Source organism: Lissotriton helveticus, assembly GCF_964261635.1.
Source record: "Lissotriton helveticus chromosome 1_1 unlocalized genomic scaffold, aLisHel1.1 SUPER_1_unloc_54, whole genome shotgun sequence".
Lineage (NCBI taxonomy): Eukaryota > Metazoa > Chordata > Amphibia > Caudata > Salamandridae > Lissotriton > Lissotriton helveticus.
The window spans coordinates 1,295,392-1,439,570 of record NW_027611697.1 but is presented as its reverse complement, the minus strand read 5'-3'; the positions used below and the strand labels follow the sequence as shown (position 1 = coordinate 1,439,570).

General features: G+C 46.0%; 1 protein-coding gene and 1 long non-coding RNA gene across 2 annotated transcripts; both read left to right on the top strand.

Annotated features, from left to right (window-relative positions):
• The first annotated feature begins 34,604 nt into the window (after positions 1-34,604).
• LOC144806229 (uncharacterized) lies at positions 34,605-35,272 on the top strand. The gene is made up of 2 exons (XR_013605732.1): positions 34,605-34,771; positions 35,006-35,272. It is a non-coding gene; the product is annotated as an uncharacterized LOC144806229 (long non-coding RNA).
• A 774-nt stretch (positions 35,273-36,046) lies between these two features.
• On the top strand, positions 36,047-116,699 carry LOC144806222 (uncharacterized). Its single transcript, XM_078672626.1, is given in 4 exon segments — positions 36,047-36,296; positions 37,143-37,531; positions 44,840-45,651; positions 114,298-116,699. Coding segments are annotated over 4 exon segments (2,544 nt in total). The 3' UTR covers positions 115,391-116,699.
• Positions 116,700-144,179: the final 27,480 nt, after the last annotated feature.

Genomic DNA, 144,179 nt, shown 5'->3' with positions numbered 1-144,179 from the left:
TGGGGAATAACATATGCATATTGGTCATGCACACATAACATATGATGGATGACACGTGGTGACACAGAACATGGCAAAATTTACTTTTCCACAATCTCGAGAGGGGGGTGGGGGGCTTGTGGGGTCTTTTGCTCCTTCCCTGGTCCACCACGGCTCGCCAATTGTATGGAGGGAAGTGAGTGTTTCACTCTTGCTGCTCTACTCCACTTCCTGTCCCAGATCGATGGGCGGCGCTCTAGTTGTTCTTGACTGGCCCAGCTATTTAATCTGAATGCCGGGCCGGACGCGCAGTGAACGCACGCAGCAGGCGCGCCAAAGGCACGCTTGTCTGTGTCCGTCTGTGCCAAGTTTACTCCTTGTACCAGGGACGATGGCCTTTTTATTGTAGACCCTGGTAAGCCCCTTGTTTATCCGAGAGGACAGCTCTTGGAGCTTCAAGGAGAGAAGGATAGAAGGATGTGCACTGCAGGTCGATGAACTGTGAGCATTGGGCTTAGAGCAGAATTTAATGATTTTGTCTCCTCCCGTATGCCTGATTGGGTATTTATTACTGAAGGAAAAAGAACAGTCTATATGTACTGATATCCATTCCCAGTCCCTACAGTTTATGAGGGGACAATTCACTGCACTACGCCCTGATTTATATTAAAACAAACCCATTTTTCCTTTGCAGAAACACAGAACAAAGACAAAAGGCTGTCTGCCCCGACGGGATCAATACCAGGAGTCCCCCTCAATAGTGTTGGACCCAAGTCTGTTTAGAAAAAATGTGCGAGGCACAAGTGACACCTCACGGAAACACCACCAACGGGGTAACTGGTATGAAATTTCCAGACAAGCCCCTGTCTCATCATCGGTAGTCACTTGTTTCTCAAAGAAAATAGAAAGGAAGTGTCCAAAACAAACAACCAAAACGTGTAACAAACAGTGGAAAGCAGAAGCATCTGCTAGTGACAAACACAAAACATAAATGAGTGCATAAAACACAGCAACCACTTCCCTTGTCCAACTTGATTCATAAGGAAATGAATGTGTGCGGTACATCTTAAAAGGCTGGTAGCTATTCATGCATACCATTACCTAATGCCAATGCCGACATGTTTCATTAGGTAATGGTATGCATGAATAGCTACCAGCCTGGTGGTGTTTCCGTGAGGTGTCACTTGTGCCTCGCACATTTTTTCTAAACAGACCTGTCCCCTGAAGATCCTGAAACTAGGAATGGAGGCTATTGTTCCTACTTTGACCGTAGTTCTTAATGTCGTTATTACTTCTGGCCAGTATCCCACTGCCTGGAAAACGGCCGTGGTTAAACCTCTCTTAAAGAAGCCCTCTCTGGATCCGGCAGAACTAAAGAACTACAGTTCAATTTCCTGTTGCCCATACCAGCTAAAATCTTGAAGAAACACCTGAACCTCCATCTTAGCACCTATCTGGAGGACCATCAGTTGCTCGATGGCTCACAACATGGGTTCAGAAGTGAGCACAGTACCGAGACTGCGTTAACTGTTGTTTTTAACAACATTCGACAACAGGTCGACGCAGGTCACACCACCTTACTGACCTTTCTGGACCTAACGGCAGCCTTCGATACCATCTCGCCCCTTAGATTGACTGGGAGGCTCCGGGAAATAGGGATTGAGTGCTCCGCCATTAATTTGCTTACATCTTTCCTTACGGAACAGGTTTACAGAGTTACCATGGGTCAATTCCTTCCTGCTCCTAAACGGCTGTTCTGCGGAGTTCCCCAGGGATCCTCATTGAGTCCCACCCCTTTTAACCTTTATGTAGCCCCGCTTGCCAGGGTTGTAAGATCTTTTGGCCTAGAAGTGTTATCCTTTGCTGATGACACTCAGATCATGATTACCATCCCTGAGAGTGTTGAAGCATCAGCAGCAAATTTTAAAAGCTGCATGCAGGCGGTAGCTGCATGGATGGCAGAGAACTATCTAACATGTTTGTCAGTAGTTGATTTAACACGCCCAGGCGTTTTATCTCTTCAGTTGACACAAGCTGCAATAAATGTTTCTTTGTCGTTGCAAAAAAATATGAATGGCCGACGAGCCTCTGTCTGTCAAAGAACGGAAGGGCTGGGGAACTGTCATTCATCTCACTGCTAAGCAGAGCAGTGTCATGCTTCACCCTCACTCAGGCCTCTGATTTTAACCAACATCGCTTAGAACACTGGGACTTTAGAACCCATCCTTTTAATGAGAAAAACAAAACTACAAGTCCCATAAGCAATAGTGGTGGAACGTGTCACACATGACCTGGGACAACATCCGATTCAGCTCATCCAGTTCCATTTTTTAAGTATTTGACACAATATTGAATTTATAACCTTTGTTTTTTATGGTCATGAGTCACCAGAATACTAAAAACGTGTCTTTTATTTTCAAGGTCAATTAAGTAATGGTCACCAGCTTGGAAGCTCTGTTAATTCTTCAGTATTTGTCATTGATCTCCATGGGTGGCTGGTTTGGGTCTGCCCCCTGCATCGTTCCCGATAACTCGCACAGGTAAGGAGCTTGTAGCAGCAACATGATAACCCTGTACTAGTCTGTAAGAAGTGAGCTCCAAGTCATGTATCGGATCATTTTTGTGAAACAAGCAAGCACCAATATCTGCTATGTACATTTGTTAAAATAAAACACAATCAAATTACAGTATACTGTTCCGGAGGTTCAGTCCCAGAGTCATTATCTATAACTGAACGCAGACACCCTAGGAAGCATGTGCTTTTAAGACAAGTTGCGTTCACTCACCTGATGGTGACATGCTTCATCATTGGGCTATACTCCTCACTAGGCCGGCGCTACAATGCCTGGCGGGCACCACCAGAGGGCACTTTGTCGCAGATCTTTTATTAAGTATGCCAGATGAGCATAGTAGGACAGAGGATGTTGTGTCATAAGATGTGAGATTGGTGAAAGCCTGAATATAAGATCAACTATCGACCAGTTGCTGCAATATAGTTAATGTGATCATCCTGGTCCATGTTGAAATTAAAAACAGTGGCAAAGAAACTGAGGAACTAATGGCCCCTATCACTGTGTGAAAGTGTCAATCACCTATGGACCTGCTGGTAAGCTGGAGTCTATACTTCAGGCCAACTTTTTTCATGCCTTGTGTAGTCATGGAGCAATCTGTTGGCATTTCATCAGGACCAAATATGGGAAAATGGGTAAATGTGACCTAATCTTCTCCACAGCGTGAGTAGCTCTGTAACTCAAAGCCCTGCACCGTGCATAGGTGATAAGGTGCCTATTAACATCTTACTGCCACAGGTGAGCGCTGTCTAACAGGGTGCACTAGATACGCTGACCCTCCTAAAATTCAGGACATACTGACTTATCCAATAGCGAGGACGCCGCATCAGAGGGCAACTGGTTTGAAAGGCACATGCTTCCTAGGGTGTTCAGTTAGAGATAATGTTTGTGGGACTGAACCTCCAGAACAGTATACTGTGAGTTCATTTATATGAAGAATGTGTATACTGGACTGTCATTTTCCTCAGCATCTCTTCTGCTATGTAAAATAAAACGCAACACACCGGGAGGCCAACAAATCTATCATACAATTAATGCAAAAATAGCAAAAGGCCAAGCAAACTAACAAGTCACAATTGTCTTTGCAATGGACGAGAACATCCACCCTAAAGCAAGTTGGAGTATATAATGCTAATGCTACACAATGTATTTTTTTACACTTTTCTCCTAATACAAGTCAATGAAACATGAACACGTTATAGAAACAGTTACTGAAACAACACTAATGAGTAGGAGGCAGGATCTTCTCTCGAGAGGAATGTGAGGAGTCTGTGAGGTGTAGTTAAAAGATAAAATGACAAGCTGCAGAATTCACTGTTTCTGGAAATAACACTTCTGTTTGTCAATATTCACCTTACTACAAGATGCAGGAAAGTGTGCAGATGGACATCACTAAATAAAATGGTTCTGAGCCCTAATAGAATCATGTAACTTTGCAGGCATATTAAGGCGAACAGTCACAACAATTTAATATAAGAATATTGTAATTTGGTAATGTAATATATCAATGCACGTTGTGACAGTGATGTGTATGATGTGTAAACAATTGTCGGTATTAAAGAAACCAGTATATCCAGTTACGCTTTCTCAATTCCTTCAATTACATCATACGGTAAGTACTGCACTATATCACTGTGGGAGGGATGGGCGGAAAAAGAGTCTAGGAGGTCTTATGCGGGGATCAATATTGATAAAGTTTTATTGAATCAACAAAAAAAATAGAATATGTCCACGGCCAGTCCAGGTCTTCTGTGATTGGCTGGGTCTCACCAAAGACCCAGCCAATGCCAAAAACAACCTCCAGGAAGGAATGAAAGATGTCGCAGAATAGATGAAGCTCAGCCGTCTGATGTTGAACTCAGACAAGATGGAGGTCCTCATCCTCGGACAATCCCCATCCGCCTGGGATGACTCCTGGTGGCCCATGGCGCTGGGCTCCACGCCGACACCCTTGGACCACGCTCGCAACCTGGGATTCATCCTGGACTCCTCCCTCTCAATGACCAATCAAGTCAACGCCGACTCGTCCTCTTTCTTTAACACCCTGCGCATGCTCCGAAAAATCTTCAAATGGATCCCCACTGAAACCAGAAAGTCCGTCACCCAGGCCCTCGTCACCAGCCGACTGGACTACGGAAACGCCCTATACGCAGGAACCACCGCCAAACTCCAGAAACGACTAGAACGCATACTGAACGCCTCCGCACGATTCATCCTCGGCATCCCTCGCCACAGCCACATATCCACCCACCTGAGAAACCTGCACTCGCTCCCCGTCAGCAAGAGGATCACGTTCAGGCTCCTCACCTACGCACACAAAGTGCTCCACGACATGGGCCCCGAATACCTCAACAACCGCCTCTCGTTCTACACTCCCACCCGCCAGCTCCGCCCGGCCAGCCTCGCCCTCGCCACCAGCCCACGGATTTGCAGAACCACCAACGGAGGAAGATCGTTCTCCTACCTGGCAGCCAAAACATGGAACTCCCTCCCTGCACACCTACGACTGACCCAGGACCAGCTCACCTTCAGGAAACACCTCAAGACCTGTCTATTCGAGCAGTAGCAGCCCCCCCCCTCGGCGCCTTGAGACCCTCACGGGTGAGTAGCGCGCTCTATAAATTGGATTGATTGATTGTACATTTAGCTAAGAGGAGAGATTTTACTTCTTTTTTGAAGGATGCCGTGTATGAGATAAGTCTGATTTCTGGAGGGAGGGCATTCCAGATCCTGGGCGCCATCCCTGAGAAGGAGAGTTTATATGTTTTTTTCTTGTGGAATCTCTGAGGTTTCAAAAGAAGATTGTCTGTGCTTCTTGTTGCTCTTGAGCCACCCGAGATTGTCAGTTTCTGAGCGAGGTAGCTGGGGGAGTTGTGGTGTATTGCCTTGTGGGTCATGCAAGCGATTTTCAGGTGTATTCTAGCTTCGTAAGGAAACCAGTTCAGGGCTTTTAGATCGGGAGAGATGTGTGAAAATTTTTTAGAGCCTGTGATTAGTCTGGCTGCAGCATTAATAGAGGCTTTTAATGGTGCGGTTGTCGATAAGGGGAGGCCACAAAGGGCAACACTTCCATAATCCACTCGAGGGATAACTAGGGCTTGGACTGCGGTTATGAAGTCATTAGGAGGAAGGAAATGTTTCAACTTCCGCAATGTGTTGATTTGGAAATTAGCTCCCTTCATTGCGTTGCTGATGTGATGATGCATATTGAGATTGCAATTGAGGGTTATGCCTAAAGATTTCGCTGAGTCCACAATAGTAGGTTGGATGTTGAGTGCAGTGAGATGATTAAGCCAGGCCTGAGTGGTGGGGACTTTGGTGGGAGGCGCTATTAGGAGAAATTCCGTTTTTAGAGCGTTAAGTTTGAGGTGATTCTCTGCCAGCCAAGTCTGTGTGTTCCTAAGCGTTGAGTTGAGTAGTTTGATTTCATCAAGGGCGTGTACTTTAACCCCTTCGATGCTGGTGACGGAACCGTTCCGTCATCAGTTACGGCTGAGCTGTGCTGATGACGGAACGGTTCCGTCACGACCCCGCCCTGTTCTGGAATGTCCAGCACAGGGCGCGGCTAACGCGCCGCACGGAAGCGGTTAAGGTAGAGCTGGGTATCATCTGCGTACATGTGAAACTGAACATTAGATGCTTGAAGTAGTGCGGTAAGTGGTTCCATGACTAGATTGAACAGAGTAGGGGATAGGGAGGATCCTTGAGGGACACCTAGTGTTACAGGAACTGGTGTGGACATAGTATTGTTAATCTTGAATTTCTGAGTGCGGTTATGCAGGAAGGAGGTGAACCACTCAAGTACTGTCCCTGAAATACCCATTCTGAGATTCAGCAAATCGAGTAAGTTCTCGTGTTTGACTGTATCAAAGGCTGATGAGAGGTCGAATAGTATGAGGAGGCAAGAACCAATCTGATCAAGAATTTGAAGCGCGTCATCAATTATGTGTGTCATGGCTGATTCTGTACTGTGGCCTGCACGGAAGCCTGATTGGTGTGAGTTGAGGAGGTGAAAGTGTTCGATGTGTTTTGTCAGTTGGAGGTGTACACATTTTTCTAGGAGTTTGGCCAAGGTAGGGATATTGGTGATAGGGCGATAGTTGTTCAGCTCGGGGGGTCCGCTGTGGGTTTCTTTAGTATGGGCGATACCTGTCCCACTTTGAGGGAGTCCGTGATGCATCCTTGTTGAAGTGAGCTATTAATGATTTTGGTCCAGAGCGGGAGAAGCAATGGGATAAAGTCCTTTACGGCGTTTGCGGGTAGAGGATCAATGAGGTGATTGGAAGGCTTCAGTGTACTTAGAATCTTGCCAATAGTTTCTTCCGAGTACGTTTCGAAGGATGACCACAAAGTATTGTTTTTTAAGTCAATGGGCGTTTTGTTGTGGGGGTTAGAGTAATGACTTAGATCAGTGACGAGATCTTTCCTGATGTTGTCAGTCTTCAAATTAAAGAAAGTAGAGAATTCTTCACAGGTCGGTAGTGCACTAGAAGTGTTTAAAAGACTTTGAGGTCCATCCCTGGATTGCGTTTTGATCCGCCAGTCTCATCGCTCGTCTATCTTCATTAAGAAGCCTGTCGAACCATGGATTAGAGATTTTAGAGGAAACTTCTTTACCTGAAGAGGGGCAGCTTCGTTGATAATTGAGGTCATCGAATTGAGGTAGTGGTTGGTAAGAACCTGTACGTCAGCAGCGCCAGAAGGGGTTAGTAGAAGATTGTAGCTGGGGAAGGGTAGTGAGTTGGGATTGAGTTTCTTCAAGTCTCTCTTCCAGAAATTTGATCTGGTGGATTGAACCGGGTTAGATTTCACTTTTTCAACGATGAAGAATGTGATAATGTAGTGGTCAGACCAGTCACAGGGTTGAATTGACTCGAGTTGGATGGAGTCGGCTTTGGAAATGATTAGATCCAGGATAGAGCCTTTATCGTGGGTGGAGCTGTTGCAAATTTGGGTGAGGTCTAGGGCGCTGAGAATGTTTTTGAGACTATTGACCACAGAGTCGCTGTGATCGTTCCAATGGAGGTTGAAATCACCAAGGAATATTTTTGTGTGTTGTCATCCAGAGTGCGTTGTGACCAGGTCCATGAGGTGTTCAGTAAAGGATGAGGTTGTCTCTTGGTGGGTGGTAGATAATATGTAGGGAGCATACAGGATTGCCTTCCCTGTTGATGTCAAGGCAGAGGTGTTCACAGGAGGTGAATATAGGGGAAATGGCTCTAATTACTGAGAGGTTGCTCCGTTGAATACATGCGATTCCACCCCCTATTTTGCCAACCCTATCCAATCTGATGATGTGGTAATTAGGGGGAACTAGAATGTCAATGAGTGGCGAGGAAGAGTCTGTTAACCAGGTTTCGGTGAGTATGGTCAGGTCTAGGTCATGTGAGATAATGAGGTCTGCAATGTCTGATGCATGTCTAGGGGCCGATCTACAGTTCAGAAGTGTGCATTTAAGCCGAGGAGTGATAAGGGAGGAAGAGGGGTCAGAAGTGAGTGTGTTTTATTTAAAGATAGATTATTGGCAACTATACCTCTATCATTCTGTTTGGAGGATCTGTGGTGATTGGGAGGGATAGTAGGGATGGGAAGGTGTGTGGGGGCTATGTAGGTCAAGGGTGCAAGATCATATGAGTGAAGGAGGGAGCGTATGTTGTACGCTGAAAGTGGGTTGAAGCTTCGTAGAGGACGGGTGGCAGAATTACGGGAGGGAATGGAGGCCTAGAAAGGAGGATTCTGTTTGTATGAAAGTGGAGGGTGGGTGGTGGGCTTGTTGGGTGAAAGGGTTCTGGGGGGTGTAGGGTGCATGGGTTGTTTCGAGAGCAACTCATTGAAAGAATGAAGTTCAGAGGTGGGAAAATGACTTGTGTTTGCGCTGTACCGCAGCAGCAACTGGCTGCACCACAAAACTCTGCATTTTAGATAATCACATTTTGGGGATTATTGTTTTTTTTGAAGTTCCATTATTTCTTCTCCTAAAGGTGTCATTTTGTGAATTGTGTACTCCTGTTTTAGCTCAGACAACTAGGTTCCTTGTGTTAAACTTTTCTCAAGAACGTCTGCCAAAATGGAGCCTGCTTTTGATTTCTGTGATCTGTTTAGATACAGTATGTTAGAGTTGGTAAGGTTCTGTGAAGAGAGAAACATAGAGGTGGGTGAGTCCGACACCCAGTCCGAACTTTAGAACAGCCTGATCCTATGGCAAAAGGATCAATGGGATCTTGAACGCAGTGAGGAGGGAGAGGATGACAGTGCATGGATGCCAGCAGATAGTGAAGACCCCATAGATAGGGAGTCCCTTGCTGGGTCCAGTGTAGGGGGCAGCCCCCATCCCTTTCCCGGTCCCTGTCCTCAGAAGAGTGGGTAGATAGGAGGGAAGAGAGGGAGCATCAGCTGGCTTTGGAACAGCTCAGGTTGAAGCATGCCAAGCAGATGGCGCAGCTGAGTGTGGAGAAGAGTAAGCTAGAGGCTGAGAGGGCCTTCACCAGAGAGAAATTAGCTCTGGAGGGTAGACCATCCCCTGCGAGCAGTTATAGTTTTCTGGACTCCCCAGGGAGGGTTGAGTCCAGTGGTGGCAGCGATATAGACTTCAGTGCAGGAAGTCCCATTCCCAGCTCCCAGAGTATGGGACCCCTTTCCCAAGAAGAGGAGTATAGGTTGAAATTCAGGGGCAGTAAGAAACTGTCTCACCAGTCTTGGGATAAGTTTACGGAGGACTATCAGGCGGCACTGGTTGAGTGGTTAGAAGTTCACACGGGACCTGATTTTGACAAACTGTTTGATCTGGTTTTCATAGAGCAGTGGCTAAGTTGTTGTTTGCCAGGGTTGCGCCAGCACCTGTTGAGGTATGAAACCTTTGATCCTTGGGAGCTTGCAGAGGAAGCAGAGCGCTGGGAAAGTGCCAGAGGTTCTGAAGAGTCATTGGTGAGTGATTCCAAAAGTAGTGGTTCAGGTATCTTACAGCCCAGCGTGGTGGAAGAGGTTCAGAGTAGCCCAGCTAGGTCCCAGAGTAGCGAGAGGGGTGTAGGAGCTTACTACCTGTCTCAGTGGAGTGAGAGTGAGTGTGTGACCGAGAGTCCCCAGATGCCCACGGCCTGTCTCAGAACCTGGGTGATTTCTTTAGGGAACACCAGGTTGGGGACCTAAGCTGTCCTGTTAGTCCATTTGAGGAGCATCCCCTAGTATATAGAGGACCTGGAGCATCTGTAAATAGAGCTCCAGTGGTTCTAGTGTTCGGCAGTGCTACTCCAGTTGGGAGGGCACAGGAGTCCGAAGTGAGCAGTGATTGGGGGATGAGTTCCCCAGTGGAAGAACCGGTGGACCAGGGGCTAGCCAGTTGGGCTAGATTCCCTTGGGGGGACCCGGGTGACACCACTTCTATTCTGGGGGGTCTTCACGCACTGTCAGATAGACAGGGGACGGGAGATCTGCGCCACACAGACAGTCACACAACATATGAGTAATTTGTTAGCCTCAGGGGAATGGTGTGTAAGTCCCTACAAGTCCTGGAGTGCCAGGCAAGTATTCCACCAAAGGTTTTAGACCAGAGGTTGGGTGTAGTGTAGCTCCTATTTTCCCAATAGGCTCTGCGCATTGGAATAATACCTACAGCAGTAAAGGCCTAGGCCAGACGTTAACTAGGTCTACTACTGTCGATACTAGACTTAAGTTTTGGGTTTGCCAGCGTAGCTCAGAGTTCGCTAGAAACTTTCTCGAATGTTCAGGAAAGAATTAACTCCCCTGATTAGACAAGAAGGGATTTAGTTTCTGACAACCATAGAACATGACAACTTTGCTCTCCCCTAATCAAGAGTCAATCTCAAGAGTCGTGTGAGCACAAGGCAATTATTTTACTCAGTCAGTACGTGCATTCTTAGTCTCATCAGATTGTAGAGAAAAGGAAGAGACGGGCGTGTTCAATAAAAAGGTGTTATTTATTGATCAGTCTCTTTTCTCGTACAAGAGAAATGGATCAATAGTATTGCAATACTTATAGTTAAGTAGAGTGCATACATTAAAAGCAATAGTATAAAATAATACTGTAAAAACATTGATATGGTTTCTGAGCCATATGATGTTTAAAATGATTAAAATATATTTACATACACATATACATTTGACTAAACGTACTCAACTGGTGTTTCTAAATACGCCTACCTCGTGTACCTGACCTAAGTCTAATGCGTGGGCGGGAATAGAAAGTTACAGTTTAAGTTAAGTTTGTTTTTGCCAAGTGAATAACTAAAGAATTCTCTGTGAGGGGTTATTCAGTTCTGTACCTGGAAGTTAGGATGAATGAGGAATGGTATCTCTTTCTCTGCTCTCGATATTCCAGGCTGCCTGCGAGGGCTACCCGGAAGCGCCGGTGCTGGGTCTCTCGGCTTGAGATAGCAGCGCGTCTCTCAGCGCGTCAGGAAGGCGGGGCTGCTGCCAGCGGGGTCTGCTCTGCTTCTGGGCTTCGGCAAGGATGGCTGCTCCGTCTCGTCACCACGCGTGTGTTTGCATAGGGCAAGATCGGCAATATTTATACCTTAAAGGTGCCGAGATTGACGTAAGGATGGACATAGATACGTCAATAAAGATGTCATACGACTTGCTCGTTAGCACATTCTTTACTAAAGTTCTCTGTGAAATCAAAACAATGGCCGCACGGATTTTCCAGGTTGTCATAGGTTTGATTTGTTATGAGAACGTCGTATGCCTTATCAGGGGCTGGAGGAATGTCGCTTTTCTAATTAGATCTCAAGCGTTATGACCTAATCAGATAACACGTTCCTGTGCCGTAGTGTGACTGCGTCAGATAACGGTATCTGCATCATGGGGGCTGTTCTTGCCTCATGGGCTGACTGTTAGTTAACTTGATAGTTAGTTTAACCAGAATAGGGTCAGGAATAGGGGGATCGATTCAGAACCTATAGGAATACATGACACCCACTCCACGCTAACTATGGTCATATTTACTAATCTATGCATAGTATAACATAGTACAACATACTATAGAGTATAGTGTATACCTTACCACCCCAAAATACATAAATGCATTTTGAAATTTTCAAATATACTGAAAAATTGCAGTTATATATATTGTATGCACTTAAGCTATGAATTAAACGCTAAAGTAAACACGCATTTGTAGACATTATTGCTTATTTGGTATATGAGAAATACACATGAAATGGCTCTTAATATGGCTATACAGAAAGGAAGTCCGAGACCATTTCATCACATAATAAAATATTTATGAACATCCCAGCGGGCAACTAAAGTTTATAAAGTATCTAAAAATAGAAATCTTAGTTCTCTAGGAATAGTTTCTTACTTTAAGCAGAAGATAAGTGTCCCGAAAATTTTGTAAAAAATAATTTGGGGCTGCTAAAAAATTGCTGTCCGTGAACTGGTGGGAAAAATTGTTCATGTGACTTTATTTTTAAAGTTGAAGGCCGAATTCAGGGAACGCCGTGTGCGAGCTTGCTCAAAAGTCTCTATTTCTGTTCCGGAGAGAACATCATATCATTAAGGCTTTCGAAAAAACTGTCAACAGCTTCATGGGAAAGTTCCACTAAGTCGGAAATAGGTGTAACCATGCATTCGTGCGCATAATTGTCTCCATTGACATTCTGATTCGCATTGCTGACAGAAGGTCGTACCTGATCGATGCTGCTTTCATCTTGAACTTCACTACTCTTCAATCGTAGTGGTGAAGATTCCACGAATGCCGTCATCAGGATTGGCAGCCTTTGAGGGCAGCACAAAGCGTGAACCTTGGTAGGAACCAACAATGTATCTGCATCCACTGGCGCATCCGATTGTAGCGTCAGACAGGTGTCTAACACGCATTCTTCTCCGCATAGCAGACACCTTAGTACAGGTAAAACACACCTTTGCCACATTGGTCGAAATGATAGAAACCAAGTCATGTTCAGGTCTCTAAGCCGGGAGAGTCCCAGGATTTTTGATATCCGGTCCCGGTATCCAATGGCTAGGATCGTATCTTCCATTGTCGCGAGAGTTTGATCTGTGACATGGGTTGCCATAACGAAAAATAAGGACTAAGAATAGGATTCCTGCAATTAGTCCCAGGATCAGGGGAAGTCCGCCAAAAATCGAATGGACGAAATCTGGAAAAATACCCAGTATGGCTTTGAATGGTGTTAATGCCATCGAAAATACTGTCTTAAATACCTTTGAGACCCCAGTGGTATCAGAAATATTTAAGATTTCGCTCAGGATTTCCGCGAAATGTACGGGGGAATTAGTTGATAATAATGTATGTATCTCTGCAGTCGTCCTTGCGACTTGTAGATCATACGTTTCTTTTGATGACGTGAGCCTTGTAGGCGTCTGAAGAAGCACTGTTTTCATTCTGCTTAAAGTATCTATTCGAATAGAAGTAATTTTCAAATTGGGCCATGCCCTTGCCTCCCTGTCTGGAAAGGAGCTGGGGAACAAAGAACGTCCACAGCACTTGACCTTCGCAGTCGTAGTGACTAGATAAGGAGTCCCGGGCATAAGACTACAACATCTGCGGTCTACAATAAGAATGTAACTCCCATTATGGAGTCTTTGAAAGAATGGTTCTATTTCAGTTGCAGGTGCGCCTTGCTGGTGACATGAAAGGTTGTATGAATTTCCTTCACAGGCTCCATGCAAACTAATTCCGTTACACAGAAGCGTGCCGCTTAGTGACATAGCACAATTGTTGCCACTAAGAAACACTTTCTGTCCTTTAATACTGACACATGCATGTGAATAGGGCAGGTTCCAAGTTGTTTTAAGGTACCCCTTTCCCAATTTCTCGTACATGCCAGCCTGTATATATTTTTGGCAGTATTGAAACCTGAAGGTTGAGATTGGAATATTTATGATTCCGTGTATTATCCATTCACTGACAGGTCGTTCTGACATTGTCATTGGTAATCTTTCTAGTTTTTCAATGCTCAAGATTGTATAATCAGCACCCTTTTGCGCCATACCGATTTGTCTATCAGTAAGGTTAAAGATTTGGAATAGTGACGTTGTGTTGATTAAACGCCAAGGCACATAGCCTGAACGCAGATTTTGTAACGTCCAGCCAAGCTGTACAATAGAACGCAATTGTGACTGACCATGTTGTAATAACAGTAAGTCTTGCGATAATATATCAATTGCTGAAGACACAATGCTGTCCAATGAAAAAATTCTGGAGGACAGAGTCATTAACCCATTGTCCACTACAGAAAGTGATTTTTCCAAATTGATACGGTCAATTTCCCGTATTCTTTCTGCTGTTTCAATTTGAGTAACCTTCCAGGCCTCATTGTATGCTGCATATACAGAGGCTGCTATGAAACGCTTTTGACGCTGTTTGCGTGGTCCCAGTATGAAATCACGCAAGTCAGCACCATCAGTAAGTAAAGTTAGGTGTTGCTTAATTTCAGGCAGTGTGGAAGTTTGTAGCCATTGAAGGCATAATTTGCCCACACTGTAGGTTGTTATTATCCCTGGGTGATGTCTTTGGGGATATCTAGGGTCTGGCCTGGTCATTTTGAACCCCTGTGTTTTATTCAGGAATCTGTCTTGACAGTTATTTGTATCTGTGGGCCAGATCAACCATTGTTTCCAATCAGGATGTGTTCTGTTTTGGTTTAATATATGGTTTACGTCTATCTCTTCATCTGTATCAGAGCTATTGCTAAACATCATTGGCTTTGGAATAGACGGTTTATTTAAATCTTTGATTTTGGCTAAGCCAAGACAGGTGGTTTGTTGAACCGTGTCATTTAAAAATATCATTTGTTCTGGGATCATGCAGGCTCTAAACAAAGCTTCTAAACCCTGTACTTGCCATTCTTTTGTACCCCAAACACTTTTCAAATCAACATTTTTGTCCCAATAATCAAATCCAAAAGTATTCATTTTTTCGAAGAATGAATCTGAATATATCAATTTTGTGTTGGTTATCATGGTTTTCATCCCTGTCTTGTTTGACAATTTAAAATAAAATGTTTCAGCATTACTTGTGTTAAAACCTGAAAAATATGAATATTTGTCATACACGGTTCTTGAGCTCCCTTTTGGAGGTGTAGCACAATGTTCCCATTGATTATAATTTAAAACATTTCTAGGTTGTGCAGATTTATGTAAAAAATGGTTACCATAGTGGTTATAGCAATACATACTATCATAATTTGTAGAACCTTGCAAATAATCATGTTTTGTAAATGTAGCAGACATTACTAAGTCAGACATCATGTTATTAATGCTTTCGAAGTCCCAATCATCAGCAAATGAGTTTGGTTTTGCAAAGTCACTCAAGGAGATCTTGATTTGGTGTGGATATTTCAGGATCTCGACCGGACCATAAATTTCATAGTCAGTGTTGTCCCAGGCTACCCCACCAGGTATAGGATTGGCTGTGAAGTTGGCTGAAGAAAGTTCTCTTTTCCCGACTTGTGAAGATGTGTGTGGTTTGAGGACCAAGTTGATGTTCTGACTTGCTGTGTCCATTTTAGCATATTTTCCCTCAATGAAGCGTCCCAAAGTAAATACCATGATGAGCCAAAGTATGAGGATAAATGCACCAAAACCCACCCAAAATTCAATCCATGGAGAAATCAGATATGTTTCTTTCAGTTGTTTCAAAAGTTCCTCAGCTTTGTCTTTAAAGGATTTTGATGATGGCTGTGTCTTTGATTCACTGAAGCCTTCAGAGGAATCATCGAAGTTGATGAAGTACCCGGATGCAGTTCTGTCAATTGTTCCAATTGCTTCAGGATTTTTCTTTCTTGCATTGTCACTCGGTACTTCATTGTAGATTGGTGTGTCTCTGCTAAATGTTTTTATTTGGGTTTTCAGAGGTCTTAGTTCTATTGCATTGTTGCATAGTCCTTGTTGTTCTTCTGTAGGCGTTTCGAATGTGATGAGCCTCTTTGTTAGGACCTCTGTACTGGTAGCAAACCTTGGTGTTCTGCTACTTATTGGGAGTCCACTTGGCCTACTGTTTGTTATCGGCCACATGTTGTGGTTTTACCAGGTCGATGGATACAACTCGGTTCTCCTTTTTTCCAGCAAGTGGCGGTAGTACAACTGATCTTGTCCCGTTGACAGACAAGACAGGAACTGCTTTTCTGGAAGAAGGCCCTAATTCCTTCTTTACCGCGATCTTCTCCCTGACTAGATCCCCGACTTTTGGAATCCAGACAGGTCTTGCTGGGACAGATGGTGATTCTTCAGTGGTTGTTGGCTGTTGTTTCAACTGTATGTTGCTCAGGTCTTTTCTTGTTTTGTTTAAGTCCTGCAAAATAGCCAAACGGTCTTTGACATCAAAGCTTTTTTCTTTAACCACTGAAGTCTGACTGTCGAGGTCAGAGATAATCATTCTAGTTCCAAATAATAATTCGTACGGACTGAATCCCTTCAGAGAATTTCTTGGCAAGTTATTTAGACTACGTTGGACACTTATTAGATGTTTGACCCACCCAGCTCCCGAACCTAATACCTTTGCCGTTATAGATTGCTTTATGTCACGGTTTTTTCTTTCAACAATTCCGTTCCCCTCAGGGTGAAATGGACAAGAGTACCGCAATTGCACGCCCATGCTGACCATGGCCTCCTTATAAGCCCGAGAGCTAAAAGCAGGACCATTGTCCGAATGCAGCATGCCAATTGCGTATGTGCCGATAAAGACTCGCAAATCTTTTATAACAGTTCTGGCGTCAGCCGTTCGCTGGGGCCACATCCATATGAATCTCGTGCATGAATCCACTGCAACCAAGATATATTTATAGTTACCATCCCTTTGTAAGGGACCGCAGTGGTCTAGATAAACACAGGCTAATGGTTTATCCGAGATTGGAAGGGGCGTCTGTGCTGGACGTCTCACCGTTGATACTTTCATTTTTTGACATATTTCACATGCTAGAACATAGTTCCTCGTTTGTCTTCTCATTTGTGGCCACCAGTATCTCTGTTTTAATAATGATACTGTGGCTGAGACGCCAGCATGGATAGAAGCAAGCCCTTCGTGTGCCGCTATTATTAGTCCTAACCTATGTTCCATGTTTGGAATTGCCCTATCCCCCACTCCAGGGATTCGAGCAAAAGGAACATTGTTTGCATCACTTATGTATGAGTATTTTACTGGAAAGCCTTTAGGGAGTGGTTCTATCGAATCCTTTTCTGAAGCGCTGACAGCTTGTAATATTTCGCTGTCTATTTTTGTTTTTGACCGGGTGACGGCAGCCACGGAAGCCGTTTGCACAGCTGCCTTCGCGGCCTCATCAGCCAATGAATTCCCTGCAACGTGAACGCCATCACGTTGATGACTCAGTGTATGTATCACGTGAGTCTTTGGTAGTTCTTTTTGTAAAAGAGCTACTTGTTCCCAGAGCATTTTATGCTTGATTGTGCCACCTTTCGCATCCTTGAAACCGTTCTGAAGCCAGATCTGCAAGTATTCATTATAAGATTGAACGCAATAATACGAATCGCACACTATGAGTGTGGGGAATTCTCGATCGGTATTTTCAAGCGCCATCTTGAATGCTAGTAGTTCAGCTCGCTGAGCTGTACAATCTCCTAGGGATTGTGTTTTAGTGAGGGTTGGTTTAAATTTCCCTTCGTGCCAACGACCTTTAACAATCGCGCACGCAGCACTGTAAGCTTGTTTACCCCCTACTGCGGGTTGTGCTGATCCGTCTGTATATATTATACAGCCATAGTGATCTAGAGGCAGAATTTCGGTTGGCGGAGGACATTCAAATTCATATTGGAGAAATTCTTGTGTTTTTAAGTAAGGATCAAATTCGTACACCACGTCTGTTGCAGCAAGAGAGTTAGCCCATTGTATCCATCTCGGATGGAGTGCTTTAGCATTTGGAATGCTTGTCTTTGTTACCGCCTCTAAGGCTGGTATTGGTGTCACGATTACTATTCGTTTACCTTGTGCCAGGGCTCGTTCTTTTGCTATAGCTGTCTGTGTTGCTGTAAGAATTTTTTCCGTTGGGCCAAATTTCATTTCAGCCTTAGTGTACAAGTGTGATTTGAATGCAATTGGTACCTTTTCTCCCTCATTAGAGGTTAGGTATGTGAATCCGCATCTCCCTGGGATGACTCGAATCACAAGATTGCGTGTGTTATCACGTGTTTCTAATTTTGTTTTAATTAGCATGTCTGTTTGTAAGGATCTCAAAATTTCTGTGTGTGTTTGAGTCCAATTGGATCTTTTAAAGTCTGGTTTAATTAGATCATAAAGGGGTTTGACCCTTTCTGCGTAATTTGCAATGTATGTTCTTCCGAAATTTAGGAAGCCTAGAATTGACTGTAGGTTTTTTAGTGTTTTAGGAGCTTGGATTACGGCACATTTCTCTAGGAAATTGTCTGCCAGGCTTTTACCTTCACTTGATAACTCATATCCTAAGAATAGGACTGTCAGATGGGCAATTCTGGATTTTTTAAAGTTGAATTTGTAACCCTCTGCTGCGAACCCAAGAATTATGGTGTTCACTCTTTTCAAGTGAGTCTCCAAGTCATCATCTGTTAAGTAAATGTCATCGACATAAGATAATGCTTCATCATCATATAGTTGTAGTAATTCTGTTACTCTTGCTGAGAATACCCCCGGGCTGTTCTTGTACCCCTGGGCTAACCGACAGAATTGCTTTTGAGTGCCATTTACTGAGAATGCAGTTAAATATCTGCTCTCTGGTGCTATGTTTTGACAAAAGAATCCATTGGAGATGTCCAAGGTAGTTTTGTATTTTTTGCGCACTATGTTATTCATTAGTGCAGCACTGTGTGAGTTTTGCACTGCAAAGGTTTTGCAACATGTGTTAAGGTGTCGGTAATCCAAAACTAGACTATATGAATTGTCTGGTTTGGAGACCGGAAACAAAGGATTGTTCATTTGTGAGGTGCAAGTTTCAATCACCCCCTGGTATTCTAGCTGATCTAGTATTTCATTTACCTGTTTTTTAGCTTCTTGCTTAATTGGGTACTGCCTTTGTGCAGTAGGTTGTGATTTTAACTGGATTTTGTGAGGAGGAGAATCCTCATCCCATCCTACATGATTTTTATATAAAGCAGGTGCTAAGGCCACTGCCCACTTTCTAGCAAGTGTGTATTTTTTATGAATCTGGATTTGATTCGAGAAGGCAGGCATAATTATTTCTTCGCCATGAGGGCACTCCCTGACAAACTCTGGTGGCCAGTCTTTTTCAGCTAGGAGGATGTCATAGCCCTTGGAGAGGTTATCCCAAAATAGTCCCCTTATTTTCCTAGTCTTATCTCCCTCTATACGTAATGTTATCTCGTATATCTTGTGGGGTTTGCTAACTCTGGTGTCTGCAGTTTCCACTTGAAGGTATTCATTCGTGTCCACTGTCTCCAGATGATTCATAAGGACTTTGCGAGCTATGCTCACCTCTGCTGCACTGTCTAGCATTGTCTGAGCCCACTCTCCGTTTTTCAGTTGTGTCCTCAGTATTCTCGGCATTGTTAACTACCTTGATACTGGCTACCTTCTTTTTTGGAAATTGTAATTTCTTTTTTAGTTGAGCAGGTTCCTTGTCTTTGGACTTGGCGTGCTCTTCTCTTTGTTCTGATCGTCCTCTTCTTTCCGATTTCTGCGAGGAATTCTGAAAAGATTGAGAGGGACGCGTATCAATGTCTTGATATCTATCAGGTTTTTTAATATTATACCTATTTCTAAGGTTATATCTATTCCCAGAGGGGTCACTCTGCGGTGACCTCTGTCTTTGGTTTGGAGATTTTTCTCTTCGCCTAGGAGACCTTCCTCTGGACTGGAATTTCTTTTCTTTAGGATTGGATTTTTTGTTTCCATCCCAGTTCTTTTTTGGTGAATTATTATTAAAAAATATTTTTTCTGGACTTTCAGTCAGTTGCTGTTTTACTGGTATTCCACCTAAACTATCTCTACCTAGTTCCTCATAGGATTTTTCTATGATTCTGGCAATTTCAGCTGGTTGGTCTGCTATATCTGTCTCTTTTAACCTCTGGCGGATCGCCACGTTTGCTGCTTCACCTTTTATGTTGGCTAATAATATAGCCGAGACCTGCTTGAAGTCTTTCAGTAATTTCATACCAAGAGTTAAAGCAGGTTCTGGACCGTATTCATCTTGAATTTGTTTTAGCACATCTGGTATTACCGAAATGGATGGAACACCGTGCGTTTTTGTGTAGATGGAAGCAAAGACTGTACCCCAAGTGTCACAGTCCTCTATATGTGGTGCGATTCCCATTGGGAGACATATAGTCAGAATCCTGTGTTTTTCTAGCGGGGTGGTGTCAGGAAACACCGCCTCTATTTGGGTTATTTTCTGTGCCAACCAGAATGGTATCTGTTCCCGTTTAGCCGGAACTTTACCTAGGCAGGATTGGATGTTCTGTGGTGTGATTTTATTTGTGTTCCCCTGGTGAGGGGTCAGCTGTGGAAGTTTAATCGCTGGCTGAATTGTTGAAGTCCGCATTACATACTGGACTAATTGTCTATGAATTTTTAGTAATTGTTTTAGCTGTATTAACAGCTCTCCTGTAGACATCCCTTCGATGTCTGGGTGTGGTGTGTATCCGGCTAAGACCGGCCACGTTGCTCCTGGTCTACCTAAAGGACCGAGCCTTGTAATGTGATTGTTATGTTTTAGGGCGCCATCAAATAAGAGCAAATGCTCTTGGAATTTGAGTGGTACTTCCACCTCCTCGAAAGGAGTGTACTCATTAGGAGGTTCCTCTATTTTGTAATAGTGGAAGTACTTTGTTACAGCATTTGCTGCTGGAAAATGTATCCATGAATAGTATACCTCTGTCTGCCGATATTCGTGTGCCTCAATTACGAATATGACTGTGCCACCTCTAGGTGTCAGTCCATTTTCTATAAGTTTTAGGGTTATAGATCTCCTTTTGATGACCGGGATGAGTATTATATCCCCGTCTGCAGCCTGCATGGTAGCATCAGCTGCTGCGAGTTCAGTTGCTAATCTAACTGCCTCTCTTTCCTCATCACTTTCTGACATTTTACTGTCAGGATGGTTATTTTGTTTGTTTGCAGATCAGGTTTCTTATGGAAACAGAGATTAGATGCACAATATTTTGGAACTGTTTTATCCTTCAACGTTGACTATACCAAGAACCATACATAGGAGTTCCCTCCTGCGAGGTTTTGGAGGATATAACCTTTCACCCACTCCAGACGTCTTTGGAGTATTTGGGAAAAGGGGTCTGAGTGAGATAGCACGACTGAGTTACTCTAAATGTCTTACGTTAGTTTTATCGCCCTTTCCAAACGCGTTGGGCGCCATGTAGTGTAGCTCCTATTTTCCCAATAGGCTCTGTGCATTGGAATAATACCTACAGCAGTAAAGGCCTAGGCCAGACGTTAACTAGGTCTACTACTGTCGATACTAGACTTAAGTTTTGGGTTTGCCAGCGTAGCTCAGAGTTCGCTAGAAACTTTCTCGAATGTTCAGGAAAGAATTAACTCCCCTGATTAGACAAGAAGGGATTTAGTTTCTGACAACCGTAGAACATGACAACTTTGCTCTCCCCTAATCAAGAGTCAATCTCAAGAGTCGTGTGAGCACAAGGCAATTATTTTACTCAGTCAGTACGTGCATTCTTAGTCTCATCAGATTGTAGAGAAAAGGAAGAGACGGGCGTGTTCAATAAAAAGGTGTTATTTATTGATCAGTCTCTTTTCTCGTACAAGAGAAATGGATCGATATTATTGCAATACTTATAGTTAAGTAGAGTGCATACATTAAAAGCAATAGTATAAAATAATACTGTAAAAACATTGATATGGTTTCTGAGCCATATGATGTTTAAAATGATTAAAATATATTTACATACACATATACATTTGACTAAACGTACTCAACTGGTGTTTCTAAATACGCCTACCTCGTGTACCTGACCTAAGTCTAATGCGTGGGCGGGAATAGAAAGTTACAGTTTAAGTTAAGTTTGTTTTTGCCAAGTGAATAACTAAAGAATTCTCTGTGAGGGGTTATTCAGTTCTGTACCTGGAAGTTAGGATGAATGAGGAATGGTATCTCTTTCTCTGCTCTCGATATTCCAGGCTGCCTGCGAGGGCTACCCGGAAGCGCCGGTGCTGGGTCTCTCGGCTTGAGATAGCAGCGCGTCTCTCAGCGCGTCAGGAAGGCGGGGCTGCTGCCAGCGGGGTCTGCTCTGCTTCTGGGCTTCGGCAAGGATGGCTGCTCCGTCTCGTCACCACGCGTGTGTTTGCATAGGGCAAGATCGGCAATATTTATACCTTAAAGGTGCCGAGATTGACGTAAGGATGGACATAGATACGTCAATAAAGATGTCATACGACTTGCTCGTTAGCACATTCTTTACTAAAGTTCTCTGTGAAATCAAAACAATGGCCGCACGGATTTTCCAGGTTGTCATAGGTTTGATTTGTTATGAGAACGTCGTATGCCTTATCAGGGGCTGGAGGAATGTCGCTTGTCTAATTAGATCTCAAGCGTTATGACCTAATCAGATAACACGTTCCTGTGCCGTAGTGTGACTGCGTCAGATAACGGTATCTGCATCATGGGGGCTGTTCTTGCCTCATGGGCTGACTGTTAGTTAACTTGATAGTTAGTTTAACCAGAATAGGGTCAGGAATAGGGGGATCGATTCAGAACCTATAGGAATACATGACATGGGAGGCTAAGTTCAGGATCCGCCTGACCTGAAGGGTAGGATGTCTGTAACCAGCGTCCTGACCGGTTCATCTTCCAGAGGTACCACTCCAGTTGGGAGGGTGCAGAACTCTGGAAGGGGGTGTAGAGGGTGGGAGAGCCCGCCTCTGATCCCGGTGCAACCTGAGGGGTTAAACCCTAGGTTGGGAGAGTAGTGTTCTAAGGGTACCCCTCGCAGGAGGAGGAGGAACCCTAGAAGGAGAGGTAGGGGGAGGAGAACCTCCCCTGTGACTCCTGGTCCGCCTGAGGGTGTAGACCCTAGGCTGGAGAACCAGTGGCAGTCTAGCCCTGTCCTTCAGACAGGAAGAGTGGAGAATGGCTACTATGTACCAGGGGTTCCTACCCCCCACTCTGTGAATAGGCAAGGACCAGTGGCACCTGGGTGGCCCAGGGCCTAGTCCTGGCCGCGGACAGCTTGGGAGTACCAGTGGGGTAGCCCAGTTGTTCCAGACGGTTTTTTAGGAGCCCCATGGGTTCACCGTGGCGTGAAACAGGAGGGTGTTCCTGCAGTTGCGGGCCCGTGTCCGTGTTCTATCGCCCAAAGGCAGGAAGCCCATCACGGTGGTGATTGGTCTACCCTGCATTTTGGCTGGAAGGGGGTTGTGTTGGACTTGGCCCTTCTGGCAGTTTCACCCCTGAACTTTTTGCTTTTAATTGGGACCTGGTGTTAGTGATTTTTGGCTTCCGCGCACTTTACCACTGTGTCCCAGTGTAAAGTGCGTTCGCGTAGTGAGGTTGACCTGCCCTCCCATAGGAATGCATGGGGAATGTATGTGTCCATGTTAGTTCCTGATGTGTGGGGAGTGCAGGCTCGAGTTTGGCATGTGCGGACTCATGAGATTGAATGCTGCGCGATGATGTGTGTGGCGTTAATGTGTCTAGTGTGGAAGTGCCACTTCTAGAAGTTGGCATGGCTGTATAATAAAGGTGCAGTGACTGTCTGGCTTGTGATTGGTTGGAGCTCGCTGGTGAGCCTGGCTCCAGGAGTCAGATGGGTCTGCCCCGGTGGTGAATAGGGAGATTGACAGCCAGATGGGTGGGAGGAGTGCACCCGGGACCGGAATAGGGTTGGGCTTTCCCCACTCAATGCTGGCTCCGCCCCCTGTGATGTGTCTGATGTCCCAAGCCTGGCCAGTAAATGGTGAGAAGGGCCGAGCACAACAGAGTGATCCAAAACCAGCTGCAACTGGTTTTCCCCCACCCAGACAAAGGGTTTCTGTGTATAAAAAGGAGCTGTGACCTCTTACAAAATGTTCTCTTTCCTGATCCTAACTTGAGGGGGGCCTGCTGCTGCTGGGCGCCAGGAGGAACTGCCACTGGGGACTGCCTCCCTGCCTGGAGGGCCCTGTGAGCTGGCCCCTGGGCCCAGCCTTTGCCCCCCCTGCCTTCCTAAGGACTTTTTGCCGGGCTTTGCCTGGAAGTGTGACTCTGTTCCTGAAGCGCCTGGGAAGCGCTTGATTTCTCCTCCAGGGGAGCGCTGTGGTTTCCAGCTGCAGCCCGGAGCTGCAACCCCCTTCTCCCGAGGGATTTCCCGGCGTGGGGATCCCCACTTTTTGGCTTATTTTCAAAGCAGGTGCCCACCCTGCATTGTGCCCCGCAAGTTGGCAGAGTTTTGCGGCACGGGTGCCTACCCCGCTTATTTTCCAACTTTGAGTGCTATTCTCGGGTGTCACAGTTATTTCCAGGGCTACTGAGAGCCCAGGCCGCATTCCTATTCCCAGCTGCCCAGCACTTAGTGGGCAGCTGCTTCGATTAGGCCCTGCGCATTCTTCCTTGGCTGCCTGCGCAGCCTGCCCTGACATTGTGGACACAGGGCGTTCTAGCCCCTGAGAGGCCAAGTTGGCCTGGGGGACAGTTCATGTGTTGTGCCATTGCATGGGGTACATGTTTTTGCCTAATGTGATTTTCGCGCAAATGTGATTACTTGCCCACTGTGATTTCTGCATAATATGCAATGCCTTTTTTCCTACAGCCCTAAATGTATTTTTATGCTTAGGACTGTGTTTTCCTAGTATAGGTGATGCTAGTGAGTTCATGGTTCCCTGCGTGATATTTGCCTAAGGTGTTTAGGATTGCGTAGGTGGTACTTACCTTTTACCAGTGATTACTGGTTGTGTGCTACATTTGCTATTTGGTGCTACAGTTATTATATGTTCTATGTGCTAAGCGTTATTCCTACAAAGTGCTAATTCTACCAAGTGCGAGTTCTAAAAGTGCTTATTCCTGACAGTGGCCCACGTGGCCCTGTCCCGTGTACATAATCCCCTGTAAATTCTGCCCGTGCCAGTGGCACATTGTAAAGTGTGTGTTTATTATCTAATCTGTTTGGTATAATACAAAGGCTATTTTTATATATAACCTTGTGTGGAGTTTTCTTTGTCGTGGGCCTTGGGGGTTGTTGCTGGGTGCGCGTGCAAACGCTTCACACATCGCCTCTGAGATAAGCCTGACTGCTCGTGCCAAGCTACCAAGAGGGTGAGCAGGGGTTATCTTGGCGGGTGACTTCCTTGCCCTGACATAGAATGGTGGTTTCTGCCTGGCTTTGGAGCAAGCCCCAGGCAACCGGAAATCACCATTTCTAACATATCTATCTATCTATCGCCCTCTATCTATCGCACTCACTCTATCTATCTATCTATCTATCTATCTATCTATCTATCTATCTATCTATCTATCTATCTATCGCCCTCGATCTATCTATCTATCGCCCTCACTCTATCTATCTATCGCCCTCACTCTATCTATCTATCTATCTATCTATCTATCGCCCTCTATCTATCTATCTATCTATCGCCCTCACTCTATCTATCTATCTATCTATCTATCTATCTATCTATCTATCTATCTATCTATCTATCTATCTATCTATCTATCTATCTATCTATCTTATCTGTCTATCTATCACCCTCACTCTATCTGTCCATCTATCGCACTCACTCTATCTATCGCCCTCTATCTATCTATCGCACTCTATCTATCTATCGCATCCCCACAGCATCACTCAGCACCACCACAGCATCACTCAGGGGCACCATAACATCACTATGCGCTACCACAGCATCACTGAATGCCACAGCATCACTCGGCGACACCAAAACATCACTCAGTGCCACCAGAGCAGCAATCTGTGCAACAATTCAACAACAACTAGTTCAAATGTGTTCTCTCAATGTTTCAAGCTTTATTACAAATGTCACAAAAAGATGTTAATATTTCACTTCTGTTCTTGGATTTTCATCACAATAAAATACACTGAACATAATCTTCACAAAAGTTATTTACAAAAGTTTAAGCTATTGCCATTATAAATTACAATAACTTTTATTTAAGTATTAATTATAAAAAAAATTAAAAGCCATTGTTATTTGTAATATCACTACATCGAAGTCACGTAAATACAACACATATTGCATTACAATTGCTTTAGGTGTCACATTTGCGAAAGTTAAAACTATTGGCATTGTAAATGACAAAGCTATTAATTTCGCTATTTTCAAAACCAACACATAAATAAAAAATGTGTCATTTACAATACCAATAGCTCAAACTTTCCTAATGCGAGACCTATTTCATTGCAAATGCTTGTTATAATTACAAGGGTGTGACAACACCACATAACACCGCATAAGCAACAAGTGCAGATTAAACCACAGGGTTCAAATAAACCCCCACACACACCGTGAGATTAAACCTGTACTAAACACACACGCCGCAATAACAGGTACATCATAGAAAGACTGATGGACATAATGAAGCGGACCTAGCGAAACATGCATTGCACAGACAAGATAAAGGTCTTGATTTAGAGTTTGGTGAGCAGGGTACTCCTTCACAAGCGTGGTGGAGTATCCTGTCCAACAAACGGATGGTCTGCCTGTAAATACATCGGACAACCATTCCTTTTTAGATCAAGCACTCTGATGTATTTTTCTCTTATTCAGGACCACCAGGGAACACCTGGCAGTCGTGATGAGAATTTGTTTTTAAATGAATCCCACTTCCTGGGAGTAAATTAATCAGGGAGAAAGTTCCAAGGGTGTGAGGGTGATTAGTTATTGGTTTTTAAAAACAAACTCCAGCTTTGGAAGCTTGTTTTTGAAAAACACAAAAGTTGGTGAATGGCCGCCTGAAACATCATCCCCAAGGGATCCAGAGAATTGTAGATCAACTTCCTATAGATGGTTCAGATTGCTTTTTCGGTCAGGGGATTAGTTAGCAGCTGGTCCTCCAGTGGGGATGCATCAGGCAAATTCCCCCCTTCCCAGATGTGAGCTTGCAGAGCGTGACCCACCTGCAAATGTCACAACCGTTTTTAGTCGCCTTATTCATACCAACCGGACCATCGAGTTGCACCTCCACCAGCGAATGGTCTGAGATTCCCCCTGCTATGTGAGTAGCGGCCCTAAAATCATCTTTATGGACAGTCCGGGTGAAAAGATAGTGCAGGCATGCCAGACTACCATGTGCTGCAGACAGGTGCGTTCAGTCCTGATACCCTCTTCCCCTCTAGGGGCATTTAGGAGTATCATGAATATAGTATAGGGTCAGTTCTGTCACTCCAGTCACCCCAATGCGTGTATGCTCTGTCGTAAGTGTCTTACCCTTTCACAGGATGAGTCAGTCTTGTCTGGGTCTCTTTCCTGTTTCCCGACATTTGAATGGCACGCCCGAAGTCTCGAGATAGCAGTGACCCCCCAGCAGGCTTTTGTGTACCGCTTTTGTCCTGGATATAGTGCTGCATTCAGTAGGGCACCCACTCTCTTTTCTTTGCAGTTGCCTGAAGATCAGCAGTCCCAAGGTAGCAGTCACACCTGGCCTGTCTGTAAGTGCAGCCCCCTCTGGAGGCCTGACCATCAGCAATTGAGCCCACACTGTGGTCGGCTGGACCACAGGCGTAAGCTCAGACAGGGTGTTCGACACTGGAGCAGTTGTAGTCCCTCATGGACCTCTGACACAGAGTAGTCGGAAATTCAGCATCTAAAAGCCCAACACAGGCTCTCCAGGAAGTCAGTAGATTCAGACTGTTGTGTTAGGAATTTGGCAAATGCAACCTTGAATGGGCCTGTTGGCATCACACAATCGTCCAACTGGGCCTCAACAATCATGTTGTCGTACAGTTTTATTTTCTGCCTTGAACTGTTGGAGGAGTCTTGGCATCCCTCAGACTAGCTGGTCCTACTGGATGGCTTTCCGGCTCGCCCTACAGATAACGAGGATGTGTCGGACCTTGCTTTTTCCAGGACAGCCTTGTCCTCCTGCTGGATAGTGAAACTCCCTTCCCTTGCATACCAGACAGGCAGGCTTCTAGGCAGACTTCTAGGCTCTTCAGGACAGGTACACAGTTTCTCCATTAAGTAATTCAGCATACAGGTGATGTCCATTCAACTTAAATAGACTGTCAGGCTGACACCATCCCTGGTAGCACAGCAGGCACCTGAGTACTTTGTAGAGCACATTATTCCTTGGTAACAGAGGACTTTGACCTATGTTATAAATGAGGGATAGATGGTCCCACTTGTATACACAACTGGCAGGCAGGATATGGTGTTTACTCTGTCGCACTCTCACATTGCATTTATGCTACGCACACCAACACCCTAAACATGCACTTGATGTTATCGCAAAGTCTGGACACAGGTTTAGAAATGGAGCATTACATGGGTATGTCAGTAGAAAGCCACTCCACTGACCATGATGCAAAGATCTAATCAGGCTATTGATCCTTACAACAGGGTGCATTGCCATCACCGTTCTAGCTGGTAAACCCATTACAGTCCTCTGCCTTAAATGAGGGCACACTTGGTGTGACCCTCCAGGTCACAGGACCGGTCCAAGATCTCTTATAGTCCCTTGTTAGAAGTTGCACAGTACAGGGGTGGCAGAAAAATCTTATGTAATTGTTTTGTGGTAGATTTACTCCAGTAACGTGCAGTTACAAGTTTGACGCCATGTACTGGGGAGTTGCCACGAGGAACAGATTTTTCTGCCTGTCAAACCACATGCCATTCACTATTTCATAGTGTTTTTCTGCTTTTATTTACCCCTTGTTTTAAGCAGGTGGTATATATATGCATGTGGTTGGTTGGGGGGAGATGGGTGAAGCAGGGGAGGGAAGGGGAAAGATATTTCTAACAGAGGGAAGAATTGTGTGTTTCCCCCAGTTAGTAAAAAAAATAGCATAAGTCTTGGCTGCTTCTGCTGCACCCAGAGTCTTGTGGGTCTTTTCAGTCTGATTTTTCTGTCTGGAAAAAAATTGTGACCTGTTTTTCTGCACAAAAGCCTAACGACTGTGTAATAAATAATCCAATAAATCCAGGTTATAGTTGGTACTGGTTTATTAAAGACAGCACAGTACTCATTTCTTCTGTTCCCAGCAGGCATCTGCCAGTATCAGCTTTCACATAATAACAATTCTAAATGGAATTTACAGAAGGTGCATGTGCACAGAACTAAAGGGCATATATTAAAAGGGAAATACAATAGAGCATCTTAAAAGAGAAATGCAAGGAATATAACACATCTTCTCCCTTAAGAAAACATTAATATAAAGATTTGCATTTAGAGACACGACGGACATTCCAAACTTTTCCATCTTGTGTGACTACACTGTTGCGATTCACTTTAACAACTTTGATGGGTTTGCCAAACTTTACATCACCTTTAGTAATGAAACCAGGCTTTTGAATTCTCACCCAATCACCACAATTGAATTCAGGTTCCTTAACCTTCATGCGTTTGTCATAATCACCTTTGATCTTCTGTTGCTTAATTGTAACTTTTTGCCCAACTTCAGAAACATCTGGTGTAGTTTTATGAGTGTTACAATTCTTTTTAAACCACCAAGGACACAATTTGGAAATGGGATTTCTACCCCTCAATAAACAGAAAGGTGAGACTTCGGTAGTTGTATGAGGTGTAATACGATACAACCAAAGTCTCTCCCTCAATTTCTCCTTCCATAAACTTCCAAATGTCCGGGCCCAAAGTATATCCTGTTTGAGAACCCTGTTGTATCTCTCAACTTGTCCATTTCCTTGAGGTTCATATAAGGCAGTTGTGATATGTTTAATACCACAATCTCTAAAGAACTCTTGAATTTCAGAAGATTTGAATTGTACTCCATTATCTGAAATCATAATTTCAGGAGTACCTTCTCGGGCAAACAACTCTTTTAAAAATAGAATCACATTGCTAGTATTGGGATGAGAAATAAGTTTGACCTCTGGCCACTTAGAATGATAATCAACTACTACAATGGCAAATCTACATTCTGAAGGCAAAAAATTGAATGGACCAGATATGTCAACACCCAACTTTTGCCATGGATGTTCAGGCCATTTAATTGGTATTAAAGGAGCTGGGTTACATTTGCAGGACTTGTCACTGTCTATGCATTCTGGACATTCCCTTACAAACCTGTCCACAAATTTATCTACACCTGGCCACCAGAAATTGGATCCTATTAACCTTTTCATGGATGACATGCCCATATGACATTCATGACTGAGTCTCAAAATAAGTTCACGAATTCCAAAGGGAGGTATACATTTGTCAGTTCTAAATATCAAATCACCCTCAGTAACTAATTCATCTTTAATATTCAGAAAAGGTAATAAATCTCCATGCACTTCTCCCTTATAAGGCCAACCCTTGTTGATAAAGTCTCTTACTTGACAAAGTAGAGTATCCTTACTCATACTGCTCTTCCATACTTCTTCAGAAATACTCTTAAAATTATCAGACACAGACTCAGTAATGCTGACTACCACTTCATCTTCATCCAGCTCTTCAGCATAGTTACATGGTAATCTGGATAGACAGTCTGCAGTGACATTCAATTTGCCTGGAACATATTCAATATCAAAACTATATTCTTGAAGACGTGACATGAGTCTGGCTATGCGAGCAGTAGCTCTCAATCCTCCTCCAGGGGATAAAATATTTACCAAGGGTTTATGGTCTGTCCTCAACATAAACCTTGCTCCCCAAATGTAATTGCGAAAATGTTCTACAGCCCATACACATCCTAAAAGTTCCTTCTCAATGACAGCATATCCTCTTTCTGTGGTAGTAAGTGTACGAGAAGCAAACGCAACATTCCACTCCTCTTTCCCCGAGCGTTGTGATAAAACACAACCTAAACCGTAAAGGCTAGCATCAACCGTCAAAAGGCATAGCTTGTTCAAACTAAAAGGTCTGAGGGTAGGAGCATTCACCATATCAGTTTTTATAGACTCAAAAGCATCTTGTTGCCTGTCGCCCCACACAAATTCCAAGTCTTTTCTAGCAAGTTCTCTTATGGGTTCCATCTTTGAAGCAAAATCTTTGATAAATTTACTGTAGTACTCACAAAGACCAGAGAATGATAATAGTTTCTCTTTACAATCTGGTGCAGGTGCTTTTAAAATTGCATCAACCAACGATCTTTTAGGAGATACTCCATTCTTAGAGATCGTGTGCCCTAAGTATTCTATTGTCTCTTGAAATAATTTACATTTATTGTCTTTGATAGTCAAACCAGAATGACTTAAGATCTTACATACATTTCTTAAATGTTCGTTATGAACTTCAATATTTTTTGAAAAAACAAGAATGTCATCTTGGAAGCATTTAACGTAATCTCCCATTTCTTTAAATAGATGAAACATGGATCTCTGGAAAACGGATGCCGCAGAGGCTAATCAAAATGGCATACGCTTAAATTGATACAAACCTTGAGGCGTTATAAATGCGGTTAATTGTCTGGACTCTTTTGTCAATTCTATCTGGTGATATGCCGATCTAAGATCGAGAGTAGAAAAGACTGTGGCACCTTCTAGCATGCTCACCACTTCATTGATGTTAGGTAGAGGATGGCAATCAACTACAATATTAGCATTTAATGCTCTTAAATCTATACATAGCCTCAAACTTTTATCAGGTTTGCGAGCAAGAACAATTGGGGAAACCCACTCAGATGACTCGATTTCTTCTATTACCCCATTGTCCAACATTTCTTTAAGAGCATTACTCAGTTCCTCTCTGACATTGAGTGGTACATTTCTGAGTTTCTGTACTAGAGGTACAGCTCCTTGTTTGAGTTTGATCCCATGACTGAAACCTTTTAATTTCCCTAACTTCTTGGAAAACACTGTAGGGAATTCATTTGTTAACTTCTCTCTTTTGTCGTCACCCTTTATAGTGACAATAGAATTTATATCTGAGCATATATTATCACATAATATAACTGGATCCTTAGATCGTGGGTTTAGCATTATACCTAATTTCCACTGATCTCTCCATCCAAGTACATCAATGCCCTTCTTAGCAACATACAAATTGATAACTGCGGACCTCCCTTTAAAACTAATGGTAGATTGTAAGTAACCTATAAAATCGATGGTGGATTTATTGAAACATAAGGCACTGATATCTGGAGGTGTAAGTTCTTTTTCCGATATCTTTGACCCAAATTTCTCACAAAAGTAATCTTTCGTTATTATAGTCCAAGGAGAACCAGAATCCGCCATCAACTCAAGATCAACACCAAGGAAACTCACAAGACATTTAGGTGAGTTGAGTATTTCCCCATCAACTACCCCTATATTCAACAGAGAGACAACCATTCCACAATCACTCGTCACATCACTACTTTTAGAATGTATACATTGAACGCAAGCGACTTCAGAAGAAGGATGAGATCTCACATATGAAACCTCATTCTTTTTAAAGTGATTGGTATTATGATCATTATTCCCTTTTTTCCAATCTCTACATGCTTTGGAAAAATGACCAATCCTGCCACACTTACTACATTCTTTACCAATGGCGGGACAGAATTTGAAAGAAGCAACATGATTATTACTTCCACATCTATAACATACAATCTGATTTTTCCCAATACTCTTATTGGAATGGGCATTGTTTTTAACATTGCTAATAGCTCCTATTTCATCAACCGTTTTATCATTCTTTGCCCCTTTAGAGTTATCCTCAATGGTTTTCATCCATTTGTTGGATTGTTCAAACGCTTTTGCTGTAGAAATACTTTCCTTTAACGTAGGATTTCCTAAAATCCATAGTTGCTCTTGTGTTTTTTTACACTTGACATTCACTATGATCTGGTCTCTTATCATTTCATCAGTAATTTCTCCAAAATTACATGAAACTACTAATGATCTTAATGCTGTTAAGAAATCATCAAAAGTTTCTGACTCTTTTTGTGCTCTAGTATAAAATTTATAGCGATTTAGAGCTATACTTGTTGTAGGTTTGAACCTTGTCTCCACTCGTTACATCGCTTCATTAAAATTTCCCAAGTCTCCAGGAACAGGAGGCAAAGTCCTAAAAATAGCTTGCCCTTCTGATCCTAGACAATGTAGGAAAATATTTTTCTTCCTTTCATTCCCCATCCTTTCTCCATCTATGGCTTTTAAATAGGTCAAAAATTCCTCTTTCCACCTGTTCCAAGGAATGGGTGGATCCCCTTTGCTTTGCAAAAATTTTGTAGGTGGATCGAATTGCATAGTTATGTATAAATGTTGTGATGTACACAACTTTTACAATATGTATAATGTGTAATGTGCAATCAAAATCACATTGAATAATGTTTCACTACTTATTATAAGAATCTAAGAGAAAATGAAATAAAAACAGTTAAAATACTCTATTTAAATATTACAGTTCAATTCACCCAGCTCTGAATAACTTGTGGAAATAGTGGATTTGATATGTTATCAGCGGTGAATTGAAAACATCTAGCTTCCTTTTGTGACAGTGTCGCTATGTCAATTCATAATAAATCACTCAGTAATGTCATCTGCGGTGAAACGAAAACATTAAGCTTCCTTTTGTGACAGTGTCGTTATGTCAATTAAAATAAATCACCCAGTAATGAAGAGTTTGCAGTACTTGTAGCGCTCGATTTGTTGTCCGCGTTGAATTGAAGACACGGAGCTTTTCTCCGTGTTAGCGTTGCTATGCCAACTCAAAATGGCCGACTTTTGCGTGATGACGCATGCGCGCATACGTGATGACGTAGTTGCCGTCACTCTCGCAGTGTACAGTTCTTGCACGCATGCGTGATGATGATGTTGTTGTTGTCAGCCCTCGCGCAGTCCAAAGTTCCTCAGCTGGTCGGCATGCACGCGCCGGTTAAACGAATGCGCTACACGAAGCGGACATCTATTTAAAAGATGCAAAATCCCCAAAGTTGCAGAAATTTACCAAAATTCACCATTTCATCTGGGAAAAAGGTAGAGAATTCCTTTTTTCTGTATAGTTACTCCCAGTTAAGCGTACCTTCAATTAAGCGTAGTGTAGGAAGTGGTGGTATGTTGAAAGTTGAATCATCACCAAACACTAGTCTTGACGCTAAATTTCTTGAGTAAAGCGCTTTTTCTTCACTTCACAGGATTGGAGCACTTGTGAATCAGGAATCCAATTTTATGAGGTTCTTTATAAGGCAGGAGAATTAAATCCAATTTCCAGATGCAAAATGGTAAAATTAATTTAAATTGAAGTTGTACCACTCCTGTGCTGTTGTTGAGTAGTAAGGTACTGGACACCCTCGTCGCCAATTTTGTAATAAATAATCCAATAAATCCAGGTTATAGTTGGTACTGGGTTATTAAAGACAGCACAGTACTCATTTCTTCTGTTCCCAGCAGGCATCTGCCAGTATCAGCTTTCACATAATAACAATTCTAAATGGAATTTACAGAAGGTGCATGTGCACAGAACTAAAGGGCATATATTAAAAGGGAAATACAATAGAGCATCTTAAAAGAGAAATGCAAGGAATATAACAGACTGATAATCAGGTGGAATAAAATGAACACATGAAAGTACTCCTTAATTTCATTGCCCTTGATTCATACTCTGGACCATAGTTGAGGGATAGGTCTAGGCATAGTCCTCGCAACACACAATAGATTTGCGTGCAGCAGAGGCCAAACTCAAAGTCAGGATACCAGATACAAGTAGGTGGTAACTCAGGGCAGAGGAAAACGCCTGTTGTCCGTGGAGGAGTCCTTCCCATCCTAGAAATATACATTAAAATTAATTAATAGTATTCTATTTTAAATATCTTTTTGGTGCCAGTCCATATGACTTTAATTTCTGCTTCTGGGATTCTATGTTATAAGTCCATAGGGTGCATGTATCCTTTCTGAGCTTAATAAAATGTTGGAAATTCTACAAATCCTCACTCCTAGATCCAAGTACTCTCAGGCTACCATTCTACACTCTGCTCTGTCTGAAGAACAGCTCAACACTTTCAAAATTCTTCAATTCTGCATTGATATGGCTTGTAAAAAATGTTGGGGTATATTTAAATGTATTAACTATTTAATTTTAATACTATAGGTGATTGAAATTACGGACGAAGAAAGCAAGATTTAGCACCAGCCAACTGAATGTTAGTGCCATAAGAAGGATTATTTTGAAAAACCGAAGGACATCCAGCATTCTAAGTTTAAACAATTTCCAAAATCTAGGTGTGTCGAGGAAGTGGGAGCTGAGGAAAGTACTATACCTGTAAGTGAAGTCTCTAATTTTGCATTTCGTTAACCCAGAGCAAAGTCATATCTGTGCACACAGCTTCGGAAATAATGCCAGAAAGACCAATCACAGCATCCTCATCTGAAATATGATCAGAAAGACAAATTGCCTCAGCATGACTGAATAACGTTCATCTAAAGCATCATGTAATTGCAGAGAGGAAGCACACACTGCATAAAAGAAAGTTATAACAAAAGGTTTCTTCTGCAGACCATCAAAGAAAAGACGCTGAAAGAAGACTCCGAAGCTGACACATTAACAACCAGAAGATTGGAAAATCACCTTTGTTCAACAACCGTTTTTAACCAGTTACACAAGTTTGAGACTGTCTGCCTCGGGATAGAACACCTCGACCTACTCTGCTCACTCTGGCGAAAACCTTAAAAATTCACCACTTTATTGTGTTCATGACCATGTCAGATTGTTCCCTTTTGTTGTGTACTGTTCTGTAATTCTATGTAAATCGCCTCAACCTTATCTGTTGTGCAGGAGTGATATGTAAAACTGATTAAATTAGCACTGTTGCGCCATAGCTAATGTAAATAAATTCTCGTCTTCAGAACTACAAACCGTAACCTTACACCAAACAAAGAAAGGGTAAAAGGAGCTGATGTTCTGCGACTAATGATCCATAATAGTGCTGTGCATGTTTTAATGTCCTCAGTTACTGCCATTACGTGCAAAAGGGACTTCTCAGTTTAATCATTAAATATCAGACTAACACCTTATCACTGCATTGCTAAGAACCTATACTAATAGATTTGAGAAAAACTTCAGTCACAAAATAAGTTGCTGCCGGAGATGCTATAACCAAAAGACTATTATCTGCTACAAACATTTCGACAGGTGTTACAGGGCTGCATCCAGACATATTTTGCTCAATTCAAGTGTTAAGAAGATTACACACAATTTCTTTTAGAGATAAGTGCTGAACATTATCTAAACAAGCCCGACTCTAAAATCGGGTTCACTCTTACTGTGGCATATAAGCAAGAAAAAACTAAACGTAGAGATATTAACTCTAGGAATACACTTTATAAAAAGACGGTCTGTGAGAACAAATTCAGTGTTCAAACCCGCCCCAATCAAAGCAAAATAACCCAAATTGCAGAAAAAAGTTACCCGTGCCAAAAAAGATTCAGCCATCAATCTCATCTCACTGAATTTGAGAGAATGCACACTGGGAAAAACCTCTCTCAGTGCTCTGAATGCCTAAAAAGTTTCAGCCGTGAATCTCGTCTCACTGAGCATATGATAATCCACACTGGGGAAAAACCTTATCAGTGCTCTGGATGCCAGAAATGTTTCCATGAAAAAAGATATCTCACACAGCATATGAAAACCCACACTGGGGAAAAACCTTATCAGTGCTCTGAATGCCAGAAATGTTTCAGCCAAAAATGCAATCTCACTGAGCATATAAGAATCCACACTGGGGAAAAACCTTATCAGTGCTCCGAATGCCAAAAATGTTTCAGCCAAAAATCTCATCTCACTGAACATATGAAAATCCACTCTGGGGAAAACCCTTATCAGTGCTCTGAATGCCAGGAAAGTTTTTGTAACAAACGTGGTCTATCTCGACATGCAATAACCCACTCTGTGGACAAACCTTATCAGTGCCCGGATTGTCAGAAATGTTTCAAAGACAAAAGCAGTCTTACTCAGCATACAAGCTACCACTCTAAGACTAAGGAAAAACTTTATCAGTGCTCTGAATGCCAGAAATGTTTCGGTAATCAAAGCACTCTGACTCAGCATACAAGAACCCACACTGGGGAAAAACCTCATCAGTGCACAGAATGCCAGAAATGTTTCATTGACAAAAACAGTCTCACTCGGCATACAATAACCCACACTGGAGAGAAACCATATCAGTGCACGGAATGCCAGAAATGTTTCAATGAAAAACGCTATCTCACAGTGCATATAAGATCTCACACTGGGGAAAAACCTTATCAGTGCTCTGATTGCCAGAAAAGGTTTTGTAACAAACAAAGTCTTTCTCATCATGCAATGACCCATTCTGTGGAGCAACCTTATCAGTGCATTGAATGCCACAAATGTTTCAGTCAAAAAGGCTGTCTCACTCGGCATATAAGAACCCACACTGGGGAAAAACCTTATCAGTGCTCTGAATGCCAGAAATGTTTCAGTGTAAAAAGCAATCTCACAAAGCACATAAGCACCCACACTGGGGAAAAACCTTATCAGTGCTCTGAATGCCCAAAACATTTCAACCGTAAATCACTTCTAACTGCACATGTGAGATTCCACACTGGGGAAAAACCTTATCAGTGCTCTGAATGCCAGATATGTTTCAGTGACAAAATAAGACTCACTCAACATACAAGAATCCACACTGGGGAAAAACCTTATCAGTGCTCTGAATGCCACAAATGTTTCAGTGTAAAAAGCAGTCTCATTCAGCATATAAGAATCCACACTGGAGAAAAACCTTATCAGTGCTCTGAATGCCAGATATGTTTCAGTGACAAAATGAGACTCACTAAACATACAAGGACCCACACATGGGTAAAACGTTATCGGTGCACTGAATGCGACAAATGTTTCAGTGAAAAAAGCAGTCTCACTCGGCACATAAGAACCCACACTGGGGAAAAGCATTATCAGTGCTCTGAATGCCAGAAATGTTTCAGTATAAAAAGTAGTCTCACACGGCACATAAGAACCCACACTGGGGAAAAACCTTATCAGTGCTCTGAATGCCAGAAATGTTTCAGTATAAAAAGAAGTCTCACTCAGCATATAAGAATCCACACTGGGGAAAAACCTTATCAGTGCTCCGAATGCCAAAAATGTTTCAGCCAAAAATCTCATCTCACTGAACATGTGAGAATCCACACTGGTGAATAAAATTATCAGTCCTCTAAATGTCAGAAAATATTCAGAGGTAGAGATGGTTACAAGCGCCATAAGAAAACACACTGTAGGAAGGTGGATATCTGACTATGGTTACCCCCAACTTTTTGCCTAGTGTTTAGCTGGTTTTCAACTTAGTTGGCCTGGCATCCTGCTATTCAGGGCCCCAGACTATCGGCTCTGTCCTTAAAATGGACTCCATGTAACTTAGGTACATACACAATTGGATATTGGTTCACCTTATGAGTCCCTGTATAGTGTACCCTAGGTACTCAGGGCATAGGTGCAACCAAGGCCTACCAGGGGCTGCAGCATGTATTATGCCACCCCTAGCTGGCCACCCAAATAGACACAACTGGCTGATCCCTCAGCTGGGGCAAGGTCGTGTAATTACCCCTTGCTTAGGTGTAGTATTCCTATACCTACATACATATAGATACATAGTAACCTATAAGTCACTCCTATGGCAGGCCTTAACAATCCTGAAGGCAGAGTGCTTGGTTATATGTGAGATGGTGCTCTAGCATGAGCTGAGCCCCTCTGCAGCGTTCGGAACTACTTCCTTATAGCTGTTCTATGATATTGCCATACCATATACTCTTAAGTGCATTATAATCCTCGCGGTTAATGCTAAATTTGGTTTGGCTTTATCGAAACATGTTGTGTAAGGTGTCATACACTTTGGAAGACTACCCCCTCGCCAATTCTGGCGACGGGGGTAGCATTCCACCCTTCTAGACGGAGAAGACATGTTAGTTCTGACGATCACGGTTAAAGTTAACCAGAGCCCCAGCGTTACAAAATGGACGCTGCTGCCCCAGACACAAGTCTGACCTCCTGCTGCTGGGAGTCCTTCCAGCTAGGGAGGCCTGGACAATAGGTTTCCTGCCTGGAGAGGTGCAAGCACCGCCCCAGACAGGAGTTTGTGTATTAGGACAGGGAGGGTTGAAAAGAAACAGACACTGCCTGGAGCACTGATATAAGCTTGAAAGCTGTCTAATCCTGAAACTCTACCTCTGGTTATTGCATCCAGAGCTGAGGATGTTAGCCAGGTCAAGGAAAGGGCCTGGTAAAGCTATAGAGTTGTCTGTTTACACAGTCCCCAACACAGTGTCTGGCTCATTAAAAGGAGTGACTGAATAAAGATTGGAGAAATGATCAACCCAGGTCTGGAGAGAAATGTTATTTTGCAGAGGTGAAGCAGATACCTCTCTCCCCTCCACTTTACAAGTGCCCAAAACCTGGTGGAGTTCTTAAGAGACCAAGCCAATTTGAGTTCCTGCCGTCTTTCTTCCTCCCATTCTTTCTTAGCCCGAGCCTGGGCCCTTTTGTACCTCTCTCCACCCAGACTGATTTCTGAGATGTCCTTTGTGACGGATATCTACATGAACGTCTGAATTCCTTATTAAACCTATTGTTTACTTTATGAAAATTCTGTTTGTGGACTTTAATAGGGACTTTAAGGTAGTACAATATTTTCTTGAAGTTGTTGTAGAAGCAGTCATTGGCATGCCACACTCTTAGGGGCCAGATGTAGGCAGGTTATTACCGACCGGTAATAGACTTTTCCTATGTGGGAGGCTTTTTTACCAATTCGGTAAATAACTAATCTGTATTTACCGATTCGGTATTTACCGAATCGGTAAATGAGATGTAGGAAGCACTGCAAACAGTGCTTCTGGGCTTTAAGGATTCGTTATTTACCACCAACTATTAGTTGGTGGTAAATAACGAATTCCTCTGTAAATGCAAATATGTGCATTTACACCTGTGCCGTGTGACAGACATACATGCTTTTAGGGCATGTATGTGTGCCACATGTGCACACAAGCACTAATCAGGGGTGCAGCAGGATGTCAAAGTGACACCCTGCCACCCTTGACTTTTTTCCAATTTTACCGTATCGATAATTACCGATTCTGTAATTGACATTCATTCCTATGCAATGCATTTACATTCGGTAATTTTTACCGAATATTTACCTACATATGATTTACCGATTTCTAAAATACCGAATCTGTAAAATTCGGTATTTTAGAATCGGTAACACCTATTTACTTACATATAGCCCTTAGTTCTTGCAAATCGATTTCCCGAAGGTAGTGATAGATTGATCTTCACCTCGCCAGATGACCAAAATATTGTTGATACACACATATAACTGAAATCCCAATTGGCACAGACAAACCATGGGAACAAAAGCAGTGATTGGGATAGGACAGGGCCTAAACAGTATTTTCCCTTGTCCATGTAAGATAGTCCCAAATCTCCATTGATTGCAAAAGGAACAAGGCAGTTGTCCCTTCTCTGACGGAGGGGGCCCCATTAAACTTGAACTTTTCCACGTGAGCGATATTTCAGGGTGTGTGGTGAAGTGCCACAGGTCACCTAACATACAAGAGAATACGTATGGCTAACCATATAGAACTATGGCTCCTGATAACCAGGTGCCTTAGAATATGTGCGCGGGACACTGCCTGTTCTTTTCTATATTTTCATATAAATGCTTTTTTTATTGTACTCTCATAAGGTCAGAAAATTACCTCCACCAGATTCCTGTAACAGACTGTCCGTTGGACATGGTCCAAACATCCTACACTTATCCATACAAGATTGAGCACTCTGATTCAGGTGCACTGACCTCTCTATACCCTTAGACATACGGGACTGACCGCTTGCAACAGGATACATGCGTAGTACAAGGGACATGGTTTACACACCCATCATTCATTTCTACTATGGGCAATCTGGTTTTCGGGTGTGCTGATTTTCCTAATGGGTCTTTCCCCCTTGGGTATACAGCGCTGACCCTTTAAAAACACATGCCAGTACATCGTGGTATTTGCATTTAACTTCGATGGAGGCCTGTCTTTAGTGATTCTATTCCACGTGAAAAAGTGGCTGTGTGTGACAGAGGCAAAAAAGCCTTCAGCATTTAGTGCGCGTTTATTCACATTCATGCTGCCGGCATGCGACTACGTTTCCCAAGTACTCGTGGTCACGTGACTGCATCAGAGTAATGCGATTATACGACCTGAGTCAGTCGCCACACACCAAATTCGGCTTTAGCTAGCTCCGGATCCTCTATTCGAGCAACAGCGAGTACTCTGGACACCATCCTCCATCTGCTGTGGTATAACAGATTGCTGGCTCCCCGTATACTGTTATGGGTCTCTGACCCCATGTTTGTTATATCTGTAATTTTGTCTGCACCGAGGCAGCGTGTTTCCTGTATACAGAAATGGGTCCCTGAACCTACCTTTTTGTTTAACTTGAATCTTTTGTGCTTTGAGTGCGTATTGTCATTTTTTTCTTGTTCTGAAAACGTAAAGCATGCTGCATTCATGTTTAAGATATGGAAGTGTCAAAGCGCACTATCTCATGTCGTAGGAAAGCTCTCAGTGCACATGTGGCAGGTGTTGTCTTGAAAACAAAGCACGCTGCCCCCATGCAGAGGTCAACTATTTTAAGTCCATTTCCTCCACTGCATTGCAGCTTTGTTATTGCAGTGCACATCAAACACGTCCGCAGTTTTCAACTTGAAGAATGCTGCATCTAAGTTTAAACTAGGCAGTGTTATCATGTGCCTTACCGCTGCATATTTTGATGGGGCAGTTGCTTCTGAAATCTAAGCACGCTGTACTTGTGTGTTAGGCCAACTAGCTCTAAGAGTCTTTTTTTTCCCATAACACCACGTTTCCTTTGGAAGTTACTGCACTAGGTTCTGCCTTTGTTCACCCTGTGCTGCCGCAACACAAGCCTGTTATGAGGCACGAGCCATCAAAAACATTGATGCACAAACTTCAAGGCAGACACACGACTACCTCCACGGTCTTGGCGTGTCTCCCCCCTAGTGTTAAACACCATTACGCTGCCGCTTGTCTCGATAAACCTTAGTGACATCTGAATACATGCTCGGAGAACGTATTAGGGACTTCACAGCCATATGAAAATACCTCAGTCACTATTGCAGACACCGCCTATGAGTATATGAACAGTTTTTAACCTACATGGGCACACTTTTTCTTTACACTTGTTCTGAAATGCCTAGAACTGTTACAGCCTTCCAGAAGACTTATTTTCTTACCATGCTCACCTTCCTATAATTCTTTATTAGGCGGAGAGTCACCCTGAGCCGCATGCCACGGTGAGTGGAGGCACATTTCCCGACATCAGCAGATTAACCATTCTACAGTATATTATTATTGTAGTGAATCTTGTTGTCTATAAATTAATTTATTTCCCACCTATACTAAGAATAACAGACATTGACTATACAGTATATGGTTGTGTCCCGTTTGGACGGGTTTGTATGTCCTGGACTGAAAAGCTTTGAAATGTAACGCTAGCACAGTTGTTCAAATGTCTGACCTAGATTTTTTCAAACCATTCTTATATTTCCTATGTATGTATTCTTTTAGGCACCACCAGTGAATTCACCACTCTATGTAGATTAATATGATCCCTGGATGGTTTTGTATATCAAAACCCTTCTTTATACTTACATTGGTTCGTACACCATTTTTAGGTCTCGCCTGAGCCAGGCTGCATGGGTTGTTCTGCGGGGCTTTTAGTAAGGGCTTTAAACTCTGAACACACTCTTGCGGGTGTGCTTATTTATCCTTGCTGTCTCTGTTTATCACCTTCCCCTTTTCTGCCTTTCCCTCTCTTGCTTTGGGACCTTTTCAATGTTTAACAAAAAGCTGTAAAACCTGCTGACCGATATTTGTTCTTTTAATAAAGCGTTTTTTTTATCACCCTTTGCCTGGAAACTGTGGCAGATTGGAAGATGACAAACCCCTGAAAAATGGACCTTGTCTGCCGGTTTCTAAGCATTAACCAAGGAGAAATGTATTGCATGATAGCTTGGAGAGATGAACTGACCAGTCAGAGATCCCATGGCAGCTCTGTGGAGACTCAAATTCACGAGCTCCTTCTTGCAAGGAGTTATGGGAACCAAATCATGCATGCCATGCCCTCTGACCTTTTGCAGGCGACATAGTTAATTTTAAATCCCCCCTTGCACACAAAAATTCAGAATTCCTAAGAATCCATTCTTTTGAGGTCTGGGGCGTGGCGTCTGTCTTCTATATTGATGCTTTTTAATACAAAATAATGATAGCGCCTAGATCTTTGCGCCATATATGTCAAGGTAGTTAACGAGAACGCTGCGTTCCCCATTGCATCTGTTCCCTGCGGCACGTGCATCATTCCAGAAATCCGACCCAGAGCTGGAGGCTCCTGCTGCATTCCTGTGCTTTGGTAGCCTGGTTCATCGAATTGTTGCCTTCTGAAACATTTAACCCCGGTTTGTCCAAAATGCCTTCAGTATTGATATAGTGCCTATTTATTCCTTTACATTTACTTTCCAGTTTGCCCAGTAACATTTTCTTTTTGGGAGGAGGTATGTTTTTGATAATTCAAATGTAACTCCTGTAGAGGCACGCATTTCCACAGAGGATATCGCATTCACAGTATATCCTTCCTGCCACATGGGAGATGGGTGTGGGCCGGAACGTTTTTCTAAATCATCCAATTTTATTTTGTATATTTAGAAAGCTTTTTTCCTATCCTTGTGCTTGCGAACATGAACTGTATTAAAAATACAAGCCTTGACTGAGCCAATAGACTCTTCGATAGATATTGTTTGTTGTGTTTTTCTCTGCCAGGCCCATAACATATAGACTATTCACACACTTTCTGTAGTATGCTTCGTTCTGGGCAGATCAACTCTAAGCTCCACTCTACTTCTATCCTCGTGTCAGTGCAGCCCGATGTAAACAGTAATTGTAATGTATTTGCATTTATATAATGCTTACTACCCCTGACGAACATTGAAGCGCTTTTCCGGCGAGTAGCATGCTACTCCAGGACCCAAAAATGGTTAGTGATGAATTAGTATAGGGAAATATAAACTTAATTTGAGAGCTGACATGTTGGTCTGTTAGTTCGGTTGAAAAAGATAGTGGAGGGATAGAAGAGGGAAGGTTTTGCATTTATATAGTGCTTGCTACCCCTGATGAAGTGTTGAAGCGCTTTTCGGCAAGTAGCATGCTACTCCAGAACCCAAAAAAATGAATAGATAGATCAATTATGGTAGGTAGGTTGTTTTATTATATACACACAACTGAATGAAAATTTAAAAAAGTCTGTTGTAAAGTTGTATCCAAGAGACAAGTATGGTCTCTGATAATAATGTAAACAATACGGATACGTTTTAAGTTGGCTTGACATCAAGGCTGATGCCCCGTAATGTTGATGCAAAGTCAGTTGCGCTAGACTATTTTAGACTCTTGTTGAATTGTAACATCCACCTTGTAGGTACTGCTATTTGTATCAGGTCCACATTGTAGGCAGACACAAACGCCTAAATTGTGCACTATTTATATTAAGCATAATGTAGGTGAGCAGATGACAAAAACCACTGTACAAGCTTGCTGGAATGGGAAGTGTTTAATCAAAAGGTGGATTGAATTCAAGTTTAGGTGACAATTTAAAAATGTGTATGGAGTTTGTATATATTTAAAATTGTTGCTCTTCAAAAAGGCTTGAATCAATAAATTGAATTGAAATTCAAGTTTATCATTTTAATCATGTTGTTGGAAAAGATGTGATTTTGAACCCCATGTGGCGGTTCCTTTCCAGAAAGCATTCAGGTTGTAATCATGAGTCAAATAATGCTGAGGAGGATAATATATTCAAATTGAATTCAAATTGCACATGAAATGTTCATTGTTCAATATATTTCTCTTCGTTTTTTAATGTAAGGACTTTATTGCTTAAGGAAAATAATTAGTATTTGTTTTTCTATATGTAGGAAGTATTACATTAATGAAATCACTGTATCTCACCTTCTTTTTTCCTTTTCTGTTCTTTATGAACGTTTCTATTGTTGAACTTTAAAGATTGCCCGAAATTAAGAATTGTTCTCTACATAACTTTGCTGTGTTACAGTATGTTGATTTTTATGTACAACTTGTGTCTCTTATGTGTATGGCAACTGATGTTTTGTTTTGCTTTAATAATCAGCTTATGTCTTACCTTGACGGTTACCCATCAGGCTGGGTATTTGTCGGACCATGCTCCTGTGACATGTGTGGCGCAGTGGCCTGATCGGGTTACACGCCCCGCATATGGAGAATGCCCGCTGACCTCCTTCAGGATCCAGTCGGTAAGGATCATGTAGAGACCTCATTGTTGGACTATGTGGCCCTCAATTGGGGAGGTGATGAGCTACCCTATTCTGCCAAGTGGGACGCATTGAAAGCTGTGGTGCGTGGAGCGTGTATGGGCCTCACCTATGGGGTCAGGAAACAACTGCTATCTGAGTTGCAAGATGCGGAAGCGGCGCTTCGGCGCACCCAGTCCAGCCACGACCCGGACGGCCTGGATCTACAGGCTGAAGAGAACGCTTTAGTCTCGATCCACGACATCCTCTCCCGGCTTGACAAATTTACTTTAGGCCAGTACCGGCAACGTCTCCACCGTGAGGGCGATAAATCTGGCCGCCTGCTGGCCTGGATACTTCGCCGTGAGTTTGCACCTGAAAGGATAGTTGCCTTGCGCGACACGTCTGGTGTTATGGTCCACTCTGAATCCAATATCCTCGAGGTCCTCCGAACTCACCTGCAGTCGGTATATGAGGCGGACCCGTCGGTTACGGAAGATACCTATCAGTCGCATCTTGAGGAACTGGACCTCCAAGCCTTGCCGGAGGAGACGGCCAAAGAACTAGACGCGAAATTGACACTGAGTGAGATAACTGCGGCAATGGTCGCCCTCCCTCTTGCCAAGGCCCCTGGTGGGGACGGTTATCCAGCGGAGTTTTATCACTCCTTCGGCCACGTCCTAGCCCCCCTCCTGTTGCAAATCTATAATGAGGCTTTGCGAAAGGGCGCCCTTCGGCCCACTATGAATCAGGCAGAAGTGTGCATGATTTTAAAGCCGGGCGGAGACAGTGCTGACCCTGCGGCGTACCGCCCTAACTCCTTGATTAATACGGACGCAAAAATCCTTACCAAGTTGTTGGCCACTCGCCTCGCCCCACTTATGACTCGGCTGATACATCCCGACCAGTGCGGATTTATCCCGGGTCGTAACACAACGATGAACTTGCGCCGTCTGAACCATATACTACATGAAGTAAGGGGTCGGGAGGGCCCTCATGTATTAGTATCGATCGACCTAGCTAAAGCCTTTGACATGGTGCACTGGGGATACCTGATGCAGGTGCTCCAGAATACGGGATTCGGACCTGAATTTCGCGCCTGGGTCCGGGTGCTCTACGGAGCGCCCCGGGCCAGGGTGCGGCTGGGATCGGCCCGTTCGGAGGAGTGGTTGTTGGGGAGGGGTACCCGACAGGGCTGTCCTCTATCCCCCCTCCTCTTGGCGCTTGCGATTGAGCCCCTTGCCGTCTCCGCCCGTGATGCACTGCAGAGCTGGGGGATAGCCGTGGGTGACACTACTAATGTGATATCCCTATACGCGGATGATGCACTCTTTTATCTTACCTCCCCCTCTGAGGCCCTTCCCGCCTTGATGCGGGTCCTGGACCGCTTTGGTGCGGCCTCTGGGTTGCGTATTAATCTTAACAAATCCCTAGTTTTCCCGCTGACGGGCTGCGTCCCGGACCCAAGCGTGGATAGACCTTACCAGGGCCTCCGTTGTGAACGGGAGGCGTTCCGCTATCTTGGCATCCAGGTGGCCGCGTCCGATGTAGCCCTGCTGACTCACAATGTTGACAGGGTGCTTATAGCCCTCCGCAAGTCTGTCACCTTTTGGAACATGCTTCCCTTCTCTCTCATGGGACGGTTGGCAGTTGCCAAAATGGTGATGCTCCCTAGAATCCTATATGTCTTGCAAAACACCTTATGTCCACTGCCTCCCCGAGTGTTTCGCACTTTGGACTCGCTCCTCACCTCCCTACTCTGGGCGGGTGGGCGCAGCAGGGTAGCTTTACGCACGGTAGTGCGCTCCTGGGAGGAAGGAGGCCTTGAGGCCCCGAGATTCGACCTATATTATTTTGCGGCGCAACTCCTCCCGGCGGCGAGGTGGTTTGCAGAGGAACAGAACTGGGAACTAGCACTGCTGGCCGGTACGGCTAATGAAAGGGTTCTGAGAGAAGCCCTGATGAAGGGCCGCGGCGCGGAGGGCACTTTACCGTATGTGGTGCGCCACACAGCCGAAATCTGGCAGCGGTTTGTTGAAAGGGTGTTGAGGCGAGCGCCGTTTCAGAGAGAACTTCCGATCTGGAATTTGGCCCGGTACTCCGGTTGGAAGAGACTATGTCCTACCGGGAGTGGCGCTCTGGAGGATGTGAGACATTGGCGGATCTCTACCCAGGCGACTCTTTCCTATCCCTTGAACGAGCCAGGGAGACCTTTGAGCTGGGGAGGGGGCAATACCTCCATTATCAGAGCCTCCAAGATGTGGCCAAGATTACATGGCCCCAGTTCCCGGAGGCCCCTCCAGTTACGCATACTCTTGACATCATCTTGTCCTGTGGGCGAGGCAAACGTTTGATCTCCCTTCTCTACTCGGCCATGCGCCATGACTCAACCCCCCCGACGGCGCCGGCTTGGCCGGCTTGGGAGATGGACCTAGGGGTGTCGCTGGAACTGGACCAGCGGAAGCGCATAGGGCTCTTAACTCACAAGGTCTCCTGTAATGCGCGTTTTAAACTCATACACTTTAACTTTCTCCACCGAACCTATATGACCCCTGTCTCCTTGCATCGTATCTCGGCGGATAGACCTCACGCTTGCCCAAGGTGTGGAGCGCAGAGTGCGGGCTTTCTGCATTTAGCATGGGTCTGCCCCCCTGTTCAGGACTTTTGGAGGAAAGTGGTGCCCCACATTGCCCAGGCCACGCATATCAACCTCTTTTTAGATCCACTCCATTGTCTCCTGGCGCTGATACCCAAGCCCAGGAAAAAAAAGCTTTTATTAGTCCTAGCGAGGAGACGAGTGGCCATCACGTGGATGGGCCAAAGGGCGCCCGACCTTTCCCTTTGTTTGAGAGATGCGAAAGAATGGGCTCTGGCTGAGGAGACGCACATGCAGCGCACTCGCAGAGATGAGAAACTGCAGGATGATCTGCTTGCCTGGAGGGTGCTGTGCATGGAGGGGCTAACGGAGGATGAGTCGGATGCCACCAGCGCTGAACTGATTACTCCCACAGATCCGGAGTCCGATTGAGCTGGGGAGAGATCAGTGATGAGGGGACTCCATCAGGTGTAGGAGCCCACTGTACCCACGTCGGGTTTCCTTCTATTGTTTGCTTGTGCACAGCAGAGATCCCCATAGGTCCAGTTTGTTTCCTAAGGTCCATGCCTTAGCTGGTCCCCACACTTGTGACTTACTTCCTTCGAATCTGTACTACTGATGCCTTTGTGTTTGTTTCTGGGGGGTGGGGGGGGGTTGGTTATTGTTGAAATGTTATCTGCAGTACGAACTCAGAAAGTGAAAATCAGCGAATGTATTGATAAGTTTGGTATCCTTAGTGCACAAATGCACCTTTCTTATCCTCATTGCATGCTCTGCTCCTGCGCCGCCCAGCCTCCAGGATGTGGGCTGTATTAGGCTGTGTATTGGTTCTAGTACCGGCATGTTATTATTCCACTCATGTATGAGATCTGGCTGCCATTGTGAATTGTGCATATTCTATGTTTTCGCAATAAAAACATATTTTTAAAAAAAAATAAATAATCAGCTTATGTTTATTAGGTTTTCTTATTCAATAAAATGTTTCAAACACAACAAATGGTAGTTGATATGTATTTACAACTGCAGCATTTTTATTGTATGGGCAGTTTCAAAGTGGCCAAAAAATATGGTCTGTGGGTTGACGGAGGACCACATTGGCATCAGCAGGGAGAGGTTTGGGCAGGTGATTAAGGTATATGTAAGGTTGGAGTAGGGGGAACAACGCATGTACATTGTGTGGACTGTGACTCCTGAAGTTATTGTGAGGTATACTATGCTACCCTGTAAATCAATCCCCTAGTGATTATTATCAACAAACTATATTTGGTTTTATAACAGAAAACCATAAGTCATACATAAAATGATAAAACATCTTCAAAATTACAGATTGACAAATATAATATGTCCAAGTTAATCAGAACACAAGATAAAAATTCATGAATTACAATACAGAAGTTAATCGCAGCTTGACCTAAGTCTAACAGCGTACTGTAAAAAGTAAAGCGTATGCAAAACAGTGTCATTAGAGAGGAGTTGTAAAAAGATAAGAGCTGGTCTCACCCTCCTAAAACCCGCCTTTTTGAGAATGAGAATAATAAATAACTTTCTAGGGACAGCATAAAAACTACAAAACATTATAAAGTGCATCATGTCCTGACGAGACTCACCGCTGCAGCCACAGGGCATGAGGCACTGGCCTCTGTGGGAGCCGCGAGGGTGTGCCATGTGGTAATGGAAGAGGTTGAGCCAAAACAGGGTCAATAGAAAACGATCATGGATGCTTTTAAGCCCTAGAAGATAAGGTTCGGTAGTTGGTCCAGTTTTTACCACAATGTACTTACGCACACTAGGCTTACACAGCTCATGTTTCCCTCTCTAGTACAGCAGCTCTTTCTTAAAAAACACTCTTTGACCAGAGAAAATTCCCTCTTACATATGCGCTCAGGGTTAACAAATAGTTCCTACCTACCCTGAAGAGGCCAACTCTTATATAGTGGAGCCATCGGATGCTTGAGAAATGGTAAAGTGAAAGGGATTCCTGTAGGATGTCTTTGCTAAGTGTATTTTCTTAATTAGCCCAAATAATAAGCCACAAAGCCAGGGGACGGAAAGCCAGTACATCTGCTTTGTGGGACAGAAAGGTCCATCGCAGGAAAGAGTTTTCAGGACTTTGCACTGCCCCCACCCCAATGTGGTCCCATATCTCACTCCCATAACTAACCTTTGAGATATATTTGGCTTCATATATCTTCAAAAGAGCCCCTATTGGCTTCCCTCCTACTCTGCTGGCAAAGTTAGAAACAGCTGCACAAGCTTTCACTAGATCCCCTTTCTTCCAAGTAAGCAAAGGGCACCAACTCAAGGAATCGTCAAACACAACTCCCAAATAGGAGAAAACATTGGTCAATGTCCGAATTTAAAAGTGAACTGCTTAGCTTTACGAGGTCCCACCTGCATAATGAACGACTTGGAATGATTAAACGAAAGGTTCAAGTCCTTCATAAAAATGGCAAAAGAATGCAGAAGAAGTTGTAGGCCCCTAGCTGTCCTCGCTGAAGGACTGCGTCGTCTGCTTATAGGAGAACTGGCAGGCTATGCTTGCCTACCTGGGGACAATCCACATTTGTGACCAAGAGGGCCTTCTCTAAGGAATTAATATATAGGTTAAAAAGAAAGGATGCTAAAATGCACCCCTGACACACCCCTCTCTTGATGTCAAGCTGACTGGACACTTTCAGATCCTTTGAATAGCGGGCAACCGCGGTTGAATCACGGTGAAGATCCCTCAGAAATAAAACAATATTACTGTCTATGCCAATGGAGGACATCAACTGCCACAGCTTGGACCTATTGACACAGCCGAATGCTGAGGACAGGTCCATGAAGGCTAGGTATATGGGGCTGGAACGAGCCACAGTGTATTTGTTCAGAACCATGTACAGGTTTAAACACTGTTCCACTGTGGAATGACCTGGGCGAAAGCCTTATTGGATATCGGATAAAAAGTTGTTTTCATCAACCCAAGATACAAGTGTGTCAAGTACCATGCGGCATACCACCTTCACCACAGAGTCCAGAAGAGAAAAAAACGGTCTATGCAGCATTCATAGAAGTTTCCACAGCGTTATTGCCTTACATTCCTCGACCTGGCAGCAAGAACTTTTTGGAGGGGACGGTGGCCTCTCAGCCGTACTTCATATTAATAATGGATTGAAACAGGGATGTCTGTAGGAGTACACCATCTGTCATGTTTACTTTATTTAGATAATATTGTTATCTTGGATTTAACGCCTCAGGGTCTCAATACCCTCCTGTTTTCTCTCTGTCAGTTTGCTGTTTCCCACTTTTCGAAAGTTTATATTTCCAAGAGTAAAGGTTTGATTTTTAAGGGAAATAAGTTTTGTAAACATTGCAGCTGTGATTGGTACCCTGGTAAAGAGTAGCTGGAAGCCTTACCCTTACTAGGACGAAATATCGTCTGATACCCAGAATGAAAGTGAGCACATATTAAACAACTCCTCGTTGCGTAGGTGGGTTAGAGGCTTATTATAATGTCCATAGGTACTTTCTACATTTATCACCTGTATATCAAGCAATAGCCTCTTAGACTCTGCTGGACGCTATAGAATGCATAGATATTTCAAAATGCTACTTTTTAAATAAAATTGTATGACAATTTTAAGGAAAATATGTAATTTGAATACACTTCTGGCAGTACCAGCACTTAGACTAGAATTCAGGATAATGAATGGTTTTGTGTAAGGCCTGGCAGCGGTAGTACGGTGGAGGCACCGGCTGAGATTAACAAAGAAAACACAATTAGATATCTTTCACTGTCACTTACAGAAAGTTTTGATATGAAAAAGAAAAGTGTGCATTCTATAGAAATTTTAAATATGCAATAAATATGTTTGAGGTAAATCAGGAAACTATCTCTTGTTCAGTTTATCAGCTAAAACGTTTTTTAAAGACATCCTTGGGTGCACATAGTTTAAGTTTAGATTCTTAATTTTCTACAAATAAGGGAACATTTGAGGTAATAATTTCATCCTTTTCTGTGACAAAGCCTCAAAAATCTCTCTCTTAGAACCTTGATGACAGAATCCAACACTTTTTGATATTGTTCTGTATGAATCGCTCCCTTTAAAATCTGTTACAACAAACTGGTCTCGGATGAAAGTTATGGATGGAATATGTGACTGCTGTAATGCTGGTATACAGGATAGCAACCATGTACTCTTTGTTACCACTGTCTCGCTCTAACAGCGTCGTGTATTATTGAGACCTTAGTTTTTAAAATACAATATAAGCACAGTAGAAAAAGCTCCAAATCAGATATTTTTACCTGATAATGAACTGTTGTGTCAAAAAGTTTTGATATTTTTAAATGTTTTTAAATTAGTATTAAAATATATTTTTAAACTATCTTGTGGACCTCCTCATTGATCCAAATCTTCAACTAAGATTAAAAGGGATGCAAAAGTGAGAATTTCTGTCAGTTTATCATGGTTTTTCCGCTATGTTTTTGGATATCCTCTATGTTGAAATGTTCTGATTACTTCAACAATTCAATTTCTTGCTCAACGTTTTCTGCATGAGCCATGGCTCTCTTCATTATCAGAGTTGAGAGTATGGGTGAATAACTATCCCATGGGTCAATTGACTATTAACGTAGCCTGTTGTTCCTATCAGTGCGTGTTTAGTAAATAGCTCTGAGGCCACCTCTCAGCACCTTCAGTAGCTGCACTCACTCCTCAGGTCAGACACTCCTCCTGCAGTGACATGTCGTCTCTAAGCAGGCAGACTGACAGCTATGAGCTCATGACAGCTGTGTAGCTCCTCATATCTGGGAGACTGGACACCGCAGTCAGGTGGACACCAGCCCTCGTCAGGAGGCCCCCAATCCTGTGACACAGAAAAAAGAGTCTGTTCACAACTATTAATTCACAAAACATGGCATGCTGCTATCACCGCTCTACATGCTAAAGGCATGACAGAGATTGTAGGCCACTGTCCACGCGTGAGTTCTCATCTCAGATCCAGGACCTCACGTATGTCAAGGGACATAAACGGGCCCACCCTCCCTACCACCTTTCTCCCCCCACCTCTCTCTCTCCTCTCTACTGTTCTCTATCTCCTCTCTCTCCCTCTTCTCCTCTCTCTCCCGCTCTCTTGCCTCTCCCTCTCCCTCTCTCTCCTCTCTCTTTTCTTCTCTCTCTCACTCTTCCCCTCTCTCTCTTTCTCTCCTCTCTCGTTGTATCTCTCTCTCTGTATCTCTCTCTCTCTCTCTCGCTCTCTCTTTCTGAATATTTCTCTCTCTCTCCCCCTCTCTTGTCCTCTCCTTTCTCTCGCTAACTCTCTCTCTCCTCTCTCTCCCTCTCTCTCTTTCTCTCCCTCTCTCTCTTTCTCCTCTCTCTCTCTCTCCTCTCTCTCTTCTTCTCTCTCTCACTCTTCCCCTCTCTCTATCTATCTCTCTCTCTCTCTCTCTCTGTATCTCTCTCTCTGTATCTCTCTCTCTCTCTCTCTCCCTCTCTCTCCTCTCTCTCTCTCTCCTCTCTCTCTTCTTCTCTCTCTCACTCTTCCCCTCTCTCTCTCTCTCCTCTCTCTCTTCTTCTCTCTCTCACTCTTCCCCTCTCTCTCTCTCTCCTCTCTTTCTCTCTTTCTCTTTCCTCTCTCTCCTCTCACTCTCTGTATCTCTCTCTCTCTCTGTATCTCTCTCTCTCTCTCTCTCTCTGTATCTCTCTCTCTGTATCTCTCTCTCTCTGTATCTCTCTCTCTGTATCTCCCTCTCTCTCTCTCTCTCTCTCTCTCTCTCCTCCCTCTCTTTCTCCTCTCTCTCTTCTTTGCTCTCTCACTCTTCCCCTCTCTCTATCTCTCTCTCTCCTCTCTCTTTCTTTCTGTCTTTCTCTCTCCTCTCTCTCTCTCTCTGTATCTCTCTCTCTCTCTGTCTCTCTCTCTCTCTCTCATAACGTTGCGCTGGGACAAAATAAAAAAACAATGCCAAATACTCGACACTCGGGCAGGGGAACACGACTGGACACCATGAGGGGACATTCTCATCTCAACCCTGATGCTAAACTAATCATCTCAACCCTATGAAGCACCCTAAAACTTTAGGACTACTCACACACCTGGGACCTGCCATTCACCCCACCATCTACAAAATGGTGGTGCTCAGGAACACTAACCAGCAGCCCTCACAGCAAAAAGACCCCATGGAATCATTAAAGGAAGCCCTGTCACCTCTGTCTCGATTTCAGTGTCCCTACACCATTAGGAATGTCAGCAGTACACTTCCACTGTCTATGTCTATGTGGTGTTATTTATAAAGCGCAGCTATTACTCCAAGGAGTGCCCTAGTGCTACTTTTTTGATCATGGCGATTCTATCCCTTCCGTAACTCCATCGGAAAAAGTACGCAGCCCACCACCTAGCTGGTTTGGTTTTATGCGGGTTCCATAGAGCAGGAATACCGCCTTAAAGTTACATCTTTCAATACTAGGTAACTTTAACTTTATTTTCAGAACAGAGCCATGATTTCTGTGAAAATCTATCCCATTTTAACCGTTTGTCGGTAATAGCAGCGCCGTACACGCGTTTGGTGTCGTTGGCACACCCGCAGTCTATCTATTGAAGCTCACTTACCACCACATATAGAATGAGTTGTGGCCCTCCTGTTGAAGGCACTCACAGTGCCGAAACGCACAGTGAGAACATTCATCTCCTAGCCACCTCACATTATATGTCCTATTGGTCCTAAGAACCCTATACTAATACAGTGAATGCATGAATCTTTGTTTAAAATCCGATAAATGTGTGTCTCCATCTCCTAAGTTCATAATTCTCTGTATTTCTGACTTAGCACTCAGTCTGAGTTTCGATTTTATTAACTTCAATTTGTGCCTACGAACTTTGAATATTTTCAAAGTAAATCTTTAAAACGTAAGACTATTGTGTCTGTCGTTCTTAAAGATTCCAATGTGATCAAGAGACAATGTTCTACTGAATTTTCATTATAGGAGAGATGGGTGCATCAGGGAGCACCAAATTCCGTATAGGAACGTCACCGCACCTGTTCCGAGAAAATCAACATATGCAGGGGAGAAGAGAAAGATGTGGGGTTGCGTGCTACTATTGGTGTCAGGAAGACACCATTGCTGGTTGCACAGCTATCCTTTAAGTACTCTGTGGATCAGTACCTTCCTTGGCCAAAAATAATTTTTTAACCTGGAACAGCAGGTATTTTCTTTTTAAACTTTCTTGGACATAGAGAATTTGAATTTGGAGCAGCAAGTGAATCAGCAGCTCATACTTTTGTACAGTTAACGCTTGCAAGGGATATGGATTTTCTGTCTGCACTCTCAGAACTAATTTGGGTTGGTTCTTCAGTCGACATCGATTGATTAGTCTTTATTTCGAATAAAAAATTCATAAAAGACAGCAAATATCTTTAAGAAACATTTTCAATATACAGCATTGTACATTGGATCCCCCAGTACATAAAGGATAGTGTACAGCAGTACATAAACATTAAAACTAATAAAAAAACGATTTACAGTTTCTTTACACGGATAAGCCACAGCCAACCCAAAAATTTTGCAACACAAATCACTGATTTAGCAGTGCGTAAGTCTCTCAATTTAAGCAGGGCTGCGTGGCTACCCCCACAATTAAGTGTTTTGCAGATTGGTTTCAACCATTTAAGTCTGGGCGAACGATAAGCAGGACATGCAAAAAATACGTGGCCCAGACTTTCTACCTGATCAGGACAAAAGGGGCATTTGTTGCTTGAGTTTATTGCCCACTTTGCAGTAAAAGACTTGATCGGTAGGGTTCCCACCCGAAACTGATGGTACAGCTTGCGATCAAGTGATTTGCATATCAAGTCCCAATACGGTTCGAGAAATGGGGTTATCTCGTGCATTAGGAACTGTCCCGTTAGGTTGTTAGCGGAGGAGAGGGAGACCAGTACAGATTTTTTAACAGCCCAATAAAGCTCTTTGAATTCTGCTTTCGATGGTAAGCTTGAACATTCGGGATGTAGCCATAGCTCTGGGAGACCCATAGAATACAGAATTTGCTTGACCTCCCGTAGCCATGGAATTTTCTGTGCACCCCACAATGCTCTGACCTCACCTAATTCTAGTGCAAATAGGCTAAGTTCTTGAGTCGTCCAAAGGCGACGCCAAAGAGCAACAAGGCGGTACTGTGCCATCTCATCCAGCGGTCTACAACCTAGATCTAAAAGCAGAGGTGTAATGGGGGAAGATTGGGGAAGTCCCACTAGGTTCCGGAAGAACTTGTTCTGTGCACTAGTAAGGGCCGACAATCCTTTATATCCCCAGATGTCCGCACCATACAGGGTAGCCGCATTCACCTTGGCCTCGTATATTTTTAACGCAGGTGTAATGCGTTTTGTCATGGTTTTTTTCTGTTCTTTTATCAGGCAACCTGTAAGGCGAACAAACTTAAGGGTTAACACTTCCAGCTGGGGTTTCCATGTTAGCTGATGGTCCAAAGTCACGCCCAAGTATGACGTGACATTAACCTGTTCTATTTGAACACCCTCTAGTGAAAATGAACTTGTGATAGGCTTGTTTTTATTAAAAATCATAAATTTAGTTTTGTCAGCATTGATTTGGAGGTCATTTATTGAGCAAAACTCAGCAAATCTGTTTAAGGCAACCTGTAGGCCGCTACGGGTCCTTGAGAGGAGCAGAGTGTCGTCGGCGAATATTAGCATGGGATACTTTGAACCCCCCAGGGTAGGTGCATCAGTGTGAGTGTCTTTGAAAAATGCAACCACCCGGTTGATAAACAGGAGGAACAAGGTAGGGGCCAGTGCGCAGCCCTGCCGGACACCACGTTCGACAGGGAAGCTAGCGGTCACCTGACCCTGTTTACCCCATCTTACGCGAGCAAAATTATCCTCATGAAGGCGCCTAACCAGATCTAATAGTTCTGGAGGGAATTCCATGCTTCTCAGGGCATCCCAAAGTTTTGCCCTGGGAACCAGGTCAAATGCCGACCTAAGGTCGACAAAAGCAGCGTAGATGACACCACCGCCCAAAAAAAACACCTTCCAGTACATCATGGTAAGCCGAAACACCTGGTCAAGGGTGCTAGTGCCTGATCTAAACCCTGCCTGCATGGGGGAGAGTATGTTGTTTTGCTCAATCCACCCCTGTATTCTAGCTAGGGCCATTCGTGATACCACTTTCTGAATGGTATCAATCAGGCTAATGGGGCGATAGTTTTTTGGTAAGGATCGATCCCCTTTCTTAAAGACCGGGATTATCTCTGCCCCTTTCCAGGACTGCGGTATCTTTTCCCCGGCTGCAATGGAGTTTGCTAAGATTGTAATATAAGGGACCCACAAATCTGGGTTCAGTTTGAAAAGATCAGCTGGTACAGCATCAATGCCAGGAGCTTTTCCAGACTGAATTGAACCTAGTGCATGTTCCGTATCTGAAATGCTAAAAGTAAGTCTGTCCCCATACGGAGCTAATTTGATCCCTGTTAAAGGCCCTTCAGCCGACTGGGGGGCATTCTGATTAGTAAATTGGTTCTTCAGTCATTTGTCTTCTCCAGGACATCTTCCAGATGGATCCTTTAATCCACAAATAAATTGAATGAAAGAACATGATCCTTTTTAGGTCTCGCTGAACCAATGCGCATGTGTTTTTCTGCGAGAGTATAGCAAGGGGCTTTCAAAAATGCTCCCAAAGTCTGCAGGCCGATCGGGCACAGTGCATGTGCGCCAGGCGGATGCACCATTTGTCCCCCTACAGCCTTTGGGAGCATTTTCGCAGCCGCTTTGATGTTCTCAGTTAGCCGCGTGGCCACTGAGAACATCAAAGCGGCCGCAAAATGCTCACCATTTGCCACTCCCTCCCTTACCCCACTTCCTGCTTGTCATTGTTTGTCGGACAGTGTTTGTAATTCTTTCATGCCGTTCTTTAAATTGCTTTCCTCACTCCAATTTGCTTCTGTTCACTCTCCCCACTTTTGCAAATGGTTTCTTTATTCCGTTTCCTTAAACTAGTGCGATTGTTTTGGGCTAAGTATTTCTTGTGCTCAGAGTTGACCATGTGTTTCTGTCAATTTAAATTTGTACTTGCTTGAAACAGTTGAAATTCAATGTATTTCCAAAACAGTGGACAACTTCCATTTGTTTACATTTGCGGCTTAAGCTGTGAGCCCTGAAATAGAATAGTTCACTTCCACAGCTTTGCGCCGCTGTTGTCTGTAAGTTGCTGTCAATTACTTTAATTATCCTTTGCTCTGACTTGCTGACGCCTTCTTAAAGCACGTTTTTGCCCAGATACACGCTCCAAATCGTTCTAACATGTTCCTCTGATGTACAGGTATTCTTTGTATGTTAACTTCTTTTCCCATTGAATTTAGGGATCCATCGGACACTGTTTCTTCTCTTCACTGTTTTTTAAATAGTGTATATAGTGCTTACATGCCATTCTCAAATTATTTAATCACGTCTATTCACTTTTATTCACTTTCACCACTTATGCGAACAATTTGTTTTACTTTTTTTTCAACCTAAATACGATCGTTTTAGGCTAAGCATTTATTATGCTCAGAGTTGATCATCTGTTCATGTTAATTTGTATCTATACTTGCGTGTAACAGGCAGAAATTTAACTATTTCCAAGGCACTAGTTGAGTTTTATTTATTTATATTTCCTCTTTAAGTACTGGCGGCTTAGACTGTGAACCCCGAAATAGAATAGTTCACTTTCAGAGCTACGCGCCGCTGATGTCAGTACGTAACTGTCAATTACTATAATTCCCCTTCGCTCTGCCTTGCCGATGTCTTTTCAAAGCGAGTTTTTCCCATATCCGCTAATTTCAACGGTGTACTCAGACACCGCTTCCTTGTTTTCTTCATCCGGTGACAGTAGGCTCATGCTGTCACATTCCTTTATTGTTGAGCAGTGTTTATCCTTTTGCGATCTCTTTCACAAGTCATTAGTCCTTGACTTGATTCTGTGATCATACATGCTTGGCATATAACTTCTGATTCGGTTTGTTTCTGAATGTGATTACTTGTGTTGTTGTGAGTGTGTGTCAGGTCAAGTTCAGTGCCAAGGTCATTGAATTCCTCACATTTAACCGGGCGCCGCTGTTTTTTTTTCCTTGTAATTTTGTCAATCATTCTGATTCCTATTACACAGTGCGCTCAGCCATCCGGTGCTTTCATCAACCACACACACACACTACCACACACACACACACACACACACACAAAACCACACACAACCACACACACAATCACACACACAACCACACACAACCACACACACAAACACAACACACACAACCACAACCACACGCACAACCACCAGCATACACACAACCACACACAACCACAAGCACACACACAACCACACACACACACACACAACCACACACACAACAGCACACACAACCATACACACACAACCACACACAACCACAAGCACACACATAACCACACACACAACCACAACCACACACATACACACACACAACCACACATACAACCACACACACACCCACACACAACCATAAACACACAACCACAAACACAACACACACAACCACACACAACCACACACACAACCACACACACAACCACACACACAACCACACACACACAACCACACACACAACCACACACAACCACACACACACTCACGCACACAACTACAACCGCACCCAACCACACATACAACCACACATACAACCACACACACAACCACACACACACAACCACACACAACCACACACACGGCCACACAGTCAGTGTACACTTTCAACAGGCACAGACACCATCAGTCGTCAGTGCACGCTTTCACGGGGCACAAACACCACCAGCCGTCAGTGCACGCTTTCACCAGGCACAAACACCACCAGCCATCAGTGCATGCTTCCACCTGACACACACCACCAGACGTCAGTGCACGCTTTCACCAGGCACACACATACCACCAGCCATCACTGCACGCTTTCACCAGGCACACACACACCACCAGCCGTCAGTGCATGCTTTCACCAGGCGCACACACACCACCAGCCATCAGTGCATGCTTTCATCAGCCACACACCACCAGCCATCAGTGCACGCTTTCACCAGGCACAAATACCACCAGCCGTCAGTGCACACTTCCACAAGGCACACACACCACCAGCCGACAGGGCACACTTCCACCAGGCACACACACCACCAGCCATCAGTACACAATTTCTACAGGCACACACACCACCAGAAAATCAGTGCACAATTTCTACAGGCACACACACCACCAGCCATCAGTGCACACATCAATTGTTAACGCATCCACAATTCACTATTGTAGCAATCGCAGTATAGCGCACTTTACTTTTAAATAAAAATGTTGTGCAGTGCACACCTAATCTAAATCAACCTAAAAACCTTTTTCCTGAGTAATCCAGTGTAATTCTAGGCATGCCTGGCAGGATGGAGGATGCTACCCTCCAAGTTAAACTATGAACAAAAATGTTCAAGTGACAACAGTCACTTGACTCTACCCGCACTGCAAGTAGCAAGCTTCTGTTTGCATTAATTAGTCAACAGTTTAATCTTTACTCTGTAATCATTCTTAAAGTATTAGAACATGAGGCATATGCAAAATGAATTCACAGTCCTCTTTTTATGAACCTTTCGAATTTGTCCATTACAAAAAAAAATAACATTTCAATTAAGATGAGAACACCTTTTCATGTACATAAACATATATCCATAATGAATTTTGAATTAATTATTAATTTTAAATCAATATTGCTGCTGTTGCAAATCCCACTGTATTTCGGGAATGACTCCCTTCTTCAGGGGAACAACAATATCGTAGTCAAGATCAATGCCTTCATGGGTTCAGCTAATAACCACCAATGTCTGATAGTGGCACGTAATCAAATACGAATGAGCACTCTAACTACAGCCAGGCTGGTCAAATTCCAGTAGAGGGGAGCTCAAATCCATGTAAACCAACCTCGATGAACTATTCATTCTTTAGTGCACTCATAATTGCCTTGAACAATCTTGAACTCTAATGGTACTCCACCATATACCCGCTCGCTGTGATCACCACCACTTCACTTCTCTCGGTTCTCAACCTCCTCGGATAGTCAGCTTCATTTCTCGTACGAACCTGGTAAGCCTAGTACATCAAACATGTATCATACAATAATGCCAAATGACTATAGAATCAAACCTGTGAGAGTATATTTTCATATTGACAATGATGGTGAGCAGTGGCTGCTCATTACATCTAAGACTCAGAGATAAATACTGTACTATGGTAGCTGTCAGCATCTGTTGTTAAATGCTTGTAGGAGAGTAGGGTCTGCTATCCTATGGTCACCCCAAATTTTTGCTTTTTGCTTCACTGGTTTTCGACTACTGAGGCTGTGGGCCTGCTGATCAGACCCCCAGCCTGCTGTTCTCTCACTAAATTAATGACACATGTGCTATAGGCACATACCAATTGGAAATGGACTCCTTGTCAGCCCCTGTAGAATGCACTATAGGTGCACAGGGCATAGGAGCCACTAAGGCCTACCAGGGGCTGCAGCATATCTTTTGCCACCCCTGGCTGGTTCTTAAATTGACACAACTGGCTGATCACTCAGCTGGGGTAAGGTGGTGTACACACCCCTTGCTTAGATATAGTATACCTATGTCTAAACCTATATCTGGACACATGTAAACCTGTGAGCCACTCCTATAGTCAGGCCTCACCAATCCTGGAGGCTGGGTGCATGGTTTTATGTGAGATGGAGCTCTAGCATGAGCTGAGCCTGTCTGCAGCCGTCGGGAACAAATCCCTAAGCTGTTTCAGGATAATGCCATACCATATACTATTAAGTGCCTTATAATCCTCGCGGTTATTTAGCAACTTTGGTTTGGCTTTATCAAAACATGTCGTGTAAGGTGTCATACGCTTTGGAATACCATCCCCTCGCCAGTTCTGGCGACGGGGATGGCATTCCACCCCTCTAGAGGGGTAAGACATGTTCCTTTACTAAATGCGGTTAATTTCTCCAAAGACCTTAAGATCCACAAAATGGATGCCTCTGCCACAGACAAATGTCTGGACCCCTGCAGTTGACCGAAACTCGACCAAATGGGTCCTGGACAAAGGGTTTCCTGTCACAGGAGGGTGTCACCACCCTCCAGACAGGAGATAGTGTATTTTAGCAGGGAGGTTTGAAAGAAACCAGACACTGCCTGGGGCGCACAAGGCTGCCCCTTGCATAATCCGGCCAAACCGGTTCTGGGGCACTCCAGCCCTCGTGCCAGGGCGGCCTGGATCAAAGGAAGGGGGTGTATCCACCCACTTCCTGGGTCCCACCCATAGGAGGGGACCTAGCAGGTAATCACGCCCCCCAGATTGGAATAAGAGTGGGAGCAGTGCCAATGCACATCAGATTTCCTGGAAGAAACATTAGAAACGAAACTCTGGACCCTTGGACCTCCATCTCAACGTGGAAGCCCGAAGAATCTCCCTTGTGGTCAAGGAGTGACCACCCTGCAGCAGCAGGCACCATCCAGCCCTCGACGTCTACTTAGTTGCAGTTCCCGCCGGAACTCGAGTGACTGAGATCGACGAGATCAAGCTTACCTGCCTTCCAACAGCCCGATCCACAGTCCCTGCAGAGCTGAGACCCGTGGAGGCGACCGGAAGCGTGGGGCACGCCATCTTGAATTGACCACGAGACGCTGACCGTGCAGCCCACGAGTGACCCTCGAAGCTGTGCACCGGGGTTTGAGAAGCTCCCACCCTGAGCTGCTCCTGAGCCGAAGTTCAGCCCTCCACACTCGACGAGTGCTGCGTGGGGCCCTTTGGCTCTATTTGGCTCAACACGTTGGCCCGGTCACTTGCCAGCTGGCTAGTGGTCCCTGTGCCGACGAACTACCTAAGAAGACTCGTGAATCTGGTTGCTCCAGATCCAGACCAGCTCCCCTGAAAAGGAGCCCCGACTCTGACCTTCCTGGTCCGAGTGAGAAGCAATCTTCCGATCCCGCGTGGATTGCTCTTACCAAGGCTTGTTTGCTCCAAACTTGAAGCCGACTGCACCGACGGTGAGTGCCTGCGTGGGACAGATCGTGACCTGCTCCTGGACGTCGCAGATGCCCCAGAGCCCACGTGACAGCGGAGAGAAGCTCCTCGACGACCACCTGATTGCGCCCGACATTGCCTGGTTCCGTCCTGGTTCCACCCTGGTCACTGCTGAGTGACCCAGACTCTGTCCCCTCTGCTTTCAGGTACTCTACAACTTGAGTCCACCCTTGGACTCCACCGGACACTTCATCTTCAACCTGCCTGCAGCCCTTTCAGCTCCAAGCACCAAGAGCCTGCGTGTCAAAACCCGACGCCACTTCGACCCTGTGCACCCACTTCCTGTGGGTGAGGTAACTTTGCTCCGCCGGTGTTCCCACACTGGTGCACACCTCTAGGGTCTGTGTGTTAAGTTTTGTTCCTCTAGGTTCAGCGGAAGTGTCCTTAAACTTTAACTCTACGACTTTTACGCACCATTGGTTAACATTGGTGCATGCGTGCGCTTTCCGCACATCTCCCGAATCCCGAGGGCCATTCCCGACTTCAGCATTGCTTGTCCTGACTGCTCCCAGCGATTCCCTAGGCCCTAGGCCTAACCACTGTTCGAGTGGCCTCTCTTATACCACTTGTTTAGTATATGGTTTGAGTGGCCACCCGCCCTCATCCATAATTGTGCAACTTGTATGTTTAAACAGTGCTTTTGATTTAACGCTTGTGCCCCTTTATTCATAAAGAATACTGGGGATTGTTTTTAGTAATAAACACATATATTTTTATAATATATACTTGTGTGGTGTCCTTTCATTTGGTATTACAGGATTGTATGTGGTAAAACAGCTCGCTTAACACGACCTCTTAAGTTAAGCCTTTAGGCTGCTTAGTCCATGCTACCCCTAGGATAGCTTGTCTAATAAGGTTGACTTACAACCAGACACCATAAGGGATTGTTTGGTCAGGTAGTAGGTGGTTCCAGAATTGGAAACATCCCCTACCAGGCCAACTTCTCACAATGCTCTTCTAGCGATCTCATCCTAAACATTTTACTGAGACCACCTCAACCTGTGGATGAACACGTACTATAAACTTTCATAGTTGATTTGAACGATGTTCTACTTTACTGCTATCAAAGAAAACAAATCATATCCAGTTTATCATTGAGGCCTTTCGGCACCATGGTCTCCAAGAATTTAATCCACCAGATCTCCCTTTTTGCTAGCCATTTAGCGTTATCGCGATCTTGCTCCAATTTGATTTGCTCTAAGACCTGAAACCCCAATTGTGGAATGGTAGGATTCATTTCAGCCCAATGAGTAGCCAGACTCGACGTAGTGGTCTTGTTACGGATTCTACTTTTATGTTTAGTTATGCGTACCTTTATTTTACGCTCTGTCTTGCCTACGTATAGTTTTCCGCAGGGACATTTAATACTGTAAATTAGATGTGATGAATTACAATCTGTCTGACATTTCAATTTGACCTTTCTTCCAGTTTGTGGATGTAAAATAAATGATCCTAGAAATTACGTTATTGCATGCGTGCAGTTTTGACATTTTTTCATCCCTGGATTCAAACTTTGTGTCATCTGTGATGTAGTGACATCAGTCACCAACTCTTTTAGATTCTTGCTCCTTGTATATGCAAACAAAGGTTTGCTCGCAAACACTCCTTGAAAATCTTCTTCTTGTTGTAGTAATTCCCAGCAGGAAATCATTTTTTTTTAAATTTGCTGTGATTGTGTAGAATATTTAGAGACAAAAACCAACTTTTCCTGTTTAGTCTTCGATTTAACTTGTATTAGTGTTTCTCTTGGTACTGTTTCCATTCTTTTTTCTGCTGACTGTACAATGTCACACGGGTACCCATGAGCTAAGAATCTATGGGGCAGATGTATCAAACCATTTTTTTGTCGCAAACACTGTGAATTGCGACAAAAAAATAGGAAAATGGAATGTATCAAGTAAAAAGCCTCGCAATATTAAGGAATCGCAAATTTTGTGATTCCTTAACATCGCGTAAGCATTTAAGGGATCACAATTTGCGATTCCTTAAATGCTATGTATGAAGCATTTAAGTTTTGCGAATTTAGGCTAAGAAATCGCAAATTACCACCAACTTGTAGTTGGTGATAATTTGCGAATTCTTTTACAAATGCACTTTTTGCCATTTGTAAAGGTGCCATGTGACGCTCATACATGCCATTAGGGCATGCATGTGCGCCACATGCGCACACATGTCAATTTCAGGGGTGCAGCAGGGTGTCCTTAAGACACCCTTGCACCATTGAAATTATTCTCAATTTGCGATTAGCAAATTGCGAATCGCAAATTGGGAATGAATAAATTCCCATTCATTCCTATGGGCATCCTGGCCCATAGAAATGAATGGGAAATTATTCCTTAATTGTGATTAGCAAATTGCTAATCGCAATTAAGGAATTTTAAGAAATAGCAAACTTCTACATACATACCATTTTGCAATTCTCAAATAGCGATTCTCAAAAAATCGGTATTTCAGAATCGCAAAAGGGTATCTTGATACATCTGGTCCTATGTCTTTGTCACTTATCTGCAAAAAGTAATCTTCCTTCCATCTGAAGTATGAGTGGGGTAGACAAAATTGTAGCAACTCCAATATAAACACTTGGCCAATACATTGATGAGTTTCTGCAAACGTTCGTGCAAGGTTGGGTTACATATGTGAGAGATACTGCACACTTTCTTCAACTTTTACAGTCAGTAGATCTAGAACATCGGAATATAATTTTGATTAATTTGCTGCAATGATGGCAAGAATAAAGGGCAGACCTCCAAACACTGAATGCACAAAGTCTGGAATGATTCCGACGGCTGTCTGAAAGGTGTATAACAGTCCTGAACCAATGGTCCTAAATACATGTATAGTTCCTCTCGTGTCAGACATGTTAAAGATACGACCCATAATTTCTAGGAAATGTATGGGGCAGTTTGTGTGTATCAGAGCCTGTATCTCAGCCTAGGTCCTTGCAACTTGAAGTTTATACATTTTTCGGGTGGAGGTTAAGGGTTGGCTCTGTTGTATAAACATGGCTTTCATTCTGCTTAGAGTATCACAACGTATAAAAGAAACATTCAGTGTAGGCCAAATTGGTGACTCACTGACTGTATTTGCTGGGGGAAACAATACTTGCAATCAACAAATAACCCTGGAATTCACTGTCACCAGATATGGGATGCCTGATAGCATGCCACAACAGCCTTGATCATTCAACATGAGGTAACTCCCCTTTGAGAGTAGGCCGAATGTCCTTGCAGGTGGCCGGACAAGTTTGCCACAGAACCATTACAAGCCCTGTGTTAAGAAATGTCCTGACATATGAGCGAACCGCTCAGTGTATTTTCAGAGTTGGTACCACTTAGAAACACTTCACGTCCCTCCACTCCTACATCTATAGTCGTAAGGTAGTTCCCAGGATTGCTGAATGTATTAGCTACCCAACCTTTCATATTTGCCTGCCTGCTTTTGTTTAACCCCTTCCCTGGGGGGTGTTTTTCCCCCGCTGTGCGGGGAGGAGGGGGCGCGTGCGGCGCAGCTGTGCTGGTGACGAGCTCGGCTCTTCATGAGGCACAGCGAAGCTGCACTCGTGACGAGCAGAGTCACAGCCACACCCGTTTGTGGAACGTTCAGCACACGGGGATAATTACCCCCACGTGTGAACTTTCCAACGGCTGTGACAAGCTCAGCTCATCATGATTGCAGCTCAACTGTGCCTCATGACGAGCTGAGCTTGCCAGCAGCATGGAACGGGTTAAGGCAATATTGAAATTGGAAAGTTGTGACCGGCAGCTTGATAAGGCCATGTATAAGCCACCCTGTAGCTGTTTTTTCTGCTACTGTGAATGGTAATCTTTCCAGTTTTTCAATGCACAGCGCTGTACACTTCGCTTCCCTTTGTGCCATTTCGATCTGTTTATCTGTGAGATTGTATTCAGAGAACAGAGATGACGTGTTGATAAAATGCCAAGGCACATAGCGTGCACGCAATGATTGCAGCGTCCAGCCTAATAGTAATAACATTACTGAACGTAACTGGGACTGGATGTGCTGTAACATGGCTAAATCCTGTTCGAGTATGTCAATAGCAGAGGATACAATACTACCCAGTAAATAGATCCTGGATGATAAAGTCGTTAAACCAGTGTCGACCACAGCAAGATATTTCTCTAAATTAATACGGTCTAATTCTCTTATTCTCTCTGCGGCCTCTGCCGGTGAAACTTTCCATACTTCATTATAGGCAGCCTTAATGCCGGCATATATGAAATGTTTTTGACACAGTTTTCTTGGTCCTAGCAAGAAATCCTTAAGGTCTGCATCTTCTTTGAGTAAAGATAAGAGTTCTTTCACTTGGTCTAGTGAGGATGTCTGTAGCCAATCAAGGCACAATTTCCCTACACTATATGAAGTCACTACCCCTGGATGTTGTCTTTGTACATAACGTGGGTCTGGCCTATGGATGGTAATACCCTGTGTTTTGTTCAGGAATCTTTCTTGACAAATGTTTGTGTCTCTGGGCCAGATAAACCATTTTTCCCAATTGGGGTCTGATCTGTTGTATTGTAGTATGTTATCCATGGTAACTGCCTCTTGTGATGCACTATTACCCTCTATATTTGCAGGTGTTGGTACACGAGGTGTGTTCATGTCTTTGATCTTGGCTAGTCCAAGGCAAGATGTTTGTTGTACTGTGCCATTCAAAAATATTATTTGCTGTGGGATCTTATCTTATCTTATCTTAACAAGGTTTTATATAGCGCTCGTACACCCAGAGATTTCATGGCGCTGACCGACAGAGGCTATGAGGACACAGCTTAAGAGGCTAGAAGGAGGCCATGGTCTAGACAAACAGCCAGGTTTTAAGATGCCTCCCGAACGGAAGAAGAGTGGAACAGGAGCAGATATCCAGGGAAAGGGAGTTCCATAGTTTGGGGGTGAGGGTAGCAAACCTTCGCCCTCCCTTGCGTTGGAACTTGTAGCGAGGGACGGTTAGAAGAATTTGAGAAGCAGAGCGTAAGCTACGGGCGGGATGTATCTGGGCAAGAGGTCTTGAATGAATTTTGGGCTGCGGGCTTGTAGAGATTTAAAGGTGATGCAAGCAGTTTTAAAAGTGACACGTTGTGTAATAGGGAGCCAATGAAGTTGCCTCAGTAAGGGTTTAGCTGACTGCCAGCGAGGCAGTCAGTATATAAGTCTGGCTGCCTGATTTTGAGCCATCTGCAGGCGTCTACTGAGGGCAACAGGAAGGCCCAGGTAGATGGCGTTGGCATAGTTTAAATGTGACAACCCCAAGGCCATCACCACCTGGGTCAAGGCTGGCTGGGTGAGCATCCGACTAATCTTTTTTATTTTGCGGAGCTGAAAAAAACAAGTGGACACAACCGAATTCACTTGGGGCTTTAACGATAAATCTCTATCAATAGGCACCCCCAGGCTTTTGACTGAACTGGACGGGATAGGAGGGGGGCCGAGTTCGGGTGGCCAATAATGTGGGCCCCAAAATAACTGGCTTTTGCCAAAAAGGACCAGTTCTGTCTTGTCAGGATTTAACTTTAATTGGTTACCATCCATCCAATGGCATATGTGGAGCATGGTGTTATGGAATTCGTGGACCGAATCTGGGGAATTGTCAATTGTGAAAGTGAGTTGCAGATCATCTGCATAATTGAAAGTAGTGACTTTGAAGGCTTTAAGAGACTGAAGTAGAGGGAGCAAATAAATATTAAATAAGATAGGGGACAGTGAGGAGCCCTGGGGGACCCCACAGGTGGTGTGGAGTTTACGGCCACCAAGAAATGATCTGACCCAATCATGAGCAGGGCCACAGATGCCGGCAAGTTTGACACGGTCGAGAAGGGTGACATGGTCGACCGTGTCAAACGCTGACGACAGATCAAGTAAGACCAGGGCCTGAGGGATTCCCATATCAGCGTTATGACGCAGGGAGTCCAAGACTGCCGTGATGACTGACTCAGTCGAGTGAGCCGGTCGAAATCCGGCTTGAGAAGGATCCAAAAAATCGGATTGTTCAATGAAGCTGGAAAGATGTAATGTTACATGGGCCTCCAATACCTTAGCTTGATAAGGGAGGAGAGAAATTGGCCTGTAATTTGATAGAATAGTGGGATCCGCTCCTGATTTCTTTAGGAGGGGAACCACAACTGCCTCCTTAAAAGAGTTGGGTACTATGCCTTGAGTTAAGGATGTGTTAAGGAGTCCTAAGATGGGAGAAGGAAAAGCAGCAAAAATGTTTTTTAGGATGTAAGGGGGACAACAGTCACGAGGGGATCCAGACTTGACCCTATTCCAAACAATAAGTAGGGAAGGTGCATCCAGAAGAGGAAAGTGATCCAGGGAATGGGTATTGGTAACATGTGTCAAGTCTAGAGAGACCGGGGTAGTAACAGGAATACTAGATTTAATGGTCTCGATTTTGTCCAGAAAGTATTGGTTGAGATTATTACAGAAATCCTGAGTGATCGCGGGTTTAGGCTGAGTTCTTCCAGGATTCGAGAGCTTATTAACGATGGCAAAAATGTCCTTAGAATTATTGTTGGATTGCTCGATTAGACTGGAGAAAAAAGCGGCTTTGGCTAGAATAATATCCTTCATATAGTCCGCCCGGGTGGCCACATAGAGGGCCTTATCAAGAGGGTCATAGTTACTCCTCCATACCCGTTCCTTTTGGCGGACGGTGAGTTTTTTTGACCTAAGGTCGGAGGAGAACCATTTATGAGCCTCAGTTTGACGAATAGTTTTGAGTTTCTTTAACGGAACGTGTATATCGCTTGCAGTTACAAGCCAGTTAGAGATATCGACCTCGGCCTGGTTGAGGTCAGTATTATGGGCTGGAATAGAGTTCTCTAAACATCCCAAAAAGGCTGGAGTGTCCAGGGAGCCCCATTTTCTGATAAAGCCCTCCTTGGTGTCTACATTTATTTTAGGCTTAGGGATAGAGATATTGAATTGAATCAGAAAATGGTCGGACCATATGCAGGGAGAGACAACGGGGGGGGGGGGGAATTGCTAAGGTTCGTACTCCAGATCTGATCTAGTGTATGGCCTTTAGTATGGGTTGCGGTATTAATGTGATGGCTAAAATTGAGGCCTGTGAGAAGCTCTGTAAGTTCACTGGCCAAAGGGCCACCAAGATCGCTGTTAAACCAATAGTTAAAGTCACCGATTATTAAGATTTTGGTGTAATTGGTGACCCTGGTGGCCAATTGGTCGCACAGAGAAAAAGGAAATAGGGGCATACTCTGGGGGAGCCTATATACCAATACACATAGAAGTGGTCCTGACCTGGAGTCGAGCTTAATGACCAGGTTGTCGGCTGCAGAGAGATCAAGAGACGCCAGTTTGGAGAATGTATATCTTTTGTTAATAATGGCTGCTACTCCACCCCCTACTTTCCCTGAGTCACGGTCTAACCTGTAAGATTTAGTAATTTTCTGGGAGGGCAGCTAAGATATCTGGGGATGAGTCGATGTTAAGCCAAGTTTCCGTGACAAAGAGGATATCAGGTTTTTGACATGTAAGGAGCAGGAAAATGTCCAGTTGTTGTTTTACTAGGGACCTGGTATTGCGATAAAAGATATTTAGTCGTTGGATTTCGGCCGGTACAGACTTTGGTTGCTGATGCAGGCAGAGCGCCAGAGGCAGGGGTCCCGGAGGGCTGGAGGGGGATTGGAAGATGCCTAGCTATTGTAGGCGATCGATGGAGGCTGGGCACAATGGATAGGCTGCGCTGCGAAGGTTCAACAGGGTCTCCATGGAATACATTAATGGGGGGGCAGGGGAACTGGGCCCGGTCTAGCGCAGACGGGCACAGTCGGGCTTGCCTTTGGCACGCCTTCCGTGCCCCATCGGCGCGCCCGCTGCGCGGCCGGGAGGGGATGATCATTATTTGCTGGCTAGAATGTTAATGGCAGGAAGACTGCAGCGGCAACCCGGGGCTAACCCCAAGATGGTGGCTACCCTCACAGTTCCCCGTAACATCGCCTAATCGGCTGCATGGGTGGAGCGAAGCACAGTGAGGAGGAGGGGGAAATGGTAAGTGCACAAGAAATCAAGTTTTAAAATGACAAACAAATTTTAAAAATGCGAGCGAATGGTGCTCCCAGCTTTCCGCCTCAGGAGTTCTCAATGCGTCTTATCAGTGTATCGCGCAAGGTTGAGAGTGCGTCTTATATGCTGGCTAGAATGTTAATGGCAGGAAGACTGCAGCGGCAACCCGGGGCTACCCCCAAGATGGCGGCTACCCTCACAGTTCCCCGTAACAGCGCCTAATCGGCTGCACGGGTGGAGCGAAGCACAGTGAGGAGGAGAGGGAAATGGTAAGTGCACAAGGAATCGAGTTTTAAAAAGACAAACACATTTTAAAAATGCGAGCGAATGGTGCTCCCGGCTTTCCGCCTCCGGTGTTCTCAATGCGTCCTATCAGTGTAGCGCGCGAGGCTGAGAGTGCGTCTTTTATGCTGGCTAGAATGTTAATGGCAGGAAGACTGCAGCGGCAACCCGGGGCTACCCCCAAGATGGCGGCTACCCTCACAGTTCCCCGTAACAGCGCCTAATCGGCTGCACGGGTGGAGCGAAGCACAGTGAGGAGGAGAGGGAAATGGTAAGTGCACAAGGAATCGAGTTTTAAAATGACAAACAAATTTTAAAAATACGAGAGAATGGTGCTCCCGGCTTTCCGCCTCCGGTGTTCTCAATGCGTCCTATCAGTGTAGCGCGCGAGGCTGAGAGCGCGTCTTATATGCTGGCTAGAATGTTAATGACAGGAAGACTGCAGCGGCAACCCGGGGCTACCCCCAAGATGGCGGCTACCCTCACAGTTCCCCGTAGCAGCGCCTAATCAGCTGCACGGGTGGAGCGAAGCACAGTGAGGAGGAGAGGGAAATGGTAAGTGCACAAGTAATCAAGTTTTAAAATGACAAACAAATTTTAAAAATGCGAGCGAATGGTGCTCCCGGCTTTCCGCCTCAGGAGTTCTCAATGCGTCCTATCGGTGTAGCCCGCGAGGCTGAGAGCGTGTTTTATATGCTGGCTAGAATGTTAATGGCAGGAAGACTGCAGCGGCAACCCGGGGCTACCCCAAGATGGCGGCTACCCTCACAGTTCCCCGTAACAGCGCCTGATCGGCTGCACGGGTGGAGGGAAGCACAGTGAGGAGGAGAGGGAAATGGTAAGTGCACAAGAAATCAAGTTTTAAAATGACAAAAATTTTTTACAAATGCAAGCGAATGGTGCTCCCGGCTTTCCGCCTCAGGAGTTCTCAATGCGTCCTTCGGGATGAGGCATGCTCTAAACAAGGCTTCCGTCGCCTGCACTTGCCAGTCTCTAGAACCCCAGACTGATTTTGTGTCTATAGTGTCCTTCCAAAACTCAAACCCTTGTCTAGATAGCTGGGCAATAAAGGCTGCAGAGTAGATCTGTTTGGTGTTAGTTAACATATTTTTCTGTGCTGTTTGGTTTGCAGTCCTATAAAAATAAGAAGATGGGTCTGTGGTATTGAACCCTGAAAATTATGGAAACATCTGTGAAAATGTTTTTGAACTGCCCTTCGGTGGTGTAGGACAATGTTCCCATTGATTGTACATAAACACATTTCTAGGCATTGCAGATCTATGCAAAAAATTATGACCAAAATGCTGATAACAGTACATTTGTTCATAATCTGATGAACCTTCCAAGTTTTCATTGTTAGAAAATGCAGCAGGTTTTGCTAGATCAGACATCATATTACTGACAGTCTCGAAGTCCCAATCATCTGAATGGTATACAGACAAAATACCGAATCAAAAAAATAGAATAGCACTAATATCGAAGTTAAAATACAGAATGGACAAAATATCGAATGGACAGAATATAGTCAACAAAAATATCGAATTTAAGGAAAGTAATTTAATATCGATTTTCATTAATATAGAAAGTCAAAATATCAAAGTATATAATATAGGTATTAAATATATCGAATTTTTAATAATATCAATTTTTTAAAGTGTTTTGTATGTTAGTATAAGTGTGAAAAAGTGTATATTTCTTTTATAATTTATTTTAAGTAATGAATTGTATGTTATTTAATTTTTGCGTAATTTAATTCTGTAGCCGGTTGTGGGTTTATAGGGGAATAGGTGGGAAGTAATTTAATTATAATTAATTAAATATTTTAATTTTAATTTTAATTTGAATTTAAAAACACCTATAAAGCGCACTTTTACCACGCGGTTTCATGGCGCTAGGACTGTTGAACACCAGATAGCAGCAAGAGGAGACTAGGCGGGGAAGGCTTGCAGGAAAAGATGAGTTTTTAAGGTTTTGCGGAAATCATGATAGAGTGGGATGGAGCGGACGTTGGGGGGAAGAGAGTTCGAAAAAATGGGACCAAGAACCGCAAACTTCGCCCCCCCCCATCCTCGTCTTCCTGAAACGTGGGACAGAGAGGAGAGATTGAGAAGAGGAACAAAGCTCTCTGGCAGGTGTGTAACTGGAGATTGCCGAATTTATGAAGGCTGGGGCGGTGCCAGCTCGGGCCTGGAATGCAGTACAACCCAGTTTAAAAAGGGCCCTCTCCCTGATGGGGAGCCAGTGCAAGTTTTTAAGTACAGCTGTGGCATGATGGAAATTGGGGAGGCCGAATATAAGGCGTGCCGCTTGGTTCTGTACCAGCTGAAGGCGACGGAGGGCATAAGCTGGGACGCCGTTGTACAGGATATTACCGTAATCCAGCCGGGACAGGACCATAGCCATCATAATGAGTTTAAGAGCAGACACAGAGAAATATCTTGAGATTTTCCTGATGGTGCGGAGGGTATAGAAGCACGAGGACACCACCATACTAATTTGGGAGTGCAAAGTTAAGTTTTGATTTAACGCGATCCCAAGTGTCTTAACAGAAAAAGAAGGTGAAGGGGGGCAACCAAGTGCAGGGGGCCAAAACGAAGGGGACCAGGGACTGGATGCCCCACCCGTCAAGACCAGCTCAGTTTTATCTGGGTTGAGTTTGAGGTGGTTAAAGTTCATCCAGTCCCTGATGAAAATCATAATTGATTGGAAATTGGAGATAGATTCAGAAGAGTGCGAAAGGTTAAAGATCAATTGAAGGTCATCCGCATAGTTGAAGACGGTGACCTCCAGCTGTTGGAGGGCAGAGATAAGCGGGAGGATATAAAGGTTGAAGAGAAGAGGGGACAGGGAAGAACCTTGGGGAACACCACAGTGCACCTTAAGTGGAGAAGAGGAAAACCCATCTAGACGGACGGCCTGGGTGCGGTCCCTCAGGAAGGAGGTGAGCCACGCCAGGGGGGCCCCCCTAATGCCCGCCGCCCTGACACGGGTGAGAAGGATGGAATGGTCAACCATGTCAAAAGCAGCGGACAAATCAAGGAGGACCAAAGCCTGAGGTTGGCCCACGTCCATTCCTTCCCTTAGACTGTCACAACCTTCTCGGTGGAGTGGCGGGGGCGGAATCCGGCCTGGCGGGGGGCCAGGTAGCCGCTGTCCTCCATAAATGAACTGAGGGCAGCGGCGATGTGGCACTCCAAGATTTTTCCCAGGTAAGGGAGAAGGGAGATGGGGCGGTAATTCGTTTAGGAAGCGGGGTCAGCACCAGGTTTTTTTAGGAGAGGGATAATTATTGCTGATTTGTGGATCTCTGGAACTACACCAATCTCCAACGAGTCATTCAAAAATGTCAAAGGAGGAGCAGGGCAGGCCTGAAAGATTTCTCTCAGGATGGGCGCTGGGCATACATCTGAGGGGGAGCCAGATTTAACTTTCGCCGCCAGGGAAGACAGCGTCTCTCCAGTCAGCAGAGGGATACGATCAAGGTGAAACCTATTGGGAGGGGGATCGGGGGCCAGGGGGAATGGGGAAGGTGGGGGAATGTTGGCTTTAATGACTCTGATTTTCTCCACAAAAAAATTATTCAGGGAGTCACAGAGAACTTGAGAGGGCACAGGTTTTAAAGTGGTTCTGTCAGACATAGCCAGCTCCTGTACGGTGGAAAAAATTTCTCTAGACTGGTTTCCTGCTGAGAGGATTTTGTCGGAGAAATAGTCAGTCTTGGCTGAAAGAATTGCCTTTTTGTATGCATTGAGCAATAGTGAATACTGGGATTTTAGGATGGGACAGTACGAGCGCCTCCATGCACGTTCAGCCTGGCGAGCAGCAAGCTTCTTAGCCTTAAGTTCGTCAGAGAACCATTTATTTACACTGTGGGCGCGTTTCACAGCAACGCGTTTCAGGGGAGCAACCAGATTACAGGACCTGGATAGCCATTCGTTAATAGTGACAACCTGCGATGCTGGGGAAAGTTTCTCCAGGGACGGGGCGGAATTGTGAAGAGTGGAACAAAAGGCAGGGATATCTGCCTTGTTCCAATTGCGGGCCCAGATGTTCCTGGGGAGGGCTGGACGTTTGAGTTGATGCAGGTTTAAAGTGAACGATATTAAAAAATGATCGGACCATAAACAAGGAGCAATAATGGGGGGGGAGACTGAAGTATTCAGAGACCAAATTTGATCAAGGGTGTGGCCCTTACAGTGTGCGGGGGTGGATACATGAGGAGTGAAGTTAAGACTGAGAAGGGAATCGGTGAAATTCCTAGATGCTGTGTCTTCTGCAGGGGCAGAAGGCCAAAAATTGAAGTCACCGAGGACTAAAACAGAGGAGTTATTGACTATCAATGTGGCTAGTAGCTCTTCAAACTCAACTAAAAAGTGAGGGGCAGGACCGGGAGGGCGGTAGATAAGCACGCAAGTCACAGGGGTTTGAAAAGATGCTGAGCGCATTACCAAGCATTCGGTTCCTTTAATGGCTGGGCAGGAGAGGGTTTGGAAATGAAAGTCCGACCGGACGATCAAAGCAACTCCTCCGCCTGCCCTGCCCGGCGGCCGGTCCGCCCGCAGTGCGTAGTAAGTGGACGGGAGTAGTGCGAGAATATTAGGGAGGGAATCGGGGCAGAACCAGGTTTCTGTCAAGAATAGCAAATCAGGTTTCTGGCTGTCCAAAAGGTCATAAAGTTCCAGTTGGTGCTTCACCGCTGATCTGGTGTTTAGGAGACAGGCCGAAATGGTGTCTCCTGGGCTGGAAGTCTGGGCAGGTTCCAGCGAGCGGTGAGGCGGGGACATGTGGGAGGACAGGTAGGGGCCATGGAGGGAGTCAACTTGGGTCGAGCAAGGCCAAGGTTGCGAATGGTGGACACTGAGGTGGCACTAAGAGAGCCGAAGCTTTGAAGGGCATAGAGCTCGTCTGGGGAATAGGTTAAAAATTGGGCATAGCAAGGTGCCCCTAGCCCCGGCCGGCCGCGGACGGGTGCAGACGGGATTGCCTTTGGCGCGCCTTCGGCGCGCCTGCTGCGCACGTCCGCTGCGCGTGCGCATGGGACGCTGCTTAAGAGTCCTGGGAGCGTGAAAGCTAGAACGCTACCCGAGGACCTGGTCTGCCCCTCCAAGATGGTGGCCGCAACCCCGTCAGCCCTCCGGAACAAGCGGCACTCAGCCGTGCCGGACCGGGGCTAGGGGAGCGGTGATGGTAGATGAGGAAGCAGCAGCCAGGTGAGAAGGTAACAAAAATTAGCAGTTTTAAAATTCTGCAAAAGGCAAAGTTTAAAATTAACAGTGAGCCAGCGAGCGCCGCAGCAGCCACGAACCAGCTGCCACCAGGTACAATGTGTCCGCTGCGCGTGCGCATGGGACGCTGCTTAAGAGTCCTGGGAGCGTGAAAGCTAGAACGCTACCCGAGGACCTGGTCTGCCCCTCCAAGATGGTGGCCGCAACCCCGTCAGCCCTCCGGAACAAGCAGCACTCAGCCGTGCCGGACCGGGGCTAGGGGAGCGGTGATGGTAGATGAGGAAGCAGCAGCCAGGTGAGAAGGTAACAAAAATTAATGTATTTATTGTTTTTTATCTTGAATTAATTGTTCAATAATGTTTAATTGGTAATTAATTAAATTGTAATTGGTAATACATTTTTATTAATTGATTAATTGATAATTATGTTAATTTGTTTTATTTATTTCCCACAGCGGGTTGTGGGTTTATAGTGGAATAGGGTGGAAAGTTTTTTAATTGTAATTAATTAAATATTTTAATTTATTTATTGGTATTTATTTAGAATTCATTGTTAATTACTTTTTAATTGCTAATTAATTAATTGTTAATTAATTTGCATTAATAGGTAATGAATTTTAATAATTAATTTGTATTTGTATTTTTAATTGATTAATTCATATATTATATTAAATTGGTAATTACATTTAATTAATTGTTTATTGGTATTAATATTTAATTAATTTTGATTAATATAAGAAGTATTTACTTTCCCTACTGTTACACTCACTGGAGTGGGAATAGTCATTTTTACCCCTAAACTATCCAACGCTTTCCCTACTGTTGCACTCTCTGGAGTATGAACAGTCATTTGTACCCCTACGCTATCCAACGCTTTCCCTACTGTTGCACTCACTGGAGTGGGAATAGTAATTTTTACCCCTACGCTATCCAACGCTTTCCCTACTGTTGCACTCTCTGGAGGGGGAATAGTAATTTTTACCCCTACGCTATCCAACGGTTACCCTACTGTTGCACTCTCTGGAGTGGAAATAGTAATTTTTACCCTCCTGTTATCCAACGCTTTTCCTACTGTTGCACTCTCTGGAGTGGGAATAGTAATTTTTACCCTCTCGTTATCCAACGCTTTCCCTACTGTTGCACTCACTGGAGTGGGAATAGTAATTTTTACCCACCCATTATCCAAAGCTTTCCCTACCGTTGCACTCACTGGAGTGGGAATACTAATTTTTACACTCCCTTTATCCAACGCTTTCCCTACTGTTGCACTCTCTGGAGTGGGAACAGTAATTTTTACCCTTACGCTATCCAACGCTTTCCCTAATGTTGCACTCTCTGGAGTAGGAATAGTAATTTTTACCCCTACACTATCCAACGCTTTCCCTACTGTGACACTCTCTGGAGTGGGAATTGTAATTTTTACCCCTACGCTATCCAACGCTTTCCCTACTGTGACACTCTCTGGAGTGGGAATAGTAATTTTTACCCCTACGCTATCCAATGCTTTCCCTACTGTTGCACTCACTGGAGTGGGAATAGTAATTTTTACCCCTACGCTATCCAACGCTTTCCCTACTGTTGCACTAACTGGAGTGGCAATAGTAATTTTTACCCCTATGCTATCCAACGTTTACCCTACTGTTGCAGTTGCTGGAGTGGTAATAGTAAATTTTACCCTCCCACTATCCTACAGTAAGAATATTGTATATTATTAATTAATATTATGTTAATATAGTTATGTGTTAAAAAATGTAACTGTATGTTTATTTTTTTAACTTGCATTAATTATTTAATATGTTTTTAGTTATTTAAGTATTTTAAGTATGTTTTAGTTAATTATAGTTATTATTTCATTAATTTCAAATTACTTTTAAGACATTTTAAAAAATTCGACATTTTGACTAACTATATATTTTTTCGATATTTTTGATTAGATATTTTTGTACTTACCTGTTTGTAGATAGGACTTCGATATTTTTGCTTTCTATATTTTTACTTCGATATTTTTAGTATTCTATATTTTTGAATTCTATATTTTGTCAGTGATCCATCTGAATAGGTACTGGAGGTTAATGAAATCACTTAATGAAATCTTAAACAAGTGTCGAACTTTTAACATTTCCGTCGGGCCAAAAATGTCGAAATCAACAGTATAATGTTCACTGCAGACAAGTCTCTTTCTTCATGGTGGGATCATTTGTGAGGTTTTAAAATTAGGTTCACATTTTTGCTTGTAGAATCTAGATGATTTTATCTGCTATTTACAACTAAACCTAGCCAGAAAAAAGAACAGCATTCCTGATATTAGTCACAGTTCAGTCCATGGTGAAGTCAGATAAGTCTCTTTAAGAAAATGAAGAAAATCTTTGGCTTGCTGTTTGTAGGATTTTTTGACTGGCGTTGTTTCAGGTTCTTGTGGATCGTCAGAGAACGTATCAAAATTAATAAAATATCCAGAAGTAGTTCAATCAATTGTTTGGATTGCATCAGGATTTGTAGAATTGCTGTGTTTGCTTGTTCTCGTCGAACTAATTGATCACTTGTTACATTGGTGTAGACAGGTGTATCTGGTCGGACTGTTATTTGGGTTTCAAGAGGAATGAGTTCCATAGCATTGTTGCATAGTCCTTCATTTTGCACTGGCGACTCCTCGATGGTTATGAGTCTTTCAGTTTGAACCTCTTGGATAGTAGCGAGAGGAGGGCGTCTGCTACTAGGGCGGAGACCACGAGGCCTACTGTTGCATATTGGCTACATATTGTGACTTTATGAGGTTGATTGACAGACATCTTTTCTCCTTTTTTTCCGGCAAGGGTTGGCAGAAGTACTGTTCTTGTTCCGTTGACAGCTAGGATGGGTACAGGTTTTCTGTAGGAAGGTCCAAATTCCTTTTTATCTGCAATTTTCTCTCTGACTAATTCCCTAACTTTTGGGACCCAGACAGGCCTTGCTGGCACTGCCGATTCTTCCCCAGTGGCGGTTTGCTTCAGGTTAACGTTGCTTTGTTTCATTCTTAATTAAAGTAAAACAAATGATCCCTTGGATTATGCCACAATGAAGTGGCATAACCCTTTGCTCACTTCAGAGTTCACCCTTAGATGAATAAGATCCTCCAGCCTGTGCAATAGACTGATACCACTCTGATAATCATATAAATTCCAACACTCAAAATTTATCATTAAAACCTTTTTTTATTAAAATCTTTATCAGCAGTTTACAGTAATCATCACACACTATGTGTCACACATTTCATCTGAAGCAATACAAGTTTAAAAACCACACATTACATGTGATACAATCAAAAGCCAATTGTTTAGTGTAGCACCCTGCAGCACTCCAGGCAACCCTTATGGCGATGTTAGTGGTTTAGCCAACCTTATAAAGGCTCTCAAAGTGGTAGCTATGGAGAGCAACCTTTAGGCTTACTCTAGGAGGAGTGGAAAGCAGCGCGGTTTACCAGTATCTAATCCTTTAGTGTAGGCTAAGAGAAAAATAACCACACACGCTATGTGGAAAAATAGATATTTATTACAATAACCAACTAACACTAAACAATGCACACAATATTGCAACAATATATTAGTAAAGCAGCACCAATACACAATAGTCCTCCGAGGGAGACCAAACCATGTATACTGTCGAGAGAAAAGGACCCTTCTCAGTGGACCCGCGGAATACAGAAGGTTAAGGAGCCACCCCACCAGTGGATGCCATCGGAAGCAGGATACCTACAACAACTGTCGGAAACAAAGGAGGACTTCCGTTCGATGCCACTGCTGGAAGGATGAAAGAGTCTGTTGCAAGGTCGACAGAGTCCATTGGACGAAGTCAGTCTGTTGAAACAAACACAGAATCTGTTGGTACCCTAATGCGGGTCGTGTAGAGAAGTTCATGTAAGCAGATGGGACAGAGTCTATGCAGGAGGCCTGGAAGACGCAGGTCTCTCGAAGTCAAGAAGAGCAGGTTGCTTGTTGCAGAGCCCAGGCTCTGTTGGGCTGAACCAGTAGCTATGCCTGAACTACTGTGTCTTTGGAGATGGCCGAGTTGGTCCGATCACACAACTGCATCGGTACGGGTCAGTTATAAAGGGGACAGACTCAATGATAGAACCTTCCGTAGTGTTCGACTCCGTTACCGCGAGTCGGTGGAGGTAACCAATGCGGTCACCGGGAAATCAAGTGATCCAGCGACGCAATGCACAGGGGTTCGGTTCCACGAGGGATGCTGACCTCAACTGGACGAGAGGACAGCTCAGACATCGAAGGAATGCAGGACCACCACCTGTGTTGCTGAACCTTTGGGGGAGTCCGGAGGATCTCAGGCTAGGCAGATCGATTGGTTGCCTTACAGTGCCTGTGACTGCAGGGGAGTCACTCCAAGGGAAATTCCTTCAGTTATCTTGAAGTTCCACAGGACTTGGTTGGACCTGTATGGAGCGCAGGCTCAGACGTTGCAGAGGGCTTGAAGGATGAGGCGGTCAAGAGCAGCAAGAATCTACCCCGGTGCGATCTCGAGGTCCAAAGTGAAGGGTCTAAGTGCACATGGGGAGAGAAAAAAGAAAACGTATATGTCTTGTGAGAGGTGCAAGCATCAACTCACACAGGCTGTAATAGCAGACCTGTAGTCAGGATTTGGAGGGACCCTCATGGGTGGCATAATACATGCTTCAACCGAGGGGGGACCCCTGGTGCACCTATGCCCTACATTCTTCCATACCACATACTAGGGACTTACAAGGGTGCACTAGTAACCAAACAGGAATGTACCAAGGTACTTGCTATAGCCAATTTAGAGAAGAAAGAACAGAGGCTGGGGTCCTGATTAGCAGGATCCCAGCCAAACTAGTCAGAAACAGTATAACACCAGGCAAAAAGTGGGGGTAACTATAGAAGCAGATCCTACTTTCCTACACTGCTGCAGACTGCCTTTTTTCGAGTGTCACCACCCAAAATTCATGCTGTTTGATGGAGCAGAGGCTATGCCTCTCACTCTCTGAGGATGGCTCCCATGACCTTTGGAAAGGCCATGGCAGTTTCCTCCAGGAGGCCAGGTGGAAATTCAGTTATTTCAAGTTCCTACACCACTGGCAGTGGACACCGGAGAGAGTCTATAAGCACATTTGGCAGAGTATTAAAATTTTTGGAGGTGCTGAAGGTTTGGTGCCATTTTGCATTTCCTCTGGGACTGTATAGTACTTCTGAGCTACTGAGGCTCCGTTTAGAATACCTTGATGACCAACCTAGGGGTGACACTGCAATTGATGACCCGTCTGACCTTGCTTCACAAAATGTCAATATTCCCGGATTTAATGCACCATGGTAAGAGTTGGCTGGCTACGGCCTTCGTAGAAGCAAAGGTGACATTTTACACCATTGGTCATCCACCACGCTACCGTCTCATAGTACATGGCTCTTTGACATGCACAACATGGCGACTTACAAAATACCTATTTGTAAGCTGAAAGACCAACTGCCGAAGTTTGGGGACCCTTCCTACATGGGTAGCGGTTTACGCTGACACCAATCGACCTGGTTCCGTCCTCTGTACCTGCCCCTTGACTACTTCGGGGTGGGAGTTGGCTTTTTGAGGGGCTGCCAGGTGGCCTGGCATCCTGACTTTTCTCTCCTGTTCCCATGTTCCTTCCCCTCGTGTTCCCCCTCGTCCTCCTTCCCTGATCATCTGTACGATCTGTCTGGTCCGTATCACCTCTATCTGGAGGGGTTATGCTGTTAATTGTTTTTCCTGTTATCAATGTATTCTCACAAGTTCTAGTTTACACAGTATCTTGGACTTTGCTGAATCGATAATATTTCATACCTGTTAAATGCTGATTGTATAAGGACAATCAATAAAGAATTGAGATATTATAAAAAGGCTATTTGAGACATTACTGAATTTATAGACATGATGAGAACACATGTAAAGTGATAATTAACAACTAAGTCTCACTAAAATAGACATTCACATTAGCATACTAAAGAACGGTAACATGTGCAGTGCTCAAGGTGAAATATGAGGAAGGTGTTGCCACCAAAATGTGGGACAGAGTATGCTCTGTGTAGAAAAGTGTGGGAGAGGCTACTCAGCACACAGCAGAAGTCATGTTTGAAGTTCTATTTAATCCCCATAGTTTTGAAGAATAAGCCAGGTTTGAGAGACTTCAGCACGACCTCTAAATGTGTGAGTGTCACTCGTGATGAGTGAGGCTTGAGGGCTCTGATGTATGCACGTCGGAACTAATGTCGCTGTTGAGGCACCCAGGGCTGCTTGCAGGACAATGCTAAAAAGAGTTGACGCACTCACTAATCAATGGTGTATTAATGACGAGCGTACTGTGATATAGGGCCTATGTGAAATGCCCCTCCCCTGTTCTTCAGACCAGTAACACCCACTCATTTTAATGATACAATGCACACTGTGTGAGAAATTTTGGGATTATAATTGATTGCGCTATGATCTTAGGAGGTAATTGTTTCAAAGATTTGTTGCTTTATTTTTTGTCAGTGAATCTTTGTTCAGAGAGGGAGGTGGTTACTGTAAACAAAATAACAAAGCCTGGAAGAGGCCGCTATATTGATATTTTAGGAGAGACTTGTGCTCTTAAATCAGAAAGTCAAAACCTAATTAGGGCCTACATTCCAATCTTGTTCGAGGATATAAAACCGTATCAAATATCAGCAATAATCCATAGACACAGGAAAATTAGAAATTGGCTGTTCCTTTAATTGTCGCTTTGACACATGACCTATGCCGCATTGTACTTAATCTTGTGTTTAAAACTCCATGGTATTTTCCTCTGTTTACTTTCCTATGTACCGCGCTGTGGATTTAAAGAACTGCAAATAAATGATTTAAATAAAATTAAGCCACCCAGTTTAATTGGAAAACTGTCCCTATTCTCATATATTCATTGAAATACAGACTGCCACTTCCAGTTGTCATCTTTCTGTAAATACTCTGAAGTCCTTTACATCAGTGTTTGGAAGATGCTCATCTGAAGTGAAGCTTTAAATACATTTCTACAGCAGCAACCAAGAGTGAGGCCCTGCACTTGAACTGTCTGACCCTTAAAAACATTCACGTCTGTGACATCTGAAATCCCAGGTCTTTGACGGTATAAATGCTTGTTTGTGTGAAATGTATTCACTCCTGGTGCATGGTTGCGGCGGTTCTGTCAGCGGCCACCAGAGGGCAGTCCTCGCCTGCTGATGAAACCCACTGAGCTGCTCATTGGGTGAAAGGGAGGAGGGTTTCCTCTTCCGGGTCAGCGGCGGCAGAGACAGCACTAGCAGCGGGGGTGACATCACTTCCAGTCTCTCCTGGTGTGTCCAGCGTGCAGCAGAGGAGGAAGGAGCCCTGTCTGGTGGGCAGTTACCTCCATCTACAGACCCCCCCTCAGACCCCAGATCTGCCCCTTAAACCCCAGATCTGCCCCCCAGACCCCAGATCTGCCCTCCAGACCCCAGATCTGCCCCCTCAGACCCCAGATCTGCCCCTCAGACTCCAGATCTGCCCCTCCCCCAAGCCCCAGGAGGAAGAGAGAGCCTGGACATGTTTGCACAGGTCTCTGCTCAGGTAGGAGATTGTCAGCACCTTCTGCTGTGTTTGTAGAAATAGACTGAATAATCCTGGAGGGAATCTCTGCAGGAACTGGGCTGAGCTGGGCTCTTCTATCCGGGGCCCCTGGGGCTGAGTTGGGCTCTTCTATCCGGGGCCCCTGGGGTTGAGCTGGGCTCTTCTATCCGGGGGCCCTGTGGCTGAGCTGGGCTCTTCTATCCAGGGGGACCCTGGGGCTGAGCTGGGCTCTTCTACCCGGGGCCCCTGGGGGGCTGAGCTGGGCTCTTCTATCCAGGGGCCCCTGAGGCTGAGCTGGGCTCTTCTATCCGGGGACCCCTGGGGCTGAGCTGGGCTCTTCTATCCAGGGGCCCAAGGGGGCTGAGCTGGGCTCTTCTATCTGGGGGCCCCTGGGGCTGAGCTGGGCTTTTCTATCCAGGGGCCCCTGGGGCTGAGCTGGGCTCTTCTATCCGTGGGGCCCCTGGGGCTGAGCAGGGCTCTTCTATCCGAGGGCCCTGGGGCTGAGCTGGGCTCTTCTATCCGGGGGCCCCTGGGGCAGAGCTGGGCTCTTCTATATGGGCCCCTGGGGCTGAGCTGGGCTCTAATATCCAGGGGCCCTGGGGCTGAGCTGGGCTCTTCTATCCAGGGGCCCTGGGGGTTTTTCTTCCACCCTGTGGGTGTTTGTGGGCATCAAGTATGTTAAAAAGGGGATCTATACAATGCTGCACTGCATGTAACTGCACTTTGAGAGGTCTGTGCACTGCCTCTTACTACACTATGAGGAATCTATGCACACTAGTCTGTGTTTTACTGCACTGAAGAATCTTTGCACACTGTACGGCAGTTTACAACACTGAGAATAACTGTGTGAACTGCATTTCTGTTCACTATCCTACGAGAAGTCTGTGCACACTCCAGGGACTTTTGCTACACTCTGAAAAGTCAGTGCACACTTCACTGGCATTTACTACATGAATTATTATTAATTCATTTCTAAAACTCTCTAATGCCTGAAAACGGTGCAGGGTGCTGAACTTAACAGAAGGGCATTCCTCCTGCCAACACTTACAGAGTAAGCAAGCAGGTTTATAGCAACCTCCTAAACTGTCCAAGGTCCGCGGACAGGCGAACTGTCCCAGACATGCACCCCTTGTACAGAGAACGCCCTCCCCCACCCGAGGAGGAGGAGAGAGCCTGGACATGTCTGCAGAGGTCTCTGCTCATGTAGGAGATTGTCAATACCTTCTGCTGTGTTTGTAGAATTAGACTGAATAATCCTGGAGGGAATCTCTGCAGGAGCCGGGCTGAGCTGGGCCCTTCTATCTGGGGCCCCTGGGGCTGAGCTGGGCTCTTCTACCCGGGGGCCCCTGGTGCTGAGCTGGGCTCTTCTATCCGGGGGCCCTGGGGCTGAGCAGGGCTCTTCTATCCGAGGGCCCTGGGGCTGAGCTGGGCTCTTCTTTCCAGGGCCCCTGGGGCTGAGCTGGGCTCTTCTATCTGAGGACCCCTTTGGCTGAGCTGGGCTCTTCTATCCGGGGCCCCTGGGGCTGAGCTGGGCTCTTCTATCCGGGGGCCCCTGGAGCTGAGCTGGGCTCTTCTATCCAGGGCCCCTTTGGCTGAGCTGGGCTCTTCTATCCGGGGCCCCTGGGGCTGAGCTGGGCTCTTCTATCCGGGGGCCCCTGGAGCTGAGCTGGGCTCTTCTATCCGGGGCCCCTGGGGCTGGGCTGGGCTCTTCTATCCGGGGGCCCCTGGGGCTGAGCAGGGCTCTTCTATCCGGGGGCCCTGGGGCTGAGCTGAGCTCTTCTATCCAGGGGCCGCTGGGGCGCTGAGAGGGCTCTTCTATCCAGGAGCCCCTGGAGCTGAGATGGGCTCTTCTATCCGGGGCCCCTGGGGCTGAGCTGGGCTCTTCTATCGGAGGACCTCTGGAGCTGAGCTGGGCTCTTCTATACGGGTCCCCTAGGCTGAGCTGGGCTCTTCTATCCGGGGGCCCCTAGGGCTGAGCTGGACTCTTCTACCCGGGGCCCCCTGGGGCTGAGCTGGACTCTTCTATCCGGGGCCCCCTGGGGCTGAGCTGGGCTCATCTATCCGGGGCTCCTGGGGGGCTTTCCTTCTGTACTGGGGGTGTTTGTGGGCATCATTTGTGTTATAGAGGGGATCTGTGCACTGCTGCACTGCATATTACTGCACAGTGAGGAGTCTGTGCACTGCACTGCATCTTACTGTGCTGTGAGAGGTGTGTGCGCTGCATCTTACTGCACTATGAGGAATCTTTATGACCTAGACCATCGTTTGATTGTTTTACAGAGAGCACAAGAGCTCAGAGACGTGCTTTTGAATGTCAAGTATCCTGATTCTGCCACCAGTGAAAAGAAGGTTTGGCCGTTCACAGGATTTGGCTTTTCATCAAAGTCTTCAAACGCAACGTGCCAGAAAGTTTCTAGAATATTGCACTCGTTTCGTGACAGGTATTTGTACCACTATGGTCCCATGTTTGGATTGCTAAAGGAATGCTTTTCCTTATCATGTGGCTTATAATGCTATCTATTGTGGACATTATATTCGTGTTAGACTTGTTCCACAGACGGTGAGAACGGAACTTCAACTCCATCTCTCATTCGCATTTTACCTCCTACCTCAGGTAGGTGGTAACCCGTTCACAAATGGGAAGGTGTCCCAAGTGAGCCATTCCCCTTTGTAAATATTTGTAAAACATTTTTTTAAGAGCCGGCACTTGTACCACAGACCACTGCCTACTCTTAAAAAATGTGAAGAAAACGTTTCATTTTATTTTTTTAAACACACCCCGTTTGCCTTTAAAAAAAACAGGCTGCATTTCCAAAACAAAACATTGCTTTATTGAAAAGCAGTCACAGACATGGTAGTCTTTTGATGCCAGCAGGCCAACATCCCTGTGAATTTTTGCGATTCCCAATGGGTCCCAAACCGAAACCCACCTCATTAATATTAATGAGGTTGGTCTATTTGCAACCCACAGGGAACCGCTAACAGTGTAAAACACACATTTGTACACAGCTTTTTGTGATGATCAAATAGAGAATCACAAAAAGATACTTTTTATTGCTAGTTGCATTTGTTCTTTTTTTTCTGTGAGTAGATTTGTACATATGGCCCCTATTTTCTCCAGTGCTTTATTTATTGCGGCTCCTTCCGTTTGTACTCTATTAGTGCTGAGGTAGTTTTGGTAGCTGGTTGTGCCCATGCTCTGGTTTGCTCTGAGAGTACTTTTGTACATATGGTATTTCTGGCCTACCGCCATTATTGTGGATTCTTTCAAAGTTTCCTGGATGTTCCAGCCCAGCAGACATCTTCCTTTGATGATTTTTCTAGTTTGGGTTACTTTTGAAGTCTGTCCCCCTGATCCAGAGTTGGTGGATAGGCCTCCATCTGCCAGTGGAGCAGAGGTAATAACCACCCACCACGATTACAGATCTTCAACACCCGGCAATAGCTCTGCCTTCAGATGAGCCGCAGCAGCTGCTCTGAAAGTACTGGAACTGATATCTACTCCCAGATGTCACAAAGCTCCCTGGGGTCAATCAATTGTTAAGCGCGACTACTCACCCATAAGGGTCTCAAGGCGCTGGGGGGGGTGAAAGGGGGTCACAGGTTCCAGTTCATCAAGGAGGGAGTCTGTCGAAGAGCTAGGTTTTGAGGTTTCTTGCGAAGATGGGGAGCGATGTTATCTGTCTGAGGTGGAGCGGAAGGTCATTCCAGGCTCTGGCCATGCGGAAGGAGAAGAAGCGGCCTCCCGATCTGGTCTTTCTGGTGCGGGGACCACGGCGTAGGAGAGCTGGGCTGATCGTAGGGTCCTTTGGGGTGCGTGGAATTCGAGTCGGCTGTTCAGGTATGCTGGTGGCAGGATTTTCACAGAAGCAGCCACTAAACTTTGGAACAGTCTCCCCATAGCCATCATGTCCCTCTCTGTCGGCCTTTAGGAAGGCCCTGAAAACTTGGTTGTTCAATAAATAGAGGTCCTTGCTCACTGTAGACTACCATCACCAAGACATATTTTGGTATTCGTGCGCATAACAAATTCATTAACATTAACATTAAAGTTTACTCGGTGGCTGCCATGTTTCACACGGCCACTCAGCAAACTTTTTTGTGTTTGGTAAAACAAAACAAATAGCAACCTTCACACCCTGGAAGGTCTTTACCATGGAGTAGGGGGTCATTTTGTTTTTTTTGTCCTTTGTTGTGTTACTTACTCTAGACAGTTTCCACAGCACAGTGGCATATCTCTTAGTGAGAGGAGTTCCTGAGTCCAACCATCAGAACAACTCACAACCCCATGGTATAGGGACCCAGACGGAAACTTGAATCGAAGTAAACACTGGTAGTAAGAATGTGATGATAAAAACTGCGCTGTAAAACAGTGATTTCATCTGACCATTGGGTAGAGAACACCCAGTCTCATAAAACACTCACCAAAATATGCTGTAGTGAGAAAGTTATGAATCTTTAAACAAGGAGTTCTGCTCCGTGGTGTTGGTACTCCTGCTTCACTAAATTGTTTTGTTGATAGTCAAATAATATCCCTACTATGTCTTTGTGCTCTTAATTTCCATTATTTTATAGAGGTGGGTGAGCCAGTGAAGGACGCCTGTCTTTAGCTCAGCTCTGTGTTTACTTGGATCCTCAGGTCAAAGCACGCCAAGCCACTTGTCTGCCTCAGGACGCCTTCTTTAGGGGTGACTGACATATATTAAAAATCGTGTTTGACTTTACCACACATGGTGAAGGCAGAGTCGAGATCAAGCAATTTAGACTCTTCGCAAGTCTGCAATGACAGGCTTCCTGTTAATAGTTTACTTGGGCTACTCAGGGTGGCACGAATAGTGCATCAGGCCCTGGTGACCCATTTAACAAAGCAAACACAAGGAGATGATGGACAGAGCGCTGAAACTTTTCAGACACTCACCCCCAATTGCAGATCTGGGTTGAATCCATCATCGTTCGGCACCTCACTTCAGACCCAGCTAATGCAAATCAGTCTTGACCCTATGCCTCATGGGAACAGTCCATCCTTAACTGCCAAGCCAGGTCTTTCCTAAACCAAAAACAAGTATCCTGGGACCGGTTCGGGGTAACACCCCTCATCAGCCAGGATAGCTTGAATTCAGTGGAAAAGTAGCAAGGGACCCATGTCTGGGCATATCCTGCCAACTTAGGGCGAACAAAGAAACACAAGGAGATGATGGACAGAGTGTTGAAACTTTTCAGACACTCATCCCCAGTCACAGATCTGCGTTGAATCTATCATCGTTCTTTAGCTCACTTGCCACCTCAGTTCTGACCCAGCTATTTACAAATCAGTCTGACCCTGTGCCTCATGCGAACAGTCCAGCCTCAACTGACAAGCCAGGTCTTCCCTGAACCAGAAGAATCCTGGGACCGGTTTCAGGGTAACACCCCTCATCAGCCAGGCTAGCTTGAATACAGTGGCAAAGTGAGCAAGGGACCCAAGTCTGGGCATACTTTGATACTGTATACTGGGGACTTATAATAAAGTCCTTGCCACTTGGGCATGCCAATTAACATATAGCAATTTCAGCCTGTTAAAGTGCACTTTCAGCATCATAACCAAGAGCACCTGGAGCAAAAAGTGTGGGGGTGACCATCCAAAACGGGTACTTTTCTCCAGGGGATGACGGAGACAGTCTTGGGACCTGTGCCCTGGGAGCCCTCTCTAGATTAAAGCATGGGGATAGCTCTCCATCTGGAATCCATGTTTTAAACAAGTCTCCCTGGTTAGTTGTCCTTCTGCGCCATTTGGCAGTCCCACCAGCCGCTGAATTTTTCTGCATGTTCGGCCTCCTGCATCTTCCATGCGATGTTCAAAGAATGTTGTCGGTTCATTCAATCTTTTATGCTCTTGTAGTGATGCCTGCCACATCTTCTAGGGAGGTAATGCACCCCTCTGCCTCCATATTTTGCGAGGATAAGTTGCGCAAGTGTTGACAGAGGAGTGAGACCTCCACCCCATAAATCTTGTATGTCAACTCTTTGTCTTTGATAACCTGGTGACTTGCTGCTGGCGAAACTTTGTCTGCTTGTGGCAGTAGGGGAGGCCTATTGCTCCTCCCTCTACCGCCTGCCATGTGCCACTGATTTGGTTTATTTATCAATCTGTCCCTGGCCCCTTGCAGCCTTCTCCTTTCACCATGTTGGCAATCCAATATCCAGCATGAGTATTTGTTGCCTTGGGCACTCACACGTCCTCAGTCCCCGCCCCGGGGCAATTTGTTGCCACCTATGCAGTGCAGGGCCAGATCAATGCCACTTCCCCCACTCCTCATCTCTGTGTCTCTCAGGAATGAGTAGGCCGTCGTTATCCAGCGTCATTGCCTGGTTGGTCCTCGTCTCTTGGAGGCTCCCACATTGGGTGAGAATTGGTGTGAGGGGAAAACTGCCTCGTGTATCACGCAGCCTCGGCCGCTATATCAGCAGCAGTCTCTTTGGGCATACCGCACTCCATACTTTCTGCCTAGGGATCGATCCTGGTATCGTCAGCCTGCCTCATTCCCTTGGGTTGTCAACAGTAAAGGAGATGAAAGAGGTGCCTATTCACCTCTCGCGGCCCCAAAGGAAGTGCCTGTGAGTGACTGTCACCCTCATGGTCCACTATGAGGTCTTGGCAGGTATTCTCAGCCCCGTCTCCTCTCTCAGGGGAGCCAACAGCAGTGGGGGAAAGAGCCTAGTTTGAGTCCCCTGTCCCAGGTTTTGCAGCGGGAGTCCCCGTGGGACAACCGCTCCTTCTCAATGTCTGTTCAATCGAAGCAGACCGTGTTTTCGGTCCCCTTCTCTACTCATGGTGGGTCTAGCAGCAGCACTGAGTGATGGGGGACAGGTAGTCTGCCACCCGCCAGGGCTGATCCCTCTCCAGAGGGGCAGGATGCTGGAGGATATTGAGCGCCGGTGCAAACCTTGTTTAGATTGCAGCTGCCAGAAGAAAAGATCTTCAATTTGTGTAGTGTACAGACCACTGATAAGTTTCCTATATTTGCCCCATTTGTCTCAGCTGGAGTTAGTAGTAGAGTCTGAGACTATATTTGATTGACTCTGGAGGTCTTCAGGGCTCAGTTCAACTGCTGGTAATGCTGGAATTTGGACAGGTCGAATTCCTCTTGCAGGGTTTCAAATGTTTTGAGGGCCCCCTCAGGAAGGACCTAGCTGCTACATCTGGAAGGCCAGAGGTGAGACGATCTATTCTTCCCCAGTGTAGTCATCGTCCAACAACACGAGTAATCAGCTGTATCATCTATATGGGGACAGTCTTGAATAATCATTTCCCATGCCCATGTGTGGTCTGGACTCCTCATCCCCTTCTGAGCTTCGGCTTTTAGTATTGTTTCCTTTGCATGTTGCCCGTTTGATTAGTTCATTTCCCCACTCGTGGAGTGTGGGTCCCCTGAGGGGTTCCAAAAGAGGGTTATCTAGCTTCGTGCATGAACCAGGGCTATATCTGCACATCCTGAGGAAATCATATTGGCTTTAGGTTTAGGATATATGCCTAGGAGGCAAGCCGCTGGGGAATTGTATGTTATGCCCTGGTGCGGCATTAATGTAACTTGTCTCTGTTTCCCAACTTTTGGTTCATTTTTTTTACCTGGAAAACGCTGTAAAGTTTGATATGGCGGACATGAGTGCTGGCAGCAAACATTCTGGGGAGGCTAAAGAGAGGAGTATGTTGTCCGCTTACAGCATAATTTCCAGGTTGCCGGCTTTGGTTTCAGTTCCCCAAATGTATTCTGAGCAGTATAGGGTGAATGTAAGGGGCTCTGGGGCTATCAGGAAGAGTATGGGTGAAAGGGGACATCCCTGCCTCATGCTAGGTCTAATGGGGTTCTTTCTCTTTCTTTCCCTTTTGCTCTTCTCCACTTCTGTTCTTGTCTGCCATCTGTTTGTTCTCATCCAAGTGCGCACTTCACATTATGTGTTGTATGCATGCTCAGAATTTAGATTTTCCTAAGTGTAAAGATTCAAAAAGTCTAGACTATTATGCATTTCATCCGTAGCTTTATCAGCATCCAAGTTAAACACAGTTACAAAAAGACTGCTCTTCCCAGAGCCCATTGGGATGCATGACTACAGATAACTGCACCTGGTGCACCGTCATGGCACACTAGGGCTCCATGGGCGTAACATAGGCCCCCGCAACCCCCCCATTGCGGGGGGTCGCCTCATCACAGTAGCGCACACAGTACTGCACTCATGACTAACTACACTTGCTGACAGCAGGGCCCGTGACATCCGTTTGCGACGAAGTCTTAAAATTGTGCTCACCGCCTCGCCTTAGGGGTACAAAATCTCAGTCCTGCCTAGCCATGTTTGACACCCAGACTTAGGGGTGTCGTCGTAAAAAGCTCTGGTTAGACTGTCAGTGGTTTTGGGTTGGAGCTCCCAAGGAACTTAAGAACCGGCTCTGAAATGAGCTGCAAACATGAAAGGAGTCACAGGGCTGGTTTTGAGATGAAGAAGTGTAAAAAGGGTCTAAGAGTCCAAGAAGCATCCTGTAATCCGAGCTGAAGGGGTATTTTTAACAGGTTAAAGTTCAAGACAAGAAAAGGTATTTATAATTGTATGGATTCTATAAAGAACAACGTTCTTGTGCTATTCCATGCTCTTTGAACATTGTTTTGTGTGCGTAGTTGGTTCGCAGTTCCATGAGGCCCTTTCTGCTCACTGCGTCAGAAACTGCATATTACTCGCTCAGATGTATATTTTTAACCAAAAGGAATAAACGCCTCATGGAACTGCGAACCAACCAACCAACCAACCAACCAACGGAATGATCCACGCACTTCTACTGTGCAAAGAACGGTGGCCATATTTATGGAAAAATTATCATGTAAGGGTATTTCATAAACATGTCAGATTGTCACATTGTCCGCTATTTCCTCTTTGCAGAGAATGTTGCCTACATAGATGCATGGAGAACCAAGTATGTAAACATGTCACATTCCTACTATTTCCTCTTTGATTAGAATAATGCCTACATGCATGAGGATTCAATTATATATTTGTATTCCACTAACACATCAGACTGTCACATTGCCCGTTACTTTCCTCTATGCAACTAGCAATACCATCATGGTTGTACGACAGGACAATGTAGATAAAAACATTGCATGACTTTAAAACTTATTTTATACCCCGCATTTTTTTAGCACTTCAGTGGCGTCACAGTAGCAAAAACAACTGCAGTGCATGGGCCCGAGCTCCAGGGGGCCCCCTCCAGAACTATGCACTATCTGGCCTGAGAGCTCCTGAAGGGTCTGGAGCGTGGGGCTCCATCTACTATGCTGGGGGGCCCCCTCAAGTTTTGTTATGCCACTGTAGATCTCTTGGTTAATCCTCCCATGCATGCAGCAAGTCCTCTTCTATGATAATAATGCACATTGAAAAAAAGATGCATAGGCTTTTCTGTTTTCTGTTTCTGTGGGTTCTAAATTGTGGTGTTTTTTCAGTGTTTTACAAACATTTAAAACATTTTTGCTCTGTAAAAATTCACAGGCTGGTGTTTATCTAAAGAATATTGAGTTTATTTCCTTCTCTTGCTCGTTGCTATTGACATTTCTAATATCCATCTATCTTCTCCTAATTTTCTTTTTTGACTTTGTTCTTTCAGGTGAAGTTTCAGTGTTTTGTTCACCTCCAAATCTGTCTCATTTCCCATTGATCTGTTTCCAGCAGTCTAGTCCCAGGATGTGCAGGATGGAGGTATGTTTGCATCTCATTATCTCATAAAGATTTGACTGCAGCTGGTGAAAGTTAATTACTTTTTAATTTATGTTTTATTCTTTTAAAACACCGACAAGAGGAAACTCATTGAGGGATACAGGTTGCAGGGAGCATCAATGACATAATATGTGTGACATAAGTAAACACATCATGGTTGGGCAGCATTGCCATTTACATCAGTGTCGGAGCAAGATCTACTAAGGCAGTGGTTCCCAAACTTTTGACTCCTGAGGATCCCCAGTAAGTCACTACTGGAAGCCAGGGACCCCAAAGCAATTTGTACTATTTAAATTTCAAAAATTAAAACAGAAGTTCGTGAAAAATAAACAAACAAGTGCATACCAAACAAATACTCTAATAGCTAAAGATTTGATTATTTTATAATTGAAAACGTTTTAAAAAATCTAAAGATTTTAATGGGAAGGTTGGTGCTGCACCTCGGCAACTAACTTTTTTCAATGTTTGCTTTTATTTTGCGGTATGAGGCTCCTGCTTCTGCCAGGGCTGTACTGGAAACCCAAGGCAGCCTTGGCAAATGTTGTCAGAAAAGTCCCTCCACTGTGCGCACCAAGTGTAGCGAGTGAGCCTGACCTCTACAAAGGGAGCTTTGGGGGGCTGTCCCCTCCTCCAAATAAAATTTTGAAAAAATGGTGCATTTCAGATACATTTGTCATTATATATTTTATATTTTATTTTACAGCATAGTAAATGATGACCTTACTGTGTAGCAGGATACAACTATCTTTTGTTGGGGCTCCTCCAGGATTTCTTCACCATCACCCTCCAACAGTGCCTCTTATCTCTCCATAGCTCCTCTGTCACATGTATTGCATTTGTTTCATAGTATCTCTTATACCAGTGTAGGGCGGAGACAATGAATCATACATATGCAAATCAGTGTATAGAAATTGTTACATAAGGCAAAGGTGACTTCAAGGTGAGGGATTTATGTCATCTATACCTGTAAGCATTTTTATTTATCGCCTACGCAGCGCTCATGTACTGCATTGGAGACCTTCAGCCGTCGTTCAGCTCTTATTCCAAGCACATACTCGTGCATGTACCTTGCAGGAGCGCGCAGGAGCACGCCACAAGCACAGGTATGTGCTTAGAAAAAGAGCAGACCGCGTGCACGCACACACGCATGCACCACTCCCGGGCCAGCGTATCTTTGGAGACCACTCTCGCCTCAAGACTGGACACCAGGACACAACCCTGTTTCACACCCTCTAGCAACGCTGCCCGAGCCCTCCAAGGCTTCCCAGACTGCTACTTTTGCCCCAGGCCTGCTCCTTCACTCGGCAGGTGGGTAATTACCATGAGCTCACCCGGGTCCGGTCTTACACTCTCCCCGAGCACAAGGACCTCTGTAGTGGCACCCAGGAGATCACACCAACTTTTGGCCCTCCAAGGTTGCACTGCAGGACGTCACTTGATCATCTGCGGGATTTTCTGAGCCACATCACCTCTATCTAGAGGGGTTATTTCATTTATTGTTTTTCCTGTTTTCAATGTCTTCTTACAAGTTCTAGTTTACACAGTATCTTGGACTCTGCTGGATCGATAAACTTCCATCCCTGTAATATGCTCACTGTATGAAAAAGCAATAGAGAAATGAGGTATTTAAAAAGACACAGGGAGTGGTGTCACTTAACATTTGACTTTGACAATTCCAAAGGAAGAGACATTTCTGAATTTATAGACATAATCAGCACACATGTAAAGTGATGAAATTGCAACCAAGTCTCACTAAAATAGACATTCAATGTAACATTCTACTGAACTGTGTGCAGTACTCATGGGAAATATGAGAAAAGTTTTGCACCAAAATGTGGGACAGAGGGTCTGCTCTGTGCCGAATAGTCATGTGTGAAGTTCTAATTAATCCCCATAATTTGGAACAATGGGCCAGGTTTGTGTGAGACCTCAGCACGACCTCCAAATGTGTTAGTGTCACTCGTGATGAGTGAGGCTTGAGGGCTCTGATATATGCACGTCTGAATTAATGTCGCTGTCGAGGCACTCAAGGTTGCTTGCATGACAATGCTACAAAGAGTTGGCGCACTCACTAATCAGCGGTGTATTGATGACGAGCGTACTGTGATATAGGGGCCTATGTGAAGGAGTAGAATATTTTAGAGTAGTGAAATGCCCCTGCCCTGTTCTTCAGGCCAGTAATACCCACTCATTTCTATGATACAATGCAAACTGTGTGAGAAATTTCTGGTTCATACTTGGTTGCCCTATCTTAGGTATTAATTGTTTCAAAGATATATTGCTTCATTTTTTGTCAGTGAATCTTTATTGAGAGAGGATGGTGGTTACTGTAAACAAAAAAACAAAGCCTGCAAGAGACCGCTATCTTAATATTTTAGGAGACAGTTGTGCTCTTAAACCAGAAACTCAAAACCTAATTAGAACCTACATTTCAGTCTTGTTTGAGGATATAAAACCGTATCAAATATAAGAAATAAGCCACAGACACAGGAAAATTAGAAATAAGCTCCTTCAATTGTCACTTTGACACATGACCTATGCCTCATTGTCACTGATCTGGTGTCTTAAACTCCATGGTATTTACCTCTGTTTACTTTGCTATCTAGGACGTTGTGGATTTGAACAACTGCAAATAAATTATTTAAAAGAATAAATAACCTGCCCAGTTTAATTGGAAAACTGACTGATATTCTGATATATTCATTGAAATACAGATATATTCATTGAAATACAGATATATTCATTGTAATACAGATATGTTCATTGAAATACAGACTGTCACTTCCAGTTGTCACCTTTCTGTAAATACTCTTTAGTCCTTTACATCAGTGTTTTGAAGATGCTCATCTGAAGTGAAGCTGTAAATGCTTTTTTTCAGCAGCAGCCAAGTGTGAGACCCTGTACTTGAACTGTCTGACCCTTAAAGCCATTCAGGTCCGTGACATCTGAAATCCCAGGTCTTTACAGGTATAAATGCTTGTTTGTGTGAAATGTATTCACTCCTGGAGCCTGGAGGCGGTGGTTCCGTCAGCGGCCACCAGAGGGCGCTCCTCGCCTGCTGATGAAACCCACAGAGCTGTACATTGGATGAAAGAGAGAAGGGTTTCCTCTTCCAGGTCAGTGGTGGCAGAGACAGTACCAGCAGCGGCGGTGACATCACTTCCGGCCTCTCCTGGTGTGTCCAGCCTGCGGCAGAGGAGGAAGGAGCCCTGTCTGTCTGTGTTTGCAGTTACCTCCATCTCAGACCCCCCCCAGACCCCCCCTCAGACCCCAGATCTGTTCCCCCGCAGGCCCCCAGGAGGAGAGAGCATGGACAGGTTTCAGCTCAGGTAGAAGCTGCCAAGTCACTTGGCTGCAATTTATGAATCCATGGATCAGATGTCCCTCCCACACCCCACCCCACCCCACCCCCACCCCCACCCCCACCCCCTGAGCTGCCCAGGGTCAGAGGAGGAGAGGCCTGTCCAGGGGGGTACAGGAGGAGAGGCCTGTCCAGGGGTGCCGAGGAGGAGAGGCCTGTCCAGGGGTGCCGAGGAGGAGAGGCCTGTCCAGGGGTGCAGAGGAGGTGAGGCCTGTCCAGGGGTGCCGAGGAGGAGAGGCCTGTCCAGGGGTGCAGAGGAGGAGAGGCATGTCCAGGGGTGCAGAGGAGGTGAGGCCTGTCCAGGGGTGCAGAGGAGGAGAGGCCTGTCCAGGGGAGCAGAAGAGGTGAGGCCTGTCCAGGGGTGCAGAGGAGGAGAGGCCTGTCCAGGGGGGTACAGGAAGAGAGGCCTGTCCAAGGGTGCAGAGGAGGTGAGGCCTGTCCAGGGGGAGCAGAGGAGGTGAGGCCTGTCCAGGGGTGCAGAGGAGGAGAGGCCTGTCCAGGGGGCGGAGGAGGAGAGGCCTGTCCAGGGGGCGGAGGAGGAGAGGCCTGTCCAGGGGTGCAGAGGAGGAGAGGCCTGTCCAGGGGTGCAGAGGAGGAGAGGCCTGTCCAGGGGTGCAGAGGAGGTGATGCCTGTCCAGGGGGAGCAGAGGAGGTGAGGCCTGTCCAGGGGTGCAGAGGAGGTGAGGCCTGTCCAGGGGGAGCAGAGGAGGTGAGGCCTGTCCAGGGGGAGCAGAGGAGGTGAGGCCTGTCCAGGGGTGCAGAGGAGGAGAGGCCTGTCCAGGGGGCGGAGGAGGAGAGGCCTGTCCAGGGGGCGGAGGAGGAGAGGCCTGTCCAGGGGTGCAGAGGAGGAGAGGCCTGTCCAGGGGTGCAGAGGAGGAGAGGCCTGTCCAGGGGGCGACGGAGGAGAGGCCTGTCCAGGGGGCGGAGGAGGAGAGGCCTGTCCAGAGGAGGGGCAGAGGAGGAGAGGCCTATCCAGGGGGCGGAGGAGGAGAGGCCTGTCCAGGGGAGGGGCAGAGGAGGTGAGGCCTGTTCTGAGGGAGCAGAGGAGGTGAGGCCTGTCCAGAGGAGTGCAGAGGAGGAGAGGCCTGTCCAGGGGGCAGAGGAGGAGAGGCCTGTCCAGAGGAGTGCAGAGGAGGAGAGGCCTGTCCAGGGGTGCATAGGAGGAGAGGCCTGTCCAGGGGTGCAGAGGAGGTGAGGCCTGTCCAGAGGAGTGCAGAGGAGGAGAGGCCTGTCCAGGGGTGCAGAGGAGGTGAGGCCTGTCCAGAGGAGTGCAGAGGAGGAGAGGCCTGTCCAGGGGTGCAGAGGTGAGCCCTGGCCAGGGGTCAGAGGAGGAGAAGCATGTCCAGGGGTGCATAGGAGGAGAGGCCTGTCCAGGGGTGCATAGGAGGAGAGGCATGTCCAGGGGTGCATATGAGAAGAGACCTGTCCAGGGGTGCAGAGGAGGAGAGGCCTGTCCAGGGGTGCAGAGGAGGAGAGGTCTGTCCAGGGGGGCAGAGGAGGTGAGGCCTGTCCAGGGGCGCAGAGGAGGGAGGAGAGGCCTGTCCAGGGATGCAGAGGAGGAGAGGCCTGTCCAGGGGTGCAGAGGAGGAGAGGCCTGTCCAGGGAGGATGTATGACGTTACAACGCATACTTTTACAACGCCTACCTTTACAACGAAACTTTTACAACGCAAAAACCATTACAACGCATACATTTACAACGCATGTTTTTACAACGCAGAAACCTTTACAACGCATACCATTACAACGTAAGTATTGGTAAGTATATAATAATTTTTTTAATCTAAATTAATTAAAATTATTATAATTTAATTTAATTTAATTTAACTAATTTAATTTAAATTTAATTTTACTTTATTTTTACCCTGTACCCCTGTACCCAAAAACCCAAACCTAGCCCTGAACCCTAAAAATACCCTTTTACCCAAAAAACCAAACCTAGCCCTGAACCCTAAAAATACCCTTTTACCCAACAACCCAAACCTGGCCCTGAACCCTAAAAATACCCCTTTACCCAAAAACCCAAACCTAGCCCTGAACCCTAAAAATACCCCTTTACCCAAAAACCCAGACCTAGCCCTGAACCCTAAAAATACCCCTTTACCCAAAAACCCAAACCTGGCCCTGAACCCTAAAAATACCCCTTTACCCAAAAACCCAAACCTGGCCCTGAACCCTACAAATACCCCTTTACCCAAAAACCCAAACCTAGCCCTGAACCCTAAAAATACCCCTTTACCCAAACACCCAAACCTAGCCCTAAACCCTAAAAATACCCTTTTACCCAAAAACCCAAACCTAGCCCTGAACCCTAAAAATACCCCTTTACCCTAAAACCCAAACCTAGCCCTGAACCCTAAAAATACCCCTTTACCCAAAAACCAAACCTAGCCCTGAACCCTAAAAATACCCCTTTACCCGAAAACCCAAGCCTAGCCCTGAACCCTAAAAATACCCCTTTACCCAAAAACCCAAACCTAGCCCTGAACCCTAAAAATACCCCTTTACCCAAAAACCCAAACCTAGCCCTGAACCCTAAAAATACCCCTTTACCCAAAAACCCAAACCTATAACATTTTAAATATAATTATATACTTAACAATACTTACGTTGTAATGGTATGCGTTGTAAAGGTATATGCGTTGTAAAAACATGCGTTGTAAATGTATGCGTTGTAATGGTTTTTGCGTTGTAAAGGTTTTGTTGTAATGGTAGTGCGTTGTAAAAGTTGCGTTGTAAGTGTTGTATACCGTCCAGGGATGCAGAGGAGGAGAGGCCTGTCCAGGGGTGCAGAGGAGGAGAGGCCTGTCCAGGGATGTAGAGGAGGAGAGGCCTGTCCAGGGGTGCAGAGGAGGTGAGGCCTGTCCAGGGGTGCAGAGGAGGTGAGGCCTGTCCAGGGGTGCAGAGGAGGAGAGGCCTGTCCAGGGGTGCAGAGGAGGTGAGGCCTGTCCAGGGGTGCAGAGGAGGTGAGGCCTGTACAGGGGTGCAGAGGAGGTGAGGCCTGTCCAGGGGTGCAGAGGAGGAGAGGCCTGTCCAGGGGAGCAGAAGAGGTGAGGCCTGTCCAGGGGTGCAGAGGAGGAGAGGCCTGCCCAGGGTCAGAGGAGGAGAGGCCTGTCCAGGGGTGCAGAGGAAGAGTGGCCTGTCCGGGGTGCAGAGGAGGAGAGGCCTGCCCAGGGTCAGAGGAGGAGAGGCCTGTCCAGGGGGGTACAGGAAGAGAGGCCTGTCCAAGGGTGCAGAGGAGGTGAGGCCTGTCCAGGGGGAGCAGAGGAGGTGAGGCCTGTCCAGGGGTGCAGAGGAGAGGCCTGTCCAGGGGGCGGAGGAGGAGAGGCCTGTCCAGGGGGCGGAGGAGGAGAGGCCTGTCCAGGGGTGCAGAGGAGGAGAGGCCTGTCCAGGGGTGCAGAGGAGGAGAGGCCTGTCCAGGGGGCGGAGGAGGAGAGGCCTGTCCAGGGGGCGGAGGAGGAGAGGCCTGTCCAGAGGAGGGGCAGAGGAGGAGAGGCCTATCCAGGGGGCAGAGGAGGAGAGGCCTGTCCAGGGGAGGGGCAGAGGAGGTGAGGCCTGTTCTGAGGGAGCAGAGGAGGTGAGGCCTGTCCAAGGATGCAGAGGAGGAGAGGCCTGTCCAGGGGTGCAGAGGAGGTGAGGCCTGTCCAGAGGAGTGCAGAGGAGGAGAGGCCTGTCCAGGGGGCAGAGGAGGAGAGGCCTGTCCAGAGGAGTGCAGAGGAGGAGAGGCCTGTCCAGGGGTGCATAGGAGGAGAGGCCTGTCCAGGGGTGCAGAGGAGGTGAGGCCTGTCCAGAGGAGTGCAGAGGAGGAGAGGCCTGTCCAGGGGTGCAGAGGAGGTGAGGCCTGTCCAGAGGAGTGCAGAGGAGGAGAGGCCTGTCCAGGGGTGCAGAGGTGAGCCCTGGCCAGGGGTCAGAGGAGGAGAAGCATGTCCAGGGGTGCATAGGAGGAGAGGCCTGTCCAGGGGTGCATAGGAGGAGAGGCATGTCCAGGGGTGCATATGAGAAGAGACCTGTCCAGGGGTGCAGAGGAGGAGAGGCCTGTCCAGGGGTGCAGAGGAGGAGAGGTCTGTCCAGGGGGGCAGAGGAGGTGAGGCCTGTCCAGGGGCGCAGAGGAGGGAGGAGAGGCCTGTCCAGGGATGCAGAGGAGGAGAGGCCTGTCCAGGGGTGCAGAGGAGGAGAGGCCTGTCCAGGGAGGATGTATGACGTTACAACGCATACTTTTACAACGCCTACCTTTACAACAAAACTTTTACAACGCAAAAACCATTACAACGCATACATTTACAACGCATGTTTTTACAACGCAGAAACCTTTACAACGCATACCATTACAACGTAAGTATTGGTAAGTATATAATAATTTTTTTAATCTAAATTAATTAAAATTATTATAATTTAATTTAATTTAATTTAACTAATTTAATTTAAATTTAATTTTACTTTATTTTTACCCTGTACCCCTGTACCCAAAAACCCAAACCTAGCCCTGAACCCTAAAAATACCCCTTTACCCAAAAACCCAAACCTGGCCCTGAACCCTAAAAATACCCCTTTACCCAAAAACCCAAACCTGGCCCTGAACCCTACAAATACCCCTTTACCCAAAAACCCAAACCTAGCCCTGAACCCTAAAAATACCCCTTTACCCAAAAACCCAAACCTAGCCCTAAACCCTAAAAATACCCTTTTACCCAAAAACCCAAACCTAGCCCTGAACCCTAAAAATACCCCTTTACCCTAAAACCCAAACCTAGCCCTGAACCCTAAAAATACCCCTTTACCCAAAAACCAAACCTAGCCCTGAACCCTAAAAATACCCCTTTACCCGAAAACCCAAGCCTAGCCCTGAACCCTAAAAATACCCCTTTACCCAAAAACCCAAACCTAGCCCTGAACCCTAAAAATACCCCTTTACCCAAAAACCCAAACCTAGCCCTGAACCCTAAAAATACCCCTTTACCCAAAAACCCAAACCTATAACATTTTAAATATAATTATATACTTACCAATACTTACGTTGTAATGGTATGCGTTGTAAAGGTATATGCGTTGTAAAAACATGCGTTGTAAATGTATGCGTTGTAATGGTTTTTGCGTTGTAAAGGTTTTGTTGTAATGGTAGTGCGTTGTAAAAGTTGCGTTGTAAGTGTTGTATACCGTCCAGGGATGCAGAGGAGGAGAGGCCTGTCCAGGGGTGCAGAGGAGGAGAGGCCTGTCCAGGGGAGCAGAGTAGGTGAGGCCTGTCCAGGGGTGCAGAGGAGGAGAGGCCTGTCCAGAGGGAGCAGAGGAGGTGTGGCCTGTCCAGGGGAGGGGCAGAGGAGGAGAGGCCTGTCCAGAAGGAGCAGAGGAGGTGTGGCCTGTCCAGGGGAGGGGCAGAGGAGGTGTGACCTGTCCAGGGGTGCAGAGGAGGTGATCCCTGGCCAGGGGGTAGAGGAGGTGAGGCCTGTCCAGGGGCGCAGAGGAGGGAGGAGAGGCCTGTCCAGGGATGCAGAGGAGGAGAGGCCTGTCCAGGGGTGCAGAGGAGGAGAGGCCTGTCCAGGGATGCAGAGGAGGAGAGGCCTGTCCAAGGGTGCAGAGGAGGAGAGGCCTGTCCAGGGATGCAGTGGAGAAGAGGCCTGTCCAGGGGTGCATAGGAGGAGAGGCCTGTCCAGAGGGAGCAGAGGAGGTGAGGCCTGTCCAGAGGGAGCAGAGGAGGTGAGGCCTGTCCAGAGGAGGGGCAGAGGAGGTGAGCCCTGGCCAGGGGGCAGAGGAGGAGAGGCCTGTCCAGGGGTGCAGAGGAGGTGTGGCCTGTCCAGGGGAGCAGAGGAGGTGAGGCCTGTCCAGGGGAGTAGAGGAGGTGAGGCCTGTCCAGGGGTGCAGAGGAGGAGAGGCCTGTCCAGAGGGAGCAGAGGAGGTATGGCATGTCCAGGGGAGCAGAGGAGGCGAGGCCTGTCCAGGGGTGCAGAGGAGGAGAGGCCTGTCCAGGGGTGCAGAGGAGGTGAGGCCTGTCCAGGGGAGCAGAGGAGGAGAGGCCTGTCCAGGAGTACAGAGGAGGAGAGGCCTGTCCAGGGGTGCAGAGGAGGAGAGGCCTGTCCAGGGGTTACAGTGGAGGTGAGCCTGTCCAAGGGCTGCAGAGGAGGCGAGGCCTGTCCAGGGTGGCGCAGAGGAGATTAGGCTTGTCCAAGGGGGTGCAGAGGAGGAGAGGCCTGTCCAGGGATTCAGTGGAGAAGAGGCCTGTCCAGGGGTGCATAGGAGGAGAGGCCTGTCCAGAGGGAGCAGAGGAGGTAAGGCCTGTCCAGAGGGAGCAGAGGAGGTGAGGCATGTCCAGAGGAGGGGCAGAGGAGGTGAGCCCTGGCCAGGGGGCAGAGGAGGAGAGGCCTGTCCAGGGGTGCAGAGGAGGTGTGGCCTGTCCAGGGGAGCAGAGGAGGTGAGTCCTGTCCATGGGTGCAGAGGAGGAGAGGCCTGTCCAAAGGGAGCAGAGGAGGTGTGGCCTGTCCAGGGGAGCAGAGGAGGTGTGGCCTGTCCAGGGGAGCAGAGGAGGTGAGGCCTGTCCAGGGGTGCAGAGGAGGAGAGGCCTGTCCAGGGGTGCAGAGGAGGTGAGGCCTGTCCAGGGGAGCAGAGGAGGAGAGGCCTGTCCAGGAGTGCAGAGGAGGAGAGGCCTGTCCAGGGGTGCAGAGGAGGAGAGGCCTGTCCAGGGGTGCAGAGGAGGAGAGGCCTGTCCAGGGGTGCATAGGAGGAGAGGCCTGTCCAGGGGTTACAGTGGAGGTGAGCCTGTGCAAGGGCTGCAGAGGAGGCGAGGCCTGTCCAGGGGGGCGCAGAGGAGATTATTCCTGTCCAGGGGAGCAGAGGAGGAGAGGCCTGTCCAGAGGAGGGGCAGAGGAGGGGAGCCCTAGCCAGGGTGCATAGGAGGAGAGGCCTGTCTAGAGGGAGTAGAGGAGGTGAGGCCTGTCCAGGGGTGCATAGGGGGAGAGGCCTGTCCAGGTGGGTGCAGAGGAGGAGAGGCCTGTCCAGGGGTGCATAGGAGGAGAGGCCTGTCCAGGGGTGCATAGGAGGAGAGGCCTGTCCAGGGGTGCATAGGAGGAGAGGCCTGTCCAGAGGGAGCAGAGGAGGTGAGGCCTGTCCAGGGGTGCATAGGAGGAGAGGCCTGTCCAGAGGGAGCAGAGGAGGTGAGCCCTGGCCAGGGGGCAGAGAAGGAGAGGCCTGTCCAGAGGGAGCAGAGGAGATGAGGTCTGTCCAGGGGTGCAGAGGAGGAGAGGCCTGTACCGTGGTGCAGAGGAGGTGTGGCCTGTCTAGCGGTGCAGAGGAGGATTGGCCTGTCCAGGGGTACGGAGGAGGAGAGGCCTGTCCAGGGGTGCAGAGGAGGAGAGGGATGCAGAGGAGGTGAGGCCTGTCCAGGGGTGCAGAGGAGGAGATGCCTGTCCAGGGGTGCAGAGGAGGCAAGGTTTGTCCAGGGTTGCAGAGGAGGTGAGGCATGTCCAGGGGTGCAGAGGAGGTGAGACCTGTCCAGGGGTGCAGAAGAGGAGAGCCTGTCCAGGGTTGCAGAGGAGCTGAGGCCTGTCTAGGGATGCAGAGGAGGAGAGGCCTGTCTAGGGGTGCAGGGGAGGAGAGACCTGTCCAGGGGTGCAGAGGAGGTGAGGCCTGTCCAGGGGTGCAGAGGAGGTGAGGCCTGTCCAGGGGGTGCAGAGGAGGAGAGGCATGTCCAGGGGTGCAGAGGAGGTGAGGCCTGTCCAGGGGTGCAGAGGAGGTGTGGCCTGTCCAGAGGGGTGCGGAGGAGGTGAGACCTGTCCAGGGGTGCAGAGGAGGTGAGGCCTGTCCAGGGGTGCAGAAGAGGTGAGGCCTGTCCATGGGGTGCAGAGGAGGTGAGGCCTGTCCAGGGGTGCAGAGGAGGTGAGGCCTGTCCAGGGGGTGCAGAGGAGGAGAGGCCTGTCCAGGGGTGCAGAGGAGATGAGGCCTGTCCAGGGGTGCAGAGGAGGTGAGGCAGGCCCAGGGGTGCAGAGGAGGAGATGCATGTCTAGGTTTACAGAGGAGGAGAGGCCTGTCCAGAGGGAGCAGAGGAGGCGAGGCCTGTACCCTGGTGCGGAGGAGGTGAGGCCTGTCCAGGGGTGCAGAGGAGGTGAGGCCTGTCCAGGGGTGCAGAGGAGGTGTGGCCTGTCCAGAGGGGTGCAGAGGAGGTGAGACCTGTCCAGGGGTGCAGAGGAGGTGAGGCATGTCCAGGGGTGCATAGGAGGAGAGGCCTGTCCAGGGGTTACAGTGGAGGTGAGCCTGTGCAAGGGCTGCAGAGGAGGCGAGGCCTGTCCAGGGGGGCGCAGAGGAGATTATTCCTGTCCAGGGGAGCAGAGGAGGAGAGGCCTGTCCAGAGGAGGGGCAGAGGAGGGGAGCCCTAGCCAGGGTGCATAGGAGGAGAGGCCTGTCTAGAGGGAGTAGAGGAGGTGAGGCCTGTCCAGGGGTGCATAGGGGGAGAGGCCTGTCCAGGTGGGTGCAGAGGAGGAGAGGCCTGTCCAGGGGTGCATAGGAGGAGAGGCCTGTCCAGGGGTGCATAGGAGGAGAGGCCTGTCCAGGGGTGCATAGGAGGAGAGGCCTGTCCAGAGGGAGCAGAGGAGGTGAGGCCTGTCCAGGGGTGCATAGGAGGAGAGGCCTGTCCAGAGGGAGCAGAGGAGGTGAGCCCTGGCCAGGGGGCAGAGAAGGAGAGGCCTGTCCAGAGGGAGCAGAGGAGATGAGGTCTGTCCAGGGGTGCAGAGGAGGAGAGGCCTGTACCGTGGTGCAGAGGAGGTGTGGCCTGTCTAGCGGTGCAGAGGAGGATTGGCCTGTCCAGGGGTGCAGAGGAGGAGAGGGATGCAGAGGAGGTGAGGCCTGTCCAGGGGTGCAGAGGAGGAGATGCCTGTCCAGGGGTGCAGAGGAGGCAAGGTTTGTCAAGGGTTGCAGAGGAGGTGAGGCATGTCCAGGGGTGCAGAGGAGGTGAGGCCTGTCCAGGGGTGCAGAGGAGGTGTGGCCTGTCCAGAGGGGTGCGGAGGAGGTGAGACCTGTCCAGGGGTGCAGAGGAGGTGAGGCCTGTCCAGGGGTGCAGAAGAGGTGAGGCCTGTCCAGGGGGTGCAGAGGAGGTGAGGCCTGTCCAGGGGTGCAGAGGAGGTGAGGCCTGTCCAGGGGGTGCAGAGGAGGAGAGGCCTGTCCAGGGGTGCAGAGGAGATGAGGCCTGTCCAGGGGTGCAGAGGAGGTGAGGCAGGCCCAGGTGGGCAGAGGAGGTGAGGCATGCCCTGGGGTGCAGAGGAGGTGTGGCCTGTCCAGGGGTGCAGAGGAGGTTAGGCCTGTCAAGGGGTGCAGAGGAGGTGAGGCCTGTCCAGGGGTGCAGAGGAGGTGAGGCCTGTCCAGGGGTGCCGAGGAGGTGAGGCCTGTCCAGGGGTGCAGAAGGGGAGAGGCCTGTCCAGGGGTGCAGAAGGGGAGAGGCCTGTCAAGGGGTGCAGATGAGGTGAGGCCTGTCCAGGGGTGCAGAGGAGGTGTGGCCTTTCCAGGGGTGCCGAGGAGGTGAGGCCTGTCCAGGGGTGCAGATGAGGTGAGGCCTGTCCTGTGTTTGGGTGGTTCATAGAAGGTGGGGCCTCTCCTGGCCTGTCTGGATGAGACTTTGTTGTAACCAAAGTACTGTAGTGACAATTGTATTATTAAGCAGAAGAAGATAAAAATAAAAATAATGAGAGCTCAGACAACATTTTTCCAGATGGGTGACGAAAGTGGTTCTCACGGATTGTATTCTTGTTTTGATTCTGGGTTTGTTGCTGGTATGAATTTGGATATGCACGGCGTTGGTGTACAGAATAATGATGCTCAGTATGTGGAAGGAGGAAATGTTGTTCCTCTGGGTCAGGGCCGGACTGGGAACCCAAACCAGGCCTGACAATTTTGATGAACCAGCTCCCTGCCTCTTTTGTTGCTGGGGGTGATATAGCAGCACCACAGCAAAACCAGCCCTGAGTGACCAATATGTTTCCCAGCACTGAACAATCGGTCCCCACTCTTATAGCCTCCTGGGGAAAAACCGGAAGCCCGTTACGGCCAGTCCGGCCCTGCTTAGGGTATAGGGTTTACTAACAGTGGCAATTTAAATACCTCAAACACTAATAATGTGCAGAATAAGACATGATCGGTGCGATGTTTGCAGGAACCTGGGAAACTGGAACATGAATCAGATGGCACAGAATGCGATGTCACAGTCAATGGTCCCAGCCCAACTGGCCTCTGTGCCGAGCATGCAGAATAAAAGGCAGATATATTGGAACATGCCTTCAGTCCAGAGAGTCCCACAGCCCAGTGCAGAATAGAACGCCAAATTCTCAACAAATTCAGTATTTCAACAAAATCCTTCAGTGATTAATAAGGATTTTCCACAACTTCCTCCTGCACTAGGAGTTTCTACTGGACTGAATCAGACTCAATGACGGTGCCTGAGATGGGAGAAGGATTGCATGCTTGGTGCAGTCCTAGAGGTCACCCAGAGTGGCCCTTTTGTAGAAGAAGTAAATGGCAATCCAGCATCTCTTTTAATCAATGAATGTGCCTCCCGTTCCACAGTCAGACTGACGGCAGCTCCCAACCCACCCCTCTTGGGAAAGGAGTCCAAGTTGTAGGCATTTCAAATAAACAACTAATAAGCTGTCAGCAAATGTTCCTGTACAAATTGGGCCATAAATGAATGGCCACAAACTTAAACTGTGATTAAGATCCAGTTATTATGTTAGGGAATAACCTTGTAAAATGACTTGTGGCTTTTAGGGGAAGAGTCACAATTCATTATTCATTTTGTAGGTGTGGTTTATTAAATTTCATTTTGTTGTGCCATGTTTTCATGAACTTTCATTGATTGATGTAATTTTTAACTCATCATGAACCATGTCAATAATGTGTTCTCTCTGTCTAAAAACGTATAAAATGACTGCTTTGGGATATTTGCTGGAATTGTTTTATTTTATCATTTTCCTAAAGGCAGACTACATGTCAGTCCTCTTACTGATATTGAACTTAAGAACTTTTTCTTGATTTTTAAAAAAGCAGATTCTATGTCGGTGTGCTATTTGATATTATAGAAAAACGTTTTCTTATTTCTTAGCACACATTTGTTGTGGTGGTTGTGGTTGTCTGTCTATTGACTTTACATCGAGAATTATTTCTGATTCTGGCTTTTGATATACTTTAGATGTTACTTTTATGTGATCCGCCTGCAAATATTATGATAATTATTTCTCTGACTGAGTACCCATGTTTATGCCTTCAGTAATTATTTGAAACCTTTAATATAGCTTTGTAGCTTGTTGTAGCTCCAAAGGCAAGGGCCTTTACCAAGGGAGCGGTCCTTTAATGGGCAGTGTTGCCTGCTACGGCTGACTATAAGTTCATTAAACTGTTTGCCCCATGTGGGCAGAATGTGTCAATTAATAAAACAACAGTGTCCGGGGAGACCAGGGGCTTAAAACACCTCCGGTACTACGAACTGCTGTAAGTGGTAATGTTGAACAGTTAACACCCACATGTAGGATCACAGTGGTTAATTGTTGAACATTCACAGCAATAGCTGTTAAAGGATGCTGAAGTCAGCCCCTGGCTCTCCCCGGGCTCGGCTAAACTGCTTTTCATCATTCAGGTGAGCCGGGGAGATACAGGAGATGAACAGAACACCCCTCCTTCCGAGACACCAGTGACACTGCGAGCTACTGGAGGAGGAAGGAGGGAGGCTCCTGTGTACCCTGCTGCAGGCTCTATCTTCTGCCTTCTCCTGCCCAATCCCTATACTTCAGAGAGGCAGAGGCTGTGTATTAGGACATTGTAATGTTGAGAGCAGCGGGCCTATATCAGGTTGTGTAGGCTGCTGCTGCTCCGTTGTCTTCAATGGAGGTCTAAATATTTCAATGTTCCAAGCTTTGTCTCGTGAAGGATTTATTTATACTGATCCTCCGCATCATCCCTTCAGATAAGTTATAGATAAAAAGCGCCAACACATTGAAGCTTTGTTGCTTCCATTGCTCAGCATTCAAACTCTGTATCAGCTTGAACTTGAATTGCTGTTGCTCAGAGAGCATGGTTTGTATAAATATAAGAGTCTGGTTGACTAATTTATTAACGGGGCAGAATTATGTCCAAGGACTTTAACAGGCCTTTTGTGAACAAGATTGTTTTGATTTGCAAGTTTCATGGTCTGCAAATGGAAAGATGGGGGTTATGAAGAAGTGGACTGGGTTGTTAGGGTTTGTTCTCTGAGACTGTGGGTGCACTCTATATTCACAGAGACCTTTTCCAGCAAGGAATCATGGTTCTTGGTGAACCAAAAAAGTATTTATTCATACCCATATTTGCTTCACAATGGCCTTCAGAGAACAAGGGATTCTTTTGTTTTGTAAGTTCAGGACGGTTATTTGTAAAATGTGATGAAGTGTGATAGTCGTGTGACGCAAAACTATTTCTTTACTTCCTTTCAAGGTATTCTGGGATGACCAGGCAGTGCAGCGTGGCTGCCACCCTTGGAGGAACAAAATATAATATAACTGTCAGGTAAGGATTCCTATAACTCTTAAGTTTCCTTTTCCCCTGTTTCTTCTTTCTCTATTCCCTTTCTTGATCTCTGTTTTGTTTTTGTCTCTTCCACTTCAACATTTGACTCCCTCTGTGCACTATTCTTGTTGTTATCAACCTTCTGATAATAATATAATGGAGCCACATTCCTTCTGGAAATGTTGGGGGTGTAGTGCAGGTCCAGTTCCTTCTTAAGTCAGTTTTGCCCAGCAGTTCCTTAACTATTGGCACATTTGTCTTCTCTACACCATGTGATACTCTCCCCCCTCTGACTGTTCTTTTGGCGTCTATTCTCTCTTGATCTGACTTCCATCTCTTTACGTCCTCCTAAACTATCCTTTTCTGTCTTATCTACTACAAGCAAAAGGCACAGTATATGTGTGTGGACACACATGCACACAAGGCTTGCTTTAGGATGGTGCAACCGGTGGAGCCGCACCTGGTGCTGATCTTGGGGGCACTGTGTTTAGAAGTAACTTATGGGTTCACAAGAATCTGCTGCACAGTTCCCTGTGCTGGAACATGTGGTGAGAGTGGAAGATAGCCTTTTTTCTCTTTCTTCTGTTTTGTGTTTTTCTTTTCTAGACCCTTTTTCGTTTTCTTTACTGTCGTGCTGTTTTTTTCTCAAATCAAATCAAATCAAAGATAGCTTTATTCGGTGTTTGTACAAAAAAACCATAAAAGCACATTAGTTATAAATACTCTACATCCATGTCATACATTAGGCATATTATTACTCTAGACATCCTAATAATTCCATTAAGAATATTAAAAAGCAAGTCTTAAAACAGTTAAGAAGGTTAAAAGGGTTAAGCAGAATGGACCTGGGTAGTTTGTAATGTACTATAAAAATGTAATAAGGTACAATATAATACAGCGTACAAACAATTTGTAAACATTTAACCCTCGTCCCTCTGCGTCTTACTGCGTATTTAAAAAGAAATCTACAGCAGAGGGGACCTGGGTAGTTTGTATAGTACTATGGAGTGTCATAATGTACAGTATAATACAAACAGTTTCCAAACATTAAACCATCGTCCCTCTGCATCTTACTGCATACTTCAAAAAAGCAACCGCTGCGTGTATAGTAGGTTCATCTTGTAATAGGTAAAATCTAATCAAAGCTGGTTTACATTGCCTCAATCCCCAAGTCTTGAGAATGGGTAGCAGATAGCGCTTCCTTCCCCACTCGTAGTATTTGCAAAAGAAAATGCAATGAATGTTTGACTGGGTTGATATGTCGTCACAAGGACATTTAATTAAGGAGGCAGACCAGTCATTTATAACGGGGAAAGATATCAGTCTATAAAAACAGTCTGTTCTCATCCGTGTCAGTAGCATTCTATGATAACTAGGGAATGCCAATTCCAGGTATGGATGTAGACCTGGCCCATGAGAAATGAGACGGTGGGAAGTAACCGTAGGTTTATTAGCATCAGTAAACCACCGCCTGTCTTCTAATAACCTAAGACAAATTTCCTTTAGAACTTTCTTGGGCATTTGCGTACAAATACTTGGTGTCGTATACAGATCTGGATGGCCAATAGAGTATAACATTTTTTTTTACATAAGATAGCCAGGTGAACCTAGTAGCAGCTGATTGATTCATGCAGTCTTGGATAACATCCCTACTGAAGGCTGTCTCCTTGGAGGACCATATCTTGTGCCACAGCATGACTGGGGTTATCTTTATGATATCTATGATGTGGACTCGGTCTAATTCTTTGTGGCATACGGTCGTGGAGATGGATCTTGGGACTGCAAGCAAAAACCAAAAAAAAGCATTTTCTAATGTTTGAATTTCTGTGCAGTCGGCCGTCCCCCATAAGCCTGCACCATATGTTGCAGTTGAGACGCACTTCGCTGCGTAGATCTTAAGCAGAGAATCGACTGGTTTCCCCCCCAGTCTCTTTGCAAATTGTTTTAGTCGCCTATGGTGCGGGTGAGGGCCAGGCTGCGAGTGGTAATGGCTGTGGACCATGTGCCCCTATTATTAAAAGTAATGCCTAAGTAAGTGAATGTTTTTGTCACACCTATCTTTGATTTATTCACAAAGGTTTTGCAGTCAATTTTAGTGTTGTTTGTTGGGGTACAACACATAGTGAAAGTTTTACCCACATTAATCTTCAGCCCTCTGTTACTCATGAAGGTTGAAAAGCCAGTTAGAGCCTTCTACAGGCCTATCTGGGTACGTGACATGATAACGGCGTCATCGACATATAAGAGTAGTGGTACCGATTCGCCGTTAATTTTAGGGTAGTCAACTTCCAAATTTGTTAAAAAATCTGCTACTCCGTTTATATATAAATTAAAAAGAAAAGGGGCAAGAATACAGCCCTGCCGTACGCCCTTTTCTTTGGCAAACTTTTTAGTTAATTCTCCATTTTTGCCATTGGAGAAGTGTGGCTCAATGGTTAGAGCGGCAGACTCTGATGCAGAGGTCTGGCCCGGGACCAGGGTTCGATTCCCGCCTCGGCGGGTCTTGGGCTCAATTTCCCCGGACCTGATAATTCTCGTCTCGGTGCCTAGTCTAATCATGGGTCCCACTCTGTGACTCTGGGCAATAGCTTGCTTAATCTCCACAACGGCCCCAGCAGCGCTGTGGATGCCTGGCTTCACCTTGGGGGTGCCCAGGAGTGGACATTTCACAGGAAAGCCAGGATGGGTTCCGCAGCGGTATGAATACAGCGCTACGAGGCCTCCGGGTAGAAGTGCGCTATATAAAATACAAACATTCAACATTCAAACATATCGTACTGTGGCACCTGCATCTCTATAGAGTTCCTTGATGAAATTCAAAACATGTGGGTTTATCCCCATCTTAGTCAGGGTGTTCCATAACAGATTGTGATCCAAGCAATCAAAAGCCGAGCTTAGATCGACAAACGTCAGAAACAAGTTCCCTTTCTTGACAGTCGTGTATTTATTCATAATCAGTGCCAAATTTAAGCTCTGCTCGACCGTGCCCAGGCCACTCTTAAAACCATATTGGAGTTTAGAAAGAACCCCTTTGCATTTGGCGCAGGTTTGCAGTTTTACCAATAAAATCCTGCCTGCTACCTTCATCAGGGAGTCAAGGAGTGAAATGGGTCGATATGATTTTGGGTCCTGCCTATCACCTTTTTTGTAGATAGGGATTACAATTGCTTCGTGCCATGTGGCAGGGACACCTATTTGACTGTAAGTATTCAATACGTTTGTCAAGAGTGGAGCTCAGAGTTCTATATTTTCTTTGAATATGTCAATCGGTATTCCATCAGGCCCTGGGGCTTTTGAATTAGCACTCTCTCGTATGGCTTGCTCAACCTCTAATGGAGAGAAAGTAATGTTCAGAGGAAAGGCGCTCATGGTGGTTGGTACTTCAGACTGTGATGGTGTATCAGGGGTTGCAGTGCCTGGGTCCTGTCGGAGGAGCATGATGAGTTCTGGGCCACCAAGTAAGTCCTTATCATCCGCACAATTTGAAATAGTGAATTCCACTGAGCTAACTGGACACAGCGTCAGTCTACAGTGGCATTTAAATCAGTGATTACAACAAGGTGAATTTCTTTGTTCAATAAAATGTCCCTTCCTAGATCACTGGAAAAAGGAATAGATTAACAGTCTAGGTGGGCAGGGGAGTAAATAACATCTGATAATTCATTAAAATTATTTCAAATATCTCATTGTGATGCCAGCTTTTAGAAATTGAACATTTTTAGTGTTGGCTGCTTCTGAGAATCTGTGTCACAATATATGTGCAACTTGTGTTACTTTCTTAAATATTAATTACGTTTTCTATCACATCCATGAGCTCCAGTAATCCAAAGCTCCAGATCTACAGTGTCCCCGAGCTGTTTCACCACTATCAGAAATGATACTCAACTCATTTCCTGGCTTGTTTTTGTCCATACTTTCTTTGTGCAAAGTATAAGGTCACAAATATTTTTTCTTTGTGTTTATTTACAATTTTTGACTCTATTTCTACAGGTGACTGAAGCATGAAGAGAAAAAAGAAGGTTTAAATTTAGTGAAACACAACGAAAAGGATTATTTCAAGGAAAGTTAAAACATTCTCGAGCTCTTGAGAAGAAAACACATTCTATGTGCCAGGAATGGTGAGGATGTTGGTGCAGAAGAAAATGGTGAATGTGAAAGTTGTCAAATCCCTATACTAAAATGGCCATAAATATTTATCAAGTGTCAGGAACTGAGATTGAGGAGAACATTGGCCACAACTGATACCTACACAGTGCACTTGAGAAAACTCAGTGTTGTAAATTCTGTTTGATGGTTTATGAGAAATGCTTTGGAGACGCAAATCCTCCCCAACAGATCAGCATCCGTAGACGTGTTGTGATGTAACAGAACCATCAAAAAGACTAATATCCCTGGTTTACAAGCGGAAGCTTTTGTCTCTGTCTCCTGAAGATGAGAGGAGAGAAAAGGTTGTTTAGAAGAAAGTCATTGTAAATACACTTTCTCAGATGTCGTTACAGCAAAGATGCTGGATTACCATTTCCAATATAGGAAGATTTTCCCCCACCAACTCTGTCTCTTGGGTTGATCCGAGTGGTTTCAAAGTGTCCTGTAACTCCAAAGTCGATCATTAACCAATGAACAAAAAAGCATATTCTGACACAGAAAGTATAAAGGGCCCCAGTGTTACGCTATTGATAATTCATAAACCACCCTGGCATGCCCTAATCATCGGTCATTACTGGTATGAACAAACATACCTAACAGGCAAACACTAAAGCCCAAAGACCTTAAAACTCCTAAATCAAATGTGATAAACTAGAATCACTAAATAAGACTAATTAAACTAGAGGGAATTCACCAGGGCATAACTTGGAGAAAATGAATCCATGAGGGCATCTTAATCAATACAAGGGGCTCCTCGGTGAAAGTTAATAAGACAAGTTAGATTGGTGCCTTTAAAGGTAGAACAATGATCTCCAGGTAAAAACTGTCATTAGTTAAATATATGTTAAGAAGAGCATCTGAAATGTACTTTAGAAGTTAATGCTGAGTTGTAACATAAACAAGTACACAATCAGAAATCAAATTTAGTCTTAAGATGGCATGTATCTAGGAACAAAGCCAACTTGGAGAAACAAACAACTCGAATAAGAGCAATGACTGTGAGAACAGCTTTAGTCATCAATCCCACCTCACTAAACATGAGAAAACTAGCGCTGGACGAAAACCCCATCAGTGCCCCGAATGCCAGAAACACTTCAATCACAAATCCAATCTCACTTTACATGAAAGAACCCACACTGGGCAACAACCTTATCAGTGCTCTGAATGCTGTAAAAGCTTCAGTCATAAATTCAGCCTTACTGTACATGAAAGGACCCACACTAGACACAAACCTTATCAGTGCTCTGAATGCTGTAAAAGCTTCAGTCAGATATCCCACCTTACTGTGCATGAAAGAACCCACACTGGGCAGAAACCGTATCAGTGCTCTGAATGCTGTAAAAGCTTCAGTCATAAATCCAGCCTTACTGTACATGAAAGGACCCACACTGGACAAAAACCTTACCAGTGCTCTGAGTGCCGGAAAGGATTCAGTCAGAGATCCAGTTTAATTGAACACGAGAGAACTCACACTGGACAAAAACCTTACCAGTGCTCTGAGTGCCAGAAAGGATTCAGTCAGAGATCCAGTTTAATTGAACATGAGAAAACTCACACTGGACTAAAACCTTATCAGTGCTCTGAGTGCCGGAAAAGCTTCAGTCAGAAATACAACCTTACTGTGCATGAAAGAACCCACACTGGGCAGAAACCGTATCAGTGTTCTGAATGCCAAAAAGGTTTCTATCACAAATCCGGTTTAACTCAACATGAGAGAACCCACACTGGGCTCAAACCCTATCAGTGCTCTGATTGCCAGAAAAGCTTCAGTCGGAAAATAACTCTCACTTACCATGAGAGAACTCACACTGGGAAAAAACCTTATCAGTGCTCTGAGTGCTGTAAAAGCTTCAGTCAGAAATACAACCTTACTGTGCATGAACGAACCCACACTGGGCGTAAAAGGTATCAGTGTTCTGAATGCCCCAAAAGCTTCAGATTTAAAACAACTCTCACTTACCATGAGAGAACTCACACTGGGCAAAAACCTTTTTAGCTCTTTGAATGCTGGAAAAGTTTAAGTCGGAAATCTGGTCTCACTCAACCTGCGAGAACTTACCTGGAAAAAACCTAGTCATTGTTCTAAATGCCTGGGAAGCGTCTGCTGGAGATTCAGTTTCATTCAACAAGAGAGAACCCACAATGAGAAAGAAAATGACTCGTGCTCTCAATGTTTCAAAAACTTTAGTTGTAAATGTAACCTTTCTATATAAGAGAGACAATGTGGGAGAATAAAAGGTTCTCACTGTCAACCCGAGGAGGAGCTTTCAGCATCACAAAACATTTACATGAAGCAGCCACAAAGACACCGCTCCATTGATTGTCCTACAAACTCTACTGAGAAAAGCACGCAGCGAGGGATGGAAATGCTTGAATTAACCTCATTCTTTTGTAACTATTTGTGGCCTCATTCCATTCAGCGTGTTTTGTTTGCTGAGTGTTTATAAGCAATGACTGACCCACAAAGTCAATTCGATCCTGAACTTTGAGGCCACGCCCCCAAGGATCTGGAATGCTTGAACCTCAAACTGTTTCCAACCTTAATGAGCCTCACCAGGGGGCTGCAGCAGGAGTCCCTTTGTCGAAGGTCTCTATGGGACCAACATCTGTTCATGTCTGTACCACGTAGGGCTGATCATTGAGAAAAACTAAAGGTGATGGATGGACTGGTAGTTAATCTCGGCACCATCCCGCCACATTCTCTAGTCTTTGTGTAACTACAGACGAGGCCAGTCATATGCAAACCATTCTTGGCCCCATTCTAAATAGTCCTAATGACTTCTGTTCCAAAAGGACACAGCCTCGTATTACAAAGATCCACATGAGTGCTCTCTTTCCATCTTCTTTTTGTTTCAAATGGAACCTGCTTTCCCATTAACCAGGCCTCAGGCCTGCCACGTTCCATGCTTTGGCTCTTATCATCAACCTTGAACCATCTCCATAACTTGGAAGCTCCGAAGACTTCGCAGCTGTTGTAACTGCTTGAAGTTTCCCGCATGTTGATGGCCGTGGATTCAGGTTCAACTTGATAGCCCACCTCTACTCTGTGGGAATTTTGCACTTCAAGCCACTTCTGTGCAGCTCGCCACTTTCTGAGACTGATTCAGCCAAAAACCTTGCTTCAAATTCCAGTGTTAATCATCACCAGAGACTAAACTTATCTTTGTCCTCTCGAGCATAGCTATCGAAGTCAGCTACAATTTAGTAGGTGAATTCCTGATTGATTCAGTGGATCTGCTTTTTTTTAATTCATTTTCCTTTTTGTTTGGTTTTGACAGTTGTTTTTGTAATTAATAATCCTTAAATCACAGCCCTCCTTTAGATTTTGCTTCTGAATAAATATTAAATATTCTTTTTAATCTAAACTTGTTTTGAATCTTTAAGTTCCTTGTCTATTTTTAATAAACTGTATTGAAATGTGTGACTTCCACTGCTTTGCTTTACCTTCAAGCGTGCCTTAGGCCATACTGCTGAAGCCACGTTACCAAAAGCGAGCTAAGAACACTTTAGTAGAAGACGCATTTACCTTTGCTGACCAAAGTTTGGGAAAATCAAAGCAGGCTGACTCCAGAAAGCACACTAAGGTTACTCTCTTAGGTGGCATCTGCACCACCTGTAGATGCAAAAAGCAAAGATTATGAGTGAAGCTGTTGGTATCTGGGCCCCCAGAATTTGAGACTGCCACCCTCTCTCAAACAGTTGAAAGAGCTAAAGATGCACCCGTCAGAGATTCATGTCTCAGCAACTAAGACTGCTCGCTGCTGCCATACAGCACTCACACTGTTACCAGAAGCACACTCACTGTGCAATGTACAAACTTTTACATAAACAAGTTTTGTTGTGCTTTGTGAACAGGCTTTCACCCCCCTTTGTATGTAAATGAGTTTCTGTGATCAGACACCCCAGGCTCCCATTTCTTCTAGTGCGTCTAATAATGTAATAACTGTAACGAGATCACAAACAAGGGCTGTTTTGAGAAATAATAGGCTTCCAAGTCACACAGTAGTTTATAGTTCTTTATTAGTCTTTTAAATGTACATCCCCCATCCCGTTCCAAGGTAGAGTATAGTTTGTGAAGCGTGACTCTCTTGTGGCCCGCTCCCCAGATTAATAAGAACAGAAACAGAGTCCATATTCCTGAAGAAGCGCCGAGGCAGGTAAACTAGAGGGGTCGAGAAGCAGTATAAATGTATTAACAGCATTTTTGCAACTGCCACTCTGTCCATGGGTCGATAGTTGCAGGTAGCCCCAAAACGACAGGGAGCTGCAAACCTTAGACATCACCTAAGTTGCCCTGTATACGTTCTTTGTTGGTGTGGTAAGTTCAGCACTTAATACCTGAAGATGTCAAGGTGCCATCTCAGTGCTAATTGGGGCAGCACTTCCTGTTCTAAGTTTTGAGTTGGCGCATGGGATATAAGCTGGATTTGGTCCAATTTAGCCTTAGTCTAGAAGCCCTACCAAAATCGTCTAAAACATCCGTCACCTGTGGTAGATACGAATGCACGATCCTGAGGTACACAAATGCATCATCAGCATACCGTGATATGGCCTCTCAATTTGGCTCACTCAGTATACTGATTGCTGGGTCCTGGGAACAAAACTGGCCAGCAAACAGATCCATGGCTAGGGCAAAAGTAATTGACAGTGGGTATCTTTGGTGCATGCTTCAAAAGAAACTGAGATCTCTGCCTGTCCGGATGTGGGCCAGCGTGTTGGTGTAGAGGAGATGTATCCAGTACAGTATTTCTGGGCCTAGTTCATGCACATCAGCACTTTCGCTAAGTAAAACTACCCCAGGGTGTCGAAGGCCTTCTCTATATCTAGTGAGAGTGCTGTGTATGGAGGCAATTCATGAAGATTCTCTTCCATCAGCTGCAAGAGGCGTCATAGGTTTAGATACATTTACCTCCCAGGTACAAAATAATTCTGGTCTTGGTGCCAATGGAGAGATGGAGGGTAGCAACCTGTTTGCAAGGACCTTCTTGCGAATCTTGTGGTCGGTGTACCGTGGCCAGTAGGACCGTATCTCCAGGGGGTCCCTGTTGGGCTTAGGGAGGACCAATATCATAGCCTCCCATAGGGATCCCGGCAATGTGCCCTCCTGCCTGGCCTGTTGGTACATTTGGATTCGCTTTGGAGAGTGGGTTGCTCTGTAGGTGAAGTAAAAGTCTAACGAGAACCTGTCCATCCCAGGAGTTTTGTTGCACGTGATATAGTCAATCATGAAGCCAATTTCCTCAGTGGTCAGGGTTTCATCTGGTGTATGTCCCCGAAGGGGGTTAAGTCTGGGAATCGACAGTCTATTAAAATACTCATCTAATTGAGGAGCTCGCACTCCCTCCTCGACCTGGTAGACAGATGTGTGATACTACAGAAAAGCCTGGTTTATATCTGCTTGCACATTCAATATCTCTTTCCTCCGGGTATCTACTGCCGTTTCTTGGGGTCTTTGGGGTCAACGACCATAGGAGCCTTGCTAGTATCTGATAGTGTAGTGTTCCTAGTCTGACCATTGCCTCTCTTTACTCCTTTCGGAGAGGGGTGATTATGTTCTCGTTTCATGCAGCTATCCCACATATATTTCCGCTGTTCATATTGTTTGTTCATGGGAGAGGTTCTTGGCTCACAAGGCATTTTTTACACCATGCTACATCTTGATGCACAGGCCTTATGTGACACCCTTAAAGGTATCCCACTCTATCACTGTCGTACAAGCAGTCTCTTTGTTCTCCTCAAAGATGGCAATATGTGTACTTACAGTATCACAGAAGACTCTGTCCTGTAGGGCCGGGGCATACAGCCTCCTAGTAGGTACTGGTGCATGTCTTCTGCTCCAATGAATCACTGTTTTGAGGTGGTTGTGGTCCGAAAGTGTGTGGCCTAGACATTCAGGTCGCAAGACCAAGGAAGCCACAGAGGGATTGCATAGGAACAAGCCGATTCTGATGTGCAGCTAGTGTACTGTGAGAACTACAAGTACTCTTGTGTATGAGGATGTGTTAGATCTGGGGGTCTCTAGTTGGCAATGGTATTCACCTTTGTCCAAATAGGGACCCTTTCTTCTAAGTCAGGATAAGGGGATTACACTCCTTAATAACCCCTGTTTATCCCCTTGGTAGCTTGGCACGAGAAGACTGGCTTATCTCAGAGGCAGTGTGTTAATTATTTGTGAATATACACAGTAATACAGTGAAAACACTACAGAGGGACACAACACAGGTTTTAAACACAAGACCACAAATGACAAAAATCCACAATACTACACTTAAGATGACTTAAAAGATGATGCAAGTTGCTTAGTTCAAGTTGTTGGTAAATGCAACAAAGTTCTCAACAAAGTACCTGGATGCGATACACAAAGTAAACAAAAGGCTCGCAAAAGAGAAGGTGCGAGGGTTCCGTGATCCGGGGGAATGGTTGTGTCCTGCCTCAATGCTTGCGCAGAGTAGGGGACTCGTCGTGAGCCTTACCAGAGCGAAGGTGATGAGTAGATACTCAGCTTGCGGGCCCATTGCGGTGCGCAAGATGGCGCCTTGATGCGATGATCCGGTTGCGATGCGAGAAGATGGCGCCCTTGATGCGGCGATGGGATGACGATGTGATGACGCCCTGGCAGCCTTGCGACGACTCTGTACTTTGGAGCCACAACAGGCCCTGCGACACTCTTCCCAGGTGATGCGATGACGACTCTCTCGATGGTGTCACGTTTCTCCGGTGATGCGACAGCAGGCAGCTTCGATGAACACACGCTTCCAGGAGATCCGACAAAGTTTCGCTTCTCCCGCGTTGCAATAATTTCAGCTGCGGCGGCGACACGGTTCATCTTGATGCATCGCGCTTCCAGCTTCCAGTGACTGGAGTCAGAATTCCCAGCAAGGAAATTCAGGAGGGAGCTGGAGGTGAAGTCTTTTGTTCCTTAGACTTCAGCAGGAGGCAAGCACAGTTCAAGCCCTTGGAGAATATTCTGTAGAGGAAAGTCCTTACAAAGTTCCTTCTCCTTTCCCTCAGCAATGAAGCAACCACTGCAGGCCAACCCAGCAAACAGCACACTGGCAGAGGGGCAGTCCAACTCCTGCAGTTTCCTTGGTTCTTCTCCTAGGCAAAAGTGATCTAATTTCTTGGGATCAGGGTCCTAATATTTATACCCCAAAATTCTTTGTTCTCTGAAGGCAGAGAGTCCTCTGCCTAGTCCAAACCAGTTCCTGACTCTCTTCTTCCTTTCACTGTGCAGGACAGAGACATCAGATGCCCCACAGGAGGTGGAGCCAGCACAGGGGAGGTAAGGTACCGCTCTGGGGCACTCTGTTGACATGATTCCTCCTCTCCTTTCACAGTGCAGGGCAGAGACATCAGACAAGCCACAAGAGGTGGAGCCAGCATTTTAGAGGGAAGGCCCAGCCCTATTCAGGTCCCAGGTGCAACTCCTCCCGCCCATCGAGATGCAGATCTCTCTATTCACCACCGGCTGCCCCAGCCTGTCTCCTGGAATTCCCCAGCCCTGTCGCTCACAAACCCAGACAAGGAATACACAACCCAGCAGAGGCAGGCTCAAATGGTTAGGCAAGCAAATACCTACATTCTAAAAGTAGTATTTGCAAACACAGAATATTAAAATAAACTTTACTAAAATATGTATTTTATTATTCTGAGTTCAGGCATACTAAATTCTAATTTGTACTGTGTTCCCTGAGTTAGTTAGGATTATAAGAGTGTAATAATCTACCTGTTCATTCTGGCCAATAAGAACAGGTAGCCTTCAATAGTGAAAAACGAAAATGGCTGTAATTCACTATTAGAACATACTACACCCATCAGAGCATTCCTGCCTTATACTTACAATGCACCCTGCCCTTGGGCCTACCATAGGGGTGCCTAATATGTAGCAAAGGGAAGGTTTAGAGACTGGCAAGTGGGTGCACTTGGCCAAGTCGACATGGCAGTGCTAGACTGCACACAGGCCTTACAATGGCAGGCCTGAGACACACTTTACAAGCTGCTTCTGTGGGTGGCACAACCAGTGCTGCAACCCCACCAGCAGCATTTGATTTACAAGCCCTGGGAACACATGGTGAACTGTACTAGGGGCTGACAGATAAACCAAATAACCCAATCATGGAATCACCAATTAGTACATCCATTTACCATAGGGAGCACTTGTACTGTGGCACTGATTAGCAGTGGCACAGTGCCCAAAGCCTACAACCAGCAAAAACATATCAAAACAGAGGAGGCAATCAGAAAAAATGGAAGGGAGACTCACGCCAATGATGCCAGGTCAAACACGTGTCCCCTCCAGCTGAAATATGGGAAGAACTACCCTTCCATAACAAAAGAGGATACTACTGGTCTGTCCACAAAGTAGTATGGGGCAAAAAACAGAAACCGGAGCAGCTAAACCTGTGCTGAACTGGAAATGAATCCCATCAGCCCACCAAATGGCAGAACTTCATCATCTGGGATTTGAGAAACCGGTATTTGATAGCACAGCTCACCATGTACAATCGGGAGCTGTCCTAAATCAAAACCACCAGTGATGGATCAAGCCATGATTATGAGATCTGTGGTGTTGAAAAACAAATGTTGCAGTGATACTAAGTGTGAAAAAATCAAAAGTGCAATTTAAAATTGACTACCATGATAACAAAGATAATTTTATTAGAAGCATATCACAGTGTCAAAACTAAAAACAGAGTGTGGATAGTTTGTCAAAATAACTATCATTATTTGGTTAGATGGGTCTACATGTTTCAGCCAAAGTAGGTAACGATAAACCACTGGCTTTCTTCAGGACCGGAGACTACACTACTGTGGAAAAGTAAATTCTGCCATGTTATATGTGCCTACGTGTTCCCCATCCTATGCTATATGTGCATGATCGATATGCATGTATTCCCCTATGATCGATTAAGGACGCAATTATAGTTGTGTCCAACTCTAGTATGCCAGTTTCCAGTTCTCGTGAAAGCAACGAGTATTAGGCCTATGTTGCCACGTTTCACAGTGTGCACGTTAATTCATTGAATTGTCCCCGTTTCTAGGCCTCAAAAGGGCCCGGACATCAGATTCAAGCTCCAGTCTCCTGAACCCACTCCGAGGAGCGATGCAGCCCCCACCTGCATCCCTGACCCTTCACTTACTCCCTGCCGCGCGGTGCCCGGCCCGGCCTGGCTCTGCCTGCGTGTCTGCCAAGAGTATGTTATGCTTCTAGTTATCAGTTCAGCCCTCCTCCTTTGCATTCCTAAGCTACTGAACCGCATCAACAGTTTCAGCTATGGTCTAGTCTTTCTGTCTCCATGCAAGAGAATTACTGTATTAATATTCATAGAATATTCCTAGCACACGCAATACATGTGGAATAATGTATGCACCAGCCTTAGTGTCAAGTAGCCTTTGCCCTGATAAATTTTGGATTCTATCAACATGTACTCCAAATACCAGATACCAGATATGCTATAGGTACATGTCGTCCTGACACCGCAGACTTTAGTCTCCTCTTCTAGCGCAGAAGTCATAGCCCCCAGTTCTCCCTGGTAACACGTCATTGCCCGTTTGCGCGCACCACTAGGTTAAAGGTCCCAGCTGCTCAGGTAGCCCCCTCCATGTTTCCGCCCCATTCATGACACTTCTGTGACGTTCACATCACATGTCTCAGTGCACGCCCCGTACACGCCTTCTTCTTCCACCCATGTGTTCTTATCTTACGTTTGTCAGAAGTTACGCCTACTGTATGTAATGTATTTGAAATGTCTTACTATATATATGCTGCACTGTCGATGAAATGGTGCAGCTGCCTTCCTTTTCATTTTATGTCAGGCTGTCCCGTTCCAGTCCCTTCCCTTTCGCCTGAATAAATCCTTTTGACTCGGACACATCGGATCCTGCCTCTTATTTATTGAGCTATCTGTTATTGTTAATGTAATTCAAAAATAGTCCCGGTATTATTTATTTATATACCACATAATGGCGCCCGAACAGGGACGAGCCCCTTCCTCACGCGCTGGCGATGCCACGCAGGCCCCCTGACCCTCTGCAGCCGTGACGGAACTCTACTGCGCACCGGCAGATATTTCTGCTTCAAGTCTCCCTCAGGCCCACGGAGGAAACGGAGACTGCGGTCCGACATCCAGACGAAGCGGTGTGGAATGCGGTTCGTCCCGACCAGAGCCCAAGCCGAGAGAGCAAGGTCCGAAGTATCCGGAGGCCCACCTGTAACCGAAGTTTCCGAAGTTCGTAGTCCGACGTCGTAGCAGTCCAGTCCAGTCCGAGGCCTTCCAGTTTCTGCTTCCCGGTGAGTACCGTCGCAGGGGAAGTATCTAGACAGGATCATTAGTTTGGTCCTGGTCCGATGGGTTTGGGTACACAGATCCAGTCCGAAGTATTCACCTAGGTGGATACGGGTCCTGACGTGTCTCTTTATGGGACCGGTATGTTCTGTACTGTTTTAGCAGTGCATCCAGTAATTCTAGTAAGTTTCGTTCTCGAGAAATTCATGTGTTCTGTTTTCAGTGTATCAGGTAGTATTTCTGTTCAAACTGTTATCAATGTATTTTTATGTCGTGGTATGAGTGCTTTGTTCGCTATATTATTACTGTGATTATTGTGTATTGTGTTCCAAGTATACTACGGAAATGCCTTTGTTCTCGAAATTACGTCAGTTAAAGACCAGAAAAGGGTTACGCGAAGAAGCAGTTCCTGTCCCTCCTAGGGACAGTCCAGGACATTTTATGTATCACAAGCATGGCTTAGACGCCATAATATATCTAGACTTATGGGCGGACTATACTAAGGAACTAGAAGAGAAATATAGATGGCCCGTATCAGGTACATGGGATGCCGAGTGCATCATGCGAGTAGAAGAAGCATTATGGAAAAAGAAAGCCAGACAGTCCCAGAAAGATGCCATCGAGTTATGGCGCAAAGAATCTCATAAAAGAACCAAAAAAGAATTCAGAAAAACAGAATTAAGTAGGGAATCCTCAGAAAGAGCCCAAGAAAGGGAATTAATCGAAGAAGGTGAACGAGTTAGAGCCGAACAATCAGACAGACAGAGAAATGCCCTTATTAAGGGTATGTATCCTCTTCTTGCCGAGGGCTTGCCAAAAGCAACCCCGGAAGCACCCTGTAATTTTCCGCCGCCATTGGTCCCGATTAAGCTACGTCACAAACCGACCGCAGCTGATATTTTTCTTTCGTCCTATTTGGACGATACAGTCCCAGAATATGCAAATCCTATTCCGCCTGCTCCCGTTAATAATGTAATTCCTGCTCCTCCAGCCGCTGGTCCCGTGGGTCCAGTTCATGTTACAGCACCTGTTACAGCACCTGTTACAGCACCCCCGGCCCAGCCCACAGTACATGTACCCGCTTTGTCAGTCACTCTACCAGCACGTACAGTATACACCGACGATTCTAGTTTAGGAGCCGCGGGGGGAGGTTCTCCTCGTACCCCGCCTCAACCAAGACGTCTGACGCTACATGAACTGGCGTTACAGCGTACGCCAAAAATGACTACATACGTAGATATCAAGCGAGCACTTACTGAATGTCGTTATGATCCAGTTCCAGGCGATGATCACATGGTCATATATTCATTACGTTTAAGACGGGTTGCCGGCTATTTGGACACCCTGCCCGATATGGGAGAACATCTAGACAGAATATATCGTTTTATCCGTACAGGAGTGAATCCAGGAAGTATTCACGAAGCCATGGTTCAAAGAAAAGTCGAGACTCAGCTCATGATTTTAAAGTTTTTGATTAACTGTTTAATAAGAGAGCAAGATTATCCAGAAAAAGATCAAGAAGAAATGAAAGTCCTGACTAGGTGGAGTGACAATATAGCCGAGGGAAAACACAAGACACAAAATTGTATAGAGAGTATGTACAAGAAAATTCGTAGGGAAATCATAACTATACACGAGAAACGAGAAGCAAAACAAGCAACCGAGAAAGAAGATGACTCTTCTACTGAAGAGGTAGACAACGAGAATCCCGACAGAATAGCGTATGTAGGTAGAACTAGACTTTCCGACCGACATTCACGCCTAGATTACAAGAAAGTTTTTCCTCCCCCAGCACCAGAACAGGGTTCTCTTGAGCAAGTATTCCAAGCTACCGATCACATTCTGAAATTACGAATAGGTTATAATGAGCTCAGTACCATGCATGAACAAGAACTAGCCCGATCAGCACTCCGATGGACTACTGATTCTACCACTTTTCCAGACGAAATAGTGGCCCAAACGTTTCTGAAACTGCCCCCAGCCGAGCAGCGACTGGTGGGTATGTATATGATCCAGCACCTCATTACGCTGTATGAGGAACAGCATTCTGATCCAGGTCCTCTACATGATATATTGAACGAGTTACTCCAATACAGATGGAAAGGTCTAGGTACCGATTTAATTAGTGTCATTCTAGAACAGCGCCACAAATACCGAACGTTTCTGAATCCACATTTTGTTCACGTCTCACCCCCAGAAAGTAAATCATTCTACATCGATAGACAGAATCCGTTACGAGAAGTACATCCAGTCAAGAAAGAGGGTGGTGGTCTAGAACGAGTATTTGTTTACACCCCTATCACAAAAATGGAACTCTTAGAAATGAAAAAGTTAATTCCCTGTCACGACAAAGATCCAGCAGGGTTCCACCGTGAATTAAAGGACATGCTCCGTATGGGAGAATACACGTATCCTGATATCATTAAAATGTTAAAGGTCCTGTTGCCTGCGGGCATATATGAAAAACTCAAAGAAAAAGAATGGGAGGTAGGAGAGAAAAAGATAGATTGGACAGCTTTAGAAACTGAAGATAATATACGAGTTCCAGGTACCGGTCTTGGGGATAAAGCTAAAGAATTGCCTGAGTTATTGATACAAGTTTTGCCAAGATTACTAGCCACGAAAAAGGAAGATTGGGATGCCATCTCAGCCTGTAAACAGAAACAAGACGAAGATACTAGTGATTTCTATTCTAGATTTGAAAAATGTTTTATTATTAATAGTGGTCTGAAAACAAGTAGTGAATCGTACCCCCAACTTTTTGTCACCAAACTAGTCGAGAATTCAAGTCCACAAGTTAAAAATCGAGTACTGAAAGTCGAAAGCACCTGGCAAGCTAATTCTCCGTCACAGATGCTCCAGATGCTCCAGTACCACCAGAACAGAATCAGGGAAGAGCAGGAACACGAAAGGAGACGTATGAAAGACACGAAAATGAAAGTATTAGTTGCACAATCTGTTCCACAAGACAGTCAGAAGAGGGGTCCGAATCAAGCCAGTCATCCTGCAGTTCCCGTTAAAGGGACATGCAATTACTGTAAACAGCCAGGTCATTTTATAAACGAATGTGCAGTTCTGAAACACAACATAGCTACTGGTAAAACGAAAGAGAGACCACGTCCGCCTAGACAAGAACAAGTTCCACAGACTTCTCAGCCACCACAGAATGCACAACAGACAGTTACCGTACCGCAGCCTATAGCTGCAACACAACACGTTACACAGCAGATGTACCAGTACGCACAGTCAGAGTATCCAGACTATCAGCCATACTCATGAAACAGCCTAGAGAGGGAGGTAGGCTTGCCTCTCATCGAGATACCTGTACATCAAGAGGGTCCCTATGTACACAGTCAAGTATTGGGGAAAGACAGAAAGTTTCTGATTGATACAGGGGCAAGTAGGACTACCATCAGTCATGACGAGGTTCCAGGGGCTCCGCTCTCAGGCTCAAGAAATGTTTCCCTTGGATTTTCAGGAAAGCCTATTGTTAATGAAATATCGAAACCAGTTACCCTAGAAGTTGGTCCATTGTCCCGAACTACAGATTTGTTACTCACGAAGTCTTGTCCAGAAAATTTGTTAGGCATTAAAACACTGAAAGAATTAGGAGCAGTCATATGCTGCTCCCCAGAAGGGGTCCGTCTGTTTTTGCGTGATTTTAAAGGTCATTATGTATTACGTGATTTTGATCCAAGATTATTGAATGTACCACAGCATTTATGGGTGAAAGGTCCAACTGATGTAGGTTGTATGCATATCACACCCCATCGTGTGACTCTAAAGCAAGGGGTTGTTTTGCCACGAATCAGACAGTACAGATTGCCACCTGAGGCTGTAGCAGCCTTATCCAAAATTATTGACGAGCTTATTGTTCAAGGAGTGGTTGTAGAAACTGACTCCAATGTATGTAATTCTCCTATCATTCCAGTCCTGAAACGTACTGATCCAAATGCACCTCCAGTCTATCGATTAGTGATTGACCTTCGAGAACTTAATAAATGTATTATACCCCAGTACCCAGTAGTCCCTGATATTTCTTCCCTATTGACAGCCATTGATTCTGAAGCCACGTTCTTTACAGTTATCGATCTCAAGAACGCATTTTTCAGTGTCCCCATTCATCCAGACAGCCAGTTCCTTTTCGGATTCTGTTTAAATGGAAGAAGCTATAAATTCACACGAGCACCTCAAGGTTTCACAGAAAGTCCTAGCATTTACAGTCAAGCACTTAAGAGACAACTAGACAATATTCACATGCCAGCTGCCACTGCCCTGCTCCAGTATGTCGATGATCTACTGATCACAGCCCGTTCTGAGCGTGACTGCGAGCGTGCGTCACTTACAGTTCTGTTTTTTCTGGCCGAGATGGGGCACAAGGTGTCCCCTTCCAAATTGCAATTCTGTGTCCAGCAAGTGGTCTACTTAGGACACTTACTGTCCAAGAGGGGTAGGCAGTTGACACCTGACCGTATCCAGTTAATAGCACGTCTTCCACAGCCCAAGACACAGAAGGAGGTACGAGCTTTTATCGGCCTCACTTCTTACTGCAGACAATGGATTCCTCAGTATGCATTTCTAGCCAAGCCACTGATACAGTTAACGACACAGGAGGCAGCCGTATCGACTGTCCTCCCTTGGACCCAGGAACATACACTTGTTTTCAATGAGTTAAAGAAAGCTTTATGCCAAGCACCTGTTCTAGCAACACCGAACTACAGGAAGCCTTTTACACTTTTTGTCACAGAACGTGATGGTACTGCATTATCTGTTCTCACACAAGATCAAGCAGGACAATACAAGCCCTGTGCTTATTTTTCTAGCACATTAGATCCAGTGGCCCAGGCTCTGCCTGCGTGCCTCAAGTCAGTTGCAGCCACAGCTCTAGCTATCAGACAAAGTGATTCCATAGTGTTAGGACACTCCCTGACAGTACAAGTTCCACACTCCGTGGAAGTTCTTTTAAACCGGACACAGACTCAGCACTTGACAATTGCACGTTTAACAGGTTATGAACTGACACTGTTTCAGCCACACATAGAAATCAGACGCTGCAACATTTTAAATCCAGCTACACTGTTACCGTCAGTTACTTCAGATCCTGCCACACATGACTGTGTGGAAGTTGTTAACACTATGACAAAGCCAAGACAAGATCTGACAGATATTGCATTACCTGATCCCGACCTGACACTTTATGTGGATGGTTCATGTATGAGAACAAGTACAGGAGAACTAGTAGCCGCGTATGCAGTGACTACTGAAACCAAAGTTATAGAAACACATCGTATTGACACCCTGTCTGCTCAAGCAGCAGAGCTTGTCGCTCTGACCCAAGCCTGCATACTAGCCAAGAACCTGAAAGTAAACATATACACAGATTCACGTTATGCATTCGGAGTCGTACACGACTTTGGAGTGCTCTGGCAGGAACGAGGTTTTATGACTTCTCATGGAACCAAGATTCAGCATGGTCTCCTTATTCAAGCTCTGTTAGATGCAATACATTTACCGACAGCTATCGCTATCATGAAGTGCAAGGCACATACGAAAGTCACTGATATCATTTCCCAGGGTAACGATCTATCAGATCGAACAGCTAAGCTTACAGCTCAGACTCCAGACATTCCAGTTAACACGACACTGACACACATTCCAGAACAGACTACTTGTATGACAGTTAAGGACCCTACACAAGATGTCATAGATATACAGTTACATGCTACTCCCGATGAAATCAAGAAATGGTCCGAACAAGGAGGGGTCCAGACAGATCAAGGATGGTTGACGAAGGGAAAAGCCACATGGTTTCTCCCCGACTCTATGGTTCAAATCATTATTAACACCGCACATAGTCCAGCACATCTAGGAGAAAAAGCCATGTTAGACAGTATTCAGAACCTTTGGTTCAACAAGCATCTACGAGCAGCAGCCAAGCAGAAAGTACGTACCTGTATGATATGTTGTCAGTTCAATCCAGGTAAAAGTGTCCCGGTGGAACAAGGTGGATTCCATCCTCCTGACCACCCTTTTGAAGTCCTCCAGATGGATTATATTCAGATGGAGCGATGTCGAGGTTTCAAGTATGTCCTCGTAGTTGTATGCGCTTTGTCCAGGTGGACGGAAGCATATCCAGTTCCAGATTACACAGCTGCGACCACTGCCAGGCAGTTGGTTCGTGAGTTCTTTCCCCGCTATGGATTACCTAGGGTCGTGTATTCAGATAACGGCCAGCCATTCTCATCCGAGCTCATGAAACAAGTATCCCTTTTGTTAGGGTACCAGTGGAAGTTCCATTGTGTACGCCATCCCGAAGCAGCCGGTCTCGTAGAGAGACATAACCAGACCCTGAAAATCCGAATTGCAAAAGTGTGTGCAGAGAAAGGCGTAGAATGGATAGTAGCACTGCCAGTTGCCCTTTTTTATATGAGAATGGTCGCTCACTCCCGTTCAGGTCTATCTCCCTATGAGATAGTGTTTGGTCGCCCCCCTAACATGTGGGGTACACCTAGACCCCGTACCATTACCGATATTGACAGTAATATGCTGACAGATTACCTTGCCTCCTTGATGTCTGCACTACAATCTTGTCGTTCACAGGTTGCCGCTGCATTTCCAGACAACACCGAAGTGAAACCGCATGAAGTCGTTCCGGGAGAATATGTTTTGATAAGGAACTTTGATCGTTCAAGTCCGCTGGAGCCCCGTTGGAAGGAACCCCGCCTTGTTCTCCTCACCACCCGGACCGCGGTGAAGGTGGAAAACCGAAAAGGGTGGCTACACGTGAGCCACGTCAAGAAATTTCATGGACTTAAACCTAAAACTTTCCTCAAGGACTGCCCCGTTCTCAAGGACTGCCCCGAAAATGAATCTAAAATTCCCCTGTTAGAGAAAACTCCGCAGCAGGAGTATAAAGCAAAGTTGCGGTCTAGTAAGTCAGCCAGTTTAATTGTCTAAGTCCCTCTCGGGTGAAACGGTTAGACAGGTTCCTGACATGTATGAGATAGACCCACACAGTGAGAGAGTTAGTCAAAACTCTAAGAGATGTATTATCATTCTATTCTTTTTATTGTTCCTGAGTCTTATGGTTACATGCATAAGTTATGCGTTACATTTATGTTTTCCTATTTCACATGTACATATGTTTTCTAATGTTACAGTAGAGCACACATTTAGTGATCTGCCTCCTCACGAGTTATCCTATCGTCTTGCTATGCGTAATAATACTTTTATCCGAATGTTGCACTATTCACACCAGACCAGCAATGCCACTAATTGTTGGGTGTGTGGTCGACTCCCCCCCTTCCAGACACCGAAGGGAGTTCTGCCACTCTTTCCCTATCCGTTTTCGCATAATGGTTCGTGTGGAGCATGGTCCACGTTAACGTCATCCTCAACTGATATGTCCCTTTTGAATCGAACATGTTTCCCAGACAAGCAAGGTCTTTCCCATAGAACAGGGTTAGATCTAGAAAATGAAGTATATGATTTAGGTAATTATTCCTCGAATTTCATGGTTTTGAATGTCCAGTCCGATACTACTCCAGATTTGCCTGCTATTTCAGTTCTACCAGTCAAAGGCAAATTATGTGTCAGAAAGAATGGTTCCGCACATGTAGGACATAGTGATTGTACTACTGTGGTCGAGTATAGTGACAGTGGGAAATCTATTTTCAAAGCCTCACGTCATTCTTATTTTGTTTGTGGTCAGACCGCATACGTTCGTCTGCCCCTCGATTGGGATGGAACATGTTACATTGCCTTCCTGCTGCCACCAGTTTTTCTAGCCCCATCCGATTATCACAGAAACACACATCTAGTACACGTTAGACATAGAAGGGAGACTGAGTCCCTGTAGGAGAGTAGGGTCTGCAATCCTATGATCACCCAGATTTTTGCTTTTTGCTGCACTGGTTTACGACTTTCCCTGGCTGTGGGCCTGTTAATCAGACCCACAGCCTAGCTGTTCTCTCTATCCAAATTGTACTCAGGTACTGAATTGGCACTGGGCCCTCTCCAAGTCCCTGTACCCAGGGCTGAGGTGTACCCAGAAGTCTCCCAGGGGCTGAAGCATGTATTATGCCACCCCTGGGCTGACTAACTAAACTGACACAACTGGCTGCACGACAGCTGGGGCAAGGTGGTGTACTCACCCTTTGCTTTAGATATAGTATACCTATATCTAACCCTAAAATGGACACACAGATCTCCTATCAGTCACTCCTATGGCAGGCCTTAACAATCCTGAAGGCAGAGTGCTTGGAATCGTGTGAGATGGTGCTCTGGCATGAGCTGAGCCTGTCTGCGGCTTTCGGGATCCATCCCTTAGCCGTTTCCATGATATCGCATACCATATACTCTTAAGTGCATTATAATCCTCGCGGTTATATGCCAACTCTGGTATCGCTTTATCAAAACATGTCGAGTAAGGTGTCATACGAATTGGAATACTAACCCCTCGCCAATTCTGGCGACGGGGTTAGCATTCCACCCTTCTAGAGGGACACGACATGTATGTAACCCCTAACCCCGGTTAAAGTCAAACAGAGCCTCAGCTCCACAAAATGGATGCTGCCACCGAGACACAAGTCTGCCCTCCTGCTGCTGGGAGTCCTCCCAGAGCAGGAGATAAGGACAAAGGGTTTCCTGCCAGGGGCGGTGCCAGCACCGTCCCAGACAGGGTTTTGTGTATTGTAGGTAGGCAGGGCTTTAGAGGAAGGTGACTGCACGTGGCACCCCGGTGCTCACTGTGCATAGGCTGGCTGGAACCAGTTCCAGGGTCACTCCAGACCCTGTGCTGGGGAAAAGCCCGCCAAGGAAGTGGGTGTAACCACCCCCCTCCTAGTCCCACCCCTAGGGCAGGACTTAGTCGCGTGCCAGCCCCTTTTTACAGGATAAAGGTAGGAACTGGCCCCCTTCCAAAACAGATCATCTTTGAATCCTGAAACTACTTTCCACGAAAGGAACTCAAGACTTCTTCCTAAGATTTCTCCCTTGTGACTAAGGAGTAGTCACCCTGCATCCGCAGGCACCATCTTAAGAACACTGCGGTCTGCTGCAAGTCTCTCCTCCGGATCAAGACTGCCCAGCTCGACGAGAACCGGCTTCCCTGGCACCTCTGACCTCTACCTGCATCATCAGTCACGCTGAGATTCGTGGGTGTGACGAGACCTCGAGGGACCGGCCATCTTCAAGACTGCACGACTTCATTCCAGCAAGCCCGCCGAGTAATTTCCTGGTGAGTGCTTTGGGGTCCGAGAAGCCCCGACCCTGAGCAGCTCCAGCACCGAAGTGCAGCCTCCCAGCATCTCCACGATCTGCGTGGGGCCCTTCTGCTTTTTGCTGCTCACCGCGTTGTTTGGCTACTAGCCCGCTGGCTTGTGGCCTTCTGAACGACGCCCGACGACATTTCTGCTGCTGGTCTGGTTGCTCCAGGCTGGCCCTTGCTCCCTTCCAAAAGAGGAGCACCCCGGACCCTTCTGGTCCACTCAAGACGCCATTTTGAGTCCACCGCGTGGGCTTGAATTAGCCAAGGCTTGTTGCCCAATCCTGGGTAACTTCGACGCCGACAGCTTCATCCATCGTGGGACAGCTCGCCTCTCCATCCTGGTCGCCGACAACGCCTCCTGGTCCGTGAGATCTGCAGAGCCAGCGTCGCCCACTCACCTAGTCGAGGTGACTTCGCCCGGTGCCATCCTGGTGCCCACTTAATCACTGGCTAGTGATTCAAGAACTTGGTCCCCTCTGCTTTCAGGTTTTCTTCTTCCTTGATCCAGGCTTGGATCCATCGAACTTTCCTTCACTGGTCGCCTGCCAGCAACTTCCTTCTTCCAGGCTCCTGGTCCGGCACGAGGATTCCCGACGTCTTTTCAGACCTATGCAGCTGCAGCCCCTGGGCTAGGTAACTTCGGCACTTCGGTGTCCCAGCATAGCCTCACTATCCTAGGGTCAGGATCCACTGTCGTTTTCTTCCTACCAGGTCGGGTTCGCCCGTGAACACTAACTTTGCCTTTACTAGCTCCCATAGACTTTGTCCCGCATCCCGCGTGAGAGTGCACACTCTGCACCCGAGTCCCCTAGGTCTCCTAGAAGTAATCTAACGATTCTATAGTCAAGTCCTAGCGAGTCCAAAGCCTATTAGTACTGTACTTACCTGCTAGTAATTTCGCATTCCACTTTTAAAGTATTTGGTTTTTCGTGCCCCTCGGGCATTTGTGGATAACGTGCTAACTTAAGTATTTTCGTAAGAGTTTTGTTGTGTGCCTAGCACCCTGTCCTCATAAAGAGTACAGGGTTGTTGTGATTCTAATAAATACACTGTTTATTTTCATAACACTTGTGTGGTGTCCTTTCACTGGGTGTTCAAGGGGTAATGTGATGGTAAAACAGCTGGCTTAACACGCCCTCTAGAGTCTTAGCCTTAGACTGCTCGTATCCATGCTACTAGGATAGCTGGTCTATAAGGTTGACTTACAACCAATCATCAATAAGGGTTGTTTGGACTGATATATAGTGATCACTAGAATAGTGAACACTGCACATCAGGCCAACTTCTCACATTGGTGAGCAGCGGTTGGGATTTGAGCTTGCTGTTGTTTTACCACACATGCCCTAAGAATATCTTGTGAAAGATCACATAAGTACTAAAGGTACATATAACTTAGCTTAGAATACTCTGAGTTCTACTGAACCAGCTGTTGTAGCTCCTAGGGCTTAGCACACCCTAAACTACAACTCTAGCAAGGGATCAGTAGGCAAACATATAGTGTAGGTAAGTGCACCACTTACACCTCACTAGAAAAGCATGTCTACCCAGGGAGATTCTACTGAGACTCCCCTGGTCAGTGTTGACCCTCCACAGGTCACTTCAAGATATGCAGCTCTCAGTTTCCAGGAGATGAGACAGATCTGTGTCTCCAGAAAACTGAAGCAGGGGTCTAACCCCACCATTCCCTTTTTAATAGGCCTCTTAGAGACTTATGATGCGACAAAGCTTTCTCAGCTAGATGGGAATATGCCAGCCTTAGAGGGTACCTCTGGGGATCCAGACCTCCCCAACATTGCCAATGCAGTTGAGGAGGAGGAGGATCAGGAGGAACTCTCTGGGGATGAGGTAGACAAAGGTCTTGAGGTAGTCAGAAGGCTAACCAGGACCAACTTAGACTTACTTGGGCTAGGATCTGGGGGACCCCCAGTACTAACCCGAAGTGGGCCTAACCTTGGAGTTAGGAGAGATAGATCTCTTTCTAGGGACTCCAATAGATCTCTGCACTCTAATGCCTCTTCTCAGGGGAGAAGGAATCCTCCACAGAGGAGATTTACTTCCCCTCAGAGAAGGGAGCATGAAGCTAGGATGAGACAAGCTGAACTGAGGATTGAAAGGGAAGAAATTGCCCTGGCCAAAGAGAAGCTTGCCCTGGCAAGAGAGCAGCAGATGAGTGGGTTAGCTCCCACTGGTGGCAGCAATCTCCCAAGAGAAAGAGAGAAGGGTTTAGATACTAAACACCTGACTAAAATAGTGCCCCCCTTTAAGCAAGGGGATGATATCCAGAAATGGATGGCTGCTCTGGAGAGGGCCTGCACTGTGCAGTGCATTCCCCAGAGTCAGTGGGCAGCTATACTGTGGCTCTCCTTTGATGGTAAAGGTAGAGATAAGCTCCTCACTACAAGAGTAGAGGATGCTAACAATTACCAGGTCCTGAAGAATACACTGGTTGATGGGTTTGGTTTAACCACTGAGCAGTACAGGTTGCTGTTCAGAGACACCCAGAAAACTCAGTCTCAGGACTGGTCTGACTTTGTGGATTGTGCCACTAAGGCTTTGGAGGGCTGGTTGCTGGGTAGCAAGGTTACAGATTACACAGGATTGTATAATCTAATGATGAGAGAACAAATTTTAAACAATTGTCAGAACCAGTTGCTGCACCAGCACCTTGTTGATTCAGATCTGACCTCTCCCCAAGAATTGGGAAAGAAGGCAGACAAATGGGTCAGGACAAGGATCAAGCAGAACCAGAACCAGAACCAGGGTGGTCAGAAGAAAGCAGACCAGAAGGGTAATGTTAAGAATGAGCAAAATGACCAGAAGTCTTCACCAGGTCCCCAACAAACCAAAGAGGGTGGGGGTCAGGCTTCCCAGAAGAAGAAGACTCAAGAAGGCCAGTCAAAAAGGTGGTGCCAGTACTGTAAAAGTAAATCTCACTGGTTTAGTGAGTGCACCAAAAGAGGAGGACAAACTCCTGCCACTACAGCCCCTAAGGCAACTGCACCCCCTAGTACAGTCAGTAGTGGTAGTGTACCTCCCAAGGCATTAGTTGGGTTAACCTTGGGTACTGAGGGGTCTGACAACCTAGTTGGCACACTCACTCAGGCTGTCCTTGTCTGTACAGGGGATGTGGATATGTCCCCTGAAATAAGTCCCAATACTTTGGGCAAATACAGGCAGACACCTTTGATTAATGGCAAAATGGCTCAGGCCTATAGGGACACTTGTGCCAGTGTCACCATGGTGACACCTAACTTTGTGGACCCTGGACAGATCATGCCAGGTACTGATTTCCTGGTGACCAATGCCAGCAATGTCACTACTAGTCATAGTGTGGCAATTGTGGCTTTCTCCTGGGGTGGAGTGAAGGGACAAAAGAAAGTTGTAGTCAGTTCAGACCTCCCAGTTGATTGTTTGTTGGGCAATGATTTGGAGTCATCACAGTGGTCAGAAGTGGAGCAGAGGACTCACATGGAAATGTTAGGCTTGCCAGCACATGTGCTTGCTGTGACTAGGTCACAGGCCAGAAAATGCCCCACTGAACAGGTGCTGGATCCTGAAATGATGGACCAGACACCTTCCAAGAAGAAGAGCAGTAAGGGTAAGGCTTTGCCTTCCCCCTTGCCCCAGGTTGAGGATCAAGTCTCTGAGGAGGCTGATCTGGAAGAGCTGAGGGAAACTGAGCCTAAAGAGCTTGAACTTGATCAAGTTGAGTTTCTGGGCTCAGGGGGACCCTCCAGAGCAGACCTGGGGAAGGAACAGTTGAGCTGCCCTTCCCTTGAACCCCTCAGACAGCAGGCTGCTGCTGAGGCTGCAGGGAATGCCACAGGTGCCCACAGGGTATACTGGGAAGATGGACTCCTGTACTCTGAGTCAAGAGACCCCAAGCCTGGTGCAACCAGGAGGCTGGTCATCCCCTTGTCTCTGAGAGGTTTCCTTCTCACCTTGGCCCATGAGATTCCCCTTGCAGGTCACTTAGGTCAGACAAAGACTTGGGACAGGCTTGTCTCACACTTTCACTGGCCCCATATGAATGAGAATACCAAGGAGTTTTGTCGCTCCTGTGTCACTTGCCAAGCCAGTGGTAAGTCAGGTGGCACAACAAAGGCCCCCCTCATACCACTACCTGTGGTGGGGGTCCCCTTTGAAAGAGTGGGGATTGACATTGTTGGTCCAATGGAACCCCAGACAGCATCAGGGCACAAGTTTATACTGGTGGTGGTGGACCATGCCACCAGGTATCCTGAAGCTATTCCCCTGAGGACCACCACAGCCCCTGTGGTGGCAAGAGCCCTAGTTGGAGTGTTCTCCAGAGTGGGTTTTCCAAAGGAGGTCGTTTCTGACAGAGGTACAAACTTCATGTCAGGATATCTGACTGCCATGTGGAAAGAGTGTGGTGTGAACTACAAGTTCACCACACCCTATCATCCACAATGCAATGGGCTTGTTGAGAGATTCAACAGGACCCTCAAAGGGATGATTCATGGACTACCTGAACCTCTTAGGAGAAGATGGGATGTCCTGATCCCCTGCCTCTTGTTTGCTTACAGAGAGGTCCCACAGAAGGGGGTTGGCTACAGCCCTTTGGAGCTTCTGTATGGGCATCCTGTGAGAGGACCCCTGTGTTTGGTGAAGGAAGGATGGGAGAGACCTCTCAAAAAGCCTGCAACCAACATAGTGGACTATGTACTTGGTCTCCGCTCCAGGATGGCTGAGTACATGGAAAAGGCATCTAAAAACCTTGAGGCCAGCCAGGAACTTCAAAAAGCTTGGCATGACCAAAAGGCTGTTCTGACTGTGTACCAGCCAGGACAGAAGGTGTGGGTGCTGGAGCCAGTGGCCCCAGCAGCTCTGAAAGACAAATGGTCTGGGCCCCACACCATCATTGAGCAAAAGGGAGAGGTTACCTACTTGGTGGACCTTGGAACTCCCAGGAGCCCTCTCAGAGTGCTCCATGTTAACAGGCTCAAGGCATATGTTGACAGGAAGGACATGAGCTTGCTCATGGCCACAGATGAGGGACAGGAGGAAGAGAGTGACCCTCTCCCAGACCTGCTCACTCAGAATCCTGATGATGGATCAGTTGATGGTGTTGTCTTTTGTGGCAGCCTCTCTGAACATCAGCAACAGGATTGCAGGCAAGTTCTGCAATCCTTCAGACATATGTTCTCTCTGACACCCAGCCAAACTGATTGGTGTACCCATGATGTTGACACTGGAGACAGTCTGCCTGTCAAGAGTAAAATCTACAGACAGCCTGATCATGTTAGAGACTGCATCAAAACTGAAGTGCAGAAAATGTTGGAGTTGGGAGTCATTGAGCCCTCAGATAGCCCTTGGGCTAGCCCAGTAGTTCTAGTGCCAAAGCCTCACACCCAGGGTGGTAAGAAAGAGATGAGGTTTTGCGTAGACTACAGAGGTCTCAATGCAGTCACTAAGACTGATGCCCACCCAATACCAAGAGCAGATGAACTTATAGATAAATTGGCTTCTGCCAACTTCTTAAGTACATTTGATTTGACAGCTGGGTATTGGCAAATCAGGTTAGCTGAGGAGGCCAAACCCAAGACAGCATTTTCTACCCCTGGAGGGCATTATCAATTTGTGGTAATGCCCTTTGGACTGAAAAATGCACCTGCCACCTTCCAAAGGTTGGTGAATCAAGTCCTCACTGGGCTGGATGACTTCTGTGCAGCATATCTAGACGATATTGCTGTCTTTAGCTCCACCTGGGAGGATCACCTGGTCCACCTGAGGAAAGTGTTAGAGGCCCTGCAAAAGGCAGGCCTCACTATCAAGGCCACAAAGTGCCAGATAGGGCAGACACAGGTTGTGTACCTGGGCCACCTTGTGGGTGGAGGCCAGGTTCAGCCACTGGAGAGTAAGATACAGGCCATCAAGGACTGGACTCCTCCAATCACCCAGACTCAGGTTCGAGCTTTCTTGGGCCTGACTGGGTACTATAGGAAGTTTGTCAGAAATTATGGGTCCATAGTGACCCCTCTTAATGACCTGACAAGCAAAAAGATGCCAAAGAAAGTTCAGTGGACAGCAAGCTGTCAGAAAGCATTCAATGACCTAAAGCAGGCCATGTGCACAGCACCTATCCTAAAGAGTCCAGATTACTCCAAGCCATTCATTGTCCAAACAGATGCTTCTGAGTTGGGTGTGGGGGCTGTTCTGTCTCAACTGAATTTTGATGGTAATGATCAGCCTATTGCTTTCATTAGTAGGAGGTTGACACCCAGAGAGAAAAATTGGTCAGCTATTGAGAGGGAGGCCTTTGCTGTGGTCTGGGCCCTGAAGAAGCTGAGGGCCTACTTGTTTGGCACTCACTTCACCATTCAGACAGACCATAAGCCCCTCTTGTGGCTAAATCAGATGAAGGGTGAAAACCCCAAACTGCTTAGGTGGTCCATTTCCCTACAGGGGATGGATTTTACAGTGGAGCATAGACCTGGTACTGATCACAGCAATGCTGATGGGCTCTCCAGGTATTTCCACTTAGAGCAAGAAGACTCACCTGGTCAAGGTTAGTTTATTGTCCCAAAGTTTGGGGGGGGGGGTCATGTAGGAGAGTAGGGTCTGCAATCCTATGATCACCCAGATTTTTGCTTTTTGCTGCACTGGTTTACGACTTTCCCTGGCTGTGGGCCTGCTAATCAGACCCACAGCCTAGCTGTTCTCTCTATCCAAATTGTACTCAGGTACTGAATTGGCACTGGGCCCTCTCCAAGTCCCTGTACCCAGGGCTGAGGTGTACCCAGAAGTCTCCCAGGGGCTGAAGCATGTATTATGCCACCCCTGGGCTGACTAACTAAACTGACACAACTGGCTGCACGACAGCTGGGGCAAGGTGGTGTACTCACCCTTTGCTTTAGATATAGTATACCTATATCTAACCCTAAAATGGACACACAGATCTCCTATCAGTCACTCCTATGGCAGGCCTTAACAATCCTGAAGGCAGAGTGCTTGGAATCGTGTGAGATGGTGCTCTGGCATGAGCTGAGCCTGTCTGCGGCTTTCGGGATCCATCCCTTAGCCGTTTCCATGATATCGCATACCATATACTCTTAAGTGCATTATAATCCTCGCGGTTATATGCCAACTCTGGTATCGCTTTATCAAAACATGTCGAGTAAGGTGTCATACGAATTGGAATACTAACCCCTCGCCAATTCTGGCGACGGGGTTAGCATTCCACCCTTCTAGAGGGACACGACATGTATGTAACCCCTAACCCCGGTTAAAGTCAAACAGAGCCTCAGCTCCACAAAATGGATGCTGCCACCGAGACACAAGTCTGCCCTCCTGCTGCTGGGAGTCCTCCCAGAGCAGGAGATAAGGACAAAGGGTTTCCTGCCAGGGGCGGTGCCAGCACCGTCCCAGACAGGGTTTTGTGTATTGTAGGTAGGCAGGGCTTTAGAGGAAGGTGACTGCACGTGGCACCCCGGTGCTCACTGTGCATAGGCTGGCTGGAACCAGTTCCAGGGTCACTCCAGACCCTGTGCTGGGGAAAAGCCCGCCAAGGAAGTGGGTGTAACCACCCCCCTCCTAGTCCCACCCCTAGGGCAGGACTTAGTCGCGTGCCAGCCCCTTTTTACAGGATAAAGGTAGGAACTGGCCCCCTTCCAAAACAGATCATCTTTGAATCCTGAAACTACTTTCCACGAAAGGAACTCAAGACTTCTTCCTAAGATTTCTCCCTTGTGACTAAGGAGTAGTCACCCTGCATCCGCAGGCACCATCTTAAGAACACTGCGGTCTGCTGCAAGTCTCTCCTCCGGATCAAGACTGCCCAGCTCGACGAGAACCGGCTTCCCTGGCACCTCTGACCTCTACCTGCATCATCAGTCACGCTGAGATTCGTGGGTGTGACGAGACCTCGAGGGACCGGCCATCTTCAAGACTGCACGACTTCTTTCCAGCAAGCCCGCCGAGTAATTTCCTGGTGAGTGCTTTGGGGTCCGAGAAGCCCCTACCCTGAGCAGCTCCAGCACCGAAGTGCAGCCTCCCAGCATCTCCACGATCTGCGTGGGGCCCTTCTGCTTTTTGCTGCTCACCGTGTTGTTTGGCTACTAGCCCGCTGGCTTGTGGCCTTCTGAACGACGCCCGACGACATTTCTGCTGCTGGTCTGGTTGCTCCAGGCTGGCCCTTGCTCCCTTCCAAAAGAGGAGCACCCCGGACCCTCCTGGTCCACTCAAGACGCCATTTTGAGTCCACCGCGTGGGCTTGAATTAGCCAAGGCTTGTTGCCCAATCCTGGGTAACTTCGACGCCGACAGCTTCATCCATCGTGGGACAGCTCGCCTCTCCATCCTGGTCGCCGACAACGCCTCCTGGTCCGTGAGATCTGCAGAGCCAGCGTCGCCCACTCACCTAGTCGAGGTGACTTCGCCCGGTGACATCCTGGTGCCCACTTAATCACTGGCTAGTGATTCAAGAACTTGGTCCCCTCTGCTTTCAGGTTTTCTTCTTCCTTGATCCAGGCTTGGATCCATCGAACTTTCCTTCACTGGTCGCCTGCCAGCAACTTCCTTCTTCCAGGCTCCTGGTCCGGCACGAGGATTCCCGACGTCTTTTCAGACCTATGCAGCTGCAGCCCCTGGGCTAGGTAACTTCGGCACTTCGGTGTCCCAGCATAGCCTCACTATCCTAGGGTCAGGATCCACTGTCGTTTTCTTCCTACCAGGTCGGGTTCGCCCGTGAACACTAACTTTGCCTTTACTAGCTCCCATAGACTTTGTCCCGCATCCCGCGTGAGAGTGCACACTCTGCACCCGAGTCCCCTAGGTCTCCTAGAAGTAATCTAACGATTCTATAGTCAAGTCCTAGCGAGTCCAAAGCCTATTAGTACTGTACTTACCTGCTAGTAATTTCGCATTCCACTTTTAAAGTATATGGTTTTTCGTGCCCCTCGGGCATTTGTGGATAACGTGCTAACTTAAGTATTTTCGTAAGAGTTTTGTTGTGTGCCTAGCACCCTGTCCTCATAAAGAGTACAGGGTTGTTGTGATTCTAATAAATACACTGTTTATTTTCATAACACTTGTGTGGTGTCCTTTCACTGGGTGTTCAAGGGGTAATGTGATGGTAAAACAGCTGGCTTAACACGCCCTCTAGAGTCTTAGCCTTAGACTGCTCGTATCCATGCTACTAGGATAGCTGGTCTATAAGGTTGACTTACAACCAATCATCAATAAGGGTTGTTTGGACTGATATATATAGTGATCACTAGAATAGTGAACACTGCACATCAGGCCAACTTCTCACAGTCCCCAATTGTCGATCAAACTGAAACTGCTCTAGAACAATATCAAGACTTCAATAAAGGTTTCTTTTTCTTTATAGGTCCTGTCCAGAATAGTAAGTTAATACGGAGGCTAACCAGAACCCTTGAAGCAGTAGTGAATGAGACTACTTCCGCTCTAGGTAACTTAACCGAAGAGCAATCTGCTATGCGTTTTGTTGTGCTACAAAATCGTCTCGTTCTTGACGTCATATTGCCCGATAGAGGAGGAGCTTGTAGAGTGATCGGATCTAGTTGCTGCATTTTCATTCCTAATAACGCGCCGTCTGTTTATTCAGCTATAACCAGACTTCATAAAATTGCCCATCAGTTACACCAGAATCCAGGCACCTGGACATGGTCCGGTTGGCTCTGGAGTATCATATCTGCCTGGGGATGGAAAGTATTGTCATTCCTAGGTATAGCAGTAATGATCATATTCAGTTGCTGCCTCTGTTTACAATGTGGCCCTGCGATTTGCGGCATGTGTGCTACCTCTTGTATTCCTAGTCCTAAGTCCCGTTCCAAGACAATTCGAGATGAGCAAATGATGCTATATGAACAGATAGATGGTATCATGAATATTGATGTTTCCTGATGGAAACGTAGGGCACAAGGAGGGAATGTGGAAAAGTAAATTCTGCCATGTTATATGTGCCTACGTGTTCCCCATCCTATGCTATATGTGCATGATCGATATGCATGTATTCCCCTATGATCGATTAAGGACGCAATTATAGTTGTGTCCAACTCTAGTATGCCAGTTTCCAGTTCTCGTGAAAGCAACGAGTATTAGGCCTATGTTGCCACGTTTCACAGTGTGCACGTTAATTCATTGAATTGTCCCCGTTTCTAGGCCTCAAAAGGGCCCGGACATCAGATTCAAGCTCCAGTCTCCTGAACCCACTCCGAGGAGCGATGCAGCCCCCACCTGCATCCCTGACCCTTCACTTACTCCCTGCCGCGCGGTGCCCGGCCCGGCCTGGCTCTGCCTGCGTGTCTGCCAAGAGTATGTTATGCTTCTAGTTATCAGTCCAGCCCTCCTCCTTTGCATTCCTAAGCTACTGAACCGCATCAACAGTTTCAGCTATGGTCTAGTCTTTCTGTCTCCATGCAAGAGAATTACTGTATTAATATTCATAGAATATTCCTAGCACACGCAATACATGTGGAATAATGCATGCACCAGCCTTAGTGTCAAGTAGCCTTTGCCCTGATAACTTTCGGATTCTATCAACATGTACTCCAAATACCAGATACCAGATATGCTATAGGTACATGTCGTCCTGACACCGCAGACTTTAGTCTCCTCTTCTAGCGCAGAAGTCATAGCCCCCAGTTCTCCCTGGTAACACGTCATTGCCCATTTGCGCGCACCACTAGGTTAAAGGTCCCAGCTGCTCAGGTAGCCCCCTCCATGTTTCCGCCCCATTCATGACACTTCTGTGACGTTCACATCACATGTCTCAGTGCACGCCCCGTACACGCCTTCTTCTTTCACCCATGTGTTCTTATCTTACGTTTGTCAGAAGTTACGCCTACTGTATGTAATGTATTTGAAATGTCTTACTATATATATGCTGCACTGTCGATGAAATGGTGCAGCTGCCTTCCTTTTCATTTTATGTCAGGCTGTCCCGTTCCAGTCCCTTCCCTTTCGCCTGAATAAATCCTTTTGACTCAGACACATCGGATCCTGCCTCTTATTTATTGAGCTATCTGTTATTGTTAATGTAATTCAAAAATAGTCCCGGTATTATTTATTTATATACCACACTACTGCGAAAAGAACAAAAACTGTGTAGTATAAACACAAGTAATACAATACATCCTACCATACTTTTGGTTCCAATGTGTGGGATGAGTATTCTATGGCGAGCCTGTACAAGGGAGATTTCTTCAGTCTTCTAATCAGAATAGAACGTCGAAGGTCCAAGAGTTT